This window comes from Centroberyx affinis, unplaced genomic scaffold (genome assembly GCF_046629955.1).
Source record: "Centroberyx affinis isolate AG114_WGS23_722 - 3 ecotype Tasmania unplaced genomic scaffold, CSIRO-AGI_Caff_v1 ptg001079l_1, whole genome shotgun sequence".
Lineage (NCBI taxonomy): Eukaryota > Metazoa > Chordata > Actinopteri > Beryciformes > Berycidae > Centroberyx > Centroberyx affinis.
Window position 1 is genome coordinate 69,912 of NW_027279626.1, and position 144,179 is coordinate 214,090.

The 144,179-nt window shown below is 42.6% G+C and overlaps 2 protein-coding genes and 1 non-coding gene across 3 annotated transcripts in view; 2 read left to right on the top strand and 1 right to left on the bottom strand.

The window, feature by feature from the left end:
- calcrl2 (calcitonin receptor-like 2) overlaps window positions 1-12,134 on the top strand; it is a 26,443-nt gene extending 14,309 nt beyond the window's left edge. The window contains exons 4-13 of the mRNA XM_071523303.1: window positions 1,850-1,957; window positions 2,110-2,222; window positions 2,921-3,012; window positions 3,257-3,383; window positions 3,559-3,712; window positions 5,759-5,819; window positions 6,512-6,578; window positions 7,695-7,913; window positions 8,325-8,366; window positions 9,590-12,134. Coding sequence (XP_071379404.1) covers window positions 1,850-1,957; window positions 2,110-2,222; window positions 2,921-3,012; window positions 3,257-3,383; window positions 3,559-3,712; window positions 5,759-5,819; window positions 6,512-6,578; window positions 7,695-7,913; window positions 8,325-8,366; window positions 9,590-9,883 — 1,277 coding nt within the window. The 3' untranslated portion in view covers window positions 9,884-12,134. The remainder of the gene's footprint in view (window positions 1-1,849; window positions 1,958-2,109; window positions 2,223-2,920; window positions 3,013-3,256; window positions 3,384-3,558; window positions 3,713-5,758; window positions 5,820-6,511; window positions 6,579-7,694; window positions 7,914-8,324; window positions 8,367-9,589) is intronic.
- A 544-nt stretch (window positions 12,135-12,678) lies between these two features.
- On the bottom strand, window positions 12,679-12,750 carry trnaq-uug (transfer RNA glutamine (anticodon UUG)). The gene has a single exon. It is a non-coding gene; the product is annotated as a tRNA-Gln (tRNA).
- A 33,132-nt stretch (window positions 12,751-45,882) lies between these two features.
- Window positions 45,883-115,242, top strand: LOC139647414 (vitamin D3 receptor A). The gene is made up of 10 exons (XM_071523305.1): window positions 45,883-45,976; window positions 46,974-47,132; window positions 91,545-91,692; window positions 93,377-93,507; window positions 105,256-105,440; window positions 106,682-106,781; window positions 108,558-108,735; window positions 111,504-111,655; window positions 113,361-113,477; window positions 114,989-115,242. The coding sequence occupies exons 3-10, from the start codon at window positions 91,547-91,549 to the stop codon at window positions 115,240-115,242; spliced, it is 1,263 nt and encodes a 420-aa protein (XP_071379406.1). The 5' UTR covers window positions 45,883-45,976; window positions 46,974-47,132; window positions 91,545-91,546.
- The last annotated feature ends 28,937 nt before the right edge of the window (window positions 115,243-144,179 follow it).

The window sequence follows — 144,179 nt, forward strand, 5'->3', positions numbered from 1 at the left end:
TCAATATACAACAGAATCAGGCAAACAACCACAAACGTGAAGCAAAATCAGTTACTCTTTCAGAAAAATATCAGTTTCGCCTTCTTTTCCTTAAACCTGATCGTCATACAACTTCCATCAATTTGATGCTACTTACTCTGATTCATACTATGAGTTTACATCCTAAAAATGTATGTCAGGCTGAAAAGGTGAGTAAACACTGCATCCCTTACAGTATAAAAAACACTATTACACACATACATAAAACAGGTAGAGAGAGAGGGAGAGAGAGAGAGAGAGAGAGAGGAAGCGAGTCCTTCGCTGGTGAAAGAAGGGAAGCTGGCTCTTTGTCTCTGTCCCGGTGCCTGTTTCTCCTGCTCAGTAAATAACTGCCTTTGAAATGTTATTTTGTGCTCCACTTCCCAACATGCCACGGTGCAACCTGCCACCGCCAGGTTTCCGTCTATTGTTGACAAGCTCTGTGCTTGGAAGTCAAGCGGGACAGCTGTGGTGAGACCGTGTGCGTGTGCACGGTTTACAACATTTGTGTTCATTTCAATGGATCATTTACATGATTCGTCCTGCCAGGGACTTTCTTAAAAAAATGCAAAAGAGTTTCCTATTTTATGTTTCTCCGCTGGCATGTGAGTCGCTGATCGGGACCAAGACTTATTACAGTGTTGTTATATTCTCTGCATTGACTGGTTATGCAATACACTAGGCTTTAGAGGTGTATATTAAAGAGAATGGGAATGACGATTGTTGTGGTTCCTGTAAATTTAACACACCTTCTCACTTATGATAATACTATTTCAACCCCATCATTATTCTCAGCCAGACTAAAGGGGACTTTGTTCAGTCTTTTTTGTGCTGTCTCTACCTACATATTCATAGCTCTCCACAGTACTACATATGATTAAAGTAGGAGTACCACAATGCCATATTATATGGCAAATGCTGCCCCCTGCAGTAGATGTACACTGAGTATATGATTCAGTTTTTAAAGGTGGAGGGGGGCAATGAATAGTCACACACATTACTGTGTCATTTTTTGTTGATCATTTATTTAAAGGTCCAGTGCAGTGAGAATTGGATTCCTCAATGTCATGGTATTATTTAACAAAGGACCTTTTAATGTAAAGTTGCCCAAATTATTATGACCGTCAGCATTGTGGAAATTTGACTTAACACCCTTTGAAAAACGCAAACAGATTTAGAATTCCAATCTATTTCCTGGTTTAAATGATGAGGTTTTAATGAATGCTCTGATTGGTCGACAGTATGCATAGTTAATCAGGTGTCCCATAGTCTGTCAAATAGCCAGACAGCAACTTGCCAAGCTAGCCAAAATCTTTGTGTCTCCATTGTTGCTGGGAGCTGAAGTTCCACTGGATATTGTTCCTCAAAGATAGAAGCATTGTCTGCAGTGGAAGGTTCTGCTCTCACTCAGTCCTACAGGCTTTGTACCATCTAACCATCAAATACTGAAAAGGTGATGCTTATTGTGTTGAAATCATTGTTCTGGATCTTTAATATTGTTGTGTTACAGCAGTGTCTTGCTCATTTTAGCCTCATTTTAAGCTGATCCGAGTCCATTTTAAAGTGATAATCTACAACATTTTCTTATAAATAAATGTCCATTTTTCTCCACTCTATCTGATTTCTACACCACAAGTGATCCAACCTCTATCCAGTTCATGAAAGCTTTTCCATTGTCTGTTCTAAACAGCCGGTGTCTGGTAGCTCTTTCCTGGGAAAAATCCTCTGCTGCACATGAAGTGATGCGTTTTTTTACACAAACATACTGTACACACACACACATACACACCCGTCTACAAGTCTAATGCCCAAGCACTGCTGCCCCCCGCAGGTACTTTCTGTAACCGTACGTGGGACGGCTGGCTGTGTTGGGGGGATGCGGCTCCAGGGACAGTCATGCAGATGTGTCCCGAATACTTTCAAGACTTCGACCCTGCTGGTGAGGCCCTCACACACACACACACACACACACACACACACACACACCACATTAGGACAGTCCAGTGATCATTGTATTGTCCTATATGCAGCAAACCCCACCCATCTGGCACCTACAGTAAGTTTGTTAATTGTACCTCGGTCTACCCACAGAGAAAGTTACCAAAGTGTGTAATCCTGACGGCCAGTGGTTCCACCACCCAGAGAGCAACAGAGTCTGGTCTAACTACACCCAGTGTCAGACCTACACCAAAGAGAAGCTCAAGGTAAACACAGTGCAATGAAGGGACTGTGTATGGGATATGTTGATATTTTGTGTCCACCCCAAAACGCAAGGGTTTATGGGTAGAAGGACACAGATGTTGACATCTGATAGCCAGCAGTTCCTTATGCTTTGAAAGTCTAGCTTAACAAAAATGAAGTCGGGACTGATGCTCATATACAGCTATTTCTTCATGTGTTCTTAACTGGTATGAACACCAGAGAAGTAGTATATAGAGTATATGTGGTACGTGTATGATGTAGAATGGTATCTGGTATATGGGGTATGGTACTGAAGTCAATGTTCTGCTATCATGACAACACTGTTGTTCATGTATGCTGTACCAGGAGATTTCTGTCACAGTTTTGCAGGGAAAATCTTCAAACTGTTTGAACTGATTATTGAGCTCACTGTTTGTTTTTCTCACATCTTATCACAACTACCTTTATCCCACATGTTACATCTTTAAGCTTGACACTGAACCTGTCACTTTGGCCTGCTTTTACAGACAGTGTGGATTAAGCTTAACTGTGGCTGTTCTTTTGTCAATATTTAATGAAATGAGTGAATAGTTTCTCATTTATTTGATGTTTTCTGAAGAATTTATTATCCTTTTACAAAGTATTATACACATCAGTTGCAATTTTATAATAGCAACGCCCCCCCCCCCCCCCCCCCCCCCCCCTCTCTCTCTCCCTGCAGTTAGCCTTCAGTCTATACTACCTGGCCATGGTCGGTCATGGTCTGTCCATCGTCTCCCTGATCATCTCTCTGATCATCTTCTCCTACTTCAAGTGAGTCACCTACTTCAAGATGAACTATTCCTGTACATTCTTTATAGACTTTTTGTAGAGATATTATGTGAATAACGGCTTAGAAACAGTCATAAGCTGTTTTTAGAGCATATATGGGGACGATATTGGCCTTTTTAATTATCAGTATCAGCCATCAAAAACCTATATCGGTCGAACCCTAATATACCATCCCCTGTCTCTCTCTCTCTCTCTTTCTCTCTCTCTCTCTCTCTCTCTCTCTCAGGAGTCTTAGCTGCCAGAGGATCTCCCTGCACAAGAACATGTTTCTCTCCTTCATCTTGAACTCCATCGTTACTGTTATCTGGCTCTCCGCTGTGGCCAACAACCAGGCCACCGTGGCCAGCAACCCTGTGAGCCACCCGATTATGTTCTATCTGCATATAATAAAATAAATTGTCCAGGCCTTCACTTAACCTGAGAGAAGACCTGAGCCATGTTCTCTCTTCTTTTGTAATGCTTCACAAGGCACTTCAACTAAAAATCTTCCTCTTTCCTCATGTTATGTGTGTCCATTCTCTCCCTCAGGTCAGCTGTAAGGTCCTGTCTGTGCTCAACCAGTATACGTTTGCGTCCACCTACTTCTGGATGCTGTGCGAGGGCATCTACCTCCACACCCTCATCATCGTGGCCGTCTTCGTCGGGGAGCAGCAGCTCTTCTGGTACTACGTCCTGGGATGGGGTGAGTCGGGAGCAAACAGCTTATAGGTCTACAAGCCCAGGGAGAGACATACAAAAGCCCATGCATTTACCAATGTGTTATTTGCAAGTTGGTAATGCTTTACTTGTAGTGCATTCAGATGCATTAAAAGCACGTTACAAGCCCATTAGAAGTAGAGATAAACTTTTTGTACAATAAAATCATCAGACAAACATAGAATTACACTCACAAACATGGCTGACGTACTTCCGCAGGGTATAGACTGGTTCTCACCATTGCCCAGAGATTACCGTTAGCCTTGGTTAGCTAGTTAGCATTTTGTGACCCTCGATCAAATCTTTTTTTTATAGTCATCATCTGACAACAGAAACAGAAAGATATGCCAATGATAACACCTGTATTGTGTTAAAAGCTGTATCGAAACACAAAATGAGTGATCACAGACAGAGTTGGAGGAGACAGAAAGTTCTTAACATTGCTGGCCCTATAAAATCTCATTTCCTCGTCTCATCGGTTGGATTTTTTTTGCACACGGTGTGTATGATGTGACGCTCTCATTATAATAACTAGCAGTCGCTCACACTGTTCCTCCAATGCACTTGTGATGCCTCGTAATGCCTCATGAGCACCACTTCAGGATGGAAATGGAAAGCCTTGCCTGGTTACAGTGCCCAAACCCTACTGTTTACAGTTATATGGACCTGGATTTATGGTAGGATTTTTCAGTTTGTTCTGAATGCTTTTCATGCACTGAGAACGCCAATTTTCAAACACGACTCGACACAAAGGTTTAACCTTGAAGCCTGAATGTAATGTTGGGAGTAAGTGGGCCCTCCATCACACACTCTCAATAAGTCTGGCTGTGCTGCCACATCCAGAGAGCTCTTATGTATTAGTAATGGACTCCTCCATGTCACTTAGGCTCACATCTTTTTATATATGTACAGTACAGCCTTCCTTCAATAAGCATAGTAATATGCCCTTTGTGTGACCTTCACTGTTTTTTCAGCATTTTACAGCGATTTGTTGAGTTGGTTTACTATGAAGCCTTTTAAATCTGAGTGTATAATTAAAAAAAAATACATGGGCATCAAGGAGAAAACAAGCATTCTTCTCATGATTACTTTTTTTCCCCTTCTCTTGACACCAACAGCAAAGAAATTGTGCTGTATGTTGTGACATGACATATGGGGCATCGTTCGTTTATTAACATTTCAGAAGATCTTATTACGCATTCATAAGATGTACGCTGAAGTCGGTACCATAATTGAATTTCTGATGACTTCCCTGTTGTTCCTGTCACACTGTGGTATAGTGTTGGCTTGTAGATGAACTATTAGCTTCCTACATCTTTGCACATATGAAGTTCTCTTTTCCAAAATGCTATATAATGTATATAACGCTAGAACAAAATAAATTATATCTAAATATGAAGGATTCAGTCAGTTAAAAGTGTTCGTTTTAATTTTCAAATTGTGGAAATTATATCATTAGCTAACTATTTAGTCAGCTAACCATCACTGTCTTGTAAACACATCTGATTAGCACACTAGCTAATAGAAGCTAGTGTTCGCGGTGGCTAGTAGTCGCATATTAACATTATGGTTGCTTTGTTAAATGAGCCTGCTGGCTGTTAGCTAGCTAACAGTTTGTTCAGGTTAACTGAGCTGACTCTTCTCAAGCTACAACTCAGAGTGTTTTGGAGTAGAGACTAGAGCTAAAGACAAGACAGTTTACTGTGTCACAGTAACTACATTTGGAAACAAATCCACCTTATCACACTATTCACTTTTACTGAGAACGTTACTGAATTAACCTACACTATACCTACACACAACAATCTTTTTCAGGTGCCTCTCTTTTTCTATATTTGATATTTAGCTTTTATTTGAATACAGCCAATTCTCCATTGAACCTCCATGATGGAACTAGATGTGGCTGCAGGGAGATTGCAACTGCAAAGCCTCTATAGGGCTTTGTATCACTGGTAAATGCTGTTTGGCTGTTTCTCTTCCACTCTCTCTCTGACCTTTTTCTCTCCATCTCCATGTTTCTCTCTGTCTCCAGGCTTTCCCATCATTCCTGCCATCACGTACGCTGTGGGTCGTGGACTCTTCTTTAATGACAAGTAAGATGTGGCGACCAAGCTGATTTACTCTGTACAGATGGAGCCCTTGTAGTTCAACATTTTATACTATTGCTGCACCCAAAAAGACAGTGTATTAGAGTACACTGCCTAGATGACTGAATGTGAATCATAGTTTCCAATGGAGTTGTACAGTAGTGCAGACTTAGTCAAGTCCAAGTCAAGATCAAATCAAGTCTAGGTGAACCCAAGGCAAGACCAAGAGTAAAGAGGTTCAAAACAACATCAAGACCTAGACCAGAAGAAGCCTTTTTCTCGACTACAGCATTTAATTTGTGTGATAATCTTACTGTTTCAAATGACAGCCTAATACACTAGAATTTAAGAAAATATGTCTGAGCAAGAGAGTCTGTAGGAATGTGGACTAGAGACTAGTTTTGAGCCCCCCCCCCCCAACCTTCTTCTCTGCTCTCTCAGGCTCTCTGATCTGATCACCATCAGGCTGAGTGGAATTGAAAGATATTGATTTGCCAGCAGATCAAGTGGTGTTAGTGTGAACCCTTTATTCTGCTGAGTTGAAAGCACCAACTATGAATTATTCAGGCTTTCACTAAGCCCTCAGGTCTTTATGTCACTGTTTATGTGAGAGTTCGCAGGGTTACTGTCAGTAATTTTGGAGCTTAGTGTTTCTTTCTATGTGTGTGTGTGTGTGTGTGTGTGTGTGTGTATTTCAGGTGTTGGATCAGCTCGGACACCCAGTTGCTCTACATCATTCATGGGCCCATTCATGCCGCCCTGCTTGTGAGTCATTAATCGTAAAAATAATGTCATACTTTATTGATCCCTGTTGGGAAATAGTCTTTTCTGTTGCCCCCCTCCACAGGGAGGTCAAAGGTCAGGGTCAGAAACAGATCAGCAGTCCTGGAGCTGGTAGGGATTCAGTGTCTTGCTCATGGACATTTCAGCACGGAGGATGTTTGAAGCCAGGTCCTCCGGTTGAAGGATGGACTCTCTAACCACTAGGCCATACCTGCCACCCTCTCTCTTAATCATACATGTTATAAAATAGTCAGTAGTCCAACCAATACGTCTTTTTATCTTGCAACATTACCATGAAATTATTAACTACAAATGTTTCTTTTCCCTCTAAAAATTGGGCCTCAACATTGTTATTCATTGTAATTAGTTTTCTATACGTTTAACTAAAACTCATAATGCAAATGCACAACACGGGACAGATGCCAGTGCAGTATACACAAATAAGTTAGGTTACAGTACTGGTCATCCATCAGTCAGTGAGTGACTTACTAATGTACTGTCTTTATTGGCATGACTGTATTCTGTACTCTATTGTCCTTAGAAACAATATCACCAAAGCAGTGTACAAAATGTACATTTTCAAAACCATTACCACAGTGTATACATTGAAACCATATTGAGATGCTAAATTATTCAAGTACTAGATGATAGTATATAATCACCACTATGTATAATAATTTATAAATGAAACATGGCATCCACTATGAATAATGCAGGCACCTGCTTGGGCCAATCAGTACCATGATACATCATCCTTCTAAGTTTCATCAAAATTGCATCAGTGGTGCCTATTTTTTCCCTTGATTATAGCGCACTCATTTGAACAGTCAGTGTAATTTTTTAAATGATAGAATATGGTGACAAAATGCATCAACAATGGAATATTTATGGCCTTTCAAGGTTAAAATCTTTTAACATTTAATGATAGCGCCACCATTAAGGCAACTACTGTAATTATTTAAATGCTGGAATACATCTTGTTCATTTTCATCAGGTGTGGGACAATAACATATTTCTATCTCTCTCTCCTCTTCCCCTCCCTCTGTCACTTACCATCACCCGTCCACCCGTCCACCCGTCCACTATCGGTCCGTCCAGGTGAACTTCTTCTTCCTGCTGAACATCGTGCGGGTCCTGATCACCAAGCTGAAGGTGACCCACCGCGCTGAGTCCACCGCCTACATGAAGGTGGTGCGAGCCACCCTCATCCTCATCCCCCTGCTGGGCGCCCAGTTCATCCTGGTCCCCTGGAGGCCGGAGGGGCGCACGGCCCGGGCCATCTACGAGTTCATCATGCACATCTTCTCCCACTTCCAGGTACGGCCGCGGTACACCTGCCGTCAGAGCGGGAGCAAAATGCATCATCACTTTAAGCAGTAATGAAAAAGGAGTTCAAGGCACAAAAATGCCAAAAGCCTTTATTTCATGTCTTTATTTCAAGATATAAAGACACAGGTTGGAGTTGGTTTGGTTATTTTGAACTATAGCCTTGAAATAAAGGCTTTTTAGAGTTTTGCTTAGAACCAAAGAACACCTTCAACAAAGGCCTACACACTCTAAAGCCCAATAGAAGTCCTTTATCCTCTCCTCTCTGAATAACTTCACATACTATTTTATTACATCCGATTCAAAAAGTGTGCGTACAGGAAGGTTAAAGATGACGTTCAAGAACATTTCGATAAATGAGGCCCCCGATGGATATTAATTATGTGACCTTTTTCTTTGCAGGGACTTCTGGTGGCAATTATCTTCTGTTTCTGCAATGCCGAGGTAGGAAAATTGTCATATTTCACAGATACCTTACAATAGGAGGCTTTGAACCAATTCAAACGATCATAAATTTCAGCTTTTGTCAATAATAACGGTCTCAGTGTAATGAGGCCTTGGGCTTATTGCTGCTTTGGAAAACTTTTATGACCCAGATAGATTGTGCACTTCAGCTACTGCAGTTAATTTGAGTCTGGGATTGATTTTCCTGTTCATTAGTCCGTTTTTGTAGTTTTATTCTCAGTGATGACTTAATAAACAATACAAAATATCATGACATGTATTGAAAACAGGGTTACGGAAGAAAATAATTATTTACATTGGCATTACATCTCTTTTGCCCATGAAACAAGCCAAATCCAAATATTGTTGTTCTGTTGAAAGTCAATTGACCCAAACTCTATTGAGCTGTATGTTTTCTTGATTCTCCATCTGCCTGCTGGTCTGTTTGTTTCACTGTGTGTTTGTCTGTTGGTTAATTTATCTATCCGTCTGCCAGCAAGCCACTCTATCTGTGTGTATCTATTAGGATTCAGGTTTTATTACGGGTTTTTGAAGGCCGGTGTGAATAAGAAAGTGCCTTTAGTCGACTTGCCTGGTTAAACAAGGGTCAAAGGAAATGTCTGTCTGTCGGAGCCTCTGTCACATCAGATGAAGTGGAAACAGCAGGAGGAAGGAAGGGGCTCATGGTGCCGCCTGTCCACCCCGGTTACCATCGTACTGCTGGACCGACACCTGTAGAGAGAGTCAGGAAAATCAATCTAGATGAATGTATTGACCTCTCCTAGACCTTTTGTCCATCGTGTTCAATTTGAAACGTATACGGCCTGTTTTGAAACATGATAAACCTTTGGAAAAAATAAAGAGAGTAGGTGCTTATTAAACTTCAGGGTGTCAAATGTTGCTATTGTCATAATGTTGGTGAGACTGATATGGGTTTTGGAGTTCTGCTGATAAATATCAAAGGCAATATTTTTAGACAGAAGCTGCTGATAGGCGATATTTTGTGCCGATATACAATATCTTTAAAACTGACCATTTTCATGTCCCAAAAAAATACAAGTATTCAGTGTTTCCCAATTCTTATCAGGGAGGAAAAGCCTCTGAAACAGCATTCAGACCATGCAAACTCTTTATTGAAAACCATTCTAATGAGATTATTTTCGCGCCACCTCTGTATCCTTTCAATGTGTGTGTGTGTGTGTGTGCTTCTTGTTGACGTCCAGGCCCAGACGGCGCTGCGGAGGAAGTGGGCTCAGCTGAAGATCGCGTGGGGCAAAACCGGCTGGGGGGAGACCAACGCGACCGCCAACTCCCACTGCAACTACCACACCAACTCCATCACCGAAACCAGCCGCGCCACCGTGAGCCTGGAGCTGCCCGCCGACAGCAACCACTACCTGTCCACCGGCGACCAGAAACCGCCGCATCAGCAGGCCAACGGGCAGCAGAGCAACAGGAGGAGGAGCGGCAACGGAGAGACGGAGGCGTCGCAGAGCCTGGAGACCACCGACATCTGATTGGACACACACACACACACACACACACACACACACGACGACAGACGCGGGACTGGAAACGGAGGGGTTAACAAAACGATAGATCGGAAAAAGATCCGAGTTGTGTCCGTCACACACATGTATGTATGTACAAAATATCCGAAGAGCACATGTAAGCACACACACACACACACAGATAGACTGGCACACACACACACACACACACAGGTTAATGGTGACAGGTCCAGTCTGTGGACCCAAATGAGCTGATGATGGATTTCATTTCATAAGCAGATCTTTGGTCTCATTCTGTAATCCAAGTGTTATAACTGTTTTTTTTTTTTTTGCGTTATACTGCCAGGAGTAAGTCCACTTATGTATTTCAGTTAAAGGATTTTTTTGAGTGTCGTCATAATGTATTTCTTATCGTAATTGTCATCCGTTTCCTTCTGCTTCACCTGGGCAGCACTGCGACCGCTGAATGTCAAAGCCCGCTGATGTGATCGCACGCGTTCTACCAAAGAGATGCCTGTATTCCTCACTGGCCTGCAGATAGCCTGCACCCCCACTGCAAATATTCTCATATTTGGGTCTGAGAGACAAAATCTAATCAAATGGGGGTCCGTTGCCCTAATGTGGGCTAAATTAGGGGTCCTTGATATGAGAAAGGTTGAGAATCACTGTTCCAGGTCATGATGCATTTTTGACACGATGGGACAATCCAAGTGGTAAAACTGGGGATACAAGGTTTCTGCAGGTCATGACCCCCCACATAGACACACATTAGGGCCACAGACCCCCCCCATTTGATTTTTTCCCATGATGGGAAGATCTTTGACTTGCATAACTGTATATGGAGAGATAGAGAGACTCATTGTTATACGTGCTCTAACTGGGCTAATTTCTTCTGAACTGAATTACAGTGAAATTAAACTATTCCTCATCTTGCTGTGGGACCCCTTGGAATGCCCCTCAGGGACCCCTGGGTGTCCCCCGGACCCCACTTTGAGAAGCCCTTGGTTAACAGGATGAAGCTGAGTTCACATGCAAAAAAAACCCACAAATGTGCTTTTTCCCTCCTCACACTATTTCAGTTGTCAAAAAAAAAAAATATTGAACACCATCTTCTCCTGTTCCAATTTAGCTTCATTTTTCACCCTCAGTTTCTCATGTGACCTTATTGTAATCTTAAGAGAAGCCTGAATCTCACATGAAACATTTCATATATTGAAAACTGGTGATGAAAGAGAGTGAATTCAACTGTAAAAGGTTTCTAGGACAAGTATGAGGCTGTGAAGACAGAACAAGAAGACTGTGTAAATTTGCCAAATTACAGTGTATGAAATATTAGGAACACGCGCTCTTTCCATGAAATAGCCTGACCCGGTTAATGTAGGTGAAAGGTAGGAACTCATATTGATTTCTCCTGTTAAATCCACTTCAGTCAGGAAGGGGAGGAGACGGGTTGAAAGTGTGCAACATAACTTGGGCACAACTCATTATTATGACGGTGTTCCTAATGTTTTGTAATGTTTTGTATTATTATTGCTGTTGAAAGTGGCCGTTTTGCTATTTATAATGCTTTGTATCATTGCTGCAATATGCTTTTTCAAATGCAATACTAGAATTGAGTGTCATTTCATGGAGAAATGTAGTGTTTTTTCATTGCACCAGTGCTGTGCTGTATATACTGAATGTATACAATATTATGGACACTTGCTCTTTTCATGAAGTACACTGATGAGGTGAATCCAGGTAAAAGCCATTATGCCTTATTGATTTCCATTATTGAATCTCTACTAATCACAAAGGAGGAGATGGAGATGGAGAGAAGCAGACGAGTTAGAGAAGGATTTTGAAGCTTTGAGACAGTTGTAGGAAGATGGGAGATGTTTCTAATATTTTGTACCTTCAGTGTGTGTTTGGGTGCCGTACCAGCATGCATCTGGCAGACAGCATACTGGGAATACAGCATGGTACACTGACGCATGGGGAAAAAAAGAAGAGCAATGGTTCTCCATCCAAACCGTTCCTTTACCATGAAAGCCTCCAATCACAACGTTCCTCTGTCCAAGCTGTTGTTCGTCTCTACGGAAGCGGCCCGCTCTAAGGGCCCCCGAGCCACCGGTTGAGAAACGCTCGTCACAGAGGGTAAATATTCTGTCAGGAGGCTTATGAGAAACATTCCAATAAAGTGTCAAAAGAAATTTTGAAGCATATTAGCTGACTTTATATATGTATATATTTTTAATGATGACTGATTACCAGTTACGAGTGGAAATAAACATAATTGAACATAAGCCCACTTGCGTTTGAGTGCGAGTTGTGTTTCTGTGTGAGTTCATTATTTCTGTCACAACATGGGTAGAGAGCAGAGAAATAGATTCATCTAGTTTTCTCAATTTGCATTGCAGTAAAGCTCTTACACATTCAATATTCACTCTGGGTGCATTTTGCAACTAAATAAGAACAACAGAAAAATCCCACACAATTACAGTAACATCTAGGAAAGACAGCTTTACTGGGAAAATATGTGGGCTAAATGAAAGCAGCTGGTGGGTTATTATTCTTCTGTAATAGCCTATAAGAGTTACCGAGTTACCAATACAAAGTAGACTGCATTCAAATTTTGCTGCTAGTGAGCATCCTTAGATATGATTGTGATTGTGAGGTCTGGGTAACTTTGCAGTGGTTGACACACACACACACACACACACGCAGCAGACACTTGACGCATGCCAACATACAGTGCTGATAGTTGTGAGTTGCCACGTTTGAAGCGGAGAATTCAGTGTCCGAGTCCGGTTAAAAGGGCGAGGTCCCACCGAGATTTGAACTCGGATCGCTGGATTCAAAGTCCAGAGTGCTAACCATTACACCATGGGACCGGATGGTACCGCCATGACGACCAGGCGGTTTATAAACGGAACAAGCTTCATACACTGTTTTAACTTGATTACATGTTACACCTTATGGAAATTGCTGTAACAATACAAAAGCTGAGTTGAAATGTGTCCTGTTGTAAACCGGCCTGCTGCTTAGCTGCAGTCAGCTGACGTGGAACAGCAGCTAGCCTTGTTGCCTTTAACGTTAGCTAACTGGTTACTAGCTCCGATATGGGCTATTAGAGGGATTAACTAAACGAGTGAAGGGTGAACTGTTTTAAATGATAGTAACGCTACTAAGTACATTATCGTTATTTATCCAGTTTTATCGGTGAGCAAGGCATTGATCAGCAATGGACTTTAACCAAAGAGTATCCAAGCGACGCGAGAGGCTTCACTCCTACTTACTTCGGTCGTCCAAATTGCGATAGTCGGAGTAGATCTCTTCCTCTTTGGCTGGAAGTCCATGACAGCAGGCCGTTTTATTTTCAAAACAACAAATTACTATGTTTAGGTCAGTAATCATGTCGTCACTAGCTACTAGTCGCTATTTTACTAGTTGCTATATAAGATTAGTTCTAATTTAATAGGGAGGCTATAGTGACTGTGATATTTTCACACACTGCGCTCCATCAATCGATGGGTAGGTCACATTGAAAACCATGGGATATTGACACGACAGACGTTATGTGGTCAAATGTTCTTGTTTTGGTCAAGGTTCTGGTAGCAGCATTTTGTACGAGCTGATGTTGTTTATGTTAGTATCAGGTAAACCGGAGAACACAATGTTGCAGTAATCAAGTCTCACCGCCAGAAATGCATGTTTTCCACATCTGCCAGGCTATGTTTACATGCGCACTAATAATGCGATTATAATGCGATTAAGGCAATAATGCGAGTAAGTTAGAACCCATGTAAACACCACTCTGATTATATTAATGCGATTATGGTCGAAGTAAGAATAATCGCAGTAAGATATGTGGAGTAGCCTACTCCGATCTTAATCTCATTAATGAGCAGGTATACACCTCACTGTAACCAAGTTGTGTCCAGCTCACCATGTGAAGGTAAAAGGTAATTGTGGTCTGTACTGGGCTATATTAGGGGGTTATCCTTATCAATATCTGTCATCCAACAGCTTGTAGGATATATATCAGTTGATGAAATCGCTATATCCATCCATGCGTTCCACCTGCAGCCTCTAATTTGAACGATGTGGAGCGCATTTCCAAAGCGCTGCGCAATTACGCACACCTCAACCAGTGTACCTTGATATTGCACAACCAGCATCGGGCTCTTGCCACATAGGTACACATTCCGCTGTGTTTTTGTGCACACGTGGTAGGCTATTCTGCGCAGCTTCCAAGTTTCTACAGTTGAAACCATCAGGAATACAGGAGAGACGGGCGGCGGTTCACAGCTCCATCCAAACACACCGCAACAACATGCGTCGTCTCCTTCCTTCCAACAGGTTTCCCAATAGTAGAGCCTGGAGCATGGCATTTTGGAATTGTGATAGAGATATGCATATGCCTGCGACGAGCAACATTGTGTGGTAGCGCACAATCATGACTGTAGTTTTGATTACATTTAAAGTGACGGGACAGGAAACGAGATATTTTTTTTATCAAAACATATATGATGCCACTGGCGGCGCGACGGGACACCGGAGCTCTCCTCTTGACCGATGTCTCACCTCCTTAACGGGGGAAACCCTACGTAGTGTTAGAAAAAGAGGGAGACACCGACATGGCATTAGAGGAAGATGAGACCTCTGCGACTGGCCCAGGTTTCCTAAATATGCCTTTTGTTTTTGGAAAGAGTGAACCTAACCATGCATTCAACATTTCACATTCATTTGATTTGAATGAAAAAAGCATAACAGACTAGACAAGTTCTTTATTCTAATTTTCTGACTCGGGGTATCAGACATTGGGCTGTTGAGGGAGGCTGTGCGCCGGCACCGGCGTCTCCAATGCGCCCCGCGCGCCATGAAGCCATAACGCATCATTATTTTATAACCCTGTGACACCCAGTCTAACCTTGAATTTGTAGCAATTATTCGGCACAAATTGGGGCTCTGCTAAAATAATGTAATGCACTTAATTGAGACTGATTTACACCATATCAGCCTATAATGAGTTGCTTTTTGGACAAGCAATAGGCAACAGGACATTCAGTGTACCTCACCTGTCACAGTGGAGACAGACGGCTCATGTTCCGTCTCCAGGCGATAAAAGCAGACCCGAACACTCCAAATTATCATTCTGCACTTCAGCTTTTGTCGGACAGTCGAAATAATGGCCAGTGCAATGCGACGTGAGAAGTACCAGTTCCTTTCCAGTTTCACCCCCCCCCCCTCCCCCCTCAATGTAGTTTTCAGTTAGAGTTGGTTGTGAATTGGATGCTGGCTAGCTAGCGTTATCTGTTGCCAGTTTAGGTTAATCAAGTTTGTTTATTTATGTAGCCCTTTATTACAAACATGTCTCAAAGGACATAGTAAATTGATATGTAAAACACGCAGTTTCCGCTGGGAGTCATTTATTTTATTGTTTTGAACATCAGCAAATGGGTGGATTTTGGTGTTAGATTATGTAATTGTGCCTCTTTACAATTCAAATAGAGGCTTGATCTTAGTTCAAGACAAGTGTTTTACATAGGAAAGTTTGATATCAAACAAGATTTTCTAATTGACACTATAATTCTTAGATATTGAGATGAGATTGGAGTGCAGTTTATTAGTAAAGCATGTCCCGGCAAATCCCAGGAAAAAAACAATCTTAACTGTGGGCATAATAATAATACATTTTATTTGTATAGCACATCTCAGTAGGTAGCTCATTGGGCACCCATCATTAGACCCAAAGAATTCTCTTAGTCTTAGTCTACAAAAATATTTCAAAGTCAATATATGTTTCAAAAGCATTGTAATGTGTAGCTGAAATAAAATTAAGACCTTTCCCAGACAGAATTTGCTTATTGTGCAGATAACTATACTATAGCGCTGTTTAAGCTTTTTTCTGGAATACCGATTGAGTCCCATTGTTAAACAGATTTTTCTACCATTTCTGAAATAGCCCAGCATCTTACTCAATGTACATATACTTATTCATGTGTTTGACAATGATCCAACAATTAATCCTTACTGAATATTTGGGCTTGCTGACAGGGAAAGACACAGGGTATGGGGCGGCTGTGGCTCAGGAGGTAGAGCAGGTCGTCCACTAATCAGAGGGTTGGTGGTTCGATCCCTGGCTCTTCCAATCCGCATGTCAAAGTGTCCTTGGGCAAGATACGGAACCCCAAATTGCTCCCGATGGTTGTGCCAGCACCCTGCGTGGTAGCTTGCCACCATCGGTGAAGGTAGGCATTGTAAAGCGCTTTGGATAAAAGCGCTATATAAATGCAGTCCATCCATTTACCATTTACAGGGTCAAGTGACCAAAACATAATGTTTTTATAACTAAATAAATAGATTTCCATTTTTTCTTCTACAAGAGAGTGTTACACCTTTCTCTCTCAGCATGCTGTTTTGGATTTAAGGTTGCATTGCTGCTTTTTGTTGCTTGAGCATGGATTTCTTTTTCAACAGTGCTGAATATTAGAGCTTAGATATATTTTTCCATCTTTAATTTTTCCTGAATCACTAATGAAATTTCCTATTTTTACTTTTTATTTCCTGTTTTTAAGAAAGGCATGTAGTCAGTTAAATAAAAGTAATTCATGACTCATTGTATTTTCCATTTAGATGGGCTGCTAACAGTCATCGGGGTAGTGATGCATGTGACCAACCTGAGGAACCGTCCTCTGACGAGGGACAACATCTTTGCTATTGGTCAGGTGATCCCCACCCTCTTCAGCCTCCTCACCGGACAGTCCAGTGACTATTCCTGGATTTACCATGAGGGGGCCTTTGAAGCGGACCTGCTGACTACCCCCTTTGTCTATCCATCCCAGGACCACATGGAGAACACACCACTAGGTAGGGATGGGACGATATGCTTATTACATGATACAGTTCGACACTCTCCATATTGTTGCCATTCTCGAATGAGCTTCACAAAACAGTAGACTTCATTCTGTCTAAATGATTCTAAAATGCTGTGCATTCAGAAGTTATGAGACTGATGGCTGTCTATAGGAGACTTTTTAAATGACTATATTTAGATTAACACCATATTCACTACCATATTCAGATACACCACTGCCACCTATTTAGCTAACGTTACAGTCAGTCAAGCAACAGATTTAACTTTCAAAGATGGATAATGAGAAAATGACAATGATATTTCTGTCTGTTTACAAGTTAAATTCTCTTGAACACATTAGTTCTTCTTTCCCAACATTTTCACAACACAATCTGCTCAGATTGAACTGTTTGTGCCTGTCATTTCATTGTTTGTTTAAATTGGCCTGGCTTCCCGGTTGGGTGGACTTTTCAATTTTTAAAGAGTAACTAAACCCCAAACCCAAATCTGTGGTGTAGCCTGACATCTAATGGTGAAAAGTAGGGTAGATGGAAGGGTAGATGGATGTAGATGTTGGGGCTTAGTTACTCTGTGATTTGCCTGAAGGGCCAAACACTGCAGAGCCGGCAAACTTCGGTCTAATTGTTGACAGGGATTAGTGGGTGGGTGATTGACATTACTGGGCCCACCCACTAATTTCTATGGTAGGGGAAACACTGCAACCACGAAACGATGTAATAGGATAAAAGTTCAGTGACAACAAAGTATGACTCTGCAGAATTATGTTTATTTCTGAACCACAAATCTTTCTAGCAATGGCACTGGCTTGCTAGAATCTAAACAACAATGTAAAAATGTCATTACATTCACAAGTGCAAATAATAATAAATAGCCTAATAATTTTGATGGAGAGCATGTGAAATTGTGATGGGCAAGCTGTCTCATTTGTGATTACTACAGCAGAGTAAGATATAGCTGATATTACGATTAATTTTTCTGCCCCACGGTACGTATTGTCACATTTTTGTAGTGCGATATATTGAATTTCAATATACTGTCCCATCCCTAGGTCCTGTGATGGAAGCACCGGCAGCTGTGATCATGTCCACAGCAGCCTCCAGATCTTCTGCTCGCTCCCTTATGATTCCAAGCCACCCTGACAAGGTCGAGCCAGCAGACCTGAAGGCAGACCCCAGGAAACACGTCTCCCCTATGGAGGTGATTGATTGAATTTATTATGGGCAAAAAAATAATCAAACATGTTAAAAGACTTACATTGAACCCAGAGGATGGCACATGAAAGTGTTACACAAAACTCTTATTTCCACTGTGGTCTTATTTCCATGGTCTGCTGCCCTGTGAGAGGGGAGCTGAAGGGTCGGTGGAGGCTGACTGACTACAGTCCAGATGGCCACATGCTGCTGTCCGTCTTCTGTACCTTCCCCAGGTTTGATTGTTTGTTGATACAATTTGGTTTCTGATCTGCTGAGTGGGCTGTCTCAAGCCAGCAGAGTCAGCCGTCCCTTTAGCTGTCCCTTCTGTGCCTTCCCCAGGCCCAGAGACGTGCCGATGCGTCAGAGTCAGAGGAAGAGGAAGAGGAAGGCTAGCAACGATGACAGCAGCAGCAGCCCCCCCTCCTCCCAAGAGACACCTGAGACTCTGATTGCAGGTACTGTAAATAGTATAGTTTTAGACACAAATAGGTTTTTAGAGATTTGGTAGTCGGCGTGATACACTGTCTTCAGATCTTGGTATGGAGTCAGCCGTCCCTTTAGCCTATAATTGTTGATACAATTTGGTTTCTGATATGTTGAGCGGGCTGTTCCAAGTCAGCAGAGTCAGCTGTCCCTTTAGCCTATAATTGTTGATACAATTCGGTTTCTGATCTACTGAGTGTGCTGTTCCATGCCAGCACTGTCAGCCGTCCTATTAGCTCAGAGCAGCAGCTGCAGCCTCCTACAATTTTAGTTTTTAGAATTATATGGTAGCTGGAGTGAGTCGTGATACACGCTTCTTGGTGTTATTGTTTGATGATACAATTCGGTTTCTGATCTGCTGAGCAAGCTGTCTGAAGGTAGCAGAGTTAGGCATTCTTGTAGTCTGTAAGTATTGATATAATTCGATTTCTGACCTGTTATACTGTATACTATATAGGCTACTGCATTAACTGTAAATTGTAAGTAAGTAGGTAAGTCAGTAAGTAAGTTTAAAGAGTAACTAAACCCCACCCAAATCTGTGGTGAAGCCTGACACCTAATGGTGTCTAAAGTGGTCTTCTGCTATTGGCTGGTCTTTGAGCCAGGTGATGTCACCTTCTATAGAATACAACAGGTGGTGACATCACCTGGAACAAAGACCAGCCAATAGCAGAGGGGCAGTTCAGTACCCTACATTTCACCATTAGGTGTCAGGCTTCACCACAAATTTGGATTTGGGGTTTAGTTACTGTTAAACTTCATAGCACTTTTGAAAACAGGAAGTTACAAAGTCCTTCATGGAGAAAAGCGCCAACACCACCAGGCTTCACTCTCCTCTCCACCAGCCAGTACCACCAGGCTTCACTCTCCTCTCCATCAGCCAGTAACACCAGGCTTCACTCTCCTCTCCATCAGCCAGTAACACCAGGCTTCACTCTCCTCTCCATCAGCCAGTAACACCAGGCTTCACTCTCCTCTCCTCTCTATCAGCCAGTACCACCAGGCTCCACTCTCCTCTTCTCTCTATCAGCCAGTACCACCAGGCTCCACTCTCCTCTCCTCTCCATCAGCCAATACCACCACGCTTCACTCTCTTGTAGCCTGGCACTGTTAATGTATTTCATTTTGCCATTTTTGTTTTAGTGTTTCTATATTTTTATGAAAGGATGGTTGTATATTAGTTGTCATTGGTAAGTGCATTCCTGACCGGCTGTCTCTCTGTTCCCTGCTATGTTCCGGTGAGTCACATGACCCAGCGGACCTGAGCATCTGTGGCCGCTCAGCAATCAAGGGAAGTCCAGTCGACGTCTCTTTAAATAACATTTTATTTTACCATATCCACTTAGTGTCTGCCATCTATGTGTCTTTAATCACTGCGGTGCTCTACCCAAGCCTTATTAGATATTCACTACACGCTACCCTAATCTTAATGACATTTACACAGATAGTAGCCTATACTGATTGTGTGTGTGTCTGATTTTCTTAAGAGACAGAATGGGCTACACTAGTCTGTACCACATTTATACATATTATATGCAGCGTATGTGTCTAATGAAAATGGTTAGAATCTTTCATATTTTGAAGTAATATCACTGTTATTTATATTTCAAATGAAATAAATTAAGATAACTTACCAGTAACTACTTATTAAAGACTATAGTTGCTATTCCACTCTTCACTAGCTCCATTGTTCCTACTCAAGGGACTTTCTTTTTGTTCCGTTTGATACCATCAGCGTTTTCTAGTGACCCCTACAATTGTAATATCAACATCTTGTTTTTAGTGAATAATAGTTAGGCTATTCTTTTAAGCTGCTTTCAGTGTTAAGCTGCTATCAGTGTTGTAAGGCCTTTTAATCAATAAAACAGTTTGTTTAGTCAAGTCAAGTTTATTTATATAGCCCTTTATCACAAGCATGTCTCAGAGGACTTTACAGAGAATGTGTCTAGCTAGATCTAACTAAACACAATCAATGGTGAACAAAATTATGTAGGACAAGCATAGCGAAAAACACAAGGTAGGCAAGAGCAGATTAGCAGGTGTTCCTATTTGGCACATGCGTAGTGTGGTGAAGTCTGATGTCATTTTTTTTTCTCCATAAATTAGCTTATTTGTGCATTAGACAACTAACCTACTTGCTGACATTGAATTAACATATTCAATTTAGACAGCTGAACGCTGTTCTGCTCTAACAGACAAAAAGGTTTCCATGGGTCGACATGGGATGGGACTTATCTTGATCATTTATCATCTTTGGTTTAACGTCACATACCTGTGATAAGCAGCGTCGCTAGTGGGGTGAAAGGTGGTGACGATTCCAAGGGCCCACAGCTGGAGAGGGCCCACAACAATTCTAGAAGGATGTCTATAGATCCTGTAAAGGCATTTGATACTTCAGAATAAAAAATAATAAACCCACAAATTATGCAATATGTGATTAAAGTAGTTTTAATTTAACAGCTCTCTGTGTCTGCATTGGTTACAGAGTTGCGAACGTATTGCCTATTTTAGTATTGAAATTTTTGTTTCCATATTTTATTTAGTATATCTTGTAATTATGCAAAAAAAAGAAAATGAAAATAATTATTCATGAAAATGGATCCACTGTAGAGTGTGAAAAAGTAAAATACTCTGAAGCCTTTTCTGTTTTCATGTTTGCAGTATTTCTGTTGTGTATAACCCTTTCTTCCAGTATAGTACATAGTAAAACAAGAAGTCCCATGCTGTTTTACAAGCAAAAGTAAAATAAGCCAATTATCTACAGTATACATATTTTATACTATCAACCAAAGATCCATATAACACAAAGGCTCTCTGCAGTATTGGTAGCTGCTCTTAGTGTTTTCTTTGGTCATTGTGACAATATCTGCTGTTTTGGACTCTGAAAAGCTTCAAGAGCGATGCAGACCTGGCCTTACAACTCCTATGATGGCAACCTAGGATGTAGCTAACATTAACCACACAAGGTACATAAAAAACTTTCGCACCAGTAGCACCCCTATAATTCCCCTATAATTTTTTCATACAGCTATTTGCCACTTCGATCATGAAGGTGCATCTCAGCAGAAATACATTTGATTAAAAAAAAAATCATACATAAATATCTGTCAAGCAATATGCTCACAAACAACCTGTTGCTAGTAAGTGGCTAAAGGGTATAGTTGGTGGGATGTTTTACCTCTTCACTTTTCAGAACTCTATCTTTGCAATCAAAAATGAATTGGAGAATATGTGGCTGAAAAAAGGGGTCATGAATGTGGCTGTGGTAACTAAAACCTGCCATGTGAGGGCAGCAGAGTATCTATCTATCTATCTATCTATCTATCTATCTATCTATCTATCTATCTATCTATCTGTTTTTGTATTTCAAAATGTTTTTGTTGGAACATTCTTTTGGTTCATGTCATTTTGGTTGCAACTTTTTAGATGCCGTTTTGGTTGGTATGTTCAGAGATTTTTTATTACGGAGGTCATGATGGTTATTATGGTTGGATGTCATTTTTTTGGCTGTACTTTTTTTTGTCATTTTGGTTGGCAGTGGTGGATGCCATTTTTTTTTTTATTGGAAGATTTTAAGATATTTTGGTTGGTATGGTTGGATGTTTTTTTATTTTGTAACTTTTTTGTTGAAGTATCAGGCACTATAGGATGTCATTTTGGTTGGTACTGTTTTGTTTTCTAAGTACACATCATTTTTAAGCACTCACCTTATCACAGGACCCCCAATCTGTAACTTGTAACTAGGTACATTTTAATGTATTTACTGTCTCAGAATCAATGTGTTGAGCAACTTTTATAGAGTCAGACTTCAGTTTATCACTGAAGCAACAGTATAGGTGTGTGTGTGTGTGTGTGTGTGTTTACATACAGTATATACTGTATATACTGTATGTGTGTGTGTGTGTGTGTCCCATCACCAGCAGCCTCACTGATGCAGACAGCCGGCTCTGTTTGTGTGTCATGTATTGCATTGCCATGAAGGGAAAACTCATTATTCTCAGTAGGTTATGGTGTTGTGCTTTGACCTCTGATGTACACAAACCACTGGAGTGAACAATAACCCCCTGATTATAATTGGAAACCTGCCTCTGACCTTTGCATTTTTGGTTGTTTGTAATGTTGTTGCAGCAGGAATTGAAGCTTATTCTACTGTTTTATTCACTGTAAGTCACTCTGGATAAGAGCATTAATCAGATGCCTAAATTAGAACCAGTGGTTGACTCTGCACTACCTACATATGTTTTAAATTCATACTTTTTCATATTTTTTCACTCTTACATCTTTAGCTAATATCCACGGTTGTAAGTGTTGGTTGCATTATGTTTAAGTGGCTCTACTCTTATTTATATCACATGTTTCCCTTGCGGGGAATCGTTACAATCTCATCTAATCTAATCTAATATGAACTCAAGGAGGCATTGCTGTGTAGATGTGGATAATTATAGAGTCAGTGAATGCTGCAGCCCCCCTCTCTCTCTCTCTCTCTCTCTCTGTCTGTCTACAGCTATAAGCCCGTCCCATACAGCTCCATCCATCCATAGCTTAACGGGGAGGTGTTGTGAGGATACGTTACCCTGACGTCCCGCGGCTTAGGGCTATACTAACAGCTTAAGGGACACACACACAGCTCTGTCATCACAATCCCCGCAACACGTGAGCACGCCGCTCCCACTTGACCCGCCGCTCCTCCGGCCTCATTACAGTCCGGGGGGGCTGGTGCACACACACACACACACACACACACACACTTAAGCATGTATACATACCCACACCCACACAAGGACACACACCCGTTTGACCAACGAAGAAGGATTGGTGGTAAATCAATGCGTTGCTGGACTTTGGATGCGGGAACGTGACTGAAATCAATCCGGTGGGATGTTAAGGCAGCACAGTGGGTCACAGTTTGCCGGGAATATAGGGCAAACAAACAAAAACAGATGAATTTTTTGATTACTATTTGTTTTCCATCTCCTTGTCAGGGAAAAGAGATGACTTATAATTTTACATAACAACCCAAAACAATCGATTCTCTGCCTCCAGCTAAGGGCCACAGAGGCGTCGAGCAATTCATTTGACTTCTGATGAGCAACAAAGTCATTGTAACTGTAAATCAATGAATTCTATTCTACATGAAGTCGATTATAGTTCATGAAAGCTAGTTTCAACCAAGCAATTCACTAGAAGTGGTGGTGAGATGTAAAGACGGGCTTACAGCAGCAGACTAGGCTGTAAATGAGTTGTTTTGATGCCTTAATGACTCATCCTGCTTCACTGGCAGACAGTATAAAGCTGCTAAGAAGGGAAAAAAACTGTGATTAAGTACAAGTGTATGTACAGATGCTGCTTACATACACACATGCACACACAGAGTCTGGTGTGTATGATTTTTTCAGCCCCCCCTGCCCCCGCCCAGAATGTAATCCCGGTCTATCTAATTTGGGCTAAATCCTATTTTAGTGCTAATCTCAAATTTTGCCTAATTGGAGCATCCGTCGCCCGTACACAGACCGGACCCCTCTGCGATAAACTGGATTGTGTGGCCTGCTGGGAAACCGCTACAGTAGGTGTGTGTGTGTGTGTGTGTGTGTGTGTGTGTGTGTGTGTGTGTGTGTGTGTGTGTGTCTGTAGCAGTACACAAGAGGAAGTTAGCTAGCCTTATTAGCATTTCTACACTTGACCCTTTTTCCGGTTTCCCTTTTCCGGGAAATCCTCAGTTTGTCTTGTGTTGCCTGGTTAGGGCCTGGTGTGGGAGGAGATCAGATGTAGCCCACTTTGAATCATTGAACTTAATTCTGTTAATGAAGTGAAGGATTTATTTTAAAGCTGCACTAGGCAATTTCACGTTTTGGAGGCTCCAAATGGCAGGGAGAGGTAACTATTTGAAAATTGAACCTCAATCCCCAGAAATCCTGTAAGGTGTCATCAGTAAACTGTTTGTTTGGCTCAGAGTCACTGCTACAAAGGGTTTATCCGTTATAAAACCTGGCCTGGCCTGGGAGGAGGCCAAACCACACTGATGGTCAGTGGGTCAATGGGAGTCAGTTTCAGCTTTAGAAGCTGTTGACTCGGCCTTGGAACTTTTTATGTAACAGTGTGCGGTTTTTAGACCAGGTAAAAGATGGGAAGAAACCTATTGAAAACAGACTAGATTACTGTAGATCAGGTTAGATGAAACTTTCATGATCCCCACTGGGAAAACTGGTTTGCAGCAGCAAATAATAATAGGATACAGCAAAGAAAACAGAGGACAAAACAAGAATAGAACAAATTAAATACAGTAATGCAACCTGCAGTTACAACACCAGAACACAGTAAGTAAAAATATAAGTGAGAAAACATAATCAACTATATGAATTCAGGGTCTGCAAAATAACAACAGTAGAACATCAAAGAAAAATGAATGGAAAACATGACAAACAGTACTGTGCAAATGTCAGAGACCACCCTTTTGTTTTTTTAATTTCCAGCCAATCAGCCATTCAGTACAGATTATTTATGAGTTGGCGTCAAACAATAATGCAATTACACAAAAGCCTCCAACACATAATATCAAATCTGTCAGTATTTAATTTGTCCACTCATTCACACAAACAACTACCCAAACACACCTTAGCTGCCTCACACATTTCTTTCTCATGTGCATCTAAAATGGCGATATTTCTGGTGAGATTAGAAATACGATAATAGACTTGCAGTTCAAAAAGTATTGCAAGATATAGAGAAAATGGGAATCCTAACAACCGTGCAAGACCACTGAAACTATCACCGTGAGATACTCGGTACTTAAAGCTTTCATCTTTGAGAGACAGGAAAAAATCAAGCTCTAGTCTTGCTTCAGATCTGTAAAAGTCCCCGCAGAGGTACAAATGTTTTTTTTCACTTCTTTTAATCATAAACAGGAAGAGTGAGATAACAGCTTCAGCCTTACACCACCATTATTCAAGTCGAGGAGCCGGAAAAACATTTCTGAGAAAAATCTTGTCTGTGTTTGTGCAGCCGATACCAAATAATTTCTGGACGTGCTTCTTGTGATTTTCAAATCGTAGCCCCATTGTTTTATAGCAAACTGCCATTAGCATTGTGAATCTTTACGACTTCTGACTGATGGAGTGAATGGACCCCCAGCTAATGATGAACCAAATAAGCATCTAAACAATGAATTCTTCCTGGGCCCTTTAGCCACCGCAGCGTTGTACCTGGAAGTCCTGTCTGTTCTTAAACCTTAAGAGCATAAAGCCAAGTGTTTAGCCACATGAGACGAAGCCACCTTAAGATGCTATAATGAGATAAAGAAGCCCAACAAGTTAACGCTATCCCTCCACGAACCGAATGCGTAACCTGCCCCAGTCTTTCTAAGCCAATCGGATAGGAGAGATCCCAGGAAGAACCGTTATGTCAGTGTTTCATCCAGACAGTATTCTTGGAGGGGTAAGAAAGTCCTCTGAAACTGCTTTGAGATGAACCTGGTACAAATTACATGTTTTTTTTGATGGGATGGAAGTTTCTTTAGGTGAGGTGACCTATCCTGCTTATTCAGTGGTGCTACAAAAGCATCATATACTTATATATGTGATATATTCATATACATTTTTGCTTCCTACGATCTTTTTAGTTCAGTTTTGGAGGCAGAGCTGCTCTGGAGGTACAAATAATCTCATTGGTTGAGTTAAACCTCAGTGGGCGGAGCCAAAGAACCACAGTTTTTCTGGCGAAGTAGCCTTAGGAAGAAAGGATATAAATAAATAATAAAGCCATAATATTATGAAGCCTAGAGCTCTACTAACTGAAAAAATTAATTGTAGCCAAATTGTTATCCAAGTTCAAATTAGCCATACTAGCCTACAGCTATCTAGGTAAGCTAGCGGCTGAACTTATAACATCATGAATGCCATGATCATGAATGAATGAAGTGTTTGTACAACTAATACTGCAATTTGCTATTTACACAGGGAAAATCACTGACCATGTCTGATCTCTTTCAGCAATACTCTGCTGCACTCACACACAGTTACACACTCTCAAACCTGTTAGCTTCTCAAGGCAACACAAACCCCGCTGGAGCAGTTAGAAGATTAAGTGTATATTTAGTATATACTGACAGTGGTGTGACTACAAGGGAGGGCCTCCGATTCCTAGAAACCAAAAGACAACGGCTGCTTCCTGAAACGATTATCATCTGCTCATAAGCTCACCTCTCTGGTGTCTATCTACTCTTTGCAGGCCCATCCACAACCTTCTCTCATGCAAGGACACACACTGCAAAAAGGTCAAAGTCATTTTGTATTGTATCTCTTCAATACTTCAAAATCTTATTTTCCTTACAAGAAGTTTAAAAATCTACCGATGGGGTGAGATCATTTTACTTATTTCCAATGATTTATTTTCACCTGTTAGGAGACTTCTATCAAGAAGCAGTCAATGTCACTTGAAGTAGATTTGCATTGGAAAGAACTGATTTCTTTTCACTTGTTTTGAAACGAGATTTTAGCCTTCTGCACCAGACTGAATAATTGGTTAAAGTGTATATTTTTTTGCAGAGGATGCTCTTCCCTCATGTCTCCCTGTTTGTTTGTCTGACAGTCTGTCTCTCTTTCGTCCCTCTTCGCACACACACACACACACGCACAGTCTTGAATAGAAGACACATATAAGCCTGTCTGTGTGAGTTCTGCTCAGTACAGTGTGCAGTCTGTGGGTTTTATCAGAGGCGTCCCACCTGGAGGGAGGTTGGGAGCAAACACACGACTTCAGACAGATTTAGAGCTCTTTCTGCTCCACAGGAATGAGCGAGGAGTATTTGTGTTGCATGGTATTTGAATAGAGCTCTTGTCGGAGTAAGCCTTCCACTCCTGACGGGCTCCAGGAGTGTGAGGACGCATAATGATGCTGCTGGATAAAAGCCTTGTATCTGCGAAACGTCAAAAACGGGCTGGATGGACGGACATGGATGCCTTTTTTTGATGATATTCAATCAACAATTGGTTTTGAATGGGTTTTATTAGCCCTAGAGGGTCATAAAATTTACCCTGTCCCATAAACAACCATGTGAACCTTCTTTTATGCGCCAAAACTTTTCGAGAAGTGGGGAAACTGACTGAATGCCCCATTGACACCGATGCATTTTTTTGAAAATACACAATTGGATTCGAGTGAGCTTTCTGCGGCAGCGGGGCATGAAATTTACTCTTCCCACACGAGCGGTCTTTCATAAATTTTGTTTCCTGGGGTTTTAGCACATAATTTAATGCTAAAAAAGAAATAGGCCACTCGGAATTGAGGGTCCACATAAACGTGTCAGTTCAAGAACCGAAAGGAAAACACTCTAAATTGGAGCGGTGAGGGTGTTTTTTTTTTTTTTTTTTTTTTTTTCAAAGTGACAAGAGACATATATATTCTCTGGATGGATGAAGCGGCCATGTGTTCAGCAGCTGTCTGTGTTATAGAACAGTGCTTTCTTCTTAAAATATGGTTCTGTTTCTGGGGGGGCCCCCACATCATAAGAGCCGGGGTATGTGACCGAGATTAAATTTATCCAGCCTGACAACGTTTAAAACCAAATTTAAAGCAGGTAGCTTGTGCAACCTCACCTAGTTGGGCGACAGTATTTCTTTTTTACATTTGGTTGCAATTTGATGTGTTGATAAATCTTGTGAAAGCATAAAAATAGAGATATATGTATATATACACACAGCATGTGTTTATATACTTATGGAATCCCACTTAATTATTCAATGATATTCCATGTGGTTACAATTTCATACATTTATAAGCTCATGAAAACCGTCTCTTTTGTAATGACATGACATATGGTTCAAATTGGAAGCTTAATTTTACAGTAATAATCCACATGGTTATAATATTATATGTTTAAAAGCTCGTAAAACTAAACTGATAAAATGTTACATATCCCATGTGGTTACAGTATACTCAACATTCAACGTGTCTCTCCTTGTGTTTTTATTGAAAGAGACGTAGGTAGATATTTGTGTACGTTCCATATTTGCCGCGGCGTCGCTTTCAGTATCAGAGCGCCACCAGCGCATAAAGCTTTGTGGTTTTGACAGTATGAAAGAAATATTTTTCTTTTAAGTAGGAGTCAGCGCTCACCACTGAAATACATTGCTGTGCTTGGCGGTTCCATAAACACTGAAGATAGAAGTAATACTCGCTGCGCTGTGGCATAGCACGCTACAGTGCATGTGCACTAGGTGGAAATTGACTTCAAATTGAGAGCTCTACTTTTGTCACACGGCATCCTCTCTCTCTTACCCATTCTGGTTGTGTAATGTGTAATCACCTCAGTTCAGTTTGGTTCAGTTCTGTTTATTTCAGACCAACTCAATTCAGTTCTATTCGGTTCAGTTTACTTCTATTTATTTCAGACCAACTCAATTCAGTTCAATTCAGTTCAGTTCAGTTCTGTTTACTTCAGACCAACTCAATTCAGTGCAATTCAGTTCACTTCTGTTTATTTCAAACCAACTCAATTCAGTTCAATTCAGGTCAGTTCACTTCTGTTTATTTCAAACCAACTCAATTCAGTTCAATTCAGTTCAGTTCAGTTCTGTTTATTTCAAACCAACTCAATTCAGTTCAATTCAGTTCAGTTCAGTTCTGTTTACTTCAGACCAACTCAATTCAGTTCAATTCAGTTCAGTTCAGTTCAGTTTATTTCAAACCAACTCAATTCAGTTCAATTCAGTTCAGTTCAGTTCAGTTTATTTCAAACCAACTCAATTCAGTTCAATTCAGTTCAGTTCAGTTCTGTTTACTTCAGACCAACCTCAATTCAGTTCAATTCAGGTCAGTTCACTTCTGTTTATTTCAAACCAACTCAATTCAGTTCAATTCAGGTCAGTTTCAGACCAACTCAATTCAGTTCAATTCAGTTCAGTTCTGTGTATTTCAGACCAACTCAATTCAGTTCAGTTCTGTTCTGTTTATTTCAAACCAACTCAATTCAGTTCAATTCAGTTCAGTTCACTTCTGTTTATTTCAGACCAACTCAATTCAGTTCAGTTCAGTTCTGTTTACTTTAGACCAGTGGTTCTCAACGAGGGGTCCGGGGACCACCAGGGGTCCTTGACGGGGTTCCAGGGGGTCCCCAGAAAATTGCTGAATTGTTAAACTTCATTATTTAATTTACAAGAATTTAACACAATTAGAGAATGTAGAAGAATGACTGTTTTGGTCATAGTGTCTCTGTTATCTCTCTACCTACAATACATATAGTCATGGAATTCTGGACAAAATCATATCTAACAATAAAAATATTATCAGATTTGGGTTTGAGAGACAAAATCTCATCAAATGGGGGTCTGTGGCTCTAATGTGGGCTAAATTAGGGTCCTTGATATGAAAAAGGTTGAGAATCACTGGTTTAGACCAACTCAGTTCAGTTCAGTTCAGTTCTGTTTACTTCAGACCAACTCAATTAAGTTCAATTCAGACAAACTAAATTCAGTTCAATTCAGTTCAGTTCAATTCAGTTCTGTTTACTTCAGACCAACTCAATTCAGTTCAGTTCTGTTTATTTCAGACCAACTCAATTCAGTTCAATTCAGTTCACTTCACTTCAAGTTCAATTCAGTATAGAACAATTTCATTTACTGTAATTTAACTACATTTATTTCACTTCACTTTACACACTGCATTTTTAAAGCCTATTTGTCCTTAAGGGGCAATTATGAGGTTTAGCAAACAGTAAAACACAGCAGAGACAAACAGCAAACTACCATCAAATAAAGAAATACCATTTAAAACAAAGAATAAAAGGGGCCACAAGATATAACCACTACTCTAGACAAAACAGTGTCAGTAGGTTACAGTAATAACGCTCCCTTTAAAGCACCGCTGTGACCTTTAATTCTTTATATTGGTTACAGTAGGGAATGTAACAAGGTGAGACAGTAGGAGGAAAACACAGTGCAGGTGCAGGACAACATCAGTGTGACAGCAGCCAGGTGGAGCACTGCTGGTCAAGTTAGCCATGAAAGGAGACAGCATTGTCTTTTCTAAACACTAATTTGGACACACACTCACTTTATGTTGGCTGAAAACTTGTGATGTGTTACGTTTCCAAGATAATGCTTTAATTAGATGATTAGATGAAAGTTCCCTGCAGGGAAATTGGGTCATTGCAGCAGTTGGAGATAATACAACAATGAATTACGACAAAGGAACATATTGAACATATTTAATTGTCAGTAAAAAAAAAGAAAACATTGTGAAAGCTTCAGAGCTTCTTCACATGTTTTGTTGGCGATCATACAGTACAGTGCTTCCTCTGTAATTTGATGCAGCTGTGCTGCTCCAGGGGATTATTCTAGTTTTGTCCCATATCTATCCCTGCTTGACTCTCAGTTATGTTTCAGGTTGAGGTTGTAGTGCTAAAAATGTTTTTAATCATAATAAAATCATGACTTAGACTATACTTACGTTAGTTCTAGATGTTAATGAGACTAAATTACAATGCTAATTTGAATTTCACATTTTCTTTAGCAGTGCTGGTCATTTCCTTGCTATCGTTCTCGAACAGTAGCTGGTTGCTAAGCGACACATGAGAAGTATTTTTCAGTTAGCGTGTTAATGTTTAAATTAACTATTATGCCATTACAGGTGTATCTACAACAATATTACATCATTCATACTTACAGTGAATCAACTGCCATATTGGTGTGTCTCAGGTATTTTTACAACGGCTTCCAACGTGACTCAGCCAATCAGAGCCGAGGACGGCGACTGTTCTTTTGTTTTATAACGCTTTACGTCCCTGCCATCGCCTGTGTGGAAGTTGGACGGGGCGACTCGCGCTCGCGCCAGTGACAAGATCGAGTTTGACAGGATCGCGGGGAAGGAACTCTGCCTGACAACCTTTGGTGGGGGAGAGAGGAAGGTAGGAGGGTGAGACGATGGCTGGAACAAAGAAAGGGAAGGGGAGGAGGAGATCTCAGGATAGAGAGAGAGAGAGAGAGAGAGAGGGGGGAAAAGGACAGTTATTGCCCAGGGGGACGGAGGGAAAAAGGGGGAAGCAATTGGATGTGTGTGTTTTTGTTCACATACATGAACGTGTGTACAACTGTAGTCAGTAAGAGGGCATGAGAAAGAGAGTGGGAGGGAATGAGGAAACAGGAGAACGACAAAGCACAAAGCACCAAAACTCGCAAACCCGCTTATATCCATTACAGTTTGCGCTCACTTAAGCTAAAGCACGAGACGGACAGACAGAGAGAGACGACCAGAGCGACGGTGAGTTAATCTGAGCCTGGGAGGCGTTACATAAGAGCCGCGCCCGCCCTCCTCCCGGGCCGGAGTCGGCCCGCGGCATCGGAGGAGGGCGCGCGAGGTCAAGCCCACAGTCCAAAACCAGGCCACTGTCACACAGCCAGGGACAGACACAGCAGGAGGGGGACGCTGATGTCGCTGCAGGAGAGGACGCGGGACAGACGGCACGCTCTAAACAACAAGGGCTTCTATATGGGGAGCGGAAGTGGTAGCAGTGCCACGCTGCAGAGATGCTTTATGGTGCGGTAAAGAGACGTTTACGAATTGAAGAAACGCTCCAAATCAGCAGATCTCTCTCTCTCTCTCTCAGGGGTTTTGCTATGAGATGGGTTCGGGATGCTAGTAATGGCACCGATAAATCAATGCCATCTAGCCTCCCTTTGGGGCTACCCTACATGTAGAATATTAACTTCAATATATCATTCTCAAATTAATTTTTCCACAATCCTGCACAAATCTGTGGGAAGTGGTACCCCGGGACAAATAGAATAAACACATGGAAAGCGATAGAATTAAGCAATTTTGGTCTCATTTTTCTACAGCCATTATACTGTGCTATCAGAATGAATTTGAGAATGATGTAGGTTCATATTCTACACATAGGGGCTTTAAATAAATACAAAAGTGAGTAACAGCTTGCACCTTGACCTTTCCCTTATATTTCCTCTTATGTAGCTTCAGAGTTAGAAAAAAAAAATTTCCCAAGATTTTTTATGGCTGCACCATTACATCAAATGGGTCTTGTGCATCATTTTATACAGATTTCCCTGTAATTCAGCATGACATGTTTGGTATCATGGGAAAACTTGGGATCTTGACTAGCATTGAAAATAAAGTTCTGTGGGTTTGAACAAAGCTCGGCTATAAAACATACGTTTGTAATGATAGTCCGTCACGCGGGGGCCGGAAGGGTGGAAGAGGAAGTCGGTAAACACATAAGTGAGTTAAATAAGTCTCATGAAAGCTGTGAGAAGTTGGATAACCGTGTGTGTGTGTGTGTGTGTGTGTGTGTGTGTGACTTCCAGGTGACAGCAGTGCCTCCTCCTCTTCTGCGCACCAGCCTGCCACAAACACAGCAAGCAGGAGACTCTCTCTAGTCAAACATTGACTCACGGCCGGTCAGCGGGCTCATAGCGCTGTCTGTTTTGATTCTCTCTCCCCCGGTCCTCTCCAAAATGTAGGCTAAATCGGTCAAACATTTACACACGGGAGCTTATCGTTTTTCGTTTTGTCTGGAGGGCTTGGCTGACCCTGTCTCTTCCTATCCTCTTCTGTTTTTCCTCCCTCTTTCTTCTTTTCGTTTACTTCATTTACTCACAGTGGCTTATAGTTACGGGGTCGGATATATTCACCGAGCTTGTTTTCTACTGCTCTCCCTGCCACTCACACACACACACACACACACACACACACACACACATGCAACTCTCTTTACTCCCCTCACATCAACATGTGGCCGCAGCATGTTAAGTTAAGGAGCCTATTGTTTTGCCCGGAGAGCTCCAACAATACTGCTTCCCCTCTCTTTTATCTGCCCGCTTTTTAAAACTTGCCGTTTTAAAAATTGAAGAGACTCAGTTGGTCTGGGTTGCATAACAGTTTGCTGGTTTAGTAGCAGCAGCAGAACCTCTTCAACGGTGCAAATATGAACCGAGGATGTAACGGTGCTGCTGCTTTCTTGAATAAGTACTAAAGTGAGATTGGCTACATGCAATATTGTAGTGTGAGCGTCATGTTTGATATGGCAGGCTGGATGTATGTGTGTGTGTGTGTGTGTGTGTATATCTTTTTGAGTACTTGTTTATGTGAATTTATTGTTCACAGGACATAGGTTCTCTCTCTCTCTCTCTCTCTCTCCCTCTCGATTTAATTCAATTCAAGTTGGCTTTATTGCCGTTACAAAAGAAAGTTATATGTTGCCAAAGCATTCAGTGCAAAGCATCCTAGGGCAATATTACTACAACTACATACAATTATCATTATAATATTTCAATATATAGAAAACATATATAGCCTACATACATACAGTATATACCAGAGGTGTGACTAAGTCAACTTGACTCGAGTCCCAAGTCAGTCTCAAGTCTTGAGGCACAAGTCTCAAGTCAAGTCTCAAGTCTAAATGTAGAACACCAAGTCAAGTCAGAACAAATCAAGAGTCCAGTATCAATTTAATATCTTCAAGAAAACTAAATAACTAGGACTTTAATTTAGGAATTTAAATTCAGTCGTCTGCTGGAACAAATCTCATCACTTTCAATCTAAGTCATTTACACAAACACAAGATCTTTTGTCAAGACTTTAGAAACCTTTTCAAGTCATCAAAGTACAAGTCAAAGTCAAGTCAAGTCCCAAGTCAGCAGAACCCAAGTCGAGTCTCAAGTCTTCTCTGCATGAATCAAGTCTCAAGCAATTCAAATTGTGACTCGTGTCTGACTCGAGTCCAAGTCATGTGACTCGGGTCCCCACCTCTTGTATGTACATAACAATCAACCCAGCAAAGTAAACCACAGTAGCCTATAGCAGGCTGCAGTGTCAGATCTTTGTCAGTTCAAACCGCTTGTCACAGTGCTGTCTGAACTTAGCAGCAAGCCCAGCAGATTTCTCTTCCTCTCCAACCACATAACACAGTTTTAGAGGACAGAGAAATCTGGTATCACAATTTGGAATCCCCCCCCCCCCCCCCCCCCCCTCTCTCTCAAACTCAAATTCAAATTCAAATGGGCTCTATTTGCATGAAATACAAAGGTACTCACTGCAAAAGCAGCATATACAAATACAAACTAAACTGACAATCACAGTACTAACAATAAAAGTGAAATAAGAAACTAGTCCTCAAAACAATTAACAGATCATTCCATTACTAAGTCATCATTAAAACAATTTATATGATGCCACTGGTGTTTTCAGGCTTTCATTGCCTCTGGTCTTGAAGTATGACACATAAAGACATATGTAGCAGCTAATGTGGCAGACTCTCTTCTCTCCCCCAGAATATACTGTGTTTTATCACTTAGGGGAAGATTTTCAAAGTTGTGGTGAAAGTTGGGAAAGTATAACGCCTGCGAGTCTGCACTTTGTCAAGGATTTTCTCGGTTGAGGATCAGTCACAATGGTAAGATAGTCTGCCAGTGTGCACTGTCTGTTTAGGGCCGAATATGTTTCTGATTTACTTTGGAATTGAATTAATTCTTTCCAGTGTGTTTCATATTTTTCTTTTTGTTTGGTTCGAATTTGGTCAGGCCAGATGAGTGGAGCGCTGTCCCGATGCTTTGTGGTGTTCAGTCCAGCGAGGCAGAGGGGACTCTTCTCTCTTGGCATTGAAAGGCTTTATAATCTTTATAAGATTGGGGGGTTGCTGGTTTTTAAATGGTTATAAAATTTGATGGCTCATTTTTGGATTGCAATTATTAGAGGGTACTGGCCTAATTCTGCCCTGCATGCAGTAGCATTTTGGGCATGTGCACTCCGAGTATTGATTTGCAGAACTCTGCATGCAGGGTCTCAACTGGATGTTTATCCCAATTTTTTAAATCTTGTTTTGTCTTAGGTCCCCAGATTTTGCTGCCACATAATTCTATGGGTTTCGACATTTTTGAGGCAGGTCCGAATTGGTATGTCAAATTGGATTTTTCTTTTTATGCCATAGAACGCTATTCTTGCTTTCTCTTTCAGTGCATTCACAGCCATTTTGAGATTGTCTGTAGAACTTAAGACTGTAGTAATTTTCCTGTAAAAAAAACGTTTGTTGGTTGTATTCAAATTGACTTGCAGTGCCCCGGCCTGGCAGAAATAATGTAGTTGATCTTTAGTGGTTGACAGGACCAAATCATCTGCATATAAAAGAAATTTTCCTTCTGTGTCCAGGACAACGGGACCCTGAGCAATAGATTTTTTGTATTAGTAACAGATCTTTCATTCAAGTTCATTTATGTACAGTAAATATGGAATGAGGTCGGGCTGCTGAACTCCACATTCCTGTGGCATGTACTCAGTCCTTTCCCGTCTGATTTTAATTGCACATTTATTGTTTGTATACACAGATTTTATACAATCATATGCTTTTCCTTCTACACATTAATTTGTATAAGAGGCCCTCGTCCCTCGTCCCTCTCTCTCTCCGTCTCTGTCTCTCTCCCAGGGTGTTGCAGGCCTGAGTCAGAAGGGGCTGGCACACCAGTGTGTAATTTTCTATGTTTAACTTTGGCTCCAAGGCAACACAGCCAGAGTTGCCAGTTTATGTTTGCCATCTTTTTTTAAACTGGATCTAAATACACACACACACACACACACACACACACACACACACACACACACAAAGCTGAGATGCATATATTCTTGCAAACTGCAAACGTATATATATAGACATAAATGTACAGATGTGTATGTGCATAAGGGGTTTATGTGTACATGTGCACACGCACATGCAAGAATGCAGGAGCTCACACAAGCGTACATACATTTACAGTTTTCCATTGAGCTATCCAGCTGTGGAAATCCCACACTCATTCCTGTCTTCCTTCCCTCTTTACTTCCTCTCCCTCCTCTCTTTCTCCCCCCCCCCCCCCCCCCCCCCCCCCTCTCTCTCTCTCTCAGTCTATTTCTCTCTGGGGAAATTATGCAGGATAACGTATAAAGCAGTTCAGCTTGTGCAGATTTTGCACCTGTTGTCTTGGAGGGAAGAACAAAAAGACTAAAACGGTTCATATTTCAGAGGGGGGTTTACCCAAACAGAGAGTAGGGAAATACCTCCTTACTGCAGGGACGCCCCATGGGGAGATGCCAGCACACGCACACACACACACACAACGCACACACACACACACACACACACAGGCGTGCACCTGGCGCGGAGATGCGCCCATGCTCATCCATCCATCCATAGATACATATAGACATGCACTTACTATAGGCTTGCACACACACAGATGTCTCAGACAAGACAGGACACCACATCAGAGTCTGGGCTGTCATTCCACACGCTCATTAATCAGCACTACGGACAGGTTTACAGTGTTTTAAAGGCCTACATGAAGACCTCAAGTATAATGGGGATTCCAGAGAAGTGTCCTTTTAGTGCATAATGCAGAAATAATGCATATCAAAATCACTATCGAGTCCATATTACATGCGTTATATAATATATAATATATCAATATAATTGAATTGAATTCAGTTCAATTCAATTCAATTCAGTTCAGTTCAGTTCAGTTCAGTTCAGTTCAGTTCAATTCAATTCAGAGTTCAGTTCAGTTCAATTCAATTCAGTTCAGTTCAGTTCAATTCAGAGTTCAATTCAGTTCAGTTCAGTTCAATTCAGTTCAGAGTTCAATTCAGTTCAGTTCAATTCAATTCAATTCAGAGTTCAAATCAGTTCAGTTCAGAGTTCAATTCAGTTCAGTTCAATTCAGTTCAATTCAGTTCAGAGTTCAATTCAGTTCAGTTCAATTCAGTTCAGTTCAGTTCAGTTCAGAGTTCAATTCAGTTCAGTTCAGTTCAGTTCAATTCAATTCAATTCAGTTCAGTTCAGTTCAGTTCAGAGTTCAGTTCAGTTCAGAGTTCAGTTCAATTCAATTCAGTTCAATTCAATTCAATTCAATTCAATTCAATTCAATTCAATTCTGCTTAAATAGCATAACAGGAAAGAAACCTGTGTTGCCCAAGCAATATAGCATCAGTTAAGGAAATATTATAAACATTAACAGACAGTAGTAATCAAACAAAAAACAATAAATGTCAGAAATAAAGTATTATATAACCATTCAAAAACAATCCAATTCAACTTAACTGTCCTACCCCCATGCATGATGGTAGTCACATGCTCTCTTCAACCTTTAGCTTAGCATGTACTTTAAGGTGCTGCGATGTGTGTCACATGCATTTGCCGTGGAAGGTCAGTGAGACCGAAACATTGCGGTTTAATAATGAATAATGAATAGATAATTGCATTTAAATATGTGTTGTGCCCACATTTTTGATATTTTTGGAGATGCGTTTTTCTGAGGAATGGACTAATGTCCCTGCTGGAAAACAGAGTGTTATGCAGCAGTTTGACGTGAAGGACAAAGTGTGCTGCAGCCTGCGGTTGTGCCCTGTTATTTGGGGTTGGTTGTACAACAGAAACTGCTTCCTGCTGTTGACTTCATCTGCGTCTCTCCTTTCACCAGAGAAGTGGATTCAATAGGTGGCATGGGTAAGATAGAGTATGTCAGTCTCAAAGTGGGGTTCAGGGATGCTTCAAGGGTCCTTGAGGGGGTTCCAGGGGTCCCCCAGTAAAATGGGCAATAGGTTAATTCATTTACAATGCTGTACTAACTGAACAGGAACAAAAACCGTCCTGTACCTGGGACTAAATCTGTGGGTCAAAAATGAACCAGGTTTCAATACCTGTGACATTAAAGTCACACTGAAATGAAAATTTATGTTTTTGCCTTTTTAGCTCATTCTAACTGTCATACATTCTAACTGTTTTTGCATACATTGGACAATGTATGCAAAAAAAAAAGACTAAAAAATATATATTTTTGTGTGTTTTTCTATCAAAATCTTTTTACTTCCTGGAGAATGGAAAATCTTTAGTGGTGACATCATCATGTACCATCAGTACATAAAAATTAAACCAATAAAACCAACACAGATTTTTAAACAATCCACCCCTCCCATCAAATTAAACTACCTTTCTTTCCCTAGCTGATATCCAATTGGTTTACACTTTTGAATCACTCCACATGTTATGTCCCACCCCAAGGTGCTCTCAGATGCTGTTTCACTGTGACTTTAACTAGGAGCATCCCTTGCTGCCTTGCACCGTGTTCACATTTCTTTCGTTGAGCTGTCAAATATTCGCACGTGAATGTGACCACTGGGCCACCGTAGGCGACCCGCAGTAGCCGAAGACCGGATCGTTCTTTTCCAGCGCGTTCTGGGAGAGAAAAATGGGGCATTTTTGGATCAAAACAAGCAAGTATGCAGCCTGAAGCGGTAGAAACTGCCGACCAACACAAACCACTGGATCAACAAAAAACATAAAACCGACCAATATGGTAAAAAAAAAGAAAAAGAACTGGTTGGGGACAGAGAGTCTTCTGTAAGGCCTGCTGCCACTTCCCAGCAATAGGGAAGAAGCTGAATCGAATCTTGGTGCTACAAATTGAGTGTTTGTCTGCCAATATGCAACATAGTTCAATAAAATTCAATAAAATTACCCCCAAAAAGGACCAAAAAATCAGACCAAGGGACCAACCCAAAGAAGTTTTCCCCCCTGCTCTGTGTCACAGAAAGCTGATCCTCGTCTTTCTACACAAAGTTTACATTACAGCAGCGGCTGTTGAGCTTTTTCTGGCCGGGTGTGTTGTCTCTGGACCCGGGCTTATTACACCAGCACGCTTGTCACGTGACCACCCGTTCTGGCCTCTGACGCAATGCTGGAGGAGCATTAGATTACACGGTTATATGGAACATGGAAACAACTTGTAAAAAAAAAAGGGGAAAAAAGAGGAAAATAGGGACATCCGAGAAGTAGAACGCACAAATTAGACTGGAATTTCAACTCTATGTTCATCACTGCCATGGCTGCTATCTGTTTGTTGTAGGGACGGAGCGTCCGTGTTGATCCGTCATGCAAAGCTGTGATTAGGGCTTCCTCTTCCCCACCCACCCTCCCTCCTGCACCTCCTCCTCTTCCCCTCATCTTTGACGGCTCCCACTGGGGCAGAGGTCATGAGGGACTGGAGTGAGAGAGAGAGAGAGAGAGAGAATGAAAACAGCATGTACTGTAGTAACTATGAAGGAGCGAAAACAAGAGAAACGCCTCATCTTATTCATTCCTGTTCAAAGTAATTTGTCAAATATTTGAAAATCTTTCTCCAAATGGAAAATACTCTGTGTAATCTAGGAGGGGAAAAAGAGTGTGCCACACTGGCAGTAAAATGTTTTAACCTGTCACAGTTTCAGACAGGGGGGACAAAGAGATGCAGATTGTCTCAAGATGGATTTGTATATTGATTAATTGATTCGGCTGATTTGATATTATGAGATTAAATTGTTGTTAATGTCAAATTGTCAAAGTTTCTAACTAAGCCTGTATTTTGTTGTTTTTGCTTAGGTGAGAAGTACTTTTGTTTTTCATTTCAGTAAAGCACCTGTGATTTGAATTGAATCGAGAGAGACAGAGAAAGAAAGAGAAAGAAAAGAGCGAACGAACGAAAGAAAGACAAAAGGCAAGAAATCAAGAAAGCAACTAAGAGAGAAATAAAGCAAGCAAGCGAGAAAGAAACAAAGAAACAAGGAAAAAGCGAAAGACAAAAGGCACGAAAGCAAGTAAGAAAGGGAGAAGCCGAGGAAGAAAGAAAGTAAGCATAAAAGAAAGAGAAAACAGACAGAGGGTTTGGTGTTTTGTTGTGCAACAGCCTGACATTGATCAGGGTTGTGGAATGATGACGCGGCAGTGTTTTGTCCCCTCCGTCTGTCTGCCGTCTCCCCCCCTCTCTCTTTTCTGTCTCTCTCTCTCTCTATTTTCCCCTTCCCTCACATTTCTCTCTTCCTCTCACTGCCCCCCCCCCCCCCCCCCTCTCATTTCTCTGTCTGGTCTGTCACATCCTATACACTCTCCTCCCCACCCTGTAGTATCTGTTCCATTACTCCACCTATTTGAAGTTACAGGAGGAGGGGCGAGAGACGAAAACAAGACGGCCTTTACAGTAACATATGCATGAGTCATGCGTCGGCTGTGTTATGGAGATGACCCTTAACTACTTGAAGGAATATCTCTCTCATCACCTCACTGTTGCATATTAAGAAGACTGATAGCATAGCGTTCAGCTGATGGAAGGCTGATGCTGATAATTTCGATTTTCAATATTTTGCTATTCCGTATCTTTAAATTTGACCATTTTCATGACCCCAAAAAAATCCCCAAATTTCCAAATATTCAGTGTTTCCCTCAGACTTTTATTCTTGTCAAGGTGGAAAAGCCTCTTGAATAGCATTTAGACCATCATGGAACACTAAAACTCTCCACTGAAACTTGGGATAATACTACTACTACTAATAATAATAACAACACTTTAGTTTTATTCAGGTTAAGGGCTTCCCATAGACAATCAGCGTAGTGTTACATTCCATGCCTATGCAAAAAAATACACATATTCTTCCCTTCTCATTGTAAGGCGTTTGAATTGTTTTCAAGTGCCGGAGCGCCGACGGAAACTATTTCAGCCGAGGCCGACCCCGACGCAGGTAGAGTGTTATGATAGCGCTGATTTATGACTGTGCGGTATTGTGCCTCGGAGCGCGCTCGGTCTGGCTGGAGGTGTCGGCGCTGGGCGTGTATCCTCTCCCCCGGCCCAGACGCCTCGCATTAAACGCTTCCTGAGGAGCTGCAACGAGTGGAAATAATCCATCAAGTACATTCCCCCCCAGCCCCCCCCCCACCTCGGCCGAGCGGCTAGAACACACAGCTCTCTATTGATATTTGCTTTTTTATTTTATTTTATGTTTAGCACTCGGCGGTAAATGGCACCGAGCGTTCCCGCGAAACGTGAGCGTGGAACTTATAGCCGCGTAAATGTGCTCTTAAACGCCTTAAGTGGCTTCCACTCAATAAACGGGAAAGTATACAGCGTTGTCTCAAACAAAAGATTTATTCGTTTAGTTTATGATTTCGCGAGATCCCGTCCTCATACATGCCACACATTCATTCTCAGTATACATTTCTTTTTCACTTGACTCTCCCGCTTGAATGAAATACAGCTTTATTTGACTCTCTTTTATGTGAATGCGAACGACTGCAAGACACACACATCTAGCCGAAGGAGACTCACTGTGTGACTGGAAGCGAGGCTCGCGTCCTCGCTGACTCGCTGACCCCATGTTCCAGTTGCGCGCCCGGCTATCAGATTCCCTCACTTCTGCTCGGAAAGAATGCAGCAAACTTGTTGTGAATATGGGTCAGGCTTATTGATGTTGGAAGCCGGCGATGACACTGTCGAGGAGTCGAGGAGTGGGGGGGGGGGATGGACACGCATGTTAGAATGAAACAAGGAGGGGGGGGGGTGCTGTTGTGTGTTGCTGTATGAATTAACAGTAGGACAAATTATGTGAGGGAAAACTATAATTTTACCTGTTTATCATCCTCCTTGTTAATTACCATACTAGCCCATGGCAGTGGTTTGCCTTCTCTCGCACTGTCTGCTACAAACAGAAAATTTCACCCTTAGGATATCAACCAAGTATGTCAAAATATTGTGTAACAAGGAGATCGGTATCAGTTACACCTCTGTGCATCCTGTATTTATTTGGTTTGCAGTGGTGCATGCCTTGAGCTTTGCATGTTGTGTACGTTAAGCAGATGATAGGATCTAGCTTTCCATCATCTGAAAAACACCGAAGCTCACTAAACAGTGGACGCACAGTGAAAGGTGAAACTGCGACCAATCTCCCCGTCGCACACTGCGAAGTTGATCAAAGAGCGTGTTTGCCAATAGCTGCAGCATTCCTTTAGGTTTGCGCAATTGGTCCACTCCTTGTCCTTTTTTGACTGCGGAGTGTGAGGACTGCATTCATCCAAGTGAAGGGCCAGTCATGTGTGAGAGCCACTGGGCCACGGCGCGGCCTGCCTGCCTCTATTTGCTTTTCCAGCTGTTCCCAGTCTCACCCTACGAGAGAGAGAGAGAGGTGTGTGTGTGTGTGTGTGTGTGTGTGTGTGTGTGTGTGTGTGTGGGTGTGTGGGTGGGTGGGAGAGCGGGAGGAGAGGGTGGGGTGCGAGAGGAAAAGCGAGAGGGAGGGATGCCGATGTGCTGGGAAGGAAGAGAGAGGGGAGAAGAGGAAGGGAGAGCGACAGAGAAGTGAGAGAATGTGTGTGTGTGTGTGTGTGTGTGTGTACAATTTGAGTGAGAGTGTCTCCTGTTCCTATTGCGAGTATGTTTACACAGTGGACACACCCCTAGGTAACCCAGACGCCACATGCATACCCTCTCTCTCTCTCTCTCTCTCACATACACACACTAACACACACACACACACACACACACAAACACACAGAAAGATGAATTCCTGTGTGCGCATGCCCACATACAAACACGCCCATATGCCTGGCTGCCCCTCATATAAGCTGATCCGCCTCTCAGACACAAAGCCACAAGGGCTGGCCTAGATTCCAGCACATGCACACACAGGCAGGCAGTGAGGGAAAATATCACACACACACACACACACACACACACACATATGCATGTACACACAGTTATGAGGGTTTCTTGCTGTATATTGAATCTATAATACTCTAATTTATACACAACAGTAAAATGCTTGTGGCTGATGTTCGCTATTACTGGAGGCTTTGAGCGCAGAGAAACTACCATTGGACCCTGAGGAGGTGGGCAGGTGTGAGCGCTATAGAAACACACTGTTAAGCTTTATGCATTTTATGGCATTTCATACTTCTCTTGCTGCTCTAACAGCTCCAGGTCAGACCATATAGTATATATAAATCATCGCACCATGAACATGTTGTGCTTTTGCCAGCCAGTCATGATGTTAGCTGTATGTCTGTAACCTATTTGACTGTAACCGTTTACATTTGACATTTACATTTCAAATATTTAGCTGACAGTCTTATTATGTAATCGCATTACAATGACCGCAACAGAATAGAACTAGTTTCAATTCCAGGATCACCAGCATTAGGACTAGCGACCAATAGTATGGAGGCCAAAGGTCGGAGCAACAGTGCCCTGACAACATTCCTGTGAGAGAACTGCTGGAAGAGGAAAACAACAGGAAAATAAACAAGTGTAAAATTTGACAATGTACAGTTTCAACAGGTTATAAAATTGTAATCACTGTGATTTTATGCTAACTGTAAAGTTAATATAATATAGTATAGTACAGTACAGTACAGTATAGTACGGTATGGTCTAGGACAGTAGAGTATAGTATAGTAGAGTACAGTATTGTATGGTATAGTATAGTATGGTATAGTGTCACAGGGAGGTGTGGTGAGGCGCCAAGACTGGGTGTTCACTGTAACAGGTAGCAAGTGACACAGGAAACTAAAAACGAGAGCTCTTCACACAAACTGACACATGTAACAGAGCACAATGAGCTGGGGCAGACAGGAAACATGGTACACGTAGAACTACAAGAACTAGACAGGGAAACATAATACACGAAGAAATAAAAGAAAGAAATAGCTGTCACCTGCTACCTGTACCAGTAAACACCCAGTCTTGGGGTTTTGATCACCACCTGTCTCGCTGTCCTGCATTAGGGTCCCCACCACACCTTCCCCTGACAGTATAGTATGTAGAGTACAGTATAGCACACTATAGCATAGTATAGTATAGTACAGTATGGTACAGTATAGTATAGTACATTACACTATAGTACAGTATAGTACAGTATAGTAGGCCTAAAGAATAGCATAGTTCATTATACTACAGTACAGTACAATACAGTATGGTATAGTGCGGTATAGTATAGTGCAGTGTAGTGTAATGTAGTGTAGTGTAGTGTAGTGTAGTATAGTATAGTTCAGTACAAAACAGTGCAGTGCGTTAAAGTACAGTACAATACACTATAGTACAGTGCGGTATAGTACAGTACGGTATAGTATAGTATAGTATAGTATAGTATAGTTCAGTACAATACAGTACAGTGCGGTATAGTACAGTACAGTATAGTATAGTTCAGTGCAATACAGTACAGTGCGGTATAGTACAGTACAATACAGTACAGTGCGGTATAGTACAGTACAATACAGTACAGTGCGGTATAGTACAGTACAATACAGTACTGTAAAGTAACTCTCTCACTCTCTCACTCACTCACTCACTCACTCACGGTTAGCCTACTTGACTCCTAGTGGCCGTTAGGAGGCATGGCAAAGTCTGTAGACACTGTTCACTCACCTCGTCTCTGCAGTACTGCTGCACTGTGTAGGCCGCTTCGCATCTCTGACACTGTGTCCTTGTTTCATCTGTGTGAGAGGGGCGAATGTTGCCCCCATATGGTATCATGGCCTTTAACCCAAAATACACAGTACGTTAGGGATGACTGGCCGGCCTGGTGCTTTGACAGACCGTCCAGTAACTGGAAGGTCACAGGTCGGATCCTTGCAACATCCAACATTCCCTTGATCCCTGTTGACGTGTCCTAGAGCAAGCAAGACACCGAACCCCAGCTGCTCCAGGCCGCCCCTGAGCTCCGGGCTGTCCAGGGAAATGAGAAGAGAGGGATATGAGAGGAGAATAAGTCCTCATTAGAGCGGGTAATGTGCTGATTGAAGTGCTATAATAAAACGTCCCTGGGGTGTCACTGTATAGCGCCACGGCCACCTATGGCGTCATACCCTCTGAGCTCGCTTTAGCTTAGCTCAGCTTCCACCAGGGCTTCACACATGGTCTCTGACTGAAAAAGAGGCCCTGCTTGCATTCCTCTTATTGAAGCTGGGAATATATGTCCATATATACACTCAAACGCACATGCATGCACACACTGGCACACATGCACGCACACACACACACACACACACACACACACACACACACACATATACATGCAGGCACGCTGCCAGACGTGTGAGTATCCCACATTTAGCTCTCTAACTTGGTAACGTACAAAACCAGTTTCACTAACCCCTTGATCCCCTCGGTATGTGTATGCTATCAGTTTTCACCAGTTTTCGAGGCAGAGAGAAAGAGAGAGAGAGAGAGAGAGAGATGAGTCTCTCTCAGTGAGACTTTCATATATTATGCATAGGTAAAATCATAAATAATTAATGATGAGAATGTTGTGGAATGAAAAAAGAACATTTTATAGCATTCAAAAATTGACATCAACAAAATACAATGCTGCAAATAACTGTAACAGAAATTTTAATGACATAGTGACATATATTTATATATATATATATATTTTATTTTTTGTATTTGTTTATTTTCTTTATTTTTAATTTGATTCTGGTTATTCTTATTTTTTGCCCTAATTGTTTACTACCTATCTGGGTGTCTGCTACGTCACGACACACCCCTATATGGTACGGGGAAATCGATGGAGACACGGGCTGAGACTGACAAGCCTCTCCACCAATGGGAAAAGAGACTATCCCAGAGTGGAGAGCTGTGATTGGACATTGGGCGGATGATATATGTATAGATATGCCTTTCTGCAAAATGGTGGGGGCGGGACTATGAAGAAGTGCTGTCCATCTATGTAGATAGAGATCTAAAAGCTGGACTAACAGAGTGTCTGCCTACGTTGCGCTTCGCATGGAGTAATGTAAGTTATTTTGCGCTTTCCTATACCTTTTGGAGTATGCTCCATAGATTGCAAGCTATTGTAAGACTATAGTAGCATTTCATTTTTGGGTGTTTTTTGTTTCGTTATGATTTGCTTGCTGAAAAGTGCTTTCAGGCCGAGTCGCACACGCGCTTTTCAGTCCAGTTAACTGTGCTGCTGTTACCGTTGCTGCTGTTATTGTTGCTCTCTAGCGGGCTGCAATATTTTGACATGCCGCTGACAATGTACCCAGTCAGCCCAGGCGTAATGTCATTGTAGAAAGGCCATTTCACAGGCGCTCGGTCACTGTGGCACAATAAAAGCCGTGGTTTGTGATATTTTAATGGTTATTTTTCGTCCTATAACTGCTACTGCTGGCTCCTCTGTTGTCCCACATCATAACCCCGTTAACGTTCCGTTCTCTCTTCCATGGAGAGAACGCCATGACAAACTCCATAAAAGAAACTGGCAATTTAGTGTGGTCATCCCTAATGGTAAAGGTACCAACCTGATAGAACATGACTGGAGACCCTTCACAAATCGTTTGGATCCACTCTTCAATTCGGCATGTGTCCTATTCGCCAAGCAGCAATTTTCTCAGTAAAATGTCAACTTCTACAATTGGTTCGGCGGTGAAATCCCCCCGTCTTCTTCCACTGAAATTCTATATGCAAGGCGGTAGCAAGCAAGTGTGAGCCAATTCTAAAAGTTGAAATTTTATTGTAATAAAGTGCTGTTTCACATATTACTTGAGTGCCGAATCTACCAGAAGGCCCCGTTGATTCATAAAAGGTCTAAAGTAATGTCCTACGAGGTGTCCACGTTTGCCGACGAGCACGGGAACACTGAATTCCCAGATTTATTGAATGCAGATTGGCGTAAGGGTGTCCATGCAAGAGAAAACAGAACGTTACCGGGGCTATACCAAATGCCAGCCCCCCGAGTGACCGTTAGCTAACTCTGCCTAATTCAGCCCCCCTTTCTTCTTTGTTGACAGTTTTTTTTTTACACGGAGGAAAAAGTTTTTCAACGAGGGGAAATTGTAGTTGAAAGCTGCCTTCACCTTCACTTGCTCGGAAAATTTGGCGACCTGGCTCCAACCTTCGGGGCCCCCCCTCTGCGACTGTACAAAGTGAAGGTTGATATGCCACATCAGGTAAGAGAGTATTGACTATCTTAGTTAAGTGACAGGAGCCGCACAAAACACCCCACAATCCATTAGCTTGTAACGTTATGGGCTAGCCTGCTATAGCTAGCCGCTACACATTAAGCCCACAAATCCTGCAACACTGTGCATGCAGCCTTCTCTTTTGTTGCCATGCTATACCATATTATGTGCAAAGCAGCCACATGGCATTTCGGTACAACTTGTACACTCGCTTTATCCCGGTGATGTTTTGTGTGTGGTATTATTATCATAGACGGGTGCTTTCCCTCACATTCCACGTGTGTGTGTGTGTGTGCCTGCTTGCCTGCCTGCAGCAGGGCCAACGCACAAATCCCTGCAAATCCAAAACGCTGATAGGGATCCAAACTGAAATGGAGGTCATTACATTGCATTACATTAACAAGTATTTGTGACTGGAGGTGTAGGTTGGCAGGCAGACCGATGCAGTGATGTGGTTTCAGTGGCGTGCAGAGGTGTGTTCAGTCCCACTCTGCAGCCGGGCAAGACAAAGGGACAGAGACCAGGGCCCAGGGAGAGTTCAGACAGATGTTATGGGATAATGGTGATGGTCATTAGGCTGACACCATCATTCTATTCTATTCTATTCTATTCTATTCTGTTCTGTTCTGTTCTGTCTTGTACGTGTATATTATAGGATAATAACGATTTTCAAGTTGACAGTATAGCATGTCTAATGGTGACGAATAACACTATATTCTATTCTATTCTATTCTATTCTATATTGTACATATCCAAGGATAATAGCAATTGCCAAGTTGACAGAATGACAGGTTTATTAATACCAAATTGCATTCTATTCTATTTAATTTTGTTCAGTTCTGTTCTGTTGTATTCCATTCTCATTTTCATTCATTCATTTTCATTCTCATTTTCGTTCTGTTCTATTCTGTCTTGTACATGTATATTATAGAATAATATTGGCAGAATAATATGTCTAATGGTGACAAACAGCATTCTATTCTATTCTATTCTATTCTATTATATTCTATTCTATTCTATTCTATTCTATGCTGTTCTTCAATCATCATTTATAGTAACTATCTTGCTAGCCGATGTGTTTTATCAGTGAGATTTGGGCGGCCACCTCATTCATTTCTCCACAGTGAACACTGTCAGTGAGCAAGTGGTGTTGCTGTGCTACTTGTACAGTGTTTGTTCAGCTCATGTGTTTGGCTGTGAGGCTGAAGATCAAATAAAGCTATCAAGTCTGCTTCTGAATAAGCATTAAAAGATAATTTAATCTTATTTACACAGCAGTCTAATAAGTGTTTTTTAAGTGTGGAGACATAATGGATTCCTCTTCATGTAAGGGACTTTAGTATTGCCACACTGCATCTAGTGTTGAGGTTTTTTTTTTTGAGAGGCAAAAATATCTGCCAATGTGATGAGATAATTTCTCCAGTTTCCAATGCAACTCAATTTGTTTTCTGAATCGAGAGTCTTGATACCAGTGAGTCATCTGCCTTGTTCTGTTTTCTTTCAAAGTATTATCTCTTGTTACAAGAAAATTCCTCAAACAAGTGCAACTGCATTAGAGACAAGTGGGCTTATCGCTTATCTATTGGCAGAATTTTTCACTTCTTTTAAGATTTTTTAAATTGATTTTAAGACTGAATATGAAGCAAAAGTGTTTAAGATTGACATCTTTTTGCAGCAAATGTAAAATCGTTGTGATTGCTGTAAAGACACTGTAAAGACTGTAAAGATGCACTGAATTAGAAGTACAGGGACTATTCCAGACCCAATGTTTTGTTTTGTGTAGGCTCAGATGAATATGATGAAAGAAAGGACACATTTGGTAGAACTGATGCACTGGGAACCAGGAGGGGAGAAGGTTAATGTTCCTTCCTTGAAGCGCTTTCTCTGTGTTAGTTTGCCATGTTGTGGTTGCGTTGAGATATTTTGTGTTTTGTTTATTTGTTTGTTTTCGCCGTGTTTTGGCACCTCGTGATTTTACTAGGTTGCTGCCTTCCTAGGTTGTCAATAAACACAACAGGCTACAGTCTACAATAACATGGTGCGAGCCATGATTCACTGGCCACTTACCTCCCGCTGCAGTCGGATGAAAACCTTGTATCTGCAGGAATGCATGGTTTCATGACTTCAAAAATACACACTTATCTTTCTGAATGTCGACGCTGAAATTTCCTGCTTGGTTTTGAATATATTTAATGGGTTCGAGGGGCCATGAGACATACTCATCATACACTTTTTTTAAAATCTGTAAAAAATGGGAAAGAAAACACTCATGCTGGGAGGTTTTTTCATGTGACTAGCGATTGCTGTGTCACTTAGTTGTGTTGATTCCTTCATCTCAAGGTTCGTCCAACCCACCCATTACCTCAGTGGGATACAAAGGGCTATTTTCTGTAATGAGGTGCTTACCGGAGCACATTGTGCTCAAGAGGTCTGAGCTCTGCTGAGTTATAGGCAGGTTGTAAAATGATAACAGATGCATGGGGCCCTCAAGGTGCAGCGCGCTGTTTTGAAAAGTAAGCTAATTCCCAGCAATACGGAATGCACATATACACGCACACACCCACCCACGCACACACACACACACACACACACAGAAATGCCTGCAGGTCTCAGCACTCTCTGTGGCTTGAGGTTTGCTGCTTTGAGCTGATTTTTTTGAGCTGATCATTTAGTCTTTCATGGTGTTTCAGGTCAATGCTGTTTCTTGTTAATTTGCTGTTGTGAACACACCACACAAACAAGTAGGCCTAAAGGATCATAGGAAGGGTCATCTCAAATGGGATGATGACTCGCTGTTGCCTTACATAAGATGACTCTTAACAGCTCTTATACTGTATGTATAGGCTGTTTAGGTTTTGTAAACATAATTTCAGCAACCAGGTTTTATCAAAATCTGGTTGCTGAAATTATGGGTTGGGACCCCCAAAGGGTCGTGAACCTATTTCTGGTGGGTCGGCTCAGCAATGAGAGTAGGAGAACGTTTTAATAAGCCCGGTTTCCAGGCAAGAGACTAAATTTGTAATGTCGTTCCAGTGCTAAAAAAAGTTAAACTGCAGCTGCAGCATATTATGGCCTATAATCAACTAATGGCACATAAACAATGTTGTTAGGGATACCCAATAACAAGATGACAGAGACATCAAATCCAGTAGGGAACTCTACAAACATTAATTGAATAAAATGTAAATAACATTTTATAATTATTGTTATTTTTTACCTGTATTTATTGGGGTAGCCTGACTGAGCACAATTTCCCTAGACTCCTGAACTGTCCAGTTTTTTTTTTTTTAGTTTTCTATTTAAAGATACTTTTTTGGCACTTTTTGCCCGTATTGGCAAGTCCTGGTCCGGATCCGAACACATGGCATGCGCCCCAGCCCCCCGAGCCACCGGGACGCCTCACCACACACTACTTTGCTCAAAGGCACGTCTGCAGTATTTATGTGGCAGAGTGATGGCAGCAACAATCTCATTCTCACCTAAATGTCAGACTGGGGATTTAAAATCGGTGACCTTTTAGTCACAAGCTTGCTTCTATAACCTCAAGGCTGCCTTATCTTAAACATGATTACTGCAAGTATTGCTAAAGTGGTAATCCCTGTTTTCCTTGTTTTTTTTGTAATTAAAAAAAAGTCTCCATCTTTGGTGCTCAGCGCTCATTGCTGTGGTGTTACTCCACTGCACTTCCCAGAGATCACCTGTCAATCAAACACTGTGTCCAGTACTGTACCTACAATCACCTCCTCTCCTCTCCTCTCCTCTCCTCTCCTCTCCTCTCCTCTCCTCTCCTCTCTTCAATGTGAACGTGCTAAACAGGGGCTAATGGATTCCATACGAGAGGTAATTGCGTAGCTACAACATAAGTGTAGCTGTAATTCCGGGCCCAGGCTTTGGTGTTGTGGTCGGTGTGATTAGGGCTTGAACGCGGCCCCTAAGGGGCTTGGCGAGATAAACGTCAATAGCGGTTCACCTCACAGCGTAAGGTCACAGGCTAACACACAGGAAGGGCTTAGACACTTGTGACTACTCGGGGTTCAACTTCTGAACGACTTCGGTGGGAGACCAGGGCACAGACCACAAGACCACAGGGTTCGTGCAGTAAGTTGTGGCGTGGCTCAGTGCGGCACGAACACAGCCGGGGGTAAAGGTTCAATTCCCACCGTAAAAATGTACGTACTCCTGGAACTGTAAGGCGTCCACCAAACTGCAGGAGAGCAGTGGAAACTTTAGTTCATTTTCTGTCATCTTGTAGTCCATTTTAAAGTTTGCTTCTGACCAAAAAATTGTGAATTCGTTTGATTATTATCATGGATTCGAACCTTAGACCACTGATCCACCAGGACGCCCAGGCAAAATGTAATATTATAATAAATGGATCTTTCTTAACTATAATCAACACAGCCTAATTTATAGAAATTTAATTCATTGCAACCAGGCTGGACATTTGCCACTGGTGACCAAGCTCTCCCTCCAGGCACAGACCCGAGGCCAGCCGACCCTTCATATACTTCGACTGTCCTTCGTTAGCAGGACGACCATTTTACCTGTCAGGTAGACTTAGGATCATCCACAGGCGCACTTCTCTTTCAGTGGGGCCAAGCAGGGCTTACCGAGGCCAGAGAACAGCTTAAAATGCTTAACAAGAGACTGAAATCACTATCGGTCTGTCTTCACAGAGGTAACTCAGAGGGCAGATCTGGGTTGGCAGCAAAACAGAGTCAGGAATCACAGAATTTATCCACAGTGACGGAGTCTTAGAAGGATAAGTGGCACAGTAAAGACCTGATAGTATGGAAACACTTGTCATCAGTACTGATAGAAGTTGTGGATTTTCTCTGATGTTGTAATTAAGGATTGGGTGCCTGCTTGATAAATTTTCAGTTGCTCTTGACAGCATGTTTTATACAAAACCAGACCAAGTCATGAAATGTGAAAATATTGTTCTCCAGGTCTGGAAAATTTATGAAAAATGATACACATCCCAAACGTTTTGGAAATGTCAGGGAAATTTATTCATCACCTTATTTCTCCCAGTGAGTTAAGTGTTTAATGGAAAGTTTGGCTGCTGGTTGATATTTTTTTGAATGAATAACCCAAATAGCAAGTTTCCTGATTATATACAGTAAGTAGTTGTAGTTAGCTGAAGACCGAAACTTTCGAGTCAGACATTCAGTAACATTTGAACATAGACCCTGGTAAATATTGGTCACGCGGATCGTGCTATATATGCCATGACAGAATAGTCACGGAAAAGTCGTGAAATTTTATTGGCAAAAAACTATGCAGGAACCCCGGCGTTTTTTCGCGAAAACAACATGTTTTCATGTCTCGCACAAATTTGGGCCTTTAACGAGGCGCAATGAAAGTCTAGTCTTGTTTCCTGAAATGCACAACCCCATTCATCGGATCGGATCGGGCTAAATTGGAATCAGACTACCAAATGAACTCCACGCTACAGCCGCTTTCTCCAGCAGGCCTGAGCGCCGCTGTAACCGGCGCTGCCTTGTGCGCAGATGAATGGGCCCAGTTTCCATTGATTTAAACTGAGGCTTTTTAATTAGACTGATGAGAGTTAACTCGGACGTGTTTTACAGCGGCACTAAAAGCACGACTGGCTCATTAGTGCGGCCACTCATTAAACCTGGTGTGTGTGTGTGTGTGCGTGTGTGTGTGGATCTGTATAAAGTGGTGTCCTGTGACTTGCAGCAGTGCAGGTATTCACGTGTCTTTCCTCTGCTCTAGGGCCGATCTGAGAGGAAGAGAGAGAGAGAGGGTCTGAGTGTCCTCTCTCTCTCTCTCTCTCTCTCTCTCTCTGTCTCTCTCTGTTGAGGCCCAGAGTAAGGGGGTGTCAGTTCGCCACTTACACTACTTCTCCTCCTCTTTTCCTCCCTCCCTCCCTCGTTTCTCTCTCCTGAGGCCACTGCAGCAGCGAGAGAGAAAGAGAGAGAAAAGAGAGAGAGACAAGCCCACTGAGTGGGATTGGTTGAAACCCAACAAGCCTCCTGCAGCAGGCTCCGCCCACCTCTTCCTGTTTGCGGGACAATTGCTCAGTCATCCAAAAGTGTTGTGGATGACCGAGCACCCCCCTGCCTGCACACACACGCCCCTCTCTCTCTCTCTCTCTGTCTGTCTCTCTCTCTCTTTCAATTCACTTCAGTTCAACTCACTATCCTTTATTGGCATCAATTGCGTGTCTCACTCTCTTCAATTAAATAAAATTCAATTAATTTTCTCTCTTTCTCCCTCTCTCACTCTCTCACTCACGCTTTCACTCTCCCCATCTTTCTCTATGTGACACCCACACCCACCCACACACACACACACACACACACAGCTGCATATAGCTGCTGATGCTAGTGGATCCAGTGTAAATGCAGAACAGTAGGCCAAAGCCAGCAGAACAGGACCGAGCATGTTTTGGCTTAGAGCCAGTACTTTCTCTCTTTTTCTCTCTCTCTCCCTCTCTGTCTTTCGGTCTCTCCCTCTCTCTCCCCGTCCGTCCCTTCCTGCACTATAATCTTATTTTCCCCAGTGGTTGTATTGCTTAAAACAGTGTTTTATTATGGTTTGTATTGTTACTTGGTAACAATGATGACATTTTCGAGTTTGAATTTGTTCTCTCTCACTGTTTTTCTGTAGTCAGGAAAAGTCTTAAAAATAGTCTCAGTTTAAGGCCTGAATTTAAGTAGTTTTCAGAGGTCTTCTTTTTTTTCCCATGCAAGCGCTTCTTAGATGAGGGTTATGTGTACAGTCTGCATCCTATCTGCTATACTAAACACAGTTGGACTTCATGCCCCTTAACTATTAATTTCCTGTTGTTCTTTATCTTATTCTGCCCATTTATAGCTTCAGAAAATTTCATTACCTAGATTCAAACAGAGACAGGCTGCTTTTCCCAGCTTTATGTCTTTATTTGGGTTTTTAAATTGGTCTCAAATCCAATTCCAAGTAGCATAAAAAGGTCTTAAAAAGTCTTAAATTTGGCCCTGGTCTGCTTCTCTTTCCTTCTCTCCCTCAATCTCTCCCAACAAGCAGAAAGCCCCGCTCTCTCTCTCTCTCTCTCTCTCTCTCCCCTTTCATTTCTAATTCAATTGCCAGTCCTTTTACTGGCATGGATTTTTACAAAGAAACAATAGCCCGCTTCTGAAGTATTTGAGTAAAATTATCAGTAGTTTTTATACAATGCATCCGTCCCTTTCATTGTATGAGTTTATGCATATTGGTCTGTGTTTATGTAGACTTAACCTTCTCCTTCCCTTTTCCTCTTCCTCCCCTCTGGTTTGATCTCTTTCTGGTATTTCGTCACAGTTTTCCCTCCATCTGTCTCTCTTTACCTCCTCTTCTTTCTTCCCCCTCTTCCTCCTGACCATCCACTTTCCATTAGGCTAGTCCCTAAACCTAAGTACGCACTGTATGTATGTATGTATGCGCTCTATGGAATATCTTGATTATTAAAACATAGTCTGACCTCCTCCTTCTGCTTTTCCTCAGTTTCTCATCTCCCGCCTTCTCTCAGCGAACACAAAAACGCATGAAAAATGCAGGAAAAATCATCCTTTACTGATATCAGGTCCCTGTTCGGTTTCCTTTTCCCTGTTGGTTTCATTTATGCTGCGTGGATCCACTTTGAGTTTGTTTCTGTAGCTGTGCGTGCTGTATATGTAGCTTTATAATGGTTGAGCTCAATAATCCCCTCAACATTCATTTAAATAAGATATAAAGTTGATATTACAGACAATAATATTCTACATGATAATTCTGATAATGTTACATTGTCATTTCAGTAAATTTCAACAGCAGTAATACAAAAATCTCTCCCTCTTTCTTCCTTAAAAAGTATTAAAATGTCTTAAATAATGTAATTAAATGTCTTAAATATTTTACCATGTTATGGAGATTTATTTTCAACACACACAGTTTCATTATGATGGAAATTTACAATTAAATGGTGGTATTGGCAGACTCTTAACATTTGGTGATATATTCTGTAGTTGGAAGGCAAACGAAATAAGGAAAAAAGTTCACCAAAAGATGTGAATGAGATCGGCAGTAGAGGCGGTTTTATTTTCTTGTGTTCGTATTACATTACGAAGTTTGATTCACATGCAATTAGATGAATACAGAAGAGGGGAAATACAATATGCAGTGGTTTTGCCAGGTTTTTGGTTTCTTTATTTTGGCTTCAAAATTGGTATTCAGTCCAATTCCAGGTAGCATTAAAATGTTGTTGTAAAAAAAAGTCGTAAATCTGGCTTCCTGCGACATGTTACACTTCCTTCTTCCAGTCTATCCCTGCCTCTTTTCCTTCCTTCTCCTTACCTCGTCTTCTTCCCTCCCTCTTCTCCTCCACCTTCAGCGTTTCACACTTGTTATTCTTCCTTTTTCTATCTCGCTCTCTCTCCATTTCTCCTTACCTCTTTTTGCCTACTGCCTCACATAGCGTTTTATCCTTGTTATGGTCTCCCTCTCACTCTCTCTCTCACGCCCTCCCTCTCTATCTCACTCTCTTTTTCCCTCCTGCTGCGGACTGTATTATGTAGCGTTTAAGACTTGTAATGCTCTTGGCAATAGCTGGAGTCTGCTTGGGTCAGATTTGTTTCAGCGCTGCTTGTGGCTCGTAGCGCGCGCGCCGCCAGAATTTTGCAGTTTGCAGGAAAAGGGGAAAAAAAACGCCGCCATACATTCTTCCTCTGTCTCTTTTCCAACACACACCACACACACATACACACACTGCATGCCGCCCCGCCCTTCTGTCTGAATCAGATTTGGGAAAATGACGCAACTTGAAGGCTATAAAAGAGATTTAATGGGTCCAGTTGGTGCGTGTGTGTGTGTGTGTGTGAACACTCGTACATGCTCGCTCTCTTCAAAATGGACGTATCATCTTCTACACGCCCATCTTGTTTTGGACAATACACATTTGTGCTACTTTTCAACACAACACACAGTGGATATCCATAGTAGCCTATTAATTAAAGATTAGTTTCCACGTTTTAATAGATTGACAGAAATAAGTAGCCTTATTATTAGCCTTGTATGTGTTTTTACCTCGATTTCGCTGGTTACAAAATGAATGAAAGTGGAAAGAGTCCGGTTTACTGGTTTTCATTTCGGGCCTCAAGGCAATAAAAACTAGCTAAGTGGAATGGGTGTGTGCTGTAAATGCTGCTTACTTTCACTTAGTATTTGTGTCAGATCTCCATTTCAAAGACTTACTTCTTCTCTGGCTGGTCGCACTCATCAGAGTTTTGCCATCAGTCATTTCATCTCCTTCCCTGCCATTCCAAAATTAGACCTGAGCAGATCCGACGGCCTATTTAACAGGCACACACCATCCATCCTTTTGTTTCTGTGGGATGTGTTGGGTGGCTATTCACAGCCCGGTGTGTGGTTCTGCATTGTGTATAGTGTAGGCCTACATGCCCATTTTCTCTGCGTAATGTCTCCACTGCCTGTGTGTGTGTGTTTGTGTCATGCTTTTGGAGCTGAAAGCTGACACAGCAATGCTGGATTGACCAGCTGTAAGTGTATGAACATGACTCTTACGTGTCCATGTTAGTGGCTGTGTGTGTGTGTGTGTGTGTGTGTGTGTGTGTGTAAGTTGTCACATGATGCGTGGACACTGAAAGCTGACACAGCCATGCTACAGCGCAGGCGTACGTGTGTTTATGTGTATGACTCAGTGTCCATAGACCATTTTGGCTCGCATACATGCCTGTATGTGATTATAGGGACTGCATATGTATGTGTTTGACGGCGTCCATGCAGTGTGTGTGTGTGTGTGTGTGTGTAAGGTGTCCAGTATATGTGCTGAAAGCTGACACAGCTGTGCCACAGTAACCTCTCTGTTTCTCCACACTATCTAAAGTTTCACTCTCTGGCTTTTCTCCCATCAACTCCTGTCCACTTCCTTCCATCACTTTGTTGACTTTCTCTCTCTTTCTCCCTCTCTCTCTCGCTCTCTCGCTCTCTGTCTGTTTTTCTATCTGTGTTTCTGGCTCACTCCCTCTTTCTCTCTCTCCCCCTCCTGGCAGCTTCACTGTGTGAGTATGTTGGCAGTGTGTTTTTGTGTGTTTGCACATGGCCATTATTGTCTCTTTTTGTTCGCCTGTGTGTAACCCCTTCACAGCACTGGAGGGATGCTGTTGTTTTTACCTATGTTCAATGGACACTGGAATAAGAGTGTTTACAGTCTGACTCGGCCACTTCAAACAGTTACCTAGCTATTGAACACAGCATTCAGGCAGTTTTCCCATGCATTTACATTAAGCTGTACATTAGAGCAAGAGCTGGGCAGAGAAATCCTAAGTGGGTCATGCATAGAAAGAGAAATACAGACTCTGTTGGTAAGCTCTGCATACCTTGTATGAAAAGCAATTAAATGGAAAAGGAGACATTTGAACAGTGGGGAATACAGAGTGAAATCAATTTGTACTTGTTTGAATTGGGGCCACTCATGCTGTGGACAGTTTGGTAATTAGCTTTGAAGATTTCTTTGCATACTTGGAGCCATCAGTCATCACTGTGAGCTCATGGGGAATGCTTTTACAAGAATTGCAGTCGGATTCTCGTATGTTTTGGATGGAAACAAGTCGTGCATCATAGCCTTGGGATTAAATATTATGTATGTCAGAGGCCTAGGCTATACGTCAGGAGGCTCCATAAAATGGATATTGTAAGCCATAGAAAACATATAACACCTGGTGACCAAGTTTCTGTCAGACAGAGCCTATATTTGCGCAAGACTCTTTCCAAAACATTTTTTCTATGGGTGGGCTGGCTGTAAAAGGGATGGACTCTTGAGGAGGAACGGCTCTGGACATTTGGTCCGAGCTCCATTATGTTCCCAGTGTGAGCTCCACGCCCAGGTAGACATTTGTTTCCAAGGCAAACTCTTTATTTTGAATCATTTTAACCTTGTCAGGAGAGCTGAAGGGCTGAAGCCATTGTGGAGGGAATAAAGGTGGAAATCAATTCCTAGGCGTTTGTATTTCTTCAACCATTCACAATCCAGGGCAGCGTTCAAAACCAAGTGGGTGTTTGTTTGCTGCTGACCCTGTGAAGTACGCGAGAGGCGGATTGGAGGTGGGGAGCAGGTCGGGGGTGTGGCGGCGGTATGGGAGGAAGAAAACAATTGATTTTGACTGTTCATCGGCTCTGGAGTGTTCTGTTTTCTTTATCAACAAAAAAACACTTTTACACTTGAAGCGAGCATTAAAATATTTTTCGATATTGAGGAAATTCGGTTGAAACTTGCCGCTTCCGTTCAGCCTTTTTGAATTCGATACATCACGAATCACATCAAAACGCTTGGATGGAAACCCAGCTATAGGCAGGCAGGGTGGGACGGAGGCCCCCAGGGTGGGAGGCCCCTCAGCTGGCCCGGGGCCAGTGGCAGCAGGGAGGTGAGGTATTTTAATTCCCCGTAGCCAGGAAATGAAAACCTTGAAAGGACCCAACACCAGCTCTCTCTCACAGCTCTCTTCTATCCTGCCTCCCCGCTGGTGGCTTTGACTGGATTCAGCATCAGTTACATAACGCCGCCATTCCACGAATACCTTGTAACTTCCGTGAATTTTTTTTTTTTCTTTTTTCACATGTATCCTTGAATGGGAGGTTTACGTAGTCCCTAATGCTTTTAGGAAGAATCAAGACTGCAGGAGCCGCGAAGGAGCCGCGAAGACGTGTTTTGGCCTTGGCAGAGGATCTTGAGGGAGGATATCAAGACTGTGGTGATGCTCCGGGGTCAACTTGAAGCACTGATTGTATAGAAGTATTTGTAACTATATGGTCATTTAACACAACTTTTTAAGTCAGTCTGTCCTGATACTTAAGCTTACACAGTGTAGTCAAATGACGTATATTCCCACAATACCAAAAATAGCCAGAATCAAGTCAGCACTTTGTCTCCCATACAAATATAAATTTGACAACTCTACAACATGGCAAGTCAACTCTGGCTCATTTTCCCAATACTTAGGGTTTTGACTGTACAGCTGTAATGGGCAATAAAATGTGAGTTCTCTGTCAAGGCCAATTCATAAGACACTGAAAGTAACAGCTGACTGAATTTAGCTGCGCAACAGGAGTCAGGAGGGAAGTTTTATTTGTCTGCACAAGACAACATACAGCCTCAATCCAACAAACACTCCGCTCTGTGTGTGTGTGTGTGTGTGTGTGTGTCTCTGTCTGTGTAAATGTGTATATATAGACAACCGCTGAAACCAGGAGAGAGGTTTTGTTTAGCGAGGATGCATCCTGATTTACCCAGAGAGGAAAAATCAAACAACAGCCACAACAAGACCAAAACAGAGCTAATGGTTTGCACTCTCTGTTTCTCTCTATCTCTCTATCTCTCTCTCTCTCTCTCACTCTCTCTCGCTCTCTCTGCTCTCCATATGGTGTCGGTTGCTTGTGGCGTTTGTGTTATGCAGTTCAGTGTGTGTGTGTGTGTGTGTGTGTGTAATGATGTGGTGAAGACTCGTGCCTGGCTGAGAAATACAGAACATTCAGCTCCCTTAGTACACACACGCACGCGCACGCACACACACACACACACACATATGAATACAGACACATAAATCTATGTATGCAGATGAAAACAGATGAAAGCGTGGCTAAATGTTTGCGCACACACACACACTCACACACACTCTGCTGTGCCTGATCCCTCCCTAAAACCACTTGTTTACAGTTCTTCTGGTCACCACAGAGTTGAAACTGTCACTTAGAATCAGATTCTCCTTTCATATGTGGTGATTCAGACCGCCTGTTTAAACTAAGAGAAAAAAAAAATCTGTAATGTTTGACAGGCATTTGTACTCTCTGGTTATGGCTCCACCAATAACTTGATTCACAAATCCTGTTTTGACAGTCGTTTGTACTTTGTGATTATGGGTTTGTGTTCAAATAGCTAAAATTTGAAAATTCTGGTGTGAGGGTGGTTCGTCATTCTGTAATGTCACAGTTTCCACTCGCTTTATTTTGTTTTTCTCGCCAGGCTTCGCTTTCAAGTAAAGCAGAAATGCCCGAGAAAGTAATCCCCGAAGGCAGAGACAGATCAGGGCAAGTTCAACAGCAGCTCTTAAAGATCCTCTACGTGCCATTTCCAGGAAAAAAATATGGACAATATATCGTATAATATTGATATCATGATATGAGACTAGATATCGTCTGGGATATTGGTTATGGTAATATTGTGAAATAACTTAAATGTCTGCTGTTACTTCAGTTATTAGCCTATTCTGGCTGAGTAAAATGAACAATGATTGGCTTTACCTGCTTATCATATCCATATTACTTATTACTGATTACACATTACTGATTACTAATGATCATTACTCATTTTCAAAATGTTCTTGTGTGTAAATATCTTATGAAAGCACGAATACTCATCCCCAAAATATCGTCACATTATCCATATCGAGGTATTCGGTCCAAAATATTGTGATATTTGATTTTGTCAATATCGCCCAGCCCTAGTTCTGTGTACTGAAGTCCTCAAAGTTCAAATAGTTACCTCTCACTGCCATATTTAGGCTGTCATTGTGCAAAAATTGCGTAGTGCAGGAATGTTGCTTTAATCACACTAGGAACATTTGCTGTTAAGGAACATTTTAATTAACTTGTTTTCCTGTGGCTCTCTTGTTTTTTTGGTTGCTTGGAGCATCAGAAACTTGCATGACCTAAAATATTACCTAGTGCCTTCTTCATCTTCTCATCTAAGCTGCAAATTTTCACACAGCTCCCACAATCCTTTTCTCGTTTTCATAAATAACTATACATCATATCCACAATTGTGCTGTGGGATTAGACACAATTTGGATTTATTGTTTTCTATTGAGGGGGTAATTGACTGCTGGGATTATCCCCCATGCATAACAGATTATTGGACCAAGTGAAATAGTTGGAAGTGTACTGTTAAATACTGAAAGGCATGGCTGTTGATGTAGTCCAAAGTTGTCCTTTTGGAGGCACAAGGCTTTTGTCGGACACTGACAGTATGTGTTCCCTGCTCCCTCGCTTGAGCGATACCAGGAATATTCAGGGATGGGCTTTTCTGGCATACACCTGCCATTCATTTCTGCTGATGATTTCCTGTTTTCCTGCTTTTTTCCTATCATGCACTGCCTGTCGGTGTCCCGGACCCAGAGAATATTCCCAGAAATAGTCTTGTGATTGAAAAACCTGCCTCTAGAAATTCATATAACCGTGCGGGCCTAGGAGCAAATCCTGTGTCTCCCCTACTCTGTACCTTACAGATTACTTTTCTGTTTCAATAAAATGAAAACAATCCTTGATCTCTCTTTCTCAAAAACGGGAATAAACCTCCCAGAAAAACTGCACGTCTGGTGGGAAAGAGGCAGGGATGCTGACAAGAACAAATGGGGAGTTATCAAACCAGCCGAGGCTGGAGTCGTGTTGCTGAGCAGCTTTCTCTGCAGGGGCCTCTCACACATACATACACCTATAATCTCACACACACACACACACACACACACACACACTCACACACACACACATGCATTGCCGTCCTGCTGTTTTCTAGCCGCAGGAGCTCCTCTAATCAAAGTGCTGTATTAAGGCAAACAAGTATGTCGCAAGAGTGCTGTACACACACACACACACACACACACACACATGCATGTTTATGTTCTGCTCTCTCCTATAAATTGTCATCTTGACTAGAAAAGTGCATACCAGTTGTAAGATTAGATTGCATGATGCCTTCAAGTGCTGTTGGAAATATGATAATTATGTGGAGTGCACATGAAACCCATACACATTTTGAGGGAGAGAGCAATTGATGGTAAAAGGGATGTATTTTATTATTATATACTATTGTTTGGCATTCATCATAGTTGTCATACAACAGCTTTTGCCCAATTAATGAATTAAAACATCAATCATATGCCTGATGTGTATTTTCTGCTCTTAATTCTGCTGCTGCGGCACAAAGTAGCTGTAAAGTAAAATAAAATAACAGCCACCAAAAACGACTTTAGTTACAGGGTCCGTTTTATAATTAAATATTATTCCATGTTGAACCGGCTTACATTTTTTTCTGAGGTGAGATGTGTCAAAGTAGCATGGTTAACCGTGTTCTGCTCTTCTTTCTTTCTTTCTTTCTTTCTTTTTCTTTCTTTCTTTCTTCTCGCTTTTCTTTCTTTGCTCCTCTCCTTCCTCTCCCATTTTCTTTTCCTTTTTCGTTACTTTCCATTGTCAACGGAGCTTCAAAGGTGCTGTAAACAATATTTACATTCAATTACCATACCACATCACATTTGCACACTCTTTGTATTTCTTTCTTTTGCTTTTTCTCCATCTCCCCCTGTCGATTCCCGGAACAGGCAGTAAGTGTGTTGGCTCAGTGTCGGTGTGTGTGTGTGTGTGTTCTCATTCAAATTCAGTGGTGTTTTTATGTACAGGATGTGCTGTAGCTGGTAACAAGAAGAGGGGAATGGAGAGAGCGAGAGATGGAGGGATGGATGGAGCTGGAGATGAGTCATTTTCTCTGTCAGTCTCTGTTGTTTTCCACTAAGCCCTGTTATTTTCTCTCTCATAAATGGATGCCAGGTAGTGGGTGGAAAAGAGTCTTTTTTTTTTGTTTTGTCTTCACATTTGGGATAATTTTATAATAGGGACAGACTGTGGTTAAAGTTGAATCATATGCATGGACTTGTCCTTATGTAACCCTCTCCTCCCTGTTCAGCTAGACTAGTTAATTGTCAAGTCACATGTCTGACGACAACAAAACATGGTTTGGTCCCGTCTGATGGTCAAAAATCTTTGCTCTTATTTCAGTTTTTTTCCCTAGCACTTAGCTCTTCCATAGTCTCTCTTTGGTCACATGAATATTGTATGGCCACTGTGGTTCTGGCCTGGGCATTAGTTGCATTGAAGGGTGATCTAGGAATTGAAGCTTATTGTAGTGTTTCACTCATTGTAAGTCGCTGTGAATGAGAGCGTCAGTTTGATGCCTAAAATGTAATGGACATATTTCAAGGACAGAAAGACTTTGCCTTCTTTCATACAGCTGAATGGAAAGGCTTGCATAAAGGTGAATGGTAGCTGGAAAGTGGCTAGTCATCGACGGGCATTATGTTCCCTAGAGAGGCACGAACAAATTCCTTGCAACACCATGCAACCAAACCTTGAAGCACATCAAACTGCCCACAAAGAAAAGGCGGACGTTTTTCTGCTGATGGACCATCTTCTCACACCTCATATCTTCTCACCCTGCCTGCTTTAGCTCTCCTAGTCATATTAAACAAATAGAATATATGGAGACCTACCTGATAACTGAATGAACAGGGAAACTAAACACAGTCCACTTTGACCTGTAGGCCATCCCTTGGTCATGAATATGTATGAGAATACTGACAACAGATGGAGCAGGCTCATTATAATATCATACTGACATAATGTGTGTCGGAAAGTCGGAAAATTGTAACCTCTTGCCAGCTCGGGTTGAAATTCTCCTCCCTTCTCTCTCTCCTCCTTTCATCCTGTCTTTCGAGGCGGCAGCTTTGCGCGTGTCTGAAGGGCTCTCAGAGTCATAGCAGTGCTTTTGCATCTGCCCTGAAATCCCTCCAGTCTCCTCCTCCTCACACACACACATACACACACACACACACACACACACAATTTATGTGCTTGATGTCCTAACAGCATGTTTCAGATTTGTCAACAGCATGCTCCTGACTTTCAGCTATGACTCAAGCATTTACACACTGATACATGGGGAGTAGCTGGTGTACTGCTGACGATGATGACAGTGGGTGCATTGCTCTCCTAGTTGTTTATTTCAGACCTCAAGGTGAAATGGACAGTCCTTTTTCGTAATGATGATGATGATAATAGCTGCTAGATAGTGAAGTGCTTCCAAATCGATAGCTTACGTGATATAATGGTCACTCTTTTGGGTCAGGTCACTCTGAACAGCAATGTGTTTTTGACATGTAGCAGTAAAAATATGAGTGGTTTGGCTCACTTTCAAGGTAGAGAACAATATCAGCTCTCAATTGCAGAAACAACAACAACAATTGTTAATGCAGGCGCATTGGAATATAGTATAAATGAAATGCAGTATGAAATGCCTGAGGGGAAGATATCAGAAGGAAATCTCATGTTAGTTGATTCAATAAATGATGTTACAGCAGTGTACAGGATTTCCCTCACTGCTCTCAATTACAGAAATAATCAAGCAAAACAAGGTTTCTGTGGGGCATAAATGTGGAACCAATCACTGCAGTCGGGGAAATGTCTCACACAAGTGCAGCGTGGGTAATTTCCATGTTTTTACTGGAGCTGAAGTTTCACGTGGTCGTTTAGCGTTCGAGCGAGTTCCGTGACCCCCGGGGCCCATGAAACCCGTTCCGAACCGGAAAATGCGTGCCCGTCAGTCTGTAAATAAACCTGAAAAGCTGACTTTTTGATTTCCGCCCGGAAGCAGCGACTGTATAAGCTGCCAGGATGCTGCCAGGCCCGTAAATTGATTGACGGACTATGGCGCTAAAGATGCCAGTCTTGAAACCTCCTCTGAATAGTTCTCCGGGAGAGTGAATAGAAAAGAACGGAGTAGTATTAGATTAGCGGCTGAACGTATTGAACGGAATCAAAAGGCAGATGGAAGGGAATTGAACTGGATAATGGGAGTTTGAATGGAAGCTTATGTCTGTGTTTGGGTCTGAAGGAGCTCTTTCAAGAGGCCCTTCGCACTCCGTTAAGCTGCCTGTGAGAGTTTCCCCTTTTATCTCGATGTCTAATCTCTGGCCCGGCCGCCGCACTGTAACCGCTTCCCTCCTGCCATGACTCGCCTGAGATTATGTGCAGGCCTTTCACAGTGGCAGCCATTGTAGAAAACGGCATTCAACCTATATCTGTCCCACATCGGAACCTACAGGATTTTCCAGGCAAACACACACAGACACACATGGAGGAACACACTCCGGCTCACGTGCATCGTGAGGAGCAATATGTATGTGTAGTATATACAGTACGAATGCATGTAAATGTATATTACTGCCTCATTGGCGCCCTTTTACTCTGTTCGTGTGTGTGTGTCTGTGCGCACACACACACACACTGTACTGTAGGTACTGTATATGCTTACCTATATAAAACAGATTAGATAACTTGAATTAAATTGCCCATCAGTTTATTCAGTGACCTGAGATGCTCAACTGTCACATGACATCAAATCACACACACACACACACACACACACACACACACACACACACACACACACACACACACACACACACACACACACACACACACACACACAGACACACACACACACACACACACACACACTCCCCATAGATAAATGCCAACTTCTATATAGCAAATGGGGTATCTTTGTTAATTACCCATCAGCCCTCAGTGTCCTGAGATGCTCAGTCATCACACACACACACACACACACACACACACAGAGGCCCGGCGAAGCATGCGGGCCTCTATCTGATATAATCTCTATGGAGGAACATAAACACACATCACACACAGCTTATATTATACGACTCTGTGTTTAATATTTCAGCTCTTACTTATTAGCTCAGGATCTAGAGGTGGATAAAAAGGTTGAGTCAAGTTTTTACAGATGTAAACAAGTTGGTGGGCTGATCTGGGACCAGCACATTACAATGTCAGCTCAATTCACATGTCCTATAACTCTTCTTCTGAATCACATTGCTGGCCTCTCCGTTGCCTCGACACACTTGTAAAGGAGACTTGATTGTTTTGTTGTTGTTGTCCTGACCTTGTTCCCTGTACAGACCTTGGGTCAGGATAGGCATCGGGCAATAATGGAAAAAAACTGGTTTCATTACAAAATACTCTTGTTCAGTCACCAGTCTCCACTGAGATGATTACCTTGTGAAATATATCAACTTTTTAAACAAAGATAGCCAAAAGCTTCAATAATATTCAATACTGAGTTTTACATACCAGCAGACCATTACAGACCTTTTAGTAGTTGAGTACGTTCTACACTTTTAAATTGGTCGATATCTTGTTTTCAAATGAAAATGGAATGTTAGCTGTGTTGATACAACTCCTTGGAAAATAATTTCCCACATTGTTTCTCTTGGTTAGTTGTGTGTGTATACATGTGTGATTTATTTTGCTTTCCAGTCCTCGAGACCAATAATGAATAATCTAATCCAGACCAAATCAATGTTGACCTACATCGTCACCTCAAAAGTGATACCCAGTGTATCACATCCCCAAAGAAAAACACATGCCTTGACATTAACTGATGGCAAAATGATCTATCTTCATTGATCCAGAATGTTGGATCAATGTAAGTGCAGAAGAGCTTCTCCACATGTATAGCTTAGCTATCAGGAGGTGAAGGGATTAGCCTTCCTCAAAATATTTGCATTCTCAGGTGTATTATCTCAATCAGTTGATAGACTACCAGGGCAGGAATTATACCACGGCCAAACGGCCAGTGCCGTGGATGCCCCGGATTGTGGCCGTAATGCCCCTTCTAAAATTAACTATCCACACGGCCAGTTTGGCATGCCCTGTTTTCAACTGGCCGTGCCCTTAAAAGAAAGTTGCGGATTTCCTCATTTAAAACTACATGCGATGCAACAAATAAACAAACTCATGTTTCCCAGTGTCTCCGTCATCATGCTGGACATCAACAGTAGCGCAAGATTTCTCCCACTCCCGCAAATATATGTGTAAAGTTGACGTAAACATTAACAGCTAATTATTAATTAAACTGAGAGGGAGAGAGAGAAGCCATGGCTAACTGCTAAGCTATTACTAACTGCTAAGCTAAGTAACTAGCAGATCTGAAAAGCATGTAGGCTAAACAACTGTGGGATTGGCGAGAAAGTCGCTAAAAGAAGGAGAGAGCTATGAGTGCTTGAGCAGAACTAGTGTATGTTTAAATGTACAGCGGGTAATTAGCTGCAGTAATGAAGAATATAGCAAAATTAACCGGGTTGAGAGCAGCAAGAACGCTATCAGTAGCAGTTGCCTGCATATGAGGCGTTTAGGGAACATCGGTAAATTGTAGCGTCTACCGATAGTCTACATGTGAGGCGTTTAGGGGACATCTGTAATTTGTAGCTACAGAAAATAACCTGGGTTACACTTACGTTATCGTGTGTTACTGGACATGTAACTAACTTTGCAGTCTGAGCCATCGTACATTATGTGCTGTATCACACTGCAGCACTTCATTTTTCTATTAGGATATTTATTTTGTTGAGGAAAAAGGGCTGAAAAAGGATTTTAATAACCATTGGTTTTGGCCTTGGTGCCCTATATTTTTGCCACGACGCCCCAATAAATTTGTATTTATCAAAGGCCAAAGTGGCCTTGCCCTAAAAATGACTTCATTCCAGGCCTGGATTACAGTAAACATTCATTCCATCAGTCTATTTAGGCTCTTAGAGAATCATCTTCATTGACCTTGGAAACATTTCTAACCTACATGTTAAATAACAAGAGAGAGATTGATACCTTTAGATACCTAGATACTGGATACCTCTTCTCTCTCTCCTCTCTCTTCCTCCATCAACCTACCTTGGGACCAGAGATGAATGATTTTGCTGGTTGATCTTCACTCCCCGTAGGGCCTTTTTGTGTGCTTGTGTGTGTGTGTGTTTGTGTGAGCGATCGGGTATCCATCTGCTCAGCTGTGATATCTTGTTTGGGTTGGACTGGATTGGAGGCATTAAAAATTGAAGGCTGTGTAGTTACAGCTCAAGACTCTTGTCAGAAATCTGAGTGACGCTTGACTCTGACCTCTCCTTAGACATCTGTATGAAAACATCTCCGAAATACACTGACTCAATGAGTTATCTACAACTTTTTGATCGTCTTTTGCGTTTGTTACAGTTTGTATGGTGAGACCCAAGTACAAATTTTGATATCAGTCTTGTTGGATGTGCAAGAGGCAGACCATTCTGTTGTCATACTATGTGACTAGGCAGCATCCTACATCCTAAATCCTACATTCTGTGTCCTACATCCTATGTTCTACCTCTTGCGTCCTACATCTTATGTCATACATTCTTCGTCTACACTCTGTCCTAACCCCACATCCTATGTTCTACATCCTATGTTCTATGAACTGCATCCTGCATCCTCTGTAATACATCCTACATGATAACGTCCTACATCCTATGACCTAGTCTTACCTTCTTCGTCTATACCCTGTCCTATGTCCTACATCATACGTTCTATGTCCTACATCCTACGTCCTACATCCTACATTCTATGTCCTATATCCTACATTCTGTCTTACCTTCTTTGTCTATACCCTGTCCTATGTCCTACATCCTACATATGTCCTACATCCTACGTCCTATGTCTTACCTTCTTCGTCTATACCCTGTCCTATGTCCTACATCCTACATTCTATGTCCTACATCCTATGTTCTATGCCCTGCATCTTACATCCTCTGTATCCGATTTTGTACATCCTATATCTTACATCCAATGTTTTACATCCTACGTCCCTATGTCCTACGTTCATCAACAGACTTTCGTTTGTTTACATCTGTAGGGGACACCAGTGTGCTGTCCTTTCCTTTCGTGTTTTTATCGGTCACTTGTAACACCGGCGAAATTTCTTCCACTGCCACATCTTTTTTCGTTAGATTTCCACCCATGGGTCCTTAATTAGCCGCCCTGCGCTGTGTCACACTGAACCACCAAAGACTGCCAACCGCTGTTCACAACCAAATAATTTGCCCACAGCACGAGAATTTAGTCAGTGACAGTAAAATTGTAATCAAAGGCGGCCAAAATCGGCCAGTCTTCTGCTAAACTTGGAACTGGAACTAGGAGGAACAGCGAGACCGGACTTTTAACTGTCCCTATAATCTTGAAAAAGTCAGTGAGTGCCAGGTCCTTCTCCTTTAGAGCTCCTCTCCTTTTAACAGCTTGCCAAGCCACATTAGGCAATGTGAAAGAGTCTCTGTTTTCAAGCACAGACTCAAGACCCATCTCTCCAGTTTATCTTATCCCTGACCCCGAACTATCTCCAGCACCGCAACCACCTGGTTTTTACGAAGCGGCGGTCTTACATCTGTTAGGTTTTTTGTTTATCCTGTGTTATCTATTCCTTTCATATGTTTATTCTTTTTCTTTTAACTGGACTTCTTTTCTTTTAAGCGTTGTAAAGCGTGTTGAGAGCATGCTGTTAAATGCACTTTAAATTCCAATAAAGTTGTAACTTGAACTTCAGGTGTGTGTGTGTTTGTGTGAGTGTATACGTGCACTCGTGTGTGTGTGTGTGTGTAGGCCCCCCGTATTGATTTACACCTGCATACTTGGCGGTCTAGACGAGATGGGAGGAGTCCCATACACAATACTCCCTGTGGAGAATGAACTGATACGTGGCCTAATGTTGTCATTATTACTATTATTACCCGCTCAACAATGGTGCTGGCAGCCGCTCAAAGGCCTATCACCATGCGCAGTGTGTCAAGCAGGTCTGCCACTGAAAGACAAGGTAACTAGAACAGGAAGAGGCAGACAAGGGAGGCATGTTTTGGATGTGTGTGTGTGTGTGTGTGTGCGTTTATGAATGTGTCTTTTCCTGGAGTCAAATGTGTCTGTGGGCGGATGGTATGCATATACTGTATGTGGGTGTGTGATAATGTTGAGTTATTCACTGGCGGTTTGGTGGTACATAGTATACCTGTGTGTTTACCTTCTGCATGCCTCTTCTCTATCCTTCTCCCTCCCCCATTAGCACATGAAAATAATACACAAAGGAATTCACCTTTCCCCCTTTAGATAGGATGAAGAGGGCTACAGACTAGAGTTGCATACCGACTGGGCTTATCCTGTACCACACACACAAGCGCAGGGCAGCACGCTAAGCTTTCAACCTAGGAAAAAACAGGGTTCGGTTTCCCTCCGAAGCCGGCGTGTCCAGCTCAAAAACAGAACATTTAGGGCTCCTCGCTTCCAGAAAGTCTGATTACCAAGCTTAATCCAAGACTTAAGAATCATCTTCAATAGAGATGTTATTGTTATGAGTCCAAGAGGAGGGTTATAGCTCCACGTTCTGCCACCGTCTCATTAGAGCAGGGCTACTAAGAGGTGCTTTTACCATTCATTTTAAGAGAATTCAGGTGTATAAATTTACCAGCACACCCAGAACACCATCAATTTTTAAACATTACCATAAAATACAATTTAATGTCATAGCATTTCAGTCAGTTCCTATTTTTCACAGCAGTCAACCTCTCAGCAGACATCCTCGGTGTATTGGCTGATTTGTAGGGCCATTGAATACGTAGAACCCTGCATAACATCCTTTTTTTTTTTGCTACAAATACAAAGTGAAAACACTTCCCAGAACCACAGTGGGGGTCGGACTTGTGCGCTTTAGACAGAAAGCTGTTCTCATTACAGTTCATAAAAATGACTTAACCAGCACTTGCTTTACATCACTGCCACTGCTCTTCTATTAGAGCAAATGTGTCCTGATTCATTGTACTGTTTGACTCAAATAGACCCATTTGAACTTAATTTTTAATTGGAAACCGATGGCACTGACGCTCTTAGCCTAAAGAACTATGGGTAAAGCACCACTGATATAATGTGCACTGTAGGCCTTCGTCTTGGAGGAACAACAGGCTACAATTTGAAGTATTTTAGCTACGCCTCATAAACCACAGCAAACGGAGCAATTGTCCAATAATCATTTGACATTACTGAAAGGAAACTATTTTCCGATGAGTTTGTTTTGGATGCTAAAATGGATGTTCTTCTGTTGGTGAAATGACACAGCCTTTCCCCCTGAGTGGTGTCTGCCACATTAATCACCTTCTGTTTTCAACAATTTCTATGTGTGTTTTGGCCTGATGCCTTTTTTTTTTACTTGAACATGGACTTTTTGGCAGAGGGTAGAAAATGCCTCAGATTTTAGAGTTGTTGTTTTTTTTTTTTTATCCCCCTCTTGACTGCAGTGGGGTGAGGAAATAACAAGGACTGCTGCTGCTGGCACTTTGCTGCCAGCGCGGCCAGCATTTGAAAAGACACCGTGTGGGATTCATTCCAAAACACCATGTTGGCGTATCCATGTTGGGAAAGTACTTACCTTAAGTTCACGGCTCAATATTTTAAAAATACAGATGATTTCATCTCCCAAACATGACCATTAGTAGCCGTCTGTATCGGCTTTAAACAACTCTAAACTTTAAATCTCTCGCTGTCTCGCTCTCTCTCTCCGTCTGTCAAAAACCACTTTAATGTATAATGTATAGTACATTGGATTTCTAAAAAAAGCAATACACTGCAGCTGTTCAGTGTGTACTTAAGTTCACTCTGACTTGTCTGTCATGTCAGTTGTCATCATGTCAGCCCTTGCCATACGTTACCCTCAGTAATTTAACCTATAGCTTTCCCCCGTGAATTATTGATGCTGTGTTCCCATTGGTCAGCTGGTGTAATAACACCCCAGTGATCCCATGTCCCCATTGGTTCACCAGTGGAACAGTTTCGTGTTGGGAGCTCAGTGTACAGACTGTACGTGACCTTGGCTGAAAAGTTGAGACTCAACATCACGACAATATTTACCTTGAATTATTTCATAACTGAATGGAATTCTGCTGAGTGAATGAAACTGCGTAACATAACATACCATTTGGTGGACTCCTTTCCATGAGTGCATACATTTTTAAAATGAGTGGCTGCAGTGGGACATGAACTCCTAATCCAGCTCTGCTCATTGAGCTACACAAGACCAATGGAACTGCACGCCAGCAATGACTAACTTGCTACAACAAGTATATATTGCCATATTGTTCATGGCCAGCAGAGGCAGGTCCAGAGGTACGCCGTTCAACCGCGTCATCGCCTCTATGCCCTTTCCTCTATATCCTCTGTTAAAACAGCACATCTCGTCATGAACAGAGACTTAGGACATTCCCAACACCTCAAAGATCATTGCCCTACAGCATTCCAATGTCATGTGGCCTGCTCCCGCAGATTATAGGGCCAATTGAACTGTCGAAGTAAAGGAGTCACCAGACCTGTCACCCACCTTATTACTCAGGTCACATGGCTGTAAAGGTAGCTGTGGGAGAGATCTGTGCTGTCAATATTTGGATGTTTGCCGACATCTTGTCCCTCTTGCGTTGGCTCACTATTGGCATTTCAGAGTTCAAAAGTTTATTTTAGGTTATCGCTCGTATCAGATTGGTCTAAAGTTGGCATGGTATTGGCGTTCCATGAACCAAGGTGACACACTCATATCACTTTTAAAATTGGTGCCAGTGAGCCACAAAGTGTGGACAAGGCTATTAGTCTAATGGCACTTTTGAATTTGTATTTGTGTTAAGATTACATTACATAACAACTGGATAAGGCTATTACTCATACCAGGTTGTTTAAAAGTTGGCATGGTGTTGTCGTTGTGGATAAAAATAAAAGATAAGCCTGTTGTTTTATTACCCATCCCACTGTAAACTGGCATTTGCTCTTGGCCTCAATAAGAGGGGTGTGGTATTGCTCGGATACAACCCCGGTTATCTTATTTATTTCAAGAATTCAAAATGGCTCTGCTAAATGCCACGTAATCTACACCTTAATCCAGGAATCTGATGTGTAACGTGTTTTTCCACCTTTACGTTCATGGTAATTCACTTCAACAATGGCTTGTAAACAAACAATCTCAATCTCAGTGAACCTTGGAGTGTTACATCACGTTCCCTTGATTTAATGCCAGCGTACAATGCTGCAGTATATTTACTAGTATGGTTATTATGCAGTTTAAAGGGTGACAATCTTTTGCCCACAGGCTATTTTGTTAGATTCCCTCTGAGTTTAGGGAATCCCTCCTTCAGTCCTGCTATCTTTTTCCCATGCTTCTTCCTCCCTCCTTTCCTTTCTTGCTTATTTATTCATCCATTCATTCCTCTCTTCCCCCTTACGTCCTTCTCTCCTTTCTCCCTTCCTTTCTCCCCTCCTTCCTCCCTTGCTTCCTTGCTTCCTTGCTTCTCTCTCCTTCCTTCTGTCCTTCCTTTCTTTCTCCTTTGCTTAATCGCTTCTTTCTCCCCTTTTGTTTTCTATCTTCCTCATACCTCCTTCCCTTCCTTCCTTCCTTCCTTCCTTCCTTCCTTTTGCCTTTCCCACATCCCCTTCTCCTTTCCCCTCTCCTTCCTTCCATCCTTTTTCCTTCCTTATTTTTTCCTACCTTTAATTCCTTTCTTGTTTCTTCCTCCTTTTTCCTTTCCTGTGATCCCTTTTTCAGCCTTCTTACATTACTTTGTCCATTCCCTCCTTCCTCCCATGCTTCCTTACTGCTCTGTCTCATTCCTTCCTTCCTTCCTTTCTTCCTTGGGAAAGTTCATGTTCTCTATGTTGCCTATTTCTGAGCCTCCTGCACCATCTCTGCTTCAGTTGCTCCCTCTCTTCTGCCTATGGTTTTGTTTCCCTCTCAGTACCTTCCACCCTCCCTGCCTTCTTCCACCCTTCCCTCCTTTCATCCTTGCCTCCCTTTTATCCTCACACCTCGCTCTCTTTCATTGTATTTGCCTCTCTCTCCCTCATTACCCCCTACATTATTTGTCGCGCTGTCACTCCTCCCTCCCCTCTCCCCCCACTCCCGTCCTTAACCTCCTCTTCCATGTCAGTGATGGTTTGTGCTGTATTTGTGGAGTTTGCCCCGCTGACCCCAATAATCAGGTTAACCATTAACCTTCAGGCTTCACCTTGTTGTCCCTTTACTACCCCCCCCTCCCCTTCCGCAACCCTGACATAGCTACAGGCTACATTATTTTCTGCTGAAAATACCGCAGGCTACAGCTGAAAGGGAGTGGAAGAGAAATAGAAGGAGACGGGGACTAAAAACGAGCGGCAGGTTTTAAAGTAGTGGGAGGGAAAAGGCAAGAGAGTGCAGGAGATACCAGGGAATATCCAAATCACCAAAGGAGCAAGGTGGGGAGGCAGGGAGAGGGTTAAACTGGAGGAAAAAAGGGAGAGGAAGAGGGAGAAGTGGGATTTATACCTTTGGACCCAGGAGTATTTTGTCTGAACAGGAGCGTTGGCTTTAAGCTCCTGCATTTGGCTGCTGGGAGGAAAATGGAGGCAGCGCTCTCATAGTGGTAAAGGTCAGTAGTGCTGCTGCTGGTGCTGCTACCAGAGATTATTCATTCTTGTTCTTTATACCTCACATTATTCTAGCAGGGTAAGTCAAGTCTCTTTTCCCATAGAGACTTGACCCAGGCAGCTGAACGTTACGACTCAGCAAAGGTTAGCCTAAGTAGTGTTGTTTTGCGTTAGGCCTTTGTTCTGTTGCATTGTTATGTTGAGTTATAGATGGATAGATACATAGATGAATAGATACTGTTTTCTTCCCTGGATGGACATTGGGTAACGTCATCAGCATAAGAAGAAGATGCAGCGTAGTAAAAATGAAGAGATAATGGTACATAAACTAAAAGAAGCTAGTGCTGGGAGATATTGCCAAAATGTAACATCATGGTATTTTCAAACTTTTTGATGGTACGAAGGTGTTGATGATATATATTTTAATAACAAAATAATAAACTATGCTTTGTGAGTAGTGTATGACTCCAAGATATGCCAGTGAATTTTTGGTGGTTTAATGGGCCTTTTCTCTGTTCTGATTGTTGAAAGAAATTAATTAGTACAAGTATATTACAAGTATAGACAGAGTGTGAGAGTCGCTTTGCATGTTCTGTAGGCTTCCAAGTCCTCTCCTACGCACCTGTCTCCTGATATAGATTTGCAAAGAACCTAGTTTCCTGATTGTTATATTACAATTACAAAATCAACATGAAATGTGGAGAGTGAAACAGAATTGGCACCAAAACATTGTAGAATAAGAAATATTATGTTTTATTTTTAACTGTTTCCATAATTAAATAAAGTAAGGTGGGTAGAAAAAAAAGTGAATGTTCTTATCTTCATGATGGCAATATAAATGAAGCCTGCATTTTTGCTGTAAAGGTTATGGCAATCTAACACAATGATTTTATCATTGCATTTACATGCTTAGCAGCTATTATAAACTAATTAAAAGACATTACAGTCTACTATGATCTTCTAAACAACAATACACTGTAGACTCATCCAGCCCTTGACTTCCACTGCCTTCACCATATTGGCTGTGTTATCTGTGGTCAGGCATACCAGGCGCTCTTCTTTCAGTCACCATGTCTCGAGTGCCTCTTTAAGTCCATGGGTCCAAGCAACTGAAATAGTGCACAGTCAAGCTGATATAAGCAAAGTGCACCACAGTTTTGATCTCTGACTCCACTGTTTTCCTGAATTCACAGTACTCTGCGCTTTTTGGCTGAAATGTTTGCGACTTGTCATGACACACCTGGGTTCCTCAGTTTTAATCACATTTTTGAATCCCTCTTTCTCTATTGTAGAAATGATTTATTACCTTACATTTCCATTGCTGTTTACAGAATGACATTTAAAATCCACAGTAAGCAAATCTAAACTATACTGAAAAATATAAAACAGAAGCAATATAGGCTACAACATAAAAAAAAACATTACATAATTAGTAAGTATGTCGTTCACCTTAAGCTATGCTGAGGTGGTGTTACATTATATGACTTTATATTACACTGTGTTATGTGGTATAGGTTGCATGACATTTTCTCTGGTTTCTTCAGGCCCCGGGCCAAGGTTAATACAGTCTGTCGTTTACCTTTAAATAGCTGTGAGATTGTAGAACACGTCTCTATTTTTCTTATCTTGACCATCCGTGCCACTGGAGTGTAGTTATAGCTACCTCACCATTATCTGTGGGCGGTACAGTGTTTGGTTGGCCTTCATGAAAAGATGAACACACACACACACACACACACACACACACACATCCACGCTGCCTTTCTGCCAATGCCAGTGAATGTGTCTCACTGCAAGCTGCTGCAACACCCACACACACACACACACACACACACACACACACACACAGACCACACACAGCCCCTCTGTCGGCCTGACAGCTTCACTGGATGAATGCTCGGACAACTTCTTCTCTCGCCTGAATGAGGCCGCCGCAGCCCTCGCCTCTCCCGCTTCTATTCGGCCGTTTTTAATTTAGAGCGCCGAAGAAAGAAACAGGATGGGGACAGGAGGGAGATGAAGACCTTGGGGTCACATGCTTGTACAAATCTTTAGAGAAAATAACTGAAAAAGTATCAAAATGCTGTTGGAAATACTGCTCACTGATGAATCTGTTTTTGAGTGTGTGCTTAGGCCCTATTTTATGGCATGGAAAGATTTCTCAGTGGAGGTAGTGGGTGGGCCTGATGTTTTTAAGGGAGCCGCTTATAGTGGCGCGCTTTTATGTGTTTTGGTTTGGTGCAAGTCGTCCTTTTTGGGCGGAACGTTGTCCAGTGCTGTTGGCTGTCAATTGACCAATCAGAGCCCATATTCCCACTGCACGTCTCTTTCCGCTTTGAGTGGCAGAAAAACCACAACAGAGAAATGACTGAGCCTACTTTCAAGATTGTTTTGAACACTGTTTATTTCCTTTGCAATCTACGTTTGCAGTTGTTACTGTGTCGATACTATGGCATGGAAGGTGGAAGGTGTTTGAAGCCCTTGTTTTGTGTGAGCTAACACTTCTGGGTGGTTTACACAGCTTCACAGACAAAACAGAAAGCAACACTAAGCTTCTTTTCACTTGTGTTTTCCTTAGGCAGGACAAGGTCGTACCTTACTATGTGACTGTTCAATAAGAAACAGACACATTTGAATGAATACAATTTTTTAAAGGTTGTCAAGTTGTGTCATTGTGTATTGCGAATTTGAAATAGCTTAGAAACAGCACAGCTACATATTTAAGCCAGATATTGAAAGCAGAGTTAGTCTGGCTTTACCTTGCATTGGACTCATGGTCGGTGTGTCTGTGGCTGGACTCTGGCTTTAACCGCGCACGACATGATGGCGAGTCGACCGACTAGTGCCCCATCCCTCCCATTGACGTTTGGTTCTATATTCCAGTTCAGGAATTGACAGAAATGCATTGATCTCCCATGTGTGAGACACCACTCACTGGGCAAGCTCCACGTTTCAGTGTGTGTGTATGTGTGTGATATGGGGAGGGTGTGAGAGAGAGAGAGAGAGAGAGAGAGAGAGAGAGATCTTGCTGGGGGGGGAAAAGAGCGAATAAATTATAGTTGAGAGGCTGTGGAGCGTCACTGCGAACACTTCAGAGAAGGAAATGTCAGTGACATTTAGCCGAGGCCCTGGTTTCTCAAGCCGTGCATGGGGTCACAAAATGGCTTGTGGACTTGCTAGTAGTGGGTCCACATATGGTGAGAGTAGCAGTATGGTTTAATCAGGCCAGATCCCAGAGCAAGAGGTTAAATTTCTTGTTTGGTTGCCTGCACTCTTAACAAAAATGTTTCTATATAGTACCAGAAAATGGTTTTGTATGCTCGTGCCATCACAGATCAGAGGGTTCTTTGAGTCATTACAGTTTTATATGGCAGTTTTAAGGCCCAAAAATCCTTGTAGCAGACCAAGTTATTGATTGTTGTTTGGAAATATTGCATAAAGCATAAAACATATCCAAGGAAACAGTGGACAAGGCCCAAAATGCATTAACCTGGATGTGCAAGCTTTTGCAAAATTGATTACATTTATTACAGGCAAATTAACCCACCTTATTAACGTTCATGTTATGTTTCTGTTAGGCTCTCATTCTGTTTACATTCCAAAAAGATCAGTGTATACTTGAATTCACTTGAAGCACACTTTCCTGGATTCCTGCCCAGTGCACTTGACTGTATATACCATATGGCCCTCTACTTTCTCTCACCGCCTCTGCGTTGCAGCTGTAGAAAGAGAGCGAAAATAACATGTGAGATGAAACGGACTCTGCGCTCTCCTTAAAGAACTATTTTATCTGTCTTCCAGTGGGTTTATTGCATACACACTTCACACACACATCACTACTGCGGTGCTTCAAGTCATACTAATCCATCACACTCTTCTGCGCTTCCTATCCCTCTCTCCACTGTCAACTGTGTGAAAATCAACAAATTAGAAAGGCTGAATAGAAACGGCAAATTTTAATAAAATTTCCCCAATGCCGCAAAAAAAAAATTGAAGCGGAAATGTTTTGTTTATAAAGGAGTTATGCGATGAATAACGGTGGAAATGCATTTGTCAAATAAATAATGATGGAGGCTTGGTTCAGTCTCAGTTCAAAAGTGGCTTTGAAATTTTGAAATGTTTGTAAAATATCAGTTGGTGTATTAGAATAATGCCAAGTGGATTTATTTGTTTTGGTTTTCAGACAGCATGAAATATGGCTGTTAGTTTTCAGACAGCATGAAATATGGCTGTTATGAGCTGACGCTAACGAACAATCACAACATGTCCAATACTAATCAATTTTCGAAAGACTCCCCAGTTTTGTTTTGTCGTGGCTTTCTTTTTTGTCCCCTTTGCTTCCTTTCTCTCTTCCTCCCTCCCTCCATTGCTTCCTTGCTTCATGCTTTCTGGCTTCCTTTTTTTTCCTCCTTCTATCCCTTCCTCCTTTCCCTCCCTCCCTTCCTTCACTTCTTACTCCCTGCCTTAATTCCTTCATTCCTCCCTTCCTCCTCTTCTACCCCCCCCCCCGCCCCTTCTCTGTCTCTCTCTCTCTCCTTGTCAGTCTGCCAGCAGCCTGGCGGTCTGCTCGTTTTCATCCTTTGCCTAGAAAACAAGGTCTAAAGTTCAGAGCTGCTGTTGTGCTGTGGATCGGCGGCAGTGGAGGGAAAGCAGAAGGAGGACAGGCGCGGGCCAAAATACATTCGAATATCGTCTCAAATAGTTGGAATTTTTTATCTTGCCAGACACCACATTTCAGCCTCAAGTAGAGTTCCACTAATATAAGTGTTTGAAGGCGGATACTTCAATTTGTGGATTGCATGCTAACACTTGAGAATACAGTATGTCAAGTAATTGTGTGTGTGTGTGTGTGTGTGTGTGTGTACCCCATCTTCTGTTTCTCATGCATTCAGAAAGTATTAAACGTTTGTCCAGGCTTTGAGGAGGTGATGAATGTGAGATCAGAGATAATTTAAATCAAGCACAACTTATCCTGTCTGACACGTGGACACTTGTGAGATGCAAGGCACACAAACTCTTTGTTTGTATGTATGCACCCATATTGTGTTTTTTATGTTTTCATGTATTGAGAAGGTATTAAACTGCAGTGTGCCCAGGCCTGGAGGCATCTCTGTTACCGGGGATGCTGCAGGTTTTTCTTGCTGCTTTTAATCTGATGAGCGAGGGAATATAGCTTGATAGCCTAGTCTTTTTCATGTTCCCACGTTCTGCCAGTGCTTACTGTACACCCACAGGGCTTGTGTGTGTGTGTGTGTGTGTGTGTCTGTGTGCACACGCGCGCATGTGAATTAATTTCATTAACATATTATCCGTTTGCACAGCTGGGTTATTCTGGGCTTTCCCATGTTAGAATTTGTGTGCGTATGTAATAGTGTGAGACAGAAGTGTATGTGTGTGTGTCTGTGTGTCAATGTGTGTGTGTGCCTCAACCTGCATCAGTCAGATATAGGCTGCCCACCTGTATTTAACCCCAGCTCAACTCTCAACACACACACGCACACACACGCACACACACACACACACACACTGGCACACCATACAATTAGCAGCATCTTCAGCACTTTCACTCTGTGTGTGTGTGTGTGTGTGTGTGTGTGAGGGAGATAAAACCTGTACTGGCTTTGCCGTGTGTGTTTTGAATGTGTGTGTTTGTACGTTGAAGAAAGATGAAAGTTAAGCATCTTAGCATGAGAGCCTATGTTTATCCATTAGGCACTGCACTGGGACGATTTACTGTGTGTGTGTGTGTGTGTATGTGTGAGAGACAGTTTGTGGTGTTACAGCCTTAATACAAAAGCTGTATTCACTGCCAAAGGTGCTTCTGCAGAGTATCGACTCCGGGGGTTGACTGCTTATTTGGTTTTCACTTTGTCACTATGGGCTATTTTGTTTAGATTGTGACCAAATTTCCATTTTGATTTCAGGCTGCAACAGAGAATTCAGAAAAAGTCAAGGGAGTTGAATACCTTCTGAAGGCGCTGCATATGTTTATGTATGTGTTTTTGAAAGAGGCTGCACATTTCATTTGGAAAACCTGTTTATGCAAAAATGTAACCTTGGCTATGGGCATTGACTATCTGCTTTATGGACGTGTGTGTAAGTGTGTGTCGTATTTATCTTGTTACTTGCATACAAATAGCCAACAAGCTTTATGTGTGTTCGTTTGAGAGCGAAATGGTAGGTTTGTGAGCATCGAGAGTGCTTATCCAAAATGCGGTTGAGGCGTGGGGCAATTAATTGTGTGTGTGTGTGTGTGTGTGTGTGTGTGTGTGTTTGTGCGCGTGTCAAGGGGTGCGCCACATACCGACCAATCGCATCAGCGCTTCTCTGTAGCATGGTTCTCGAGCCAATCGGGACACTCCATTAGTATCTTTCAAACAGACTTGGCACACACACACACACACACACACACAGCCTCATACAAAGCCCACCACACTGTAAACAGTCAGAGCCCCCCTTCCCCATAATGGCTTCTGGTTCGTTTGTTCGATGTGCGGGTGTCCGGTCGGATAAAATCAGCGCTCTCCTTCGTCCTTTTCCCCTTGTTTGATGTCCTGTGATCTACTGTATGTTACGGTACTGTAGCACCATAGTGTAGCCTGCATGTTACTAACATTCTTGTAAGTCTTGTGCTGTCTCCTGGATTACAAATGACTCAATTAGGCGGGGTTTATCTTGGCAACGTAATTGACACAACATGCATTTCTCACAGCCTCTATATATGCTGTGAATTCACATTTGGCTTATTTCATCCTGCATATGCTTTTTTCTAAGTCTCAGTATGTTACAGTTGCAGTACTGCTGCTAGTTCGCATGCCTTGAGTTCACTTTTATCCATACTTTTCATTCATACATTTCTACTTCACATTCCATTGTTGAAATTGTGGGTTGCCTTATGTTAAACTACCCCACATTTTATATTCTATTGTTCTTTGCTGTATCCTGTTACTCTTTTGCTGCTGTAACGTCCCAATTTCATTTCATTTTTTTCATTTTTTTTTCATTTTCATTAATTTCATCTTATCTAATCATTTTTTCTCACCCCAATGCTAATTTTTGCATGCTATTGTTTAGTCTAAACCCAACAAGATCTACTTGAGAGTATTTTGTTGAGCCTACCTGACATTGCAGGGACGTTATACATTGGCAACATAATACCTGTGGACCCGTTTTAATCTCTCCATGCACCACCGTTGGGTACCGACTGAGATCAAGAGAAAAAAACACTCTGGCTTTGATCTGTGTGTCCCAAGTTTGGACCCACAGTAGCTTGTTCACATTCACGCTCTGCTCCTCCTCTCTGATTTCTTACCTTACCTTTGATGTCCAGCGATTTACGGGGCTGAAACAGAAATCTACTATACAGAGCTTGAGTTATGACGCTTCAAAGTAGAAATCCACCCTAAAACAGAATTCACCTGTGACTTTGGACGGTCCGGATAAGCGAGCACAAACAAGTCGAGCCCAAAGATGACAGAGCCAAGACTCTCTGGGTGACGTCAAATGTTGATCGAAACTGTCAAAGATCAAAGGCAGTCACCTGAAAAATCACACGGCGCGACCGTTTGGTTTTACGGAGGTGGGATTTTGTGTGTGTGTGTGTGTTAAGCTGCAGCCTGGCTTTGTTGTGCCGTACAGGGCCAGAATTATGGTGGTTAGCTGTTCGTGAGGCCCACTGTGAGGCAGCTGGTGGTAAAAGTAGGCCATGCTCCCTGTTGTGTCGCCTATAGAGAGAACCCCTGTATACGCAATAGATTCCATTTCCTATGGCGCCCTCCTTTCGTGAGGCTAGACAACTAAGCAATACTGGGTTACTGCTGAGCTTTGAACAGAAACTGTGTGTGTGTATGTGTGTGTGTGTGAGAGAGAGAGAGAGGGACTTTTTGTCCACTGAAAAGGTACTGTAGGTGAATAATGTTATGCCAGTGTTAAACCACTCTGGCATGCTTATAAAGATATGTCCTTTGATGTTGATATGTCTTTTTCTTTGTGCATTATAGACCTTTTTCTACCCATTTCAACACAGTGAATGACCCTGTAGCCTAGATTGCATGGGATTTTTATTAAAATGCTTGCTTTATGCACAAACATTCACAGCATTGTATTTTATCGACCCTGCTTCTTCAACTATTCAACGTGGGGAGTCTAAACCTGTAACTCTAATAATCACAATGCCATGTGGCCCATTCCATTTAAAGCCCATAGTATTTGTGTCTATGCAGTAAGGATCAGAGTTTAGCCCTCACAACAATACATTCCAATTCTTTTAATGCACAGTAGTAGTCGGAAAGGTTCAAGGTTCAACTTTATTTGTCCTAGATGTGCAATTGGTTTTGCAGCCTGGCACAATTACAACAAAAAGTAGACATCAGAATAGTCAGAAAGGTATTTTACTGTTTCTGTCATTACTTGCGCTCCTCAAGTCTGTACCTGCTTTGCTGTAAGAAGTTGTGGAATTAAAAGCTTTATTTCTATTTATATATGCACTTTGTTCAGTTTGTCTTTTCAGTAAAGTGATTTATTTTACGTGGCTTTGAAATGAAAATCTACATTCAGCAATATTTTGTGTTAAAGGCTGCTCCAGGGAGCTCAAAACCACATTCACATGACTTGTACAAAGCTTGTTTGAAAAATTTCTAGTGATTTATAAGATTGTTGGAGGCGGATTTAAAAAAAAAAAAGCGGGTGTGATCCTCTTTCAAATCATAATGTGATACTTTATTATTCCCTGTAGGGATTCTCTTTTCTGTTGCCCCCTCCACAGGGAGGTCAGAGGTCAGGGTCAGATACAGAGCAGCAGCCCTGCAGCTGGCAGGGACTCAGTGACTTGCTCAGGGACAGTGCAGATGCATGCTGACACGGGGATTTGAACCTGGGTTTTCTGGTTGAAGGAGAGGTTTTACCTCCAGGCCAGCCTGCTGCCAAGTTCAAACCACCCCACTAATTCTCCCCCTCTCTGTAAGCATATAATAACAGATAAAATGCCACTGATGCCTACATGATGCTAGATTAAGGGCGTGAGATACTGAAAACCAGTATGTTTAGCTCTGTGATCAGGTGACACACATTCCTCTCTGCTAAACATATAGCCTAGATATTTTAGTCTAATGTTGCGTGTCTGGATGCATTTTGAAGGGTGTACAAATTGAGTAGTGTAGGACTTCACCAGCCACAAGATGATTGAAATAAAGGTTTTTGGTTGGTCTACGTCCGTAAACCCCATGGGTCCCTGAAGGGGTTCCAGGGGCCCCACAGTAAAATGACAATGGCTTAATTTCACTATAATTTAATTCACTAGAAATTATCCCAATTAGAGAATGCATAAGAATGTTATCATAGGTTTCAATCTCATCACTACCATCTTTACACAGTTACATAATTCAATACTAAATCCAAACCAGAAACCTTCTCATATGCGGGACATTAGCGATCCTCTTGTTTAGATCGTGGCCAACCCTGCAGTATGTCTTCTATTAGTGCAGCATTGAGACAAAGTAGTAATTGTTCCAAACATTTTGTCCACAGAAGTGTGGCCCATGCAATGCGGCCTGTAGTGATGTTATCCAAGATCAATTACGCTTTTCTACTCAACAACATCAGCAAGAGTCATTTGGGTCGACCTGTGGCTTCTGCATGCATTTCTCAGAGTGTGTGAAACAGCACATGTGGGTAAAACCCACCAGATCTACATTAATCATCAGGCTTGGTCTCAGTATGGTAGTGACAAAATGCTCAATCATGGTGATGATGTTTGATGGCACTGGTGCTAGCTAATCAATACATTGATAAGTCCACCTCATGCTCTATTTAATGGAAAGTCTCACATGTGCTCACCAGAAAAGCACACACAGGCCTGAAGCCCTGGCCTACCTACTGTACAGTACATACTAGTGCATACAGTGTATGCTAACTCTATTACGCAGCGTGCGGTGTGTTCCTCTTTCCTCCTCTCCAGGCAGGTGGTCTTGTTGTGTTAGCACCATATAGGCCTGTATAGGCCCCGCACACTGGAACATTAGATTTATGATGGCAAGGAAGCACGGAGACAAACCCAGCTCAGTAGTTTGATTGGCCTCCAAGGGGCACAGGAGGGGTTGCCGGAAAAGAGAAAGAGGAAAACCAGACAGACAGAAAGACACACAAGAGGACTACGTGTACCTTTTCACCGAGGTACAATGGTTTCTGTGTGTAACTCATCCTATATGGGCTACATTGGTCATTTCAGTACAGTATTCTTTCCAATGAAGTAATTATCTATGGGGTATTTGTTAGGGCTTGACCAATATGGGTTTTTGAAGGCAGATGCCCATATGGATAGTTTGGTGCCGATATTACATTTAAATAGTTTAAATTTGACCATTTCATGTCAAAATTGTCCAGGATTTTGTTCTTGTCAGGGAGGAAAAGCCTTTGAAACAGCATTTAGACCATCATGCGTCAATAAAACTCTCCATTTAAACCCAGACTAATGAAATGCTTTTAGGTGGCAGCTCCTTGGCAGGGTAACCCAGCTCACCTATTCAGTGGTAGGGGAAAATATATTGAACAACACAAATAAACAAAAATGTGCAAAGAAAATAAAACTTCACTGCAGATTTTACATTTTAGTTTTTCTGAAGCTGTGGTCAGGGAGGAACCTCCACCATATCAGTAGTGGACGACACTGGCTGGCTGATATCCAATATTTAATATAGCTCAGCTTGATATATCAGTCTAACCCTAGTTATTATCAGTCTGTGGCATGTGTATAATGGCCATTATCCTGTTTGTGACCTTGGATTGCGTTGCTGCTTTTAGAGAAGCCTGGCCTTACTTTGATGCTTTTTTCACATGACTCTTATGTCAGGAATCAAAGGAACCAGCTGTGCTCCTTATGGATTCAGTAAGTAAATTTTCCCCTCCAGTGAACAATGTTTCCTCAGCATAATGTATGACGATGGTGTCTTATTGACAGCCTTGAGGGGCTCGCTGTTCACATGCTATAGATGAGCTTATAAATGTCAACATGGCTCCGTGGTACTCGACCCTTCTCCTCGCCTCCTCAGAGAGGGAAAATAACATCAACATCAACCATGGCAGACACAGCAACTCCGCTGTAATCCGGCCCGATTACCCCTCTTGCTAAATGTTTCATCTGTTGACATCAGATGTCACTTGTAGCCAGCGCTGCGTAGTGCTCATAAATGACATGGGCAAATGTGTTTGTACAGCTGAGGATAGAGGGTGAGATTAGAGAGAGCGAGGGAGAGATAAACAGTGAGAGAGTGAAACAGGCAGGGAAGGAGGAGGAAGGAATGGAAGGGGAGAGATCGGGGAAAAAAGCAGGGGAGGATGCAAGGACTGCTGTTGCCATGATACCAGAATTTTGACTTCATTGCCAATACTAACTTTAATACTTTGATATATTATTGTTGGACTGTTTCACACTGTCATGTTTTCAGCTTTTTGACTCTTCTTCTTCTTCTTCTTCTTCTTCTTCTTCTTCTTCTTCTTCTTCTCCTTCTCCTTCTCCTTCTCCTTCTCCTTCTCCTTCCCCTTCCCCTTCTTCTTCTTCTAACAATTCCAGTCCACACGTATACACCCTCTGGAGGTGAAGTTGTACTCGTTTGGTGAAAGTTTAAAAGATTCAGTAATGAATTCAGTCTTTCACAACAGCATTGAAACGTCAGTTGTCGTGTCAACACCAGCGAGGCCCGTCGGAGCAGTGGGTGACAACAGTCATAAGACTATAGCAGGGTATGTGAGGTGAATGGCAGTGGCCTAGCTTGACTAAACAACACAATCAGTCCACTTGTACAACATAAACAGGCCATCCAGGGACAGTCAGCTGGTTCGCCCTGATCCCCACAGAGTTCTTCAACTTGTTTATTGAATCAGTTACACACTGTATCCCCATGTTTTACCAGGTTTTGTCATACACGTTTTACTTCATTTTATCAATTAGATACTGCTCAGTAAAGATGAAGCATGATAAGTAGAAAATGATTTTCTCAAGTGCTGCAAACTGCGATGAAGTTTGATAGCGTCCGGGTATGAAGGGAATGAAGTGTCTCAACTCTTATTCGTTGACCTGAATTTACCTCTTGATACCGATAGCGCTGTGTGTGTGTGTGTGTGTGTGTGTGTGTTGTGTGTATCTCCATTTCTGTCTCTAGGACACAGTGATGGCCTGCCCAGGGAATTGTAGCTGTTTAACACATATTTAATGAAATCAGTTCTCTCCAGTGTGGATATCTTCAGATGATTTGATTAAATTGGATCCATGAAGAATCCATTATCCACAGGTCATAGCTGTTTTGTCCGGCAACACTCTCTCTCTTTCATCTCTCACTCAATTCAATTGCGCTCAATCCAGTTTGCGCTATTGGCATGAATATCAGATGAATGGTGTTGCCAAAGCATCTGAATACAAATGAAAAAATACCTTGTACATAACAAACTTCTAACATTTAAATTCCTAGTAGACAAAAGTAAATGGGGAGTGGCAGCAGGTTTTAGAAAGAACAAATCAGTGTAACCCTTGATTACAATCTCCTTATCTCCTATCCGAACAAATTCAACTTGTTTGAATTGGCTTGACTGTACATTTACAATCTTGCCAAAGCAGGAATGTTGTAAAACTAGACAATACAAAAACGAATACGACTTAACATAACCATTAAGACATAATACAGTATTCAATACTAATATACTCTCTCTCTCTCTCTCTCTCTGTGTGTGTCTCTCTCTCTTTCTCTCTGATAAACACACACTCTTTCTGCATGCGTGCATCTCTATCTTGTTATCCCTGCCTCCAGTCTCTTAGAGAGAAAAACATGCTGATGGCTTGTTCTCAGAAAATAGATGTCGGGAAAAGTGTATGTATTGAGAAAGTGTGTATGTGAGAAAAAGAGGGCAGGGGGTGTTTATGTGGGAGAGAGAGAGAGAGAGAGAGTTTAGGAGAGATGCAGTTGCTTACACATCCACCTGTTCGGGCAAAAAATTCCACCCCTTTTTCTCTGCCTATTAATCATCATGGGTATAAATAATTAAAAATGCTAATTATCTAGCGGAGTTGCAAGTGAGAGAAAACAGATAATGCAGAAAAAGAGACAGAGGAGTGACACTGATGGAGAAATAACAATAGGTTTTGTTAATCACAGACCTGGAGGCTAATGGTCCCGCTGTTAATCATCACTATTAATGAAAAGGCAGCTTGTGTTGGTGTTGTTGTTGTGGCTCTATTGATCCTCTGGATGCTGCGTCTCCACCTCCGTCCCTCTCCAACTCTTTCATTATTCATCTCCTGCTGCACCTGAAAAAACACAAAATTAGTGGGTTTTTTTCTGACACTATGAATAATGGGGTATGTGTGTGCATGTGTGTGTGTGTGCACGCATGTTCATCCTGTTGATCACCCTCTCCACCTGCCGCAACACACGCTGTAACCTTGAATCACCAGTATGTTTGTGAATGAGACAAGCCCGCGTAGTTACATGTGAACCACACACACACACACACACACTGACAAATGGTGTAGCTGTTCGACAGGCGATAGAATGAAGCTTTGGCTGCTCGGTGGAATTGGTTTCTGCTTGTGAGGCTCAAAACTGTACATTAACAAAAGAACTGTGACATTCACAAGTCTGGAAGTTTTGTAAGCCTCCAGCGATTCAGTTTCCTCCTGAAACTAAATATTGTTGCATATCGGTGGAAGCCAAAACTCTGCTTAGTGGCTCATATTGTATTCGTTGCCCGACGATTCAGCCTACCGAACAATTTCCCCCTCCTAACCACAGGTTTCCGAAGCCAAGTCTTGAAGGAGTGAGGGAATGTTGCAGCAGTGGCCAGACCCAACACACAATGAGGCAAATAATGTGGTAGTTAGAGGTTAGAGTGTAGCTGAAGGTTCGAATCCCCCGGGGTCAGCTGGGAAGACTGTGGTTGTACCGGGCAGCTCCCAGTGGCCGACAGTAGAAGACTGTGGTTGTACCGGGCAGCTCCCAGTGGCCGACAGTAGAAGACTGTGGTTGTACCGGGCAGCTCCCAGTGGCCGACAGTAGAAGACTGTGGTTGTACCGGGCAGCTCCCAGTGGCTGACAGTAGAAGACTGTGGTTGTACCGGGCAGCTCCCAGTGGCCGACAGTAGAAGACTGTGGTTGTACTGGGCAGCTCCCAGGTGTGAATGAATCAAAAGCTTGAATTAGGTAGTTACTATAATAGATGGATCCTTTATGGGATATTTTACGTTTCATTGTCTCAGTTAAATAATCGAATGGTAAAAAATCTGGCTGTAGGCCATAATGTACTGCTGTACCACCATCTTGGACCAAGCCAGCTGAGCTGGGATTGACTCTGGTGTTTCAGTACATCATTTCTGATTGGTGGAACTGACTACAGGCTAGCGTTCCAGTACTTCTGATTGGTGGAACTGACTACAGGCTAGCGTTCCAGTACTTCTGATTGGTGGAACTGACTACAGGCTGTATATCCATAACGCTACTGATGTGGCAGGAACAAACTATATTAGAATGGCTGCAAGAACAGAGAATTTGTAGTGAAAACTGTTTTTCAGCTGTGCTCTAATCAGAAGACTGCATCGATGTCTTATGTATTTCAGTGATTCCAACTGGAAGCATTAGGAATTGCCTGTGCGTTAGTCATTCAAGTGGTCTATCTAAAATAGACAGGCCAGACTGCAGCTGGTGCTCTTATCCAGTAAAACTTTCCTTTGCCTTTGCCTGATCGTGTAGGAAAGAGACCTACAAAGGTAGAACAAATTGTTTTCTTCAAGACAGAAGCAGAAGGAGGAGGATTCATTGAGGGAATCAGCGTTTGTGGAAACTAGATTTACTTACTCAAAATTAAGTTGGGTTTCTGTTTGCTCTGTGTACATGATAGAAACAGTGTTCCTGCAAGTCTTTCTCACTCACATGCGAGAATCCGTTTGGGTTTTGGGACTCACCTGTTGGTAGTTACACTGTGAGGGCCAGCGTCTCTGTTTTGAGAAACGTTTGTGCTTTGGTCTGTGTATGTCCTGGTTTCCTGCTGTAGTGCGCTCTGGGTAATGGGACTGATGCTTCACAGCCAGAAGCTCCTGGCTCGTGTGTGTGTGTGTGTGTGTGTGTGTGTGTGTATGTGTGTTTTCCTGGGAACCGGTGCAGAAGCTTCAACTAGCCGAGAGGTAATGAGAGCTAATGGAGTCTGACGATGTTTGCTTCCATCTCTCTCTCTCTCTCTCTCCCTCCCACCTGATTCCTCTCATCCCTCCTTCATTATTTCTATCTCTCGCCGTCCCTCCCTCGTCCTCGCACTCTCTCTCTGTTAATTCCCCCTATCCTGTTGTCCTCGTTTGACACTATCTGAGTCCTACTTCTATGCGTGCCTACTCCCCGCCGGCTATATTTTGTGGCCACGTGACTGTTTTCCCCGCTGTGCCTATGTTCTCCCCCCCTCTCTCTCTCTCTCTCTCTCTCTCTCTCTCTCTCTCACATAGGATTGCATACGTAGATTTGCATATAGATTTGCATATAGGCCCAGGAAATCAGATCCCAGGACCTCGCTGCATTGCCTCTCTGTCTCTATCTGTCTTTTTCTATCTCTCTGTAATCTTCTGACTCTTTTTTTTTTACTTTACCCCCCACCCCCGCCTCTCTCTCTCTCTCTCTCTCTCTCTCTCCCTCTCTCTCTCGACTGAGTTCATTTCAATCTAGTACAATTCAATTCAAATTTGCATTATAGGCATGAAAGGAAAGTAATCATCAGTTCCTGTAATATTACAAGTCTGAAAAAGAAAATCCAATTTTTTATTTATTATCTGACATAAAATACATTTTAAAAGTAAGTGTCTTTTTGCCATTTAATGACAGGTTTCTTTGTGCTGAATGTCCACTCTTAGATTACCACAGAACAGGGTGTGTAGTGGACTTAATGTCCCTTAATTCATTTACTGCCATCCTTTTTCTTATTCTGCCGATTTATAGTTTAAGAACTTTCATCAGCTGTGTTCAGTTTTTTTTTTGGTATTTTGGTTTTCAAATTAGACTCAAATTCAATTCCAGCAAGCATTACACAGATCATAAAAAGACTTAGCCTTGGCTTTCTGACAGCTGCAGATACGCTTTATTAAGAGATGATTCATATAATAATTCAATAAAAATCAATATCAGTATTATCAGAAATAACAGAATACTGAAATGTTCAATAAGACTTCTTTCTGTGTCTCTGTCTCTCTCTCTCTCTCTCTCTCTCTCTCTCCCTCCCTCCCTGTTGTTTTCTTACTTAGGGCCGGTTCAGTCTGGTCTGTGCAGCTGAACAGAAACTATTTGGAAGATGATTTAAGAACCCATCCAGTGTCGGTTTGTCACTCCTATACTGTACACAGACTGCACAGGCCCCGGGGCTTTTTATTAAAGGATCACCACCACTGTAACCCACTGATCCTACTTACTGTATATTTTTTTTACATCCTCCATCATCCCTCCCTCTCCTCTCTCCTTATTTGACTTTGTTAAAGCGGCATAATCAGTTCAACCAGAGTTAAGACAGAGGTAGTTTCGGTACACGCTGAAAAGGATTAGTTTGCTTACAGTGGGCCTGTCGGTGTGTGTTACTCCACTGCTGTTTATTTCATAGGGGACAGCCAGATGGTGTGTGTGTCTGTGCGGACGAATGGGCGTTGAGGAGAATATTTCATCTCGGCGGGATTAAATGTATCGGCCATTTCTCAGCCCTTTGGCAAATGGCCCTCTTTCAGTCATTATTTCTCTCTCCCATTAGCGTTGTGTTTGCTGCTTTTGCGAAGCAATGTCGCCATTTAGACTAGTCTGGACTCTCTGTGTGTGTGTGTGTGTGTGTGTGTACCTGTGTGTGCTGAGTCATTTAGCCAATGGCGGCGAGATGCAGAGTGTTCCTGTCAATGCCTTTTGCTAAATATGCTAATAGCCCAACACCTGTCTGTATAAAGAGAGGGAAACACGCACCTCCCCAGCAAGCATCTCACACACACACTCAAACACGGGGGGAAGCAAACTGCTTTTCGAGGTTCTTGTCGAGGTAGGACAGCGGGAGGATTCTTGGACGTACACACACACACACACACACACACACACACACACAGTCACTCAATGTATCTACCCATGTCCCTAGCCTCCATATCTTTTCTCTTCTCGAACGCACGCTCCCGATTTCACACATTTTCACTCGCAAACACATGACGGATCAGCAGTGTTTTTTGCGCTTGCACCACTTCTCTGGGATCTCTGTGAGGAAAACTACCTCTAACCGCTCTCTCTCTCTCTCTCTCTCTCTCTCTCCGTCCAGTGATGGAGCCCATGACGGTGACGACGTCGGTGGTCGGACCGGAGGAGTTCGACCGGAACGCCCCGCGGATCTGCGGCGTCTGCGGCGACAAGGCCACCGGCTTCCACTTCAACGCCATGACCTGCGAGGGCTGCAAGGGCTTCTTCAGGTGGGTGTGGCGGCTCGGTCGCCCCCGCGTCTGCGTGGGTGTGTGTGTGTGTGTGTGTGTGTGTGTGTGTAATGGCTATGTTTTGCTGGCTAAACTGCAGTCCATTTCGCTTCATCTCTTCGTGGGAGTTCTTCAGTCTGGTGGGTAATGGAAGGGTGTGTGTGTCTTTTTGTGTGTGTGTGTGCCTGGTAGTGTGGAGGAGGCAAAACTGTCCAGGTTTGAAGTGTTTATGTGTGTGTGTGTGCGTTTGTGTGTGTTTTGTCTTTTGTCTCTCTTTCTCTCTCTCTCTTTCTCTCTCTCTCTCACTCACTCACACACACAATGCTTTGTTGATTATTGGTTGTTTATTTGTGTTGCCGTTAATGCCTTTAACGATGCTGCTATCCTGGCCAGCACTCTATTGAAAGAGAGATTTTTACTATCTATGGGACTACCTGGGTCAAATTAAGGTGAAGAGTATATTGTTGCTACTGGGTGAAATCCTTCTTACTCTACTTTTGTCATTTTTTCACAATCTTACCAGAGCTGAAATTGACAGAAGGCATCAGCTTCCTTATGAAGTCTGAAAAAGTCTTGAAGTAAATGATGTAGATTTAAAGACATCATTAAGTATAAGTATTGACATGTTCAAAGTACAGTTATCAGAGGTCATATCTTTCCACCATGTAATAACAGGTTTCTTAGCGCTGCATGTCCTCTCTTAGATGAATCCAGAACAGGGTTAGCAGCACAATCTGCATCCTGTCTGCTTTACTAAATACAGTTGGACTTCATGTCACTTAAGTATTAATTTCCTGGCGTCCTTTTTCTTATTCTGCCCATTTGTCATCGTAACTTTCATTAGCTGCGTTCAAACAGAGACAGATTGCTTTTGCCAACTTAATTTCTTCATTTTTTTTTTTTTTTAATTGGCCTTATTTTCAAATCTAGGCAAAATTAAAGAGGGTGTAATCTTGGCTTTCTGAAACCTGCAGATACCATGTGACCCTGTTTCATGCACATTGGGCTTTTGATACCTTTTAAAAACCCACATTTTATAACTTCAAACATATTTTCTTTGTTCCTAATCATGCATTTTTTGGAGGTACATGTTTTTTGCCCAATATCGCGATTTGTAAATACAGACTGGCCAGGCTGTGCTGCTTTTTCCTAAATGGTTTGCCCTATAAATAGTTTTCATTTATTTCAAAGGCGTGTTTGTTTTTATTGACTGCCTAATGTCAATATACACTGAAGTTGATGTATTATGTGTTTTTCTGTATCGCTGTATGACCACACAGGTAATGTTTGTATTTCAGAACAAGATAGATTCAGTGGAACTCTAAACCTTATTTTTACTTCTCTCTCTCTCTTTCTCTCTCTCTGTCTCTCTCTCTCTCTCTCCCCTTCTCTTTTTTCTTACTCTCTACTTTCTGTCCGACTCTGCCGTTCTTTCAGCATAAATTCCTACTTGTTTGTACTGTCCTCCAGACGCACGACAAACCTTAAAGGCACCTTCCCTTCAACCAAAGACTGAATTTTAATATGAATGGGAAGAAGTTGAATTAAAAGCGTATATGTAAATGTTTCTGTGTATAAAAAGTATTCATTCAAAGGAGCGTGAAGCTGCATCAACACTAAGGATTAAGCAATGATATTGTTAATGAAGTTTATTGTTTAATGTGGTTATTTTGACCCCCTGCAGGCGCAGCATGAAGCGTAAAGCCACCTTCACCTGTCCCTTCAACGGAAGCTGCACCATCACCAAGGACAACCGGCGCCACTGCCAGGCCTGCCGCCTCAAACGCTGCATCGACATCGGCATGATGAAAGAGTGTGAGTTGACCCCTCTGACCTCTGACACGCTCGCTGCGTTTCCATCCGACCGGTGGACTTTTGAAATGTTGCAAAAAAAAAAAGAAAAATTGCAAATTAGGTTCATTTCCATCACCTGGGGTTCAAGCAAATAAATAGATTTAGTGATATTTGCGGTTTCTGTTCAGCTTCTCTAATTCGCTACTGACTCACTCACTTTTTCATTCGCGTTTCCGAACGGTTTCTCTTGGGGTGGCGCAGCAGTTCAGCCACAGTAGGGCGGCTGGCTGTAACTATGGCTGCTGTATCTCAGTTTTCTGGTAGAAAAATGGAGGAAACCCAATTTCAATCACATATTGTTCTTTCCCATGTTTGTGTATGGGCACGCTGAATTCTCAAATGTTTTCTAGCCGATATCCGCTGAAGTAGGTGCTTTCTTTATTAGACTGAGAACAATTCAAATGACTGGCAAAGTTATTTGGTGTGAGAGCTTGAGACAGACGCTGAAGGCACGAGTCCAACTCCAGATGTTGTGTTTACAACTTTGCATGACGGAGTGCGAATTGTCTGCACCATTATATTGACCTAACATTCTAATGAATCACTAGCTGATGTTTTTTTTATAAACATGTTATTGAGAAACGACAGTGGAATCAGCTGCTAATCGCCCAGTAATTGGGCCTCATGGTCTTTTAGGTGAGCTGGTAGCAGCAACAACACCAGGCGGTGAGCTCGCTCGCCTGCTAATTTGTCTGATAATGGCTGATAACTAATCTAATCTATGTGATTTAAAATCCATAGATGGGTGTCAGGCAAAGTTTATTCATTTTAATCCTTGTTTAAGCAGAGAAGTTGACACAGTCTTGTATGCGGAGCGCTGGAAAAGATTCCAGCCCGCAGAGGGATTTTGACCACAAACAAGAGGAGAGCACTTCCCTCTCAGTAACCAGCAGATTTGAACTGGCAACCTTGTGCACTGCAAAAATGTGCATCTTCACAAGCTTAGTCTAGTGTCTTGAGTCTTGAGATCCTGTTTTCCTTAAACTAAGTGGAAAACTCTGGCGGTGGGCTGAGATCATTTTACTTGTTTCCGATGCAATTTCACCTGCTTTGACAATTAAGAAAATTCTTAAAACAAGTTGCATTTCATGGGAAACAAGTTGAATTATCTCACCCCATTGGCTTGGCAGATGTTTTTACTTACATTAGATTTTAAGACTCAGTACCAGACTAAATGACTTGTTAAGATGAATACTTTTTGTTTCTGTAACCTTCAGTATAGATCAGTGCAAGACATATTTAATATACAGTCTTCTTTTTGTTGGTATCTGAAAGGAATGTGTGAGATGCTTCGTCCGATTATCAACATATTGCGGCCAGACGAAAGTTGTAAAGTGTGTCTGCTGCTGTCTGTGGTGGAAAATACTCTAGGTCTTTGATGTACATGAGTATTTGCACAGCAGTAGAATGAAGCTCCTGTATGAAACGGATGAAAAAGAGCATTATGTTCTTTGCTACATGTAAAAGATTGCTGAGGGTAATACTAGTTAAGGCGGCATCTAACATTATCATTATCTTTTGATGTGATCCATTGATGCCTCCGGGGTAGAGTCAGTGTCAGGCCACCCTCTGAAAATTATCATCATCATCAGCAAGCACAGAGACAAGATAAATGAGGGGTTTCTTTTCTGAACACTATATATCCATTTTGAAAAACAATCATTATCCAAAGTTCATCATTCAGTATCTCTGAATTATAGAGGATCCAGTGGGTAAATGTGCCGTTTTATCCAACGACGACTTAAATCGCCTACTGTCATTTTAAAAAATGTTTTTAAAGGCTGTAGCGTCTAATTTGAAACTGAAATGATTTAATTTGCATTGATCAAAAATCCTTTAAGTGCAGATTAGTTTCTATAAGGCTTTTATGTTAAGATTAAAATGAAGATGCAAGATCTAAAGAACGACCATAGAGCTAAAACATTTCCAGCAACCCGCCCGCATCATTTATTAGCGTGTGTGTAACGTGCGTCTGTGTGTGTTTGCGCTATCTCTTATATATTAGCGCGGGCAAATGTCAGGAGAGATTAGCGGCAGGTTGGCTGGCGCTAGCAGCAAACTGGTTTCCTGCTTGAATAGCATTTAATCTAATATTTATAGATATCCGACAGCAGCAGCCAGTAGAATCTGTGGCAAGGTGTAAATTGATCTGATTTGCAATGTGGGGGTAGACAATAGCGGATATGCATAAAGGCAGGCTGCACCATATGTCAGGGGCAGGCCTGGGTCGAATAGTAGCTGCAAGTAATTGTTAGTGTTTGTTTTATCCTGCTTGGAATACCAGATGGGTGGGGTTTACCGGATCAGGTTAATTCAGATGGTGTGGAAGTGTACTAATATGACTTTCAAATGCTTTCTTGTGAGTGTCTGAACTAACTGGAACTCGCTGGACTGTCTCATGTATCTGAAATACTGTTTGACCCAGGTCTGGTCTTATTACAGTATGTTGGTTATGGAAAACTAGCAGGCAGCGCTTTGAGGAGGGAAGAAGGAGACGTCGCCCCGCCCCTTGTTAACACCAACTGACACCTCGTAGCAGCCGATAATGTAATAACTGACAGATAATGTAATTACTTGTCAAAATCTAAATCTAAATGGGTTGAAAATGTAATAAAACTAACAACTTGTAAGATGAAGAAGAAGAAATCTGCTTCTATAGAATTATAACGTGTGAGTGTATTGAGAAAGTATTGGAAGATGACAAGAAGAGAATGAAAGAGAGGGAAGGAAAGAAGCAAGGAAGGAGGGGGGGGGTTAAAGTACCGTTTAACAATGGCTCTCTTTCTCCAAAGAGTCGCACAATGGTCTGGCCCACATTTCATTCACAAACACACAGTGTGTGTGTGTGTGTGTGTGTGTGAGAGAGAGAGACAGAGAGAGAGAGAGAGATGCAGGGCAGAGGTCAGACCGCTGTTAGCCACCATGTTGACCATAAACAGTCACAAGTCTCTATGAACCCCAGTGCACAGTCTACATTCCACATGATACTGGCTTTTATTTCTTTGAGAAAAGATGGAAAAAGAGAGAGAGGGAGAGGAACACAGAGAGGGGGGGGGGGAGAGAGAGAGAGAGAGAAAGACCCTCAGCAGTATAAAATGGTCTCTTTGTTTCTCCCAGCTAGTGCGATGCCTGTAGGCCACTGGGTCATGGGTGAAGGAAGGCCACTGCACACACTGTGCAGTACTACAGCTGGCCTGGTTGTCGCTGCAGTGTGTGTGTGTGTGTGTGTGTGTGTGTGTTCGTCTGTGCGTGTGTAGCATGACTGCATATGTGAATGCTACTGTATTTATATCTATTTTATGTGTTTGCATCTCTATGTGTGTGTGTGTGTGTGACCGTCTATTTCTGTGTGTGCGTGTGGGTGCATAATGTGACCAGTGTCTGTGCGTGTCCTTATTAATATCTTGCGTGTGTGTGTGTGTGTTCATGTGGATATAATAACATAGCCAGTGTGCCCTAAAAAAAAATACATGCTGAGGCCAGGGTGAGGGTGTGGCACTGAGCGTGGCCTCTAATTGGCGGAAATTTACCAGCCTCACAGCCAATCATAGAGCCTCAGTTCCTTAGCTGCGGTTAGTACTGAACACAGACACACACACACACACACACACACACACACACACTGGCATGTGGAATGTTATAGATAAATACTTATGTAGGTTCATGAGTCTGCCCTAGTTTTGTGTGTGTTAGTGTGTGTGTGTGTGTTTGTGGGAGGGATTTGCCTTTGGTCATATGACATCTATAGGTTGCTCATATGACAGACCGCTGACACACACACACACAGACACACACACACACACACACAGGATTTGTGCATATCTCTACATGCGGTTGTTTTTATGAGTGTGTTTCTAACCACACCTTCTTCCTTGTGGGCCTCAGTCTCACTGTGACTGTGTCTTGTGACCACGCTGTACAAAAAAAATTATCCAGACTTTGCTTCATTTCACGATATATTTTTTTTGTCAAACTATCTTTCTGCACTGGCAGATAAAAAATGTCACTTTTTCCAAGATTGGAACGAGGGAATTCCTCAGAAAGCAAGATTTAAATCCTTGTTTCGGGATGATTGAAAGCAGTCACAAAAAAAAAATCCCTCTGCTTTTGTGAAATAAAATGACCTCCATTCATTAGTGGCAACCTGTTAATTTGGTGTGTTTAGCGTTTCTTTAAAGCCACTGCCATGTTTTTACCAGTGCAACTCCCATTCATTTCTAATTGGAGATTACTGTTTTCCAGATTGTTTTCGTGCTTTATTTTATGTTGCTGAACACATCTCTGAGGATTAATTAGCATTCAGTCATTCTCAGTTTGTGTGTGTGTGTGTTTGTGTGTTTGTGTGTTTGTGTGTTTGTGTGTGGTTGTGTTTGCACATTTGTCTGCTTTCACGCCACCCTCTCGTACTGTCGGCAGCTTTGTCTAAGCTCCGCCAGCATTCAGATTAGAACTGTGTGTGTGTCTGTGTGTGTGTCTGTGTGTGTGTGTGTGTGTGTGTGTGAGTGCCAACCCAGACTTGATCCTGCCCTGTGTGAGCTTTGCCAGCACTGTGTGGAGTAAACACTCCCTACGCTGCCCTTGTTTGACAGAGGTTAGCTAGTGAGACGCTGGGAAAAGACCTCTCTGTGTCTCTGTGTGTGTGTGTGTGTGTGTGTGTGTGTGTGTGTGTGTGTTTGCACGGGTGCCATGCCTGCGTATGTTTTGTGAATGTGCGTGTTGTGTGTGAGTTTGTAACAGGATTACGACCCGCAGGAGCGTTTCTGATATCAAACATCTCAGCCTTTTCAAATGGGTCTCTTCCCTCCCTGGGTGTCTTTCAGCAGCAAAGCCTCCCCTGTGGCGCTGCCCTCCGTTTCGCCTCTCTCCAAATCATATCCTTTTTTTCTCTCCGACCCCCCCCCCTCCCGCCCGCATTAACATGCGTCCTGGGTGTTCGGATCGCAGTCGGATGGAGCGAAAACACATCAAATCCAGGTGAAGATGCGATCGGCCAAACTAGCTCCGGAGGTGGTCAGACATGCATTCACACCTTAACAACAATGCAGTGCGTCTTCAATACAAATATAGCAACTGCGTTAATGGAAATTAACCAAGTTAAACAGGCGGCAGGCGGCTTGTGAAGTAACGCAGTTTAAATATGGATTGTCGGGATCCTTGTGGATGAGGAACAAGCAAGACGAGGTGTTTACTGTCTTGTAAATATTTGCACGGGAAGTGACGTGCGCAGCCATTTTTATGTTTGGCAAGGAAAAGACAAATCCAATTTCAGCGTGTAGGTGTAACTGTACTCCAGCGAAATCACATCGAGACACATTTCAGACAGGAGACGCATGTTAGCGCCAGGTGGAAAGGGCGCCTCTGTCTCTCTACCTGCCTTCACTTCTCATCTTCCAGCTTGATAGACCTTGATAGAGTTCAGGGAAAGGGGTCAGGTGAAAAATGGTACATGCACATCCCAAATAGAGCTGCATTTCATCCGCAGGGGTAAAATTAAAGTCCACATTATGTTCAGTTTCATGATGGCCTATAGAGCTAGATAATGATCGGTTTATTTGAATGTAGGTTGATCAGCCTTCATCTCTTCTATGGAGAATACAGTAACATGAAGCATGATTTGGGTAAAAGGATTTTCTTAAGTGCTGTACACTGTGATGAAGCTCAGTAGCATGTTGTGCTGGTTATATGAAAGCTCACACAAATGTCATGTTTAGCAAAATTGCTGAGGCTTAAAATAGTGGTGTGAGGCGACAGTTTACATTGTTATACCCCACATGTTCCTGCCACCATGCACACTGAACCTGAACGGTAGCCTATATGTTGGCCAGTCGTCTGCCTAATGAGTAACTCTGCTGTGACCCTCTGGCCTCCCCAAACAGGAGACTCTGCTGTCCTCAGCTGCCCTCCGCTCGTCTCTCTTTCTTTTTCTGTACATCTCTTTTCTTCATCTGTGTGGAGGTTGGGAATGCAATACAGTAGAAAGCACCATGCTCTATTTTTAACTCTACTTCTTTCAATCTGTCATTCATTCTTTCTCTCTTTCTCTCTGCCATGGCATTGCATGACAACCCCATCAGCACCAGGCTCAAATTTAACTAACTCTGTCATTCTCTTTTAATTTCTTTCTTTCTTTCTTTCTTTCTTTCTTTCTTTCTCTCTGCCGTGTCATTTCATGACAACCCCATCAGCACCAGGCTCAAATGTAACTCTATCTCTTTCATTCTTTCTTTAGTTTTCTTTCATTTTCTTTCTTTCTTTCTTTCTCTCTCTCTCTCTCTCTCTGTCTCTCTCTGTGCCATGGCATTGCATGACAACCCCATCACCACGTCCAATCATCCCTTTTCCAAACAGCAGACTCTCTCTTGGTGAAGTGGCCCTCGTCTGCCAAGTGCTGTGGTTGGGATCGGCTTGTTTTGAGCGTCCATGCCGTGGGGTGGTCAAGATGTTGCTTTGATGCTCAGTTGTTTTTTGTGGGTTCCTGCCTTAATGATGCCGTCCAGGACTAAATCCTGGCTGGAGACTGACCGGTTCAATCATGTCCCGGCCTTAGAATAGCTGCTTTGACCGGCCGTGCCAAACTGGGACCAAACTGTGCCTATTCATGGTCGGGGTTAGTGCCACACACTTGGATGTCCTTACCACAAGGAGTGGTTCGAGGCGGCCTGTTCCTGGCAAGGACGCGGATGGGTCTTGGAAAGTAGCCGAAGCCTAATTAATGACGGTGGGCTAAAAGAGAAGAAAGCCAAGCAAAGCCTTTGGTTAGCTAAGCAGTCTGATTCAATTAATTGCCTTTTTTAGCCAGTGTAGCTTAACTGTTGTTGTTGTTGTCTGCATCACCACATCGTACCGTTATGTAATGTCGCTTCTGTGGTTGCAGTCCAGTATGCAATCATTGAAAATCTTCTTTAAATATAGTTGTGTCCAATGCCAGGAACATAACCAGTATGAACTAGAAGTGCACCAATCTGAGCAGTACTTAATGGATCTTTCATGCCACCTCAAATTGGTCTGTTATAATGAATCAGTTGCATTTATTTATTTACAGTATTTGATCAAATTACTCATTGACCATTAGAAGAAGGTCTCTGGTCAGCTACTCAAAGAAGGCACTGGATAGTTTCAATTTGATTTTATGTGGTGCAAGGTCTAAAGGCGGGACTGCAAACAGTTATAGCCCTTCCACCAAGTGAATAAAATTGAAACCCTCCATGTGCTCCAGTGTTCCAGCCTTCTTTTGGTAGCTGCCCAGAGACCTTCATCTGCTGATCTGTCGTACTCCGAGAGCACCCCCACCCCCACCCCCCCACCCCCCGAAGGTACGACTGAAGCATGAGAAACCTTCACCCTTGCATTGGCCGCTATATAGGCCAGGAGATATAACTCATGTAACTTGTCAACACAGCTTATTGATGGACTCTCAAATACACCTCATTCACAGCAGGGTGGCAGATAAAACCAGCCGATTCAAAACAGGTAAAGACAGATAAAGAACAGCTTATTCAGAACAGATTAGAAATAGCTCATGCAGAACAGGTTAACAGCAGAAAAATGCAGAAGGCTTGCCTACATAGCCAAGGCTCTTCTTCTGAACAATGGGTGTTACGCCTATGACCTTCAAACATAGCAGCATTTCAGCATTAGGAGACATTGTAGCTTAGGTAGGCCTGTCTCTCCAACATGCAATTTTGTGTCTTCTGCTGTACAAAACTTTGTGGAAAGATTGGAGGAACTGATTAACTTATACCGTGGCTTCTCACAAAAAGGCATATAACGTACGAATGGCTTCATGTAACACTATTAAACTTTGTGGCCAAGCAGCAGATAGAAGAAGAAGCAAACCCTCCATTATTGGCTCAATCAAACAACATTGGAGTAGAGCTCATTTCCAGCTTTTGATTGTCGATCAGTTAGATCTAGGTAGGCTCATTCTCTGTAAAGTCCTTTGAGACATGCTTGTGATGAAGGGGCTATACAAATAAACTACATTTTTCCTCATACTGGAACAGTTTAATATTGCATCAAAGCTCATGTCAGTAAAGTATGTATATTGAGACAGCGTCATTTGCCGATCACTGTCTGCCTCTCCCTTTAGCTGCTTGGCTGTGTGTCTGTTGGCCTGGCAGGCTGGCCGTCTTATCTGCATGTGTTGTGGTTTCTTGGCTCTGGGCCTCTCTGTCTCTTTGGCCGTCACTCTGTCTGTTTGGCGGTCAGTCAGTCTGTCTGTCTGTCTGTCTGTCTGTCTGTCCAGCAGGGAGCTTGATGGGTAATCAGTCACCATGGCAGAGGATCAGAAGGATAATATAAGATAGATAGACTGTAATGCTGTGGTAATAGTGGAAGTTCCCTCCACAGCCTGAGGGAGTTCACTCTTTTGCTGCGGTGCTACACTTCTATTCTATTCTATTCTTGTTAGTTCTTTTCTGCTCTATCCTGTTGTTGTGCGGTCTGGTGATAAAGTAGCACTCTATACAGTCCTCTCTATACGTTCCCCTGTTCCCAGTGTGTGTTATCAGCTGTGCATGCTCCATACAGTTCCCTCGGTCCCCGCGGGTGTTATCAGCTCTGCGTTCTCTCTCCAGGTCCCTCGTGCTCCGCCGTCCGTCAGCGGCATCAAACACACCGTCGACATGAAACACTTTCTGCCTCTCCCCTCTCTCTGCTGGAAGGGGATCAGGCATGAGGTCTCAGCAGGAACACCATGTTCTCACACACGTGTATCTAGACAAACACCGACACACAAGTGCAGGCACAAGCAAACACACGGCCACACATACGCACATATAAGTGCATGCATAGGCAAACATTTTACACGTATGGTATGCCTGAGCATATGATGCACAAACACACACACTATAACTCTCTGTGACATTTGATTTACATTTGTGTAAATATCTTTCTCTCTCTCTCTCTCTCTCTCTCTCTCTCTCTCTCTCACTACAAATAAAGAAAGCCACTTCTTTATATTAGTATGCATTGCATTTTAAAAGGTAGCCGAAACAGGTCAAAGTACAGGTCAAAGTTAAAACACTGAAAATTATCAGTTCCTCCTTCAGCTCCTTCTTTCATTGAATACAACAAAAAACACAATATCCATATATCCCTTAGGTTTCTGGAAGGCAGTGTGAGTGTAATTTTAAGTATGATATAATGAGTATTCTCTCTCTCTCTCTCTCTCTCTCTCTCTCTCTCTCTTTCTCTCTCTGTCCCTCTCTCTTTTACCCATAAACAATGCAATAGCCACTTTCATTCAGAGAGTGTATTGTGTTTTTAAATGCAGTAATAGATATATATTCGAAAATTGCAATCAGTAATGTATAATGGATCAACACTGTGAATAAATGATCAATGACACAACAATGTAACGTCCCGGGACGCGTGGCAGCGGCGCGCAAACCCCGGGAATTCCCAAAAGATGTCGTCGTCTAGTCTAAAATACACGAGTTACTATAAACACCCCCTCCCCCCCCCCCCCCCGCTCTGTCACGCTGCCTCGTCTCTCTCCTCTCTCGCAGCATGAATAAAGCAGAAGCCACTTAAACGCCGAGCGCCCGCCACCCGGGCTTTCTAAAAAAAAAAAAGGCAGCGGACATGACAGGCCTTGTCCTCCTCGTGTCAACCTGAGGAAACGTATGCGCCCCCGGGATGGAAATACGTGGAGCTTGCATTAAAGTTCCCGCCCCCAGTTTAGCGTCTAACTCGGTTTTACTGCTGACGAGTAGCGCTGGCTTCTCGTCATGTCGCACACACACACACACAGGCAAACTCCACCTTAAAGCAGTATTCACTATTCCTGATGATATCACTTTGGAAGATATTTTGACATGAACAGTGTCGGCGGGGTACAAAGCGAGAACCAAGCTGCTTTCAGTGTGGGCGTTAACTATTTTGCGCTTTTACTTATTTTTTCAGAATACTTCATTGTGATACCTGCCCTTAAATGAACAAAATGTAACTGAATTATTTAAACTCTAGTCAAAAGACAGGTCTTCCCCCTAGGGTTCTACTTAACATTTTTCAAATTACATGACCAGAAAAAATTACGATACAGTAATATATACTGTTGCTGTCCACAATTTAAAAAATATAATGATGTAAAATTTATGCCATATTGCCCACCATTATGTGCTAAATACTAAGTACCAAGAGACATTTTTTCCAAGCATAACCAAGACCTAGAATAAAAATAAAATCAAAACAGATATTCAGAAACTCCCATACTTACTTGGAAAAAAAATACATTACTTCATACCGTGAAGTGAGGACAATCAGTGGAAACAGAGTGGTGGCATGAGTCTGCCTGATCGACATGATTTACATCGCTGCACATTGTGTCTTTGTTTCTACACAAACAGACGACTGACGCTCAGTGTGTGGCGGAGGAGCCGAGTACACACGCTGATTAAAGGGGGGTAAGGGATTACATGTAATACAATACAATAAACCACACTACAAAATTACAGTGGACTGTGACTTTTCGGAGTCATAGATCAGTTTTGTTTGTACCAGATATGTAAATTTTGGTTTAATGTGGATTTTCCCCTTTTCAACACGGCCCGAGCAACACGCCGACACGGTTCAAGCTCCGTCTCAAACCTCCGGCCGCCTCGGTCCGCTGCTCGGACCGGCTTTGATCCCGGAGTCTAATTATTGTTCTCCGGCACTGGCATCGGCTCGATGTCGCCGAGCGTGTAACTACAATCGCACACTTGATTTATTTGTGTACACTGAGTTGTTTGTTCCTAAGTCTCGCCTTGATTAGCTCGGTGTAATTCAGTGCCGCGCGGGTCGCCCTCCACTATCGGTTTCCCCCCCTGTGCGCAGCAGCATTGTCATGCAGATAGGTTGGAGAGAGTGTGGTTTCACTGCATTAGTCCTTTGTGTGCGCGTTGACTAAATTAGAGACGGTGAGAAGAGTCCAGCTCAGTGATACCTGGGGCGATAATGGAGTTACCTCTTGATTACATCCGAGTCTCACTGACCTTTTGTGTCGTACTTTTGCTTCTTGCGTGATGGATAGTAACAGGTGAAGCACTTCATTCCAAAACTGAGATTTCCACTGTTTGGAAGCTGCTCTTCTGAACTGATTCGGTAGCATGAAATAAAAAAAATGTATGGTACTTATTAAATGTTTGTACGTGAAATCCTTGGTTGACAAAATAACACTTTTAGAGACTGGATCCTTTATATAATAGAGCTATTAAATGATCAAGATTTTTTTTATAAATTGGTAATATTTTGCAAATGAAATCTTTAAGTGATGGGAATAGTTTTAGGCATGCTGTCACTCAATTGTTGTGTGACTGTAAGTGCATATGATAAGCTGTGGTCTTTCTTTCTTTCTTTCTTTCTTTCTTTCTTTGTATTTTTTTTTGTCTTCCAGAAATGACTGTCACATTTCTGAATGTTTGCGGACTGCAGAATGCATTATTTATGGTGGGAGAAGAGGGTCTGAATGTACTTAAATGACCTGCGAGGGCTGCCAGTACTGCAGATATTGTTATTGTTGGTGTATGTGTTTGTGTGGTGGTGTATGCTCACGTGTGTGTCGGCGAGTTTTAAAGGTGATTATTAGAGTTACTATTTTGTCGTGAGATGATTTAATAAAGAACATCAAAACTCAGTCGTTTTCTCTTTCTGTCTCTCTTTTCCTTTCTCTCTCTGGTATTTGGTATTTGAGACTCTCTCTCTCTCTCACCATCCTGTCTCCCGCAGTCATCCTGACGGACGAGGAGGTGCAGAGGAAGAAGGACATGATCCTGAAGCGGAAGGAGGAGGAGGCGGCCAAGGAGGCGCTGAGGCCGCGGCTGAACGAGGAGCAGGCGCAGATCATCTCCTGCCTGGTGGAGGCGCACCACAAGACCTACGACGACTCCTACTCCGACTTCAACCGCTTCAGGGTCAGTCACTCCTGCAGTTTGTTTTCCTTGGTCCAAACCAGACGGGAAAAGCTGCCTTTGTTGTTGCATTTTTGTATTTGGCTCCTTTAGGTTCACACTGTCTAATTATAAGGGAATCAGGGCTTGTAAACGAAAGTCACACGTAGCTTGTTTATTGGGCAGAGTTTTGGTAACCTGTCACCCTGCCAGGTTAGAGACTTTGGTCAAAACAAATGTGATTCCAGTCCCTGTAACTTTAGCTAAGCATGATGGTCTTCTCTGGTGTTTGAACCACATAAGCTGAATATGAGCATCAGTCCAGACTTCATGGTTATGGTAGTTATCCTAAGCTCTCCCAGCATGATTAACTGCTGGCTATCAGATGTCAACGTCAGTCTCCTTATACCCATAATGCCGTGCGTTTTGGGGTCGTTCCTAGCTGTTGGCACGATCACATTCTCACTCAGAGGCACCGAGACCTTCTCAGGTGTCTCGGTGCCGTTATTTATAGTTCAAATGGCATCCTTCTCACCTGGCCATACTGAACCAAAAAAAACACTAAATCAAACTGAAGGAGGAAACGCTGCAGAGTTTGAATAAACATTCCAGGGTGTCTGCAGGTCCTGAAAAAGTCTTAAAATGTCTTGAACCATATTATCTAAACAGAAATTACGTTGTCTTTGTGGGCTGTTTATCCAGTGAGAAATCACCACTGTCACATAACTTATAGTCTCATGAGTGATTCTCGATTTACAATATGTGATGTAGTTGAGGTGCACTCAGTCATGCAGCTTCCACTTCATTGTCAGTGGGGAAAAAAGACTCAAACAGTCCATTTAGCCCTGTGTAGATTATGTATTTCAACCACACTCGATGGAGTCTGAAGCACTCGAAAAGACAGGCTCAATTAAGTAAAGTGTTACAGATTTTCATTGAGTCATGGTCACCAACCAGGAATATGGGGAGTAAATGTTTAACATGAATATTAAGCATGTCTGTTGAAGAATTTACAGTTAAATACCATGTGTTGGGTAAAACACACGGTATTTGAAAACTACTAGCTAACTAATTTTACAAAACTGCTTTTTTTTTGTTTTGTTTTTTTATATCAAACTGATGAGGGGGGCAGTAGGATACACATACTTTTCACATTTAAAGACATTAGACTGGCTGTAGCCTCCAAAACAGTTTATGTACCAACAATAGCTTTGTGAAGTACTATAACATCAATGTGTGTGTGTTTTCTCTGTGTGGGTTTGCAGCCTCCAGTGCGGGAAGGCCCAGTAACACGCAGTGCCAGCCGAGCCGCCTCCCTTCACTCTCTGTCAGATGCTTCCTCTGACTCCTTCAACCACTCACCTGGTGAGGCACACACACACATGCACACACACATGCACACACATCCCCCCCCCCCCCCCCCTCTTGTCCTTGTTCCCTTTCACGCTTCAAGGTTAGCTTTACCAAGAACACAGCCATGAAGATCCAATTATTCAAACACACACACACACACACACACACACAAACACGTATGCTATGACTCAGGCTCTGTTCACAGCCTGTGCTTTCATGCTGTGTCTGAATGAAAGCCCATTCAACATCGATGGCCACTGCATTGCTTCTTTTACTCAGCAAGCCTCTACACCTGAGAAACGCTCACACGCCCTCACACACACAAACATGCTGAACCCGTAAAATGAAAGTCATTGCCAGATCAAATTTTAATGCCAGTACCGCAACCTTTGTGTAGCATCTATCTGCTGTAGCCTCGCCGACAAGGATGTTTAAGATGACTGTGTGTGTGTCATCGTTCTTGTTCTTAGTTCCCATTCAAGTAAGAGCTATTATGACCAGGTTTGTCCATTAGCTTGTGCCAAGACACCTGTAGACAGATTTTTAGGTTGATTTATACAATGTTAGAATCTCACAGTAGAGAAAAAGGATATTGCTACCAGATTCATTCCCATTTAAATGTTTTAGTTCAACATGGTTTCAACAGGGTAGTAAGTTATCAAAATTTAAGGTCTTAAAAGTATTAAAATGTCTTAATTATTTCACCATGCTAAGCAGATTTATGCTCAAATAAATTTCATTTTGATGGTATTGACAGATTCTTTACATTCAGTGATATTTTAGTTGAGGCAGAGTTGGAAAGTAAGAGAAACGAAATTTCACCTAATGATGTGAGTGGAACCAGCAGTAGGGTTGGTTTAATTTTTTTATGTTGTATTACATTACTTTACCACTCCTAGATTCATACAGAACAGGGTTAATACAATGTGCCAAATGTCATTGCATCTGCTTTAGTAAACAGTTGGACGTCATGACCCTAAACCATTATTTTTCTGAAGTCCTCGTTATTATTCTGCCTGTTTATTGCTTCAGAACTTCTGTTACTTATGTTCAGTCGGAAATGGGCTGAATTTGCCAGCTTTTGGTTTCTTCATTTCGATTTTAAATTTAAATTGGTCTTAAATCTAATTCCAGGTAGCATTAAAAGGGTCTTAAAACGGTACATGTTCTGCATGTAAAGTATTGGCGATGTTTTGTTTCCACTGTCGTCTTCCTACCCCCCATGGGGTAAATCAAATCAAAAAACAATAAAAAGTTGGTCATAAAAAAAAAAGGGTCTTAAAACGTCTTAAATTTGGCTTTCTGAAACCTGCATCCTCTGCAATACTCTGAACACATTTGCAGTGTATACTCCAGCCAGAGATTTTTTTTTTACTCAAGCTTTTTAGTAGAAAAAACTGGGGCAGTGACATTACTCCCACAGCACAGCCTGGACAAACTGTTTGTATTCATGGCTCTGGTTGCCCCCACTGACATCTTTGTTGTAACTCGACTGTCCGCTGTGAACTCACTCTCTGTCTCACCTTGTGTTACCTCTCTGCCGCTCCGGCCGCCTCTTTGCAATTTCTGTGTTTACAATACCTTCCCTCTAATCTCTTCTCTTCCCTTTCCTTGTCTCCTCTCCCCCTCCCTTCTCTTTCCTCCTCTTCCCTTCTCTCCCCTTTCATCATCCCGCCCTTATCTCCCCCCCACCCCCCCTCCTCCTCTCCCCTTCCCTCCTCTTTCCTCCCCTTGTGCCCTCTCCTCCTCCTCCCTCCTCTCCTCTCGTCTCCTCTTCACCTCTAACAGAGTCGGTGGACACCAAGTTGAACTTCAGCAACCTGTTGATGATGTACCAGGACGGCGCTGGCAGTCCAAACTCCAGTGAGGAGGACACCAAGCTCTCCATGCTGCCCCACCTGGCCGACCTGGTCTCCTACAGCATCCAGAAGGTCATCGGCTTCGCCAAGATGATCCCAGGCTTCAGGTATATTGTGGCAATTCACACAAAATACAGTGGAATGAATGAATTTGGCATCTAGAGGTGCACCAATAGTATCTGGAGTGTCAGTATAGAAAAATGCTGCTGTCAGAAACTACTGTATTGTTTCGCAGAGGAGCCTTGGCTATGTAAGCAAAATGCCATTCTGTTTTATTAGGCCTAACCTACCACACTGTTCTGCATCTATAAATCATCCTAAATGAATAAGCTGGATTTGAACAGTATAACAAAATTTATTAGCTTTCTCTTTTTTTATCATTATCAGTGGCCATTTGTTTTTTCTTTTCATTTGATTGAAGATTGTGATACAGTGGTCAGTCCATAATTTGAACAAATGAATAAATAAAAGCGATTGATGCACTTTAATTTGAGAACAGAGAAGATTAAATGAAATCTCAACATGACAATTTGAGTGGATCTGAGCTGAATGAATTGGATTATTGTTTTAAGAGTCAGAGTTGTGGGTATTTTTGCGATAGCTACTCCAAATCTCTCAGATACACAGCAAACCACTGAAGCTGACGTGTACCACTAGGACAGCAGAATAACCTTTGATTGGCTCTGAAGGGCTCTTGATGTCAATGAGGAAGCAGATAATGTGATTGGACAGTATGTGTGTTACATTCACCCTGTGGTCCTCACCTTATGGCAGAAATCATATTTCCGACCATGTTGAGAAATTAACTTTATAGCTCCTGCAACTAGCCAATGTTTAATCGACTACCTGGAATGATTTGTTTACTGGTAAAAATCAGTGGGCGTCTAACCCGTAGCACACACGCTGTGACGCACACACACACACACACACACACACAAAGGTAAGCAGCCTGAAAGAGCTCACTCTCCCACACAGAACACATTGATGTGCTGCCTACACAATATGCGTGATGTGTTATTGGACAAGGAGAGATGCTATTAACACTCCTAAACAAACAAGCTCTTCCACGAATATGCTGGAACAGGCTGTTGCCCGGTATATTCACAGTGTAAATTCATGAATGTATGCACATACATTGACCATGTAATTATAAAATGTAGAAGGGAAATCTGTTGCATACATAATGCATGTTTGTGGGCTATGCGGACTGTGCGCGCACGTGTGTGTGTGTGTGCTTGCACGCACGCCGTGTGAAACGGACCGAAATGGAGAAGGAAAAATAAATATCTGTACAAATAGGTTGATATTTATATACATTCATCCCTTCCGCTGACCTCGCCTGCAGTACGTCATGGGCGAACTTCTCAAACATTTGGAGCGGTGCCCAGGCTGTGGTATAGCTGGGAGGGGATTTTCTTTGAAGGGGTATGAGAAGGCCTTGGAAACCCCCTCTTTACCTAAAAATATGCAAGTTTATGCACAAGTTTGTGATGCAAAATATGAGGACCAGCCTGCTCTTTGTGTGGATTAGAGGAGGGGTTCTCAGACAGTTTCATGTCAAATAAACACAGATTGGACAGATTGGATTTTGTCCCAGGTAGGATTTTAGCTGTTGATTTAGTATTGAATTGTATAACTGTCTACACTGTGCATGGGGAGATAACAGTGGTGAAAGGGAAACCTATGATTACAACAGTCATTCTTTTGAATTCTGCTCATTTTGCTGTGGGACCCCCTGAAACCCCCTCAAGGACCCCTGGGTGTCCCTGGACCCTAGTTTGAGAACCGCGCGCCTAGCCCATTTAGTTGAATCCATGAGAAAGCTATGATCCCCTTATTGATTTCGACCTTGCTGCCTCAATGGCCATCTAATTGTTGAATCGAGTGCTGGAGGAGGAGACGGAGGAGGCATTCACACTCGGGTACCAACACATCTTTGTATGTGTTGGTAAAAATTATATATATATAAAAAAGAGAGAAACTTGCTGATTACCACTTTAAAGAACAAATATTTTGCAGACATTGCATTTGCAGTGAATTTTTGCAATCACGACGCCTGGTGGTGAGGCTTTTTGGCCTTACTAGTCTTAAATCTACTTCAGTCACAATGGGGTGATACTTGTGGAACTGTACTCCATAATACTGTATATACAGTAAGTATATGATGTGCTATAGAGAGGGCTGGAGCAGGGGCCAGGGGGTTCGTTAGAGAGAGACTGTGTGTGTGTGTGTCCGCGCACGCTTTTGTGGCCACACAAAGCCTGGGATTTGAAACTCCGTTGCCACAGTAACCATATAATGCATTCATTGTGCATGCTGTCCTTAACACTCTCTCCCTCACAGCATCACAACACACACACACACACACACACTCACATCTAGTGTAGGTGTGGAAGTAATGCTTTCTGACAATTAAACAGGCTCATGCTCATGTTGACATGCAGATGTTTCGATCATCAGTCGTAGGTTGAGTACCTGTTCTCTGTAAAATGGATTGTAGTGTGGGAGGGAAGGACGTGATGTGTGTTTGTCTGTGTAAGTGTGTGTGTGCGAGTGTGCGGGACCTGGAACAAATAGCACTTTCAAATGCTTTTTATTTTTTATGGTTTGTTTTAGCCTATTTAGGTGCCAGATGGGTCTGATTTACAACACTACCAGAAAGTTTAGACAATCACGGGAAAGTATCTGAAGGACAATTTCAGTGTCCTTCTCTGCGAGTGACAACTTGATTGTCCTGATGCGGTAAACCCCACCCATCTGGTGCTCCCAGCAAGTTAAAACAAACGCTAGATACCACAAACCGTGCTCTCTTCTGACTGTTTGTGTCTGTATGCGTTCGTAACTCATGGTGCGTCTGTGTCTGTGTGTGTTCCAGGGACCTGACAGCGGAGGACCAGATCGCCCTGTTGAAGTCCAGCGCCATCGAGATCATCATGCTGCGCTCAAACCAGTCGTTCAGTCTGGAGGATATGTCCTGGAGCTGCGGAGGGCCCGACTTCAAATACTGCATCAACGACGTGACCAAGGGTTGGTTTCACCTCAGCTTTCATAGTTACAGTACAAACAAAATGCACACAAACATATCTAGGGTACAGAAACACACTCTTGGACAGCACACAGGGTCCAGGGTTCAATCCCCTCTGTAGCTCAATGGATAGAGCGAGGCGTTAACTTCTGCATCAGCACATACACACATAAGCCGCACATCTGGACACTGAAACACGAGTGTGTGCACACAGCAGTTAATAAGCCCGCTCCACACACTCCCACATGTGGACACAATGCTTTCAAAAGCGCACAAAGGTTCTCGTGAAGGACACTACGTCCAGCACTGCATCAATAACGCCTGATTGCGCACACAAACACACACTCACATACCCTCACAAGGATAGAAAACTGTTGTTGTTGTAGCCCACTACACACGTGTCCTTGTGGTTTTTGTTCTCCTACCTTATATAACAGAGTCTCATAAGGATCGCACATACTTTGCTTTTCTACTCACACCTGCACATTCCTATGGAGGATCTGACTTCAGGTATTTTCATAGCAGCAGTAAAGTCGCCACGTACACACACACACACACACACACACACACACACACACACACATACACATACTCACTACTTATTCACTCACACATGCATATTGCTGTGCAGGGCTGGACTTCAGGTATTGTTCTACTACACACACAGCATGCAGAGAGAAATTCTTATTCTTAGAGCCCAGTATGTTTTCCTTCATAAGTCATTTAATTTGGAAACAAGCCAAAGTCATTCCAGTTCCTAAGGATGTCTATCTTTAATGGTCTGAACAGTAGACCTATAAATATACTCTTACACCCTCAGGCGTTTTATGGATGGAAAGTTATCTGGGTGGTGAGATCATAAAGAGTTTATTTCAATGACAGTTTTTCTTATTATAAGGATCCTAATTGTGGGTTTCCTCAAGGGAGTTGCTTGGGGCCTCTCCCTTTTACCTTCTTTTCTACCTTACGTCATTAATGACACAAATATAGCTCTGTATGCAGATGATACCACCTTCTATTATGGTGCATCTAACGGCAAGGACTTAAACAGAGTCCTATCTTTGAATTTGAACGCAAGAGTCTGAGAATGGGTTTATATGAACAGACTTGTTTTGCATACTCCTAAAACAAAGTATATGATATTTGGGTCCAGACAAAATTAGAACTCTGTATTAGATGAACAAATTCAACAAGTTTATAAGGCTAAACTGCTTGGAATAACGTTGGATATTTCACTCTCGTGGTCTGCTGAAGATGGGCAAAGGAATTGGAATAAGAAAATTTTCCTCATTTGTTAAACCATCTGTTCTAACTCAAATGATCCAGTCCCTTGTTTTGTGTCACCTGGATTATTGTTCTTTGATCTGGGCATTGGCATCAAAATCATCAGATGAAAAAGCTACAGCATGCTCAGAATAGGGCAGCTAGACTCTTGTCTGTTCAGTTAAGGGAAAATTGTCCTTAAGGAAACGGTTGGAACATCACTTAAATTAGCAAGTTATATCACAGCCTAACTGAAGTACTGGAAAGATGATGAGATTTGTATGTTCATGATTGTCTCTGGCTAATTCATTTTTGTAATTTGGTTGTTGATTCTTTTGTTTGTTGTTCTGTTGTTGATTGTTTTTGTTGTCTTTCTTATTTTGTATTTTGTATTTTGAACACACATTCAAGCCACTAACGGTGTGTCTGTGTCGCCCTGCGCAGCGGGTCACACTCTGGATCTGCTGGAGCCGCTGGTGAAGTTCCAGGTTGGTCTGAAGAAACTCAACCTGCACGAGGAGGAACATGTGCTGCTCATGGCCATCTGCCTGCTCTCTCCAGGTACTGTGTGTGCATGTGTGTTGTGTGTGTGTGTGGTGTAGGTGTATTTCTAGATGAAACTGAGACGGAGTTATTTCCAGCTGAATGTTAGATCTGCAACATGGCTAGTTTTAGTTCTAGGGAACCATCAATCAGGTTTTTTTGGGAACGATTCTGATTACTGATTGTCTTAACAGTGTGATTGGCTGATCACCGATCTGATTGATGAAATGATGCATTTTACAGAGTCGTTCTCCTAACAACAGCACAGCATGAAAAACTGCACAGCAAACATAAATAGTAGCATTTCAGTCTAGCACTGTGTTTAACAGATTGTTCCTATGGCTGCTTGCTGGTCTGACTGTGGAAATAAATCATAGTTTTCATCCAAGCAGAGTAATTACATGTTGTGCTTGATGCCACCAATAGCGCATTAAAAAAGGCTTTCATTGAGGGAGTACAGGCTATGCCTGCTGTTCAATACATGAAACCCTTTCTAATAATTAATTTAAATTCATAACACAACGTATATATATATATAATATATGTGAGCTGTCAATGTTCAGTTGAAAATAGTAAATGAATACAGTGATCAGTCACTCTGTTCAGAAAGGAGGGAGATGAAACAAACATACAGCAAAGCCACAGAATGGATGGGCCTGTTCGCTATGAAACATATAAAAATACTATTCAATTACCGTCAAATGGTAGTAGTGAGTTTAGAGATCATTGAAGCTTTACTTGTGAGCAAATGAGCCACAATGTGAGCTTCACTAAATTCACTAGACATCTAAATTTCTCACATTATTCCACTGTTTTCAAACCGCCAGCATTGTTTTGTAAATTAAACCAAAGGGGAGTGGCTGCAAGACAGATGTGAAAGCAGCCACTTTGTAAAAAAGTCAGCGGTGCACTTTCTAAAGTTGAAGACAGTTTAGACTACTATTTAGACCGCATGACATCGCTTTTTCGTGTGCCGACTCATCACAGCGAAGAAGAGGCGGAGGTTGATGCTACATAGGCAGTTGACAGTTTACGACGACCAGAATCAAAATGGAGAAAGCAGAAGCAAAAAGTTGATGATAGTTGTCCCTCTAATCATGAAGAGTCAATATGGGAGCACAGTGCCTGTGTTGTGTTTGTGTTTCTGTTGGAAGGGTTTTACAGTTGTACATAAGTACTGTTTACTGATGGTGGCAGCTGCTGCAGCAAGTCAATTTGGAGACAAAGTGCACGTTGTGCCACCCGCTTGTCATTCTCAGCACAAAATGCGGTCGAGGCAGCAGAAAAGCAGGCAGTGTGAACACGGCCGGAGACCACACACATAATCCCATAATTTTATCCATTCCTCTGGCGGCGGCGGATTTGGAAGAGAGAATGACAGACTGCGCTGACTGACTCTCTCTTTCTCTTTCCATCCCTCAACCTCAACCTCCTCCGCCCTTTTCCCCCTCCTCCCCCCCCCCCCCCCCCCACACCTGACTCCTCTGCCCCCGTACTTTCCTTTCTTCCCCGCCCCTCCTCTCCCGCAGACCGTCCCGGCGTCCAGGACCACGCCCGGATCGAGCAGCTCCAGGACCGCCTGTCGGAGGTGCTGCAGGCCTACATCCGGGTCAACCACCCGGGCGGGCGCCTCCTCTACGCCAAGATGATCCAGAAGCTGGCCGACCTGCGCAGCCTGAACGAGGAGCACTCCAAGCAGTACCGCTCGCTCTCCTTCCAGCCCGAGCACAGCATGCAGCTCACCCCGCTGGTGCTGGAGGTGTTCGGCAGCGAGGTGTCATAGCAGAGACGCCCCGCACGCGCGCGCACGGCGACTGACCATCCCTCAACGTCTTTTCCCCCAGAAAGCCCCGCCCCCCGATACGACCCCGGACAGGTGGTGGAGAGACGGGATACTCTAGGATAGATGGTAACCTTCACCTCCTTCTTCCCACTCTTCCTCCACCCATTCTCCTCCTCCTCCTGGCCTTCAAAGCGGCATGACTCGGACATCCGGACCTCTGGGATTTATGGATACGATACACCCGAATATGCTCTGGATTTCCAGATGTTCAGATTTCCACATAGAGACAGAGCGTCACATTTTGGTCTCTGGATTTTGCGGACGTAGTGCCATGTTTAGACCTCTGGATTTCAGGATGTCGCCCCGATTTCCTGACACGGGCGGACATCCGGAGCAGACGGATATCCGGATCTCTCTCCATCCGCGACCTCGCCTCCGAATCCACCTTTCTTCATCACCACCTTTCCCCCCGGACCGTCTCCTCTAGATCCCCTTTTCCACCGTTTTCTTCCGATGGAGAAAGTTGGACGGACGGATGTGACTGCTACATCCCTTTCCCCTCTCATCATCCACTCATTGCTTCGCGTCATCACCATGAGCGACAGGAATAGATACGCATAGATCTCCATTAATCATCCTGACACTTGTGGGGTTCAGCTAAATCGCTAGCAATGCTACCACATTAGCATTAGCAAGTTATTAATTTTTGCTGCTTTACAGTGTGTTGACAGCAGAGACAGCCAAATATAAACATCAACATGGATAACAATCGGGGCAGGCTAACAAAACATAAAGGAAATATTATATCTACAAATGCTTGTTCAGGATGGGAATCGGCTAGCTGGGGCGTTTCCCTGCTAGTGTGTTTTTCCTGCTTTAGCCCTGACGCTCTGTGTGTATCTATAGTGTAGGAAACACAGCGTGTACAAGGTGAGGTCTCAGATGGTCAGCTGAAGGGAAGAAAGGAAGTTTTTTTCAGTACAGGAACGGTGGGAAGAAAGGTGAGTTCCGGGGTAAGAAGAGACGGAGGTCGGATGGATGGAGGGAGTTGCTATGGTTGGAATTCCCTGTTCACAAGACAAAAGGGAATTTCACAAAACAAGAATGTATGTATAATGCTATATAAATATAAATAATACGTATAAGCTGATATATATATATAAATATATATATATAAATATATATATTTAAGAGAGCGAAAGATGGTTGTTTCCATGGAAACAAATAGTAATAGAGTGATCCACTCTATAATGTAGAGGATTTGAAGGCCCCTCCTCCACTGTGTGTGTATATGTGTCGTCTTTCAAGTGTCAAACGTATACACACACACAGGAAAGCGCTGACAAGTGTCTGAGGGTTCCTTCTATTTTTTGATGTTTGTACAGTATATGAGAATATTGATGGACCACAAGGGGGTGTATGTACAGGCTCTGGCTGAGGGATTAGTACAGGGAAGCACTTCTGTGTTGGATTTTGTCATTAATGGACCTGTGAAGTTTGTAGACAGACACACACACACACACACACAGTCCTATTTCATGGATAATTAATATCCAAGATATTTGTTTGGCTGGTTAGATTGCTGCTAAGACAGTTAGTTAGAGCTAGATAGTTGGACGGAAACCAACTGTCTGCTGCTGCCTCAGGGAAAAGTTTGTCTGATGATGTTGTGTACTTGGTGTTTATGGTGTGTGTGGCGTAAGCTTACAATCATAAGACGGAGATTGTTTTTGAAGCTCTTGGCATCACTGTGATTCTAATCATGCTAAATAACAGTACAACTAAGCTAAAACCGAAACGTGTTTTAATGGTTACTACAAGAGTTTCATTCCCAAGCTTATCTATCCAACTTTAAAAACTCCTCTTATAAAATGATTGTTTGCATAATCATAAAATTCATTATAGAATAGTCTTGAAGCTGACGTGTGCCCATGAAATGGCTACATTTTTGAAGGCAGAGTCATCTGTGTTTTTGAAATTTTGATACATTAACATCAGCCTTAACTTTTTTTCTGGGCAAAGTGGATATTCTATGGATGGTAAAGCGATGCATAGCCTATAGTGTTTTGGAATGAAATCCTTCAAATGCTCTAAACGACAGGGCACAATCATAACACATGGAGAGTTTTTGTATATATTGAATATAAAACTCAAGCCTCATAACCTTTTTCTGTCATATTTGTATCATTTTGACACCAGCCAGGTGTAGATAAGCGAGGTTTAGGATGTTAGTTTCAACATCATTACATATCATATCACTTCCTGTCAACACATTGCATGCTCATCTCCTGTCCCCTTCTGCAGGCCTGGATCGCCCCCTTGTGGACAAACTTGTAAATACCACTTGCTAAGTCTGTACATAGTTAAGGATAAAAGTAGGCAAAATACTAAGAGAATTCAATTGTTGATGGCAAGATGCTCTGGAGATACAGTACTTTATGCAAATAGAAGATGAACTCTTTTCTAATGTTGTACTCGCAACTGGCATGGACAGAATCGGCAATCCTACTCAAGTCATTGCTGAGTGGTCGTTTGTTTGAAGAAGACTGCCATAGTTTGGAATAGGGTTCGACCAATATGGCTTTTAGAAGGCCGATGCTGATGCTGATATGTTTTGGATTGAAGCTGCCCATGGATAATATTCAATCATTTTAAAATTGACCATTTTGATGCCAGAAAAATGACAGGTATCACAGAATTTCAGTGGAAAAGCCCCTGAACAGCATTCAGACCATGGCGCACTAAAACTCTCCGTTGAAAGCCATACTAATGAAATGAAAGCAGGGTGACACAAGTTTCCCTTTACATACTGACACCCCCAGAACTAGATTGGTGGGGAGCCTCTATCATATTAATGTTGAATGACACTAACTGGCCAATATCCAATCATTATTAACAGGTCAATATTGGTCTAACCCTAGTTTGGATGATGCTGCCACTGAAATGAGCGTTGGTACAACACGTAGGACTCAGAGAGCTGATGTGTTACCAGTGCAAAAGCTTCATTTCACTGAACATTCCCAGTGGCGGCTGTTGAGCATTCCGACTGGCTGAGTCTCGTAGCAACGCCCACATCCGTGTCAGCGTCCTCAGTCCACTGGCAGCCATTTTGAAGGTACAGAACAGTTTATATCACCGTGACCCACCGGGAAGTGTCCTCTCTGTCCATTCCAAGTTTATGGATGTACCTCTCTCTCTTCTCTCTTCTCTCTCTCTCTCTCTCTCTGAGGTCAAATGATAAGCTTTCGATGATTATATATCCATATTTTTCATTTTAATTTTGGTGCAAATCTGTTCTTCTCTATTTGATTCAAGATTGTCGTTGTTTTTAATGTGTGTCAGAGTTTGCTGGCTAGCTAGCGCTTGGCTTGCCGTGCTGGGACGCTGTTATAACCCAAGGAGACGAGCAAAGCGGACTCCTGGAGCCTTTTCCAGTGCAAGTGAACAATGTCCCCTTCCCTTCTTACCGTGTCCCCTCCCTCACACGCAAGGGAGCCCTCCTTAGTATGTTGATTTCAACTGTGATGGCATATGGAACGGCCCTGGTTTAATGATGTGTTTTGTTTTGTTTTTTTGGTTCTTTTGGATGGATAGGGGAGAGCGGCACTCGCTCTCCCCTTGTTCTGTTTCTAATGGAATAGAAAAGACTTGTCAATGCAGCCATCTTACACTGGGAGCTGAAACCTGAAGGGAAGGGAACACGGTGAAGTGAAATATCTTCACTCTCGATGGAAAGGCGGTCCCCAGCTCTGTACAAAAGCTACGCCCGCTTTGCCAGAAGTAGGACGTCAAACACAATCAAGTGTTCATGCTCCTTATCGAACTAACACTGCCTCAACTGACTGACACAGAAATTTGGCCAATGGCAAACTGTTGCAGCGACGGCGTGGGCGTGCCTCTTCATTCACCAACCAACCAGCTTACAGCCTCTTCTTCTGCAATAGCCAATTAAAGCAGGATATACTCTTCATAGCTTTAACCGTGCAGCCAATCAGGCTCCGCTTCGGGAAGACTGTGGCGCACCAAGGGCTGATGGGATCTGGAGTTTGTTGAGCGGCTGCTGTGGAATTGGACGTGTCACTTCAGACTGTGAAAAAGACAGTTGCTTTGCGATTCAGAAACGGCTTCTTGTCCATTGACTTCGAAAAACCCTCGGATCGAACCCACAAGAGACTGTAGAATCTGTATAGAAGATATTAAGAGAGAAAGTATTTTTAAAATGAGAAGCACCACAGGCAGAGCGTGTAGTGACTGACGAGATGTCTCCTCCCAAAACCCAAAGTGTGACATTATCTTTTTCACTACTCTGTGTCTCGCATCGCAGCTCTTAAAAATCCAGATTTAGGAAAAAAAAAAAAAAAGTCACTGTGTTTGTACAGAATAGGTCTCATGTTGAAAGACATAACAAAAGTGGACTTTTTTTCATATAACGTCAACATCTACATCAAAAAAACATTTTAAAAAGGAATGCAGGACGGGGTGACGGGGCGAGAGACGGCGATCGCTTTTAAAGGGTCCTGAGAGTCAAACGTCGGCCATTTTGGCTCTTCTCTGTTGTCGACAAGTTGATTTGCTCTCAAAATCCACTCTTAACGGTTAAAGAGAACAGATGGAGATACCTGCAAGGTGATGCTGGCCTTCTGACGCCCGTCTCGCATCAGAACCCAAAAGATGGCCGTCGTCTCTCTCCCCCCCCGACCCCCCTCCCTTCAAACCAGGTCAGCAGCTCCACCTCAGTAGCCTTACTTACAGAAACCTCTCTCAGCTGGAAACAGATACCTCAGTGATTTACAGTTGGACTATTCACAATAGCATACAATGGAACCAAACATAAGAACCACACACGATCACACACACACACACACACACACACACACACAGCATAGCTCTCTCCTCAGCAACCTCTGCAGTGTTGTGGTTTTTTTTTTTTACTTTGATCATACAGTAAAACTAGTTGCCAGTTCATGTTGTGTTGAAGATTGTTCTGATAGGATCCTGTTGCCAGTAGACCAGTCAGTATATGGGTGGATCCCAATGTTTCTACATGTAAACCGTCACTCTGACTCTCTCTCTCCTCTCTCTCTCTCTCCCTCCCTCTCTCTCCCTCCCTCTCTCTCTCTCTCCCTCTCTCTCTCTTTCTCCTTCGATTGCTTTGTCTCCGTTTCTCTCTCGCTCTTTATTTTCTCTCTTGTCGCTACTCTTCTGGTTCTATATTTCCCTCTTTGCTTCTCTTCCTCTTTCTCTCTCTCTCTCTCTCTCTCTCACTTTATTTCTCCTGTATTGTACAGACAGAGGACGTGTCGCTAAGCTTCGGCGCTGCGTTTAACCAAAACATACTACCTCTCCCTTCCGCACATATATATATTTTTTTTGTCTCAGCATGATTGTGTTTATTATAAAGCATCAGTTTTTATTTTAACACTAATTTAGATTTTTTTTTTTTTTTGTGTATATATATTCCTGTTTATCTCTCTCTCTCTCTTCAAATGCTGGAAGATTTTTTTACCTCAACAAATCTCAACATAAGCCTACAAATCAAGAGGAGCTTCAGTCAGTAAAGCAGGGCCCACTTTAGCGTCACCTTACCACTGAAGTGGCTCTAAGGCTCCGTTCACACTGCAGCCGAAAGTGTCCCAGTTCTGATTTTTGCCTCACATGCGACACAGATTAGATGTTTTTTTTTAATCAGTGTGCAAACAGCAAACAGCTACATGGAGACACGTTTTCAATTCTGATCCGGACCTCATGGGTATGTGCTACAAAATCAGATCCCGAGGCATGTGACCTACATGCGATCATCAGTGCTGCCATGACAACAAGTAAATCCTCTGTCATTCACCAGAGGCAATTGTCATAATTTTGGCACCACGGCGGCTTGGCTGAGCCAGCGTTAGCACGGAGGACGACGAGACACAACAATGGAAGGGAAGCCAAATAGCGACTTGATTGTTATTTGGGTTCAGTCAAAACTGGAAGCCACATACCATAACAGAAATGTGTTCAAAATAGATGTCTTTTGTTATTGTTACAAGACAAGAATTTGGCGCGTTTGTCCCATATTGTATGGGATATGAGTTGCATCCTACAATACACACGAGCAGCCATCCAAAAAACATCAGATATGAGCAGCAATTCAGAACTGAGCATGAAGGCCTGCAGTGTGAACAGAGCTTGTCCAGTGCACACTTCAGAGTAAAACGGTGGAGAGAATTTGGACTCTGAGAAACAGGACGGGTGGGTGGGGGGGGCGTGACTGAAGCCCCTCCTCTTTGTGTTCAGCGACGCCTTCAAAACACTCTGATGCTACTAAACCTACAGCTGCGGTCGTAGTAAAACGCCACCCGATTTAGCCGGAAGACCCGTACGGTCCACTCTTCTTTCTTGGTCCCTTTTTGTAGAGCCGAGTGTCCAAAGATCAGGAATGAAGGTCTCTGCGTTGATTAGTGGGAGCGGTAACTGTACTGTGCGAGTCAGTAGAGTTTGACAGCTGGTCTCCACCTTCATAATGTATAAGCTAGCGGCCATTTCTGGCTTTGTTCACCGGCTGTGGCCTGTGCGTACGTAACACTCTTTAAACGCCGCTTTGCACCCTGCGCCGTAGGTTTTCCTGTCTGTTTCGTCTCTAGCCGTCGCTTTCGTCAATTGTCCGTAAAAGGGTTGGAACGTTGGGATCCTATTTTAGACGTTTTAGATACAGATGTTTATTTTGTTCTGCTCAGCAGCCGGGCCAAGTCACGTACACCTGCTCCTGTCCACCCACAGCACTCTGCCTTGTAATAACTCCATAACTCTGGTTATATTAAACCTACCACTGCTGCTCTCGCTCTTGTTTTCAGAAACCAGGCCGACAAACCGTGCTGTGAATGACACACCAAGCCTATATCAGTCACACTATGGTACTAAATCGACAAAGCATACGATAGGAATCACATTACAGCTAGCAACTTCTGGAAGATAAGCTCCTCTTAAGGTGCATGCGTTGTCGTAGTCTGCTGTTGATTGATAGTTTTGTGCAGGATCGATCTGTAGATGTCTTGAGATTCGGATTCGCAGATTTATTGAAAGTTAAGGATAGCCTATGTTAGATATATGGATTTGTTTGTGGTTGATGAAGTTTATGACTATTAAATTCCATCAGTTGTTTAAATTATTTGATATTTAACTGACCTGAAGGCAGTGACCTGTGGACAACTGTTCGAGGCAGTGGACGAAAGGAGTTATCAAGGAGAGTAACAGTGTGATTTAAAGCAGCTGTCAGTCAAAACAGATGGAAAATGGTCCAGTGGTTTATTGCCTCAGCATCTTGTCCATGTGCCATGGCCTTTAGGAAAAAGAATGAAATGAAAAATGTAATTTAATTAGAAAAGTAGAAGAAAGAAAAAAGTGACGCCCTCTTATAAAAAAAACAAATTACAAGCCATTTTAAAAGAACAGTAGGTTATTTGTTGCTGAAATGATTACACTACAACCAACAGACAGAACGATGAACTTTAGGATTTTTGTTTGTATTGTGAACACATGGCATTTTTCAGTAGAACTCGTGTGTTTTGTACTGAAGGAGTTAGTGGTAGTGTAGAGAAGGAGAGCAGACAGATAAAAACTCTTCTTCTGTCCGACCGGATCAGAGAGAGACGGGCGGCTGCCATCGGACAACTCACCACCTCAACACACGCACGCGCCACACACACACTCATACTGACCGACCGACTGAAGAAAAAAAAAAAGACACTCACTCACACAGACACACACACACACACAACGCACACATCGTCACGTGTGCACTTCTCTCTCTCTCTCCCTCACCAGCAGTTTTTTGCCAATGATGCACTTGTCGTGTTTTTTGTCTCTAAAATGCTCTGCAAAACGTTTGATGTCGTCGTCGGTTTTTTCCTCTGATCACTATAGCAAGACCCGGGGGCCAGCCGGGTGGTCAGGAATGAATTTAAAAACAAACTAGACAGTAGCTATACATAACAGAAAGTTTCATGTCTTTAAAAAAAAACAAAAAAAAACGCAAAAAATAAAAAAAAACACATAAATGCACATATTGCTCAGCTCAGTTGTACCTTGGTGTGCCTAGAACCCGCAGCCTTATTTTGGGAGAATATCAGGGGTTTTAAACCAGAACACAGGACTATCTATCTTTTTATTGCCGATGTTAAGACAGTTTCAGTGAGTTTCAGTAGCTAGTTTTCTCTCTCGTCTCCATCTCCACCCTCCATTTTGGTAGGTGAACTTAGCGAATTTGTCGTATCGGTCTTTAGGAGTCAAGAGCAGCTTGCTTTTGGGAGGCGCACGTCCGGCTAGGATTTACCACCTCAGCGTTTCTTAGGTGTTTCTGCTTTTAAATAAGAATTGGTCCCGAATCTGTCTGCTTGGTTAAATTAAACGGATGCATTTGGCTTGTGCTGTCACTGTGAATCTGCTGCAGCGACGCTGAAAACTTCAAATCAGTCGATGTGAAGTTGGTCTAAGTCCCTTTAACATTGCTGATCCAGCTGCCAAGCCCTGTGCCACCGTGTCCACTGTTTTTTTTTTTTCTTTCTTGGACCCGTTCCTTCATATCCCACTGAGCACTAGGCATCATTTCAACGTGGCATCTCTGCTTTAGCTCTCATACAGCCCATGATCTCTTTGGCTGTGTATAGCCCAGTTTTAGACCAAGTAAATACATTGTTACATATTTAAGCAATGCATAAACAGCTGTAAATATCAAAAACCATGCACCAGAGAAGTCTATATGTACAACATATTGCTTTGTTTTTGTCATGTACCCCAGAAGACGCAGTCTAAGACAGACTTCTGCTGAACTTTCACTTTTAACCCGTTGTGGTCTCATTTTAGCCTAGATATAAAATTGCTCAGTGGGATTGCTGTTGTCAGGTGGAAACCTTTTGACACCCTTGGGTTTATGAAACCCTTCTTTAATTCCTGAAAAGTTGACATTTTGTAGATATGAGGCTTTCACTCGACACCAATTTAGATTTTTTGAAACCTGACAGGTTTCACTCTAGCGGACTGTGACCTCCCATAGCAAAGAACCATTCTCAATGTTAGGGAAATGTAGAAATACATATAAAAAATACAAGTTTTTCAGATTGTAGTTGATCTCAACCGAGTCCCAAGATAAATACTTTTACACATGCACACCACCATGCAGTAAAACTCACCAAAACCTCAATGCTTCTATCGGAAACTTGTCTTTTCAACATACGGATGCCATGGCATTGCTGTTATTGATGGCGCCATCAATAGCCCTATATGAAAATGAATAGTGTTATTATTTACATACCTTAACCAATGTCTCTCTTTGTGGTCAAATCACCGCCTGTTTTTGTGTTGCTGTTTCTTTTTGCTCTTCTTCTCTTTGAAGTTGATCCATTGTACATTGATTACATGCATTGTATGTAGTAAAATACTGATAATGTTTTGGGGAAATCACAAATAAAACCGCTGTACATAATGATGCAAAGCATCCCTTGTGTCTGTTGCTTTTTTTCTGTTGTAGGTTTACTTCCACATACAAACACACACAAAAAGCTGACTTTTTGGAGATGCAAGAACTACGGTATGCAAACACACAGACAGAAAGCAGGGTTCCTGCACAGGTCTGGGAAGTCTGGAAAAGTCTGGAAAGTGCACTTAATTTCCAGGCCTGGAAAAGTGTGAAGCAAAGGTTATTGTGTACCATTTTAAAATGAAAAATGAGCAGGAACCCTGATTTACAAACCTGGAAATCAGGCTCACAACATTTTTTATCACCTATTTAATTGTAGTCATTAATACAGAAGTTACTAACTGTACGCCTTTTTGCACTAAAGTGCCAATTTGAAGGTACATGTTGCACTTGCACCTCTTTGTCCAGCAGAGGGCGCTAACACTCTGTCGTAGTCTATGGAGCGTCATTCATGTAATGTTCCTCTCACATCCCCTTTAACCCGTACTGTATCTGCTTTTCACAGAGGAAACGTAAACTACATGTTATCACAGGTAGTCAGAGTTAGACAGTAGCACATTTTCCCATTTGAACCTAATGGGAACCACACACAGGTCAGTGGGAGTCTGGGGGCAACAAACAAGGCTTTTGCTCTGTGGAAGTGTGTGTCTGCAGATCATGAACAGATAGTGCTCCACTGTTTTGAAGAGGTCACATTGTGTCAGGGTTATTATAGCTTTGAATTTTTCTTCAAAATTCCCTGCCCAAAATTCATCCTCTTTTTGACCTTGCACATAAACCAAAAGATGAAAATTAAAAACATTCCACATACATTTTTATTTTACTTTAGTTAATTTTACAAGCAGACAAGATGCTTTCAGTTCAGTTTTTGTTTTTTTTCCACAAAGCTTAGTTTATATATGTTTTAATTTCAGTTTACAACAACATTTTTTTGTCTTAGGTTTAGTTTACAATGTGTGTATTTGAGCATGTACACAAAAATACAAGAACTTATACTGCTTATATCATGGCTTCTTTGATGCCATGATACATAGGCAACATTTTGGTCATTTTACAGTGTGGCCAATACTGCCTTTAATAGTCATTTACAAGCAACCACATTATGATGAAAATATATATTGGATCATAAAATCTCAACCTTCACCAGCCAAAGAAATTGTAGAATAAATTAAGACATCACCATTCATCTGGTGACTGCTGGTCATTTGCCAGCCTGGTCATGACTTTTAGCAAAGTCACTCATCTTCATTGCCTCGAGCTATTTCTCTCATATCATGAGCCTTAAACTAGGCTGTTATTAAATCAGAGAGGAGGACAAGACAAGTGCCTATTTGAAGCATACTTCTCTGTGATTGCCAACTTATCTGATGCGGAGTCAAAATCTATGGGCCTTTCTAGTGTTAAGACGGAGCAGATGCTGCAGGGTGAAACGAAAGGCAAAGGGAGGAGAGGAGTGTTTTCATTTGTTTTAACCTGCTAGATAGGGGGTAGGAGCTGGGCGGGGGTTAACACATAGGATAATACAGACAGGCTGGAAAGGTTAGACTGAGTCTGAAAGTGATATAGTCCGTTGAGTTCAACTCTCTGTGGTTGCCAACTCATCTGACACTTCTCTGAATGTGTCCCGATGTGATAAACCCCACCCAGCTGGTGCACCAGGCAGCATGAGACAAACGCTCGAGAGTTATTCGCAAACACGATTTGACCCAGGTCTGGTGATGAGGAGGAGGGAGGAGGAGGAGGAGGAGAGGGGTGAGGGAGTGTTGGGCCCGTCTGTGATGAGAGTCATCCAGACATCATTAGGGACAATCTCCTCCATGTGACCCCGCGGGGAAATGCCTTCCACGCAGATCTCTGAACTCCCTGGAAGGAAGAAAGAGAGGAAGAAACAAGGAGGCATAGTGAGAGAGGAGGAGGAGGAGGAGGAGGAGGAGGGGAGGAGGAGATGGAGAGAAAGCCACAGAGAGAAAAATGAGGGAGGAGAGAGAGAGAGTTTAGAGAGCCAGCAGAGCTTTAACGAGGAGAGGAGAAATATCCGCATCAGGGTTTGACTCATACTGACGGATAGCCGATATTTTGCGCTGATATTCAATAACTTTAAATTTGATTTTTATTTCAAAAAAGAAAAAAAAAAGGAAGAGAGTAGGTTTCAACCAATATTGCAGGATGGAGAAGCCTCTGAAAGAACATTTGGGACACTAAAACTCTCCACTAAAACTACTACTACTACTATTACTGCTACTATTACTATTACTGTTACTATTACTATTACTATTACTATTAGTTTTGCTATTACCATTACTGTTAATATTACTTTTACTGTTAGTGTTACTATTACCATTAGTATTACTGTTAGTGTTACTATTACTATTACTGTCACTATTAATACTAATATTTTCTATGATGATGATAATAATCATAATCCTAAAAATAATAAACATTCATGCATACTTGCACTGAATCAACTTGTTGCTTTACAATCAGTTCTGGTTAAGGGTTTCCCATACACAACCACTGTAGTATTGATCAATTCTACAATCAATATGTAATCAAGCACACTGACTGGTTGATATGTGATTTGAATGCAGGGCCAGTATCAGCTCTATGTATGAGTGCAACCCTGCTGATCCTACAGTGTGCGGGTTAGGGTTAGTTGTTTTAATGACACAACTCCTTATGGATGGATAACTGTGCGCTCAGGCTTGACATGGGGGAAAAAGAAAAGAAAAGACGAGCGAAGCAGCCATCAACACTTCCAGTGTATTGTAGTCGTTGCGGTCTCCGTAATAACTACTCCTTCCATAATAAGTTCTCCTCCGACCGCTAACCAGAAGGCTAATGGCTCACACAGCAGCGTGTTGATTGACTATTATCTCACTGGCTTTCACGGCTCATATAAAGAGAGAGACAGAAAAAAACAGCTGTCTGAAGGCTTTCTCCACTCCGCATTCCTGCATAATTACTGCGTGCAGCGCTGTTGGGAAACAGCTCTGACACACAAACACATGCGGTGGCACATACACACACACACACACACATATATATACACTAGTAAAGTGTGATTGGTACCCCCCGGTATTCTTCCTGAGTCATATCCTGCTCAGAGTGACGTGTTCGGATGCTCTTTCCTGGAATGTTGCAGTGTGTCGTAACACTGCAGCCATCCCGGCTTTCACAAAACAACACACAGGCATGATGAACCCCGCCGCTCTGTCAACCTGAAACCCATTAAACACCCATGGAATCGTTTCAACAATGCATGATGGTTAATCTTAACGCGAGGCGTGTTTTCTTAGGCTGATTACAGATTGAGGGTTTTTTTTTTTGGAGACGCACGCCTTTCCTCTGACAGCAGGGATCGACCGATATTGGATTTTTGATTTTATACCAATATTTTTTGTAGCGAAGCTGTCGAGAGTTGAGATTCTGAGTGCCGGAGATTCAATATCTTTAGATTTGAAACTTTCATGCCAAAAATTGTTTTGAAAATGGCAAGTATTCAGTGTTTCTTCTTGTCAGGGTGGAAAAGCCTCAGAAACAGCCTTTAGACCAGTGGTTCTCAAAGTGGGGTCTGAGGAACCCCAGGGGTCCTTGAGGGGGGTTCCAGGGGGTCCCCAGCAAAAGGGGGAATAATTTATTTTCACTATAATTCCATCCATAAGTAACACAATGACAGAATGTATGACTATTTTGGTCATGGGTTTCATACACTTTCTGTAATAAAACCTCAAAAAGCAAAAATCTTATCAGATGGGGGGACCCTGGGACAAAATCTTATCAAATGGGGGTCCGTGGTCTAATTTGTGTCAGTTTAGAGGTCCTTGACATGAAAAAGTTTGAGAACCATTGCTTTAGACCATCATGGGACACTAAAACTCTCCACTGAAACTGATAATAACAACAAAAAAAAACCAACAATAATACATATTCATGCATGCTTGTGTGGAATCCGATCAAAATGACACATCAGAACCAATCAAACTGCATCATATCCCTCATATGAGCTGTGGATGGACCTTGAACAAAAGCTCAGTATCGGCCCCGGATATGAGTCGGGGCCCTAGAAGGGAGTCACCTCCAGAGTTTTCTTCCTCACATCACTCTTTCCCTGCGGAGGAGTGTTTAGCGAACAAGCTTGTCCGCTCGCCGGCCAAGTCTCCGCCATGCGCAGCTGTTGCGGCAGACGGATGGAGGAAGGAGTCGAGCCGTCCGATATTACCTTCGTATTTATGCCTGCCATTTTTCACGACTAATCGGCTCGGCGCTCAGATGGCCCGCCAGCTTAAGGCGCTAAATGTAACTGTGCTGTATTTTCCCAGGCCCCGAGTGTGACGGATGGCGTCGTGTTGTTTTTCGGCAACCGCCCTGTGCGCTGTCACACACACACACACATTAAATTACATAAACGCAATTTTTCATCCCTAGTTTGAGTATTTACCGCAGATCAGCCTGGCCAAAGTTGCGAGACAGAAACATTGAGCGGGTCTGAAATGGCAGGAATCACAGGGAGATCATAGATAACCGTTTGGATTTTTTGAAAGTTTGAAGTACTTCATTACCCAGAAATCCTGTGCAGTGACAACTAAACACTGAGTAAGTCTTCTTCTTAGTGTATGGGAGGGGTTGGAGGTGAGTCCCGCTTTCTCTGCTGCTTAGGAGCCACTTTTGGGGTTTAACTCTTGAAGTTTCACTTTGACACTGGAGACACTTCTCCATTCGCAGGAAGATGGCAGAATCTAATTTGGGCGAATGCGCTAGTTTCTCAATTAGTGGGAATTCTCTGTTGCAGCTCCACTTTGTGATTCAGACATAAAAGTCACACCTAGTGCCAGTGGTGGAATGTAACTAAATACATTTACTCAAGTACTGTACTTAAGTACAATTTAGAGGTACTTGTACTGTACTTTACTTGAGTATTTCCATTTCATGCTACTTTATACTACTACTCCACTATATTTATTTGACAGCTTTAGTTACTAGTTACTTTGCAGATTCAGATTATTAATACAAATCATAAATCAACTAATAAATTATGATATATTTTTATAGGTTAAGCTACCCAGCAGTATATAAAGTAATTAAAATTAGCTCCACCTTTACCAGCTGCAACATTAAAGTGATGAACACATTAATGCATCAATAATTATAGTCAAATAACATGATATATATGATTCTGAAATGGGCCATTCTGCATAATGACTACTTTTACTTTTGCTACTTTAAGTATATTTTGATGCTAATACTTTTGTACTTTGACCTAAGTAAGATTTTGAATGCAGGACTTTTACTTGTAACAAAGTATTTTTACACTGTGGTATTGCTACTTTTACTTAAGTCAAAGATCTGAATACTTCTTCCACTGCTGCCCAGTGCAGCTTTAATGAAAAATCCATTCTGTCTTTCTCCTGTTGCGTGTCTTTTCCTAGCACTTCGCTCTTACATGATCATTTTATGCTCTCAGGAATATTTTATTGCGCTGATTTTTGGCTGCTTGTAACGCTGCTGATCCAGGACCTGAAGCTTATTCCACTGCTGTGTTCACTGTAAAGTCGCCCTGGATGAGAGCGTCAGCTGGCTAAACTGTAAAAATGTATTCCGAGGAAGTTTTCGGGTGGATGAGGGATCGTGTTTTGACCCAGCTGGGAGGTTTTTTGGCAGTTCGCTGTGGACGAAAGGGAGGGTCCACTTGGCACGGGACAGGGGGAAAAGAGGGGTTCCGCTGAAAACGATGGGAGGAGGAGGAGGAGGAGGAGGAAGGAGAGAGAGAGAGAGGGATGGAGAGGGGGGGAATAAGAGAGTGGATGGCCCAGGCTGTCGCTAATGGGTGTGGGCAAGATGCGGGAAAGCGAGAGCAGTGGGGATAGAGAGAAAGAAGAGAGAGAGAGGCGGTGAATGGAAGGAACGGAGAGGAGGGGGGGGGGGAGGGTGTTGGGGGTTCCTGTGTGAAGGAGAGAAGGAGCAGAGGAAGAGGAGGAGGAGAGAGGGGGGAAGAGAAGGAAGGGAAGAGTAGAGGAGGAGGAGAGAGGGAGGAAGGGAAGAGTAGAGGAGGAGAGAGGGAGGGAGAGGAAGGAAGGGAACTGAAGAGTAGAGGAGGAGGAGAGGGAGGAAGAGGAAGGGTGGAGGAGCAGGTAGGAAGAGGAGGAGAGAGGGAAGACGACAGAGGAGGAAGAGGAGGCGGATGCAGGGAGGAAGAGGAGGAGAGGAAGAGGAAGAGCGGGAGGGACGACGGGGAGAGGGGAGGGAAAAGGATGAGAGAGTGAAACAGGAGGATTGTGGGTAGGCGAGACTGCTTTGGGAGATCGCGAGGGTTTAGAGAGAAAAGAAAGAGAGAGAGAGAGAGAGAGAGGTTGTGGTAACATTGCTGACGCACATGTGAAACATGGGGGGGGGGGGGGGTTGGGGGAGGGGGGTGATGGTGGAAGGAATCTCTGGCTGGGATTACCAAACCTCGAGACGAGGTCAGAAAGCCACTGGCGACATGACGAGAACACACACACACACACACACACACACACACACACACACACACACTAGTGCCGGGGTAGTAATAATAATAGCAGTAATAATAGTAGTTTAATAGGTGATAATCACTGATGGGGTAATGATCTCCGAAACCACGTCAAAATCTCTCTCTCTCTCTCTCTCTCTCTCTGTCACTCCCTCTCTCTCTCTCTCTCTCTCTCACACACACACACACACACCTTCCCTCTTGAGAGACACATTGTTTCAACAGCGGAAAGCAAGTGGAGCGTTGGTTTCCTACACCCGGGCAGCCCTCTGTCACCACTCCTCTGTCCCTGTTCCTCTGTGTGTGTGTGTGTGTGTGTGTGTGTGTGAGTGTGTGTGTGTGTGTGTGTGTGCGTGCTCCTCCACCCGTGTGAGGAATTCCCCCCACCAGAATAGCACAGCTCCAACAGCTCTACCTTGTGAATGTCTGTGTGTGTGTGTGTGTGTGTGTGTGTGTGTGTGTGTGTGTGTGTGTGTGTGTGTTTATGCGCGGTGACGTTCAACATGCACTGAATGGTTTCTGTTCTGAGTGTGTTTGACAGTTTGGGTGAGTGTTTCTATTGTGCAACTCACACACACACACACACACACACACACACACACACACACACACACTGCTGTATGTTGTATATGCTTTCTGCTGGGTCTGACTGTGTGTGTGTGTCTATGAAGGCTTGCGTGACTGTGCAAGTGTTTTTATGTTTGCATGTGTGTGCATGTGTGTGACTGAGTGGTTGTGCATGTGTGTGTGTGTGTGTGTGTGTGTGAGAGAGAGAGAGAGACAGAGAGAGAGAGAGAGAGAGAGAGAGAGAGAGAGAGAGAGACAGAGAGAGAGAAAGAGAGAGAAAGTGGCTAAATATATGTATGTGTGTGTGGTTGCGTGCTTCTGCGAACATGCGTGTGTGTGTGTGTGTGTGTGTGTGTGTGTGTGTGTGTGTGTGTGTGTGTGTGTGTGTGTGTGTGTGTGTGTGTGTGTCCTGGCCAGTCAGAGCGTGGGAATGTGGTGAAGGATTTCTGTGGTATTTTTAATGTTTGTTATTAAATATTCCCACAAGGGACCGAGACAAACCCCAGACACTCCTCCTCTTCTCCTCCTCCTCCTCCTCCTCTTCTTCTCCTCCTCCTTCTCCTCTTCTTCTTCTTCTTCCTCCTCCTCCTCCTCTCCCTCCTTTCCCAGCTGCTCCTCCTCCTCTTCCTCCTCCTGCATCAACTTAACTTAAGTTGTTATTCAAGGAAAGTTATTTCCACATTGATTTAACAACTTTAAAACCCTTAACTTGCATCCTGAGCTCCCGTAATCATAATAATGTCAGCTTTTAAAGAAAGAATTATGCTTTTTGAATATTGAAATATGAAAACGACATAACAAAAATCACGCCATGCCCACTTGCTGTTCTGCTGCTGTTGTTCTGCTCATCTGGCTGAACAGAGAAAGAGAAGAGCGCCACCTACAGAAAAAGACGTCCCGGTCCCGCCCACACTGTTTGATTGACAGGTGATATCTGGGACGAGTCAATGCAGAGACACCACTGAGCAACAAAGATGGAGACAATAAAAAAAAAAAAAAAAACATGGACGTCAGAGAGTATAGATAGAAAGATAAATGAACAATGAAAACACAATGCAACCCCCCCCCCCCCCCCCCCCCACACACACACACACACACACACACACACACACACACTCACAGTCACACGGACTCGCTGCCGTCCCATGACCCGCGTCGGGAGCTTGACTCAAGTTTGAGAAACCAGACTGTCTGCGTTAGTCAAAGCGCACAGTAACAGACGGGAGGGCTGGATCCAGTCACAGGGTCGGACCAGTCATCCTCTCATTTCTTATTGATCTCCTTTTTTCCTTCCCTGTCTGTCATGCAGTGTGTGTGTGTGTGTGTATGTTCACGCTGGTATGTGGTGTCGTATCTAGATCATCTCCGCCCGCCTATCAAGAAGCCACGCGTCACCCTCGGTTACCAGCTGTTCCTGATGATTCATTACAGCTCAGGTGTATATATATACCTGACTTTAGTTCTGGGCTGGATTGGTTTTTCTGCTATCTGCCTGCCTTGATTTTTTTGGATTTGTATTCCGTGTCGTCTTGTTGGATTGGATATCGTGTCGTCTTGTTGGATTGGATATCTGTATCATTTCTCTCTCCACTAACTTCTGCCTCCAAGTGTCTGCATTTGGGTCTCTGTCTAGTCTGCCTGTTACAGATCCAGTCACACCAGTACTTTACACTGATCTGCAGATTAGTCTCCCTCCCCATCTACAGCACAGACAGTCACATGCAGGTCTGGGACACAATCTTATGAAATTGTGGGTTTTCCATCTTTATGACTGTACCGCCCCGCTTTTTCAATATTTCGCACTTCATCTCTCCGTCTGCAGTTTGACTCCTCTGGCATTAAGCTGTTATGTTCTGCTCCTTTTTTCTGTAAGGGGAGAGGAGGTCAAGTTTTGGGTGGAGCCGACAGAAAAGAAGGGATTCCTACCATACAGTAAACATGTTGTTTTACTTAACGCAGCTCTTTCCATCCTTTCCGTCTCACACCATCTGAGATCTGGAGAGCAAACCGAATTGAATTCTTCGGTGAGCGTACTGTAGTAAACCACGGGGGTTAACTGTGATGAAGGCCCAGGCGGAGATACAGCCGATCATACACTAGGTCATATAAGAGTTCAGAAATACACTGCAAACGGACTCTATTTTTAACATGCGGTTCAGTTTTATAGCAGGACTTACAGTTTTCTTCTTCTTCTTCCCCGAAAACAGCAGACAGAAATCTGCCAATGGATGCGAGCTAATTTTACTTATTCTCGTGCCGTTTAGCTTATTTCAAGATTTTTGTATTCGAGGGAGTGCGGTCTAATTCCACAGTCCAGTTTCTTTTCCTTTCAAGATTTTTTTACTTAAGACTGAACCATTTTCTCTGTGTTGTGCAGTTTCAAACCACAAAAAAAACAAAAAACGCTGGGTTGCGTTTGCCCGAATGACCCAATAAGTTGAATTCCCCATGTATTTTTTATATCCAGCCCCTGACCCACCCACCCCAAAGCAACTGAATGTTGAAATCATTAACAAATGTTTTCCAATTCCAATTTTATCAATACTTCTTGATAGAGGTGCTATAGGACAATAAACTTTGACGTATCAGATTGGTAAAGAAGCGGTAAATTTGTACAATCTGAAAACCAAAATTGCAAATAAAATCAAATTATTTCATTTATTTCAACATGGAACGTATATCATTTTCTGTTGATGCAGTTTGAGCGTCTGTAGGTGGCGCTCTTTTCTTCTTCTGCTCATGCTAACTACCCAGCTCTTCTTCTGTTTATTCCAAACAAACCCGAAATGTAAAAATGTAAAATGTCACGGATTACTACTTTAAAGGATGATTCCCCAGTGCTTTCTGCGTGTTTGTCTCGTGTGTTTACAGTGTGAAGGGCCCGTGTTTCAAACTTTTTCTCCTGGAATCCTCACATTCCTGCGACATCCACCGTGTTTTCCCTCCATCCGCTCCCGACTTTCTCCGCTTTCTGTCCCCCCCCTTCATCTCCGACTCGCTGCCTCCTCTCGGCCTATCTCGCCGCTTTTTTTTTTTTTTTTTTAAGGAAGTATGTGAGAGCGCGCAATCACAGAGACTCCAAGCTTTTCCGCACAAGCAGCCAAATTTATCCTTGTGGTTTTCCGCGTGTTTATTTTGGGTTTTCTTGAGGGACGACATATCTGCGGGAAAACCAAACGGCCCGGAGCGGGTGCTTTCCCTCCAGGGGATCATCGCGGCGCTGGTAAAAATAGGAAAGTCTTTTTTCGTGGGGAATGGAATTAGGATTGGCGCGCGCCTCCCGAGGGTCCCGCTCGAAGCCGGGACGGGACGGGACGGGAGCGGTAATAATTCATTCATTCTTTTGTTTTTTTTTATACTTTTTATTATTCCTTTTTCCCGTTCCGCAGAGCTTGGCAAAACAACAATTTGGGCCTCGTTTTAGACACAATAGAGGAGCCGCAGCAATAATTCACCGCTTTAACATCACGGTAATTTCCCTGAACAATTATCACATAACAGTTGCATAATTGCTTTACATAAAACACAGATTTTTTTCCCCCTCTCCTCTTCTCTCCTCTTCTCTTCTCTATCTAAATCTATTCTTAACTCTTTTTTTCCCATCCAATTCAAAGTGTCATGCTTCTTCTTCTTCTTCTTCTCCTTCTCTTCTTCTTTCTTCTTCTTTCTTCTCCTCCTTCCAGCTGAACTCAATGGCTGTGACTGTAGGAAGGTGTGTGTGGGTTGAGAGGGAATTCTGGGATAGGAAAAAAAAAAAAAAAAAAGCCTCCTCCGCTCTGACTTCTCGGTTTGACCCGCGTTTCAACATGCAGTCTGCTAAACAATCACTACTACTACTACTACTACTGTGAGATGTCAGGTCTGCTGCATTTCATCTGCCCTGTGCTGCGGGGGGTGGGGGGGGGGACCTGCTCCAGCCGCATGGAGGGGGGACGGTGGGCGGAGGAAGCTGTTGTGTTCACTTGGATTTTACTGCAGCCAGCCTGGGGGATGTGGCTAACAGTTTGATGCAAACAAGAAGGAAGCTGCCCTACTTTATAGGATTTTGACCGATATATGGGTTTGCTGATATTGGCCTTTATTAAAAGCATACTGAGGCAGGATTTTCCCCCTTGAAATAGCATAAACTCATCCAAAAATGATCCTACTCAATCCTTACTTATGGCCCATTGTCTGTGGCAGTGTGTCTCCAGTGGCCTTTGAAGTCTTCATACCTCCAGTTTGTGCTGAAGTGACTTTCTCACTGCAGTCCCTCCTGAAAACTCATCTCCTGAAGAAATACTCCACCGCTCCTCCCAGCGAATCACATCCCCCTTCCCCCCCCCCCCCTTTCCCATATCTCACTCCACTGCTTGCTCCATCATTCGAGGGTGTCAGGAAGATTCTGATTCGTCCGTTTGGTTCGGACGATATTCTCCTGACCCTTCCTCTCATGATGCTGGTTCCTTGCTATGTTGGTGATCTAGAAACCTAACCCTAATCTCCTGTTGATTCTCATTGTAGCTCACTCTGGATAGGAGAATGAATGAATTGAAGTGGGTACATTTCATAACCGTAGGACCAATGCAAACCTATTGCATAATTTCAAAACTAGAATTTTTTTTTTTTTTCTTGAATGGATAGTGGATGCACTCATCTCGAAAGCATTGATTCTAATGAAGTCACCGTTCATTGGAATGAAAGGGTTGCTTCCCCTGTCCTCTGGCCTTGCAGCTTGCTATCGCGTGGGGAAATCTGGCATGGAGGCCAGAAATTTACAAGGAAACAAAAAAGGGATGTCGCCCTGCGGTCGTCAGATGCCATTCTGTTGGCATCAGCAGATCCTGGTGCGTGTGCATGCAGGGCGGTGACTGCACCCGCCTGGTTAACATACATGTGGAAACGCTGCCTTTTGCCTCTAACATGGAGGGAAAACCTGAGGGGAAACAACACTTAAGGTCACTTACTTTTTGGGCTCGTGACAAAACCCTTAAAACTAAGCGATGCCTATGTGCGACTCCTATCAGAAGCCGTATTTGCAGATTGGTCAACCAAAAAAAAAATATTTTCCCTTTTCAGGTTGTTTCATTTGATTACCAGAGGAGTCATAGAGGCAGAAAACTATTAAGTTATTTCACAAGAAAAAAAGCAAAAAATTTAGAAAAAGGGAAGAAACGATGCAATCAGCATTTTGTGGCTGTTACTGTAAATTAATACAACAAGCAGCGTGATGAATGTACTGCTTCCAGGGAAATGATAAGTCTTGCACTAACATTTCAAATGTCAAGTGTGCTACTTTCCCTATAGCGAGTGACCTGTAACCGGCTTTGCGTCCACGTCAGCGCTGACCACAGCTTTCACCACTCGGCCGGTCACTCGGGTGTGGCTGGGGCTCTCTGCAGGAGCCGAGCATATGGCTACTGTCACTGTGACTAATATGGAACATACACACACACACACACGCCCACGCACACAAACGTAAACAGATGTACAGACTATTTCAGAATGCAGAAATACACTCCTGCTAGCACGCACACACACACACACACACCCACACACACACACACACACACACCCTCAAAGACAACAAGGGGCCTGCATGTCGCAATCGCGATGACGACTGTTTGCAGGAGAAATTCATTGTCATAACTTAGTTTGGACTCTGTTTGATATACAAAGTGGTTCTGTGAAAGGCTGCAGCGGTGATTGGAACCAGAAACCTATGAGCTCCTAGAATCGGAACACCTAGAATGAAGAGTTCACAGATCGTCTGCAAAGTGCATTATAAGAACGTATAGAGAGTGCATGATAATTATGATGATCAGAGCATGATATAATGTGCAAAAACATGTTGGGGGTTGAATACTTTATGGGACAACTGTATAGTGACATGATGTTTCTGATATTTGTCTATTTATACTGTAAGAAAATATATCTTTAACTATATCTATGCTTCTCATGGTCTTATCATCTGCTTTTTTTTAATGCATGACAACACACTTCAGCTGAAGTCTTACTGACTAGCTGACTATTTCAAGTTGAGTCAAGTTCTGTGAAGTGGAAAACTCGATGAGTCCACTCTCAAACACTGGTTAAAGTCAGTAGTTTAAATAAGAACATATTAGTCAAGTTTCACAACAATGCAGAAATTCAGCAAATATGTTCAGGAACCAGCCACATTTTTTTTTTTTAATTCAGCAGTAAAAGCAGTAAAATCTGGAAGCAAACACAATGGAGGTGAATCCTATTTTCTCTATTTCTATTTTCCCAAGGTATTGAGTCACGTACAAAGCATTTTCACCTGTTTTGAGAATTTCCTGAATGAAGTGACGCTCACTCCACTTGTATTAAGATAATGTCACGTGATTCAAGAACGATTTGCATTGGAAACAAGTGAAATTATCTCACCGCATTGGCAGATTCTTCTTCACTTGTTTTAAAAGATTCAATACTAGACTAAATGACTTGTTAAGTGGGACATGTTTTTGTAGTGTCATCCCATGTCTTCAATTGTTTATTGAACTTTCCTTATCAGCTGAACTTGACTACACCTTGTAACCCTTCAAATAGAGTGGAGTGCATGCTGGGAGTTCCTTCAACAGGTTCCTAAACCGTGGCCGAATTCTGTAAACAGCCTGAAAGAAACTGAAGGATGGATTTAAGCTGCTGATGGCTGATATTAAAATTTTTGCATGCCAAAAAAAAAAAAAGTGTTATTCTTGTCAGAGTGGAAAAGCCTCTGAAACAGCATTTAGACCATCATGGGACACTAAAACTCTCCACTGAAGCCAAAGAAAGAGAATAATAATACAACATATTGATGCATACTTGTGTTTAATCCAATCACACCAGTTCAGGTTAAGGGTTTCCCATAGACAACCAGTGTAGTATTGATCAATTCTACAATAAATATGTAGCCAATCAACCTGCATCATATCCATCATATCAGAGGTGGACGACACTGCCTGGACCATATCAGATTTTTATATGGGGGCCAATATCGGCCCCATATATCAGTCTCAGCCTATTTAAAACCCGGAGTGAAGGTTTTGAACCCCTGGTCTAGAGAACTGTAATTCTGCGTGTGTGCAGCCGCAGAGTCAAGGTCCTGCATCAGACAGGAAATGACTTCACAAGGCTCAGAGGCCTCTGCATGGCCCAGGGGAAGGGCTGGTATGCACACACACACACACACACACACACACACACAAACACACATACTGCAGAGGCACATGTGCAATCGAATTCACAATCAGGCATATATACACACACACACACACACTGTGGATACACACACACACACACACACACACACTCCCCGGTTGGATCCTGAGTGTGTTATTTATTTTAGTTAGCCTGTGTGCGAGTTAAAAATGGAATGTTTCAGCTACATAAAACGCTTCCTGTTTTGACGACTCCCTCGCCGAGCCGTTCCCTCCGCTAAAAAGTCCCCAAGCACCACGTAATGACAGTCTGACACAGAGGGAAAATGTGTGTGTGTGTGTGTGTGTGTGTGTGTGTGTGTGTGTGTGTGTGTTGCCTGAATAAAGTATGTTTGTGCACGGTTATGCCCTCGAATGTCTTTCCCGTCCGTCTGCATGCTTGTGTGTATAGTAGTCTATGTTGTCATGTATGGCATAGTTGCATGCCTTTCTACAGTGTGTGTGTGTGTGTGTGTGTGTGTGTGTGTGTGTGTGTGTACCCATTAAGTATGTGCATGTGACCACAGGGAAGAACTATTTGCTTCACTTGCAGTGTATCTCAGGACCTTTTATGGTCCTCAGAAGTGCCGGACTTCCATTTCCACTACATTTACAATGCAGGCATTTAGCAGATGCTTTTTTCCAGAGCGACTCACAATAAAGCGGCTTTCACTTTTTCCAGTTATTGTTATATCGTGCTATATTGTGCTTTCTCAAACCTCAGATCAGGAGCCAAATCCGGGTTGCGGGTCCTACCTCACGACAAGAATCGCATTGTTGTGTAATGAGCTTGGGTCTCTCACATGAAAGATTTACTCATTTAGGTAGCAGGAAGGAGAAAAAAACCAGAAAAGATACTGGAGTTGGAGCCTTTCTGGTCTTGCTTTTCCGAAATAGAGGAGAAGAAGAAGTATTCATAAAGGAGCCGAAGACACATGAGGAACAGTCGCCAGTTCCAATCCCTGGATCATCTGTGAAAGCTCTCCTCTCCCCTCTGCAACCGCTGTTAAAGCAACACGAATCGAAGCCAACACAGAAACCAGCACAAAACTAGCAGGCGGACCGCAAACCTCCACCGACGCTAATCAGTTTCTCCACCTTTTGCCGTCCCACCCAGACACCTCATTCCTATCGCTTCGGTTTCAAGATAAACCGATTTGTCGACGCTGCAAACATCCAGCCTCGTCCCTGTCTCCGTTAGTTTCGTAGCTGCGGCTTGAGAAACGATAAGCATCTAATTGGTGGAAACCCCCAGATCTGGATCGCCACCAGAACCTAATCAGCGGGTCCCTTGGCTGGAGGCCGATCTGTCCGGCGGATTCCGTGGAAAACGCGTTGAGAAGTTTCTGAGGAATCCTGCTGACAGACAGATGAACTGACAGAGGAAAGTGCTGCTGCTGCTACAGTCGGGCTGTTGGGCCTCGGTGCCGATACTGTGGGCTTCCGGCTCACTGCAGCTACAGGTGCTTCCAACAACAAAGTGTATGATCACACACACACACACACACACACACACACACACACACACACCCCACCGCCTCCCCTCTAACCACAGGCCTACCACAGAGACATACACACCTACATGGAGAGCGCAGAAGTTATCTCGGAGGGTGTATTGCTCATTTCTGTGTTTGTTTGAACCCCTGTGCACGCACACACACACACACACACACACACACACACACACACACACATACCTGAAAGCTCTGTCACATGCCTGCTTGCAAGCATGGACACAATGCAGACACACATAAATGCATGGACACACACATACACACATACACACACACTTGTGTTTATGGCATTCTTTCTCTCTCTCTCTCACTCTCTCTTTCTCTCTCAAACACACACACACACTCAAACAAATACACACATCTCTCTTTACAATACCCCCCCCCTCCCTCTCTCTCTCTCTCTCTCTCTCTCACCCCTCCCCACACACACACACACACCCACACACTCCTTCTTCCCTTTCCCTCCCTTGTCTCTAATCCCTGCAGCTGTTGCTCTTACTCATGCGGCTGCCTCATCCAGACAAAACCTCATCTGTGTGTGAGAGAGAGAGAGAAAGAGAGAGATCAGGAGTCTTACAGAAAGAGAGAGAGAGAGAGAGAGAAAGAAAGAAAGAAAGAAAACAGAGATGGAGTTAAGATGCAGAGTGAAGGAGGTGGGACAGGAAGAGAGAGAGGTGAATGAGAGGATGGGAGAGAGAGAGAAGTGGGAGAAATTCCCCTCCAGTTTCCCCCCAGGAGAGTCTCCATCTTCCCTTTCTCCCGGACCCATTGTATTCCCTCTTCACCTCCTTCCTCCCTCCATCCATCTCCACATCCTCTCTGTATACAGACTCTGCGTTTGTGTCACAAATCTATCAGCCGCATCTGGTGCCATCATGAAGGTCCACTTGAGAATTGTCTTAGTTACTGTAATGTCTAAATATAACAACCAGTTACCGGAAACAGACACACACACACACACACACACACACACACACACACTCCTATGTGTTCTCAGTGTTCCTTATCTGCGGTCTCCATCAGGGGGAATTTTATCACTTTGTTTCGTAAATATTCAGTCAGTGTTAGTCGTGCAGCGATCAATCATAATCATAATCATAATCTGTCTCCAGACGTGACTAGACGATTACCGTTTTAACTGCCTGATCACGTTATGGGCTTATATTTGTTATTTACGCTCATGTGACATTTGACGGTAATTGAATAGTATTTTTATTTAGTTAACAGCGAACAGGCCCATCCATTCTTCAAGTGCCTTTGCTACTTGTTTGTTTCATTTCCCTCCTTTCTGAACAGAGCATTTTGAGAGTGATTGACTGATTTTTATAATTATTTCGGTTTTTCTCGATCGCTTACACACTATAACTGGGCCTATTAACTAAACATCCCAAACCATGACGCCATCTACCAAAAGGCAGACCCATTTCCCAAAGCTATAAACACTATTCCCCTGTTTTCACACATGATTCAGATTTGTTGAACTTTTTGTGAAAAACTCTACACACAAATCCCTTCATATATCACTGACTATCAATATCATTAACTCAAGTCACCACAGCTTGAACCCAATTAACACACAATTCCCCAGGTGCAAACACTAAGAGTCAAAATTGTTCACACACCAATCAGAACCTCAGGATAGATAGATAGATAGATAGATAGATAGATAGATAGATAGATAGATAGATAGATAGATAGATGAAAGGGCCATGGGTCAGTTCACTTGTTTTGGAACAATGGATCCACCTGAAGGTAGAGGAAGAGGACACAGGAGAGGAGGTGGAGGTGGAAGAGGAAGAGGAAGGGCAAGGAGACAAATAGTTTCTGATGAGATTCGTGTAACTAATCTCAATCTCGAATCGGGATGCTGAGGCAGAATAAATGTGATTTCTTTCTTTATGTACAAACTGTTTTTTTTTCTCATTGGTTTATATTGGTAAACACATGGAAATTATTTTACTGTATTCTACATTCTTTATCAGTTGCATATTTTTACAGTACATTTACTTTTTCACTCAATTTCAGTTTATTTTACTACAGTACACTGAGGAATTACAGTAAACATTTTGAAAATGTATACATGTGTTGTGTCTTTATATTGTGTTCATCATGTAAAGAGGTTGTTCTGGGGGAAAACCATAAGCACCATTAGTCATTGCAGGTTTTTACGGTAGTGTTTTGAATTGATCTCACCAGTGTGTAATGGCTATTTTGTAGTGTGTGTGTATTTGATGGCTTTTGTGTGATGTCTGAAGGCAACGTTTGGTGTCGGTGTAAGATTACATGGTTTTGAGTGGAGAGTTTGGTTTTGACATGGAAGTTTGAAGTTTGTGAAGATGAATGTGCAGTTATGCATTTGTGTTTAGAGTTTTGGGAAATGGAGCATAATTTCAAGAGATGTGTCTTGGCAATAAAAAAAAACTGTATTAGAAGCGCTTTCATGTATTGAACAGGAGGCATAGCCTGCACTGCCACAATGAAAACCTTTTTAATGCGCTACTGGCGGCATCAAGCACTAACATGTAATTACTCTGCTTGGATGAAAACTACGATTTATTTCCACAGCAATCGGAATCGACCCCAAAAAACTCGACAAGGCTCTTTCTTCATGACGTCATAAGATATATAAAGGTATAGCTAAATCCTTTATATACTCCAGTATACCATATGGGAGTGTGTAACAGCTTTGTGGCCCCAGTGGGAGCACCCACGGGTGATTTGAACAGAGACACGGACACACCCTCCGCTTCAGGACTCACACAGTCAGTCCAGCATTTACTGCCAGTACATTTTGTCTCATTTTGTCTCTTGATGATAGCATATGTGGTGTCGGTTTGGAGGTGTGTGTGAGTGTGAGTGTGAGTGTGTGTGTGTGTGTACCACATGTGGTAGCCTAGCAGTGGGGGAGAAGAAAACATGACCTGTGTTGGAGGGCTGAACTGCACCACTTAACCTTTGCATTACACACACACACACACACACACACACACACACACAGACACACACACACTCACACTCCTCACTCACCTCATCCACTCACCATAAAATCCCCAAACACATGGACGCCATAAATTCAAACGGACCTATAAATTCTTGCGTAACACATTTCAATATTTTTCAAGAGGATCCTTCTGACTGCTTTGGGTTCAGGAGGAGTCCAGACCATAATTCTCTCTAAAAAGACATTTGATAAAAAGTGAGAAATGTGCCCCCAAAGTTTGGGAAAATTTGTGGGAAAAAAGTTATCCCAACCCAATGGCAGTTTTTGCAGTTTTAGCACAAGAAAGAAAGAAAGAGAAAAATCCGTTCTTTAAGAATTTGAAATTGTGCTGTTTATGAACTGTGAATACCTGCTGGGAAAAGAAGCAATAACCAACTATATTGCACACTGAATGGGCATGCAGAGTATTATGTGTCCTACAAGACTATCATTCTTTATAATAACAACAATAATAATAATAAACTTAATCTATATAGCACTTAAAGCGGAGATGACCAAGGGCGTAATTTAAAAAAAAGATAAAATCGATGAAAAAGAGAGATTAAAAAAGGATTAAAACAAAATAAAATAATATAAAAAATTTAAAAGTGGGCAAAATTAAGAGAAAATTACATCAAAGCAAGTCTATAAAATGCATTGTAAAGGTGATTAAAAGACGATATTGTCTATTGGGTATTTGGGTATTCATGGACATTGAATGAAAGCAACA

Excerpts from the sequence above, each read along its gene's own strand:
- LOC139647414 (XM_071523305.1), top strand. The coding sequence starts at position 91,547 with ATGGAGCCCATGACGGTGACGACGTCGGTGGTCGGACCGGAGGAGTTC. Across the intron at positions 106,782-108,557 it reads CTCCTTCAACCACTCACCTG|AGTCGGTGGACACCAAGTTG; the intron begins GTGAGGCACACA and ends CACCTCTAACAG. Across the intron at positions 108,736-111,503 it reads AAGATGATCCCAGGCTTCAG|GGACCTGACAGCGGAGGACC; the intron begins GTATATTGTGGC and ends TGTGTGTTCCAG.